Source organism: Sus scrofa, chromosome 11 (assembly GCF_054392235.1).
Source record: "Sus scrofa isolate SSC_HxYL_T2T_F1_AM1 chromosome 11, Sscrofa_HxYL_maternal_Yorkshire_Landrace_v2.0, whole genome shotgun sequence".
Classification (NCBI taxonomy): domain Eukaryota; kingdom Metazoa; phylum Chordata; class Mammalia; order Artiodactyla; family Suidae; genus Sus; species Sus scrofa.
Genome location: NC_139393.1, coordinates 54,814,320 through 54,918,547, shown reverse-complemented (window position 1 = coordinate 54,918,547; position 104,228 = coordinate 54,814,320). Strand labels below are relative to the sequence as shown.

The 104,228-nt window shown below is 39.8% G+C and overlaps 2 protein-coding genes across 12 annotated transcripts; one reads left to right on the top strand and one right to left on the bottom strand.

The window, feature by feature from the left end:
• Nucleotides 1-11,494: 11,494 nt before the first annotated feature.
• UCHL3 (ubiquitin C-terminal hydrolase L3) lies at nucleotides 11,495-68,260 on the bottom strand. 10 transcript variants are annotated; one of them, XM_084981158.1, is made up of 9 exons: nucleotides 68,178-68,260; nucleotides 50,177-52,275; nucleotides 47,789-48,869; nucleotides 47,337-47,422; nucleotides 45,500-45,547; nucleotides 22,922-23,113; nucleotides 18,205-18,280; nucleotides 13,086-13,144; nucleotides 11,495-11,704 (listed from the first exon to the last, which is right to left on the bottom strand). In XM_084981158.1, the coding sequence occupies exons 3-9, from the start codon at nucleotides 47,868-47,870 to the stop codon at nucleotides 11,621-11,623; spliced, it is 627 nt and encodes a 208-aa protein (XP_084837284.1). In that variant the 5' UTR covers nucleotides 47,871-48,869; nucleotides 50,177-52,275; nucleotides 68,178-68,260; the 3' UTR covers nucleotides 11,495-11,620.
• A 10,547-nt stretch (nucleotides 68,261-78,807) lies between these two features.
• Nucleotides 78,808-103,165, top strand: COMMD6 (COMM domain containing 6). Of its 2 annotated transcripts, NM_001267850.1 has the most exon segments (4): nucleotides 78,838-78,902; nucleotides 78,992-79,003; nucleotides 94,791-94,943; nucleotides 100,601-102,269. In NM_001267850.1, coding segments are annotated over 4 exon segments (258 nt in total). In that variant the 5' UTR covers nucleotides 78,838-78,860; the 3' UTR covers nucleotides 100,652-102,269.
• Nucleotides 103,166-104,228: the final 1,063 nt, after the last annotated feature.

Sequence of the window (104,228 nt, the reverse complement as noted above, 5' to 3'; positions counted from 1 at the left end):
TGGTTCTTTAAGCCCTCATGGCCAGAGAAAATTTATTGGATGCGAAATGAAAAGAGTAGGAGCTATGAAGCTTCAGACCTGCTTTTAATTGGTAGCCTGACATATTGAGCCAACACAGTGGGAGCAAATAAACTCTTCTTGTGCATAACTAAACTTTTCAGAATCAGACATCAGTAGCCTCCACGTTTACGGCCCTATCTGTTGAGTAGATCTAGTGTCAGGTGAGGATAGTGGTTGTAAATCACCATGACAGCCACCATAAGCATCCGTTTCTAGTCCGGTCCTTTTGAAAGGATCCCTGGGCTTATAATTCTTAAAGCTCTTAACAGCATGATTAGAGTAGGAACGTGAATTATGAAGGTAGTGTTTTACAGACACTTAGAAGATTTAGAAAAAGAAGGAGAAAAACTTTTCAAAGCAAAGACCAGCAGGATTTGAATAACACGGGGCCCGCAAACCTAAACTAAACCTGGCTTCAGTTGGCTTGGTGGATCTTTCTTTCTTTCTTTTTTTTTTTTTTTTTTTTTTTTTTTTTGTCTTTTTGCTATTTCTTGGGCTGATCCTGCGGCATATGGAGGTTCCCAGGCTAGGGGTTGAATAGGAGCTGTAGCCACTAGCCTACGTCAGAGCCACAGCAACGCGGGATCCGAGCCGCGTCTGCAACCTACACCACAGCTCACGGCAACACCGGATCGTTAACCCACTGAGCAAGGGCAGGGATCGAACCCGCAACCTCATGGTTCCCAGTCGGATTCGTTAGCCACTGCACCACGACGGGAACTCCCGGTGGACCTTTCTGCACGCGCTCATCATCTGGTACGTGAACGTACACTACAAACTACCACCTGCTTCATGCTGAGTTAATCTCTCCCACCATCCAGGCAACTTGTACCAGTGCAAGAGATCAACAATGATCGTAAAATTGAGAACAGATAAATATTTGCAATACTGTGAATACTGACAATAAAAGTTCAGGTCAACTGTGCCTGGGGGAGAGTCTAGAAAACTGACTTAATTTTATCTTTTTTTTTTTTTTTTTTTTTTTTTTTGTCTTTTTGCCTTTTCTAGGGCCGCTCCCATGGCATATGGAGGTTCCCAGGCTAGGGGTTGAATAGGAGCTGTAGCCACTAGCCTACGTCAGAGCCACAGCAACGCGGGATCCGAGCCGCATCTGCAATCTACACTACAGCTCAGGGCAACACCGGATCCTTAACCCACTGAGCAAGGCAAGGGATCGAACCCACAACCTCATGGTTCTTAGTTGGATTCGTTAACCACTGAGCCACGATGGGAACTCCTCACCTAATTTTTTAAAGAATTTAAATAAGATGGAATGAATATCACATTTCATTTCCATGCACAAAAGAATGGTGCATATTTCTTCTGTAACTCGGAAATGGTTTAACTTAAAAAAAAATCCCAAAATAGCTCAAGTTAGCAGGCATGCAATTTTAGCAAAGATGATTGGAATTTTGGCCTTTCCTGTAAGACTACTATATCCAAGCTCATTAGAAAACATTTTTATTCGAATCTTTTACTCCTAGGGGCCAAGAATGCTGTTTTTCTTTTTGATAGCCATGTTTACAGAATATAAATCACCCTGTGCAATGATTTCAACATTTCAAATTTGGTATTACCATTCATCCTTCATTTATAACTTTTGAATAAATTTCAATACAGTGACAAGACAAGGTCAGATATATTCAATATAAGGTTATGGCAGAAATATACTTTAATTTTTATTGCAACTGCTATGAAGAAAATTATGATATACAATATTTCTGTGTTTGCACTTGGCCTTCCTATGCTGAGAACAGACCTCTGAGCTCTGAAAATTTTGAAGCAACAGCTCAGCCAGTGCCTGTGTGTGGGTATGTGTGGGCTGACTGCCTCTCAGGGTTTGTAGAGTCAGCAGCACAGAAGGTAATCATTCTTTGGCTACTTGTTGATTGTCGCTTTGAAAGCACCAAGGCAGAATGTCTCCATTTGGCTTTCTTCAGGAAACACATGCAGATGGCGAGGAGGTCAGTAGAAGGCTCAGAAATAAATGTTGTGATTAAGATAAAATTAAGGAGTTCTCATCATGACGCAATGGTTAACGAGTCCGACTAGGAACCATGAGATTGTGGGTTCGATCCCCATGAGCTGTGGTAGAGGTCACAGATGCGGCTTGGATCCCGCATTGCTGTGGCTCTGGCGTAGGCCGGTGGCTACGGCTCTGATTCAACCCCTACCCTGGGAACCTCCATATGCCACAGGAGCGGCCCAAGAAATGGCAAAAAGACAAAAAAATACAAAAATAAATAAAATAAATAAAAAATAAAAAATTAGGTGAATCTGATGATTCATGAAACAAACTTTGAGATTACATTCAATACAGCTTATTGTACCTGTGGAATGATTGTAATAAGGATAGCTACTACTTTTTTTGTGGTGGCTTTTATGTACTGTATTTATAATTCTCACCAAAAAACCTGCATGAGAGTACTTTTATGTAAGGTTTTAATAGTTTGCCCAAGACCACTCAGAGTCAGAGCTGAGAATCAAACCATGTCTGACACCAAAGTCTGAAATTTATTAACGAAGCAATGATATTTAGATAATTGTTAGAGAGCCTAATAATTTTTTTGGTTTTTTGTTTTCTTTTTAGGGCCACACCTGAAGCCTATGGAAGTTCCCAGGCTAGGTGCTGAAACAGAGCTGCAGCTGAGGCCTAAGCCACAGCCATGGCAGCACCTGATCTGAGTGGCATCTTCAACTTGTGGCAACGCTGGATCCTTAACCCACTGAGGGAGGCCAGGGATCAAACTCACATTCTCATCGACACTATATCAGGTTCTTAACCCACTGAGCCACCATGGGAACTCCCCTAATAATCCTTAAAAAAAAACAGTAGTAGAACCACTATATTTTATGCTATAACCTTAGTATCATGCTATCAATCAAGCACTGTGAGAACACTGAAATTCTAAATTACTAAAAATGGAATTTAGAAAGGAAAAGGGGGAGCTCCTGTCGTGGCTCAGTGGTTAACAAACCCAACTAATATCCATAAGGATATGGATTCGAATCCTGGCCCCTTAAATAAGGGGTCTGATTTGACCCCTACCTGGGAACCTCCATATGCCGAGGGTGCAGCCCTAAAAGGACAAAAGCCAAAAAAAAAAAAAAAAGAAAGAAAGAAAAGAAAAAAGAAAGGGAAAGCATACTAATTAGATATTAGAGAAAAAAAAAATCTCATAAAAAGTTGCAACGGCCAGGATCTCCAGTTTCAGGGGGAGAGGTATCTCCTTCTCTAAGGTTCGCCTGTTCAGGTGGGTTCTAGAATCTCCCTCCTCAAAGTGACTTCCCCAGGCCAGCATCTCGGATGCTTGTTAGAAATGCACAATTTCGGAGTTCCCGTCGTGGCGCAGTGGTTAACAAATCCAACTAGGAACCATGAGGTTTCGGGTTTGATCCCTGGCCTTGCTGAGTGGGTTAATGATCCGGCGTTGCCCTGAGCTGTGGTGTAGGTCACAGACGCGGCTTGGATCTGGCGTTGCTGTGGCTCTGGTGTAGGCTGGTGGCTACAGCTCTGATTCAACCCCTAGCCTGGGAACCTCCATATGCTTCGGGAGCGGCTTAAGAAAAGGCAAAAAGACAAAAAAAAAAAGAAAGAAAGAAAAAAAGAAAGAAAGAAAGAAATGCACAATTGCAAAATCTGTCTTTTATAACAAGGTCTAGGATCTCATATGCTCATTAAAGTATGAAACACTCCACTAGATGACACATATCTTGACCCACCCCCACAGGCCCCCAAATCATCCCACTTCTCTCTTAGGTTCTCACTTTCTCTCTGCTGTTTTCATTTTTATTTCCTCACACAGCAACACTCTTCTAAAAGACCTCTCTGATCCTGCCCCCAACTCAGCGATGACCTCATTTCTCCCCTTTTCTCAGCCAGGTGCCTTGAAGGTGGTGGCTGTGCTCCTTGAATCCATATCTCCACCCTCTATTCACATCTCACCCCACCATGGTATAGTTTAATCACCTACTGAATGCTGCCTGTATATATATATACATACATATATATACACACACACAGATATAAATTGATATACATATAAGCTACATATATATAGTTTTAACATAGATTACCAGTAACTCTCTAACCTGCCAATTTCAGGAAGCACCTTTCATTCCCTATAGATGGGAGATTCCAGCTGTCTTCCATATTAAGAGATTTTGCAAAATGTAAAACAATGCTACTGTTTGAACTTTTTAAAGAAAGTCATTATTTTAACGAATGTGTTATTTATGTTAATTTGTAATGGTTTATTTTAAATGAGTTAATTACGATTCTTAAAATTTGTTTTAATTTCTAATACTTAGAGATCAACAGATGGAAACTATAAAAGTTCTCTGGGCTCCTCAATAATTTTTAAGAATGTTCAGGGGCTCCTGAGACAGAAAAGTTTGAGAATAATTGGATCCTTATTTATTTATTTATTTAGCCTTTTAGAGCCATACCTAAAAACCTCCATAACCTATGCATATGGGGGTTCCCAAGCTAGGAGTCGAATAGGAGCTGCAGCTGCCGACCTACATCACAGCCACAGCAAAGCGGGATCCAAGCTGCTTTGGCGAACTACACTACAGCTCATTGCAATGCCAGATCCTTAACCCACTGAGCAAGGCCAGGGATCAAACCCGCAACCTCATAGTTACTAGTTGGATTGGTTTCCGCTGCTCTGCAACGGGAAAGTCTGGACCCCATTTTAAAACCATATTAGTTGCTCAACAAATCCTTGATATCAACACATTTATAGACTATAGAATTAATATTGGAGGGATATGAATACATTGGCCTGAGCACTTTTTCTCCTACGTTTTGTTAATTTAGCTAAATGCCTTCCCTAGGCGTTCCACGCACAATAAGGAAAAGATAGATGGTTACTAGCCTTGGAAAACTAAGAATACTTAATAGTCCACTGGAATACTTGCAGCAAATGATATATGTGGGGTTTGAAAATGGGAAAAAATACAGTAAAAACGAAAACAGTAAGGGGAACAGTTGGCTTCAAACATCCTTTCTGTGTTTATTTTCCCCACAAGTCATATTTTCTCAAGTTCATAAAATAAAATCAGTACTACAGAACTCTTATCTTGAGTACTTCATATGTAGTTGATTATTAAGCCATACCAGAATATGGCTATGAGAGCAAATCATATCATATAAAAATGAAGAAACACTTAAGGCATGTGCATTTTGTTTATAAAAGAAATCAATTCTTCCTAAGAATGCACCTTTTAAAATAATCCCAGACCATGAAGTATCATACTTGGGTCTCAATGGTAAAAAAAAAAAAATATATATATATATATATATATGTGTGTGTGTGTGTGTGTGTGTGTATCATATATATGAAAAATGTAACAGTGTAACATTCCCATTAACTGTACACACTATTATCAAATATGTATACAGTGCTAATGAAAGATGGGAGGAATTTCTTCCTTCAAATACTCATTATTCAGGGCAGAATAAAGAAATAAAACTTTCTACTACCGTGCCCTGAGGAAAATCCAAATTCAATCTTTTGTCACCTTCTACCATAGGTAGTTAAACTCTCAGCAGGAAATGCAACTTTTTAGCAGACATGTTTTAGGACATTTTAAAATAATACTCTAAATTTACAATCTTTGCATGTGCTTCAAGTCTTTCATGTTTAAGATACAAGTAAAGCCGCAAGCAGTTTGTTTTTAACTTGCCCTCACAGGATATGTGCAGGACAAAGATCTTATCCTTTAGCTCTTAAAAGATACACTATTGAACATAACTGTTATTTAATACCAACCGTGTTTACATGTTGGTAAAGGGCACAGTTTTGAATGAACTAAAATGTGTCATTCATAACATTTGGAACTTATTCTTGACCAAGTGGATTTTTATTTTAATTCAGTTTACACTCATATTTGTCTCATAGATTAGAAAGCTTTTATTATATATTTCTACACATTTCATTTTAAATAATTCATTTTGCAAAATAGGTTTTAGTATAGATTATGTACATTTAATGTCTCTAAACCAGAGATTCCTAACCATCCTATCAATTAGACAGTAAGTTAATGCTTATTGACAAAGACTTTGTTGACAACCTAGCTTCCCAAATAATATCTGGGCATAGACCATAGTAATGTCACACTGGGGATTTTCACCTATAAGTAGGTGGAAGCAACAGATAGGTTCAGAACCACTATCCTAAACAAAGTCAAGAGACAGGCTTAGATGGAAGTTCCTGTTGTGGAACCCCCGACTAGTATCTATGAGGATGCAAACTCAATCCTGAACCCCACTCTGTGGGTTAAGGATCCTGCACTGCCATGAGCCATGGTGTAGGTCACAGATGCATGGGGTCCCTCATCGCTGTGGGTGTGGTGTAGGCCGGCACCTGAAGCTCTGATTCAACCCTAGCCTGGGAATTTCCCTATGCTGCAAGTGTGGCCTTATAAAGCAAAAAAAAAAAAAAAAAAAAAGGAGAAAGGCTTAGAATAACTTTATTGAGAAGCAAAACAAATAGGAATTTATACGAAACTAAAGCATGGTAGATTGGTCTCATTTACTGGTTCTGTTAACACCAAGAAAAAAAAATATCTTTATGACACTGGATCTTCTACATCACAATAGTTTATGCTCTTAGGGGGTCAAATTTTGAAATAAAAAGAAACAAAGGAAATGACTACATTTATTTTCTGCTATCTGCAAACTCAGTATATTCCACGCTTGGTTTAGGTAGTAATTCTGTAGAGAGCACAGATCATTTTAAAATCCTACCAGAGAATTTTAAGAAGATTAAAACATTATTAAACTTTATATGTGCAGCATCTATCTAAACTGGTTCTAAAAACCTTTACAATGCTTATACAATTTTCAAAGTGGTTTCACTTTAACTTCAGTCGGGATTTTAGTGATATGCAGAGAATTTAGAACAAAGTTATCCTACTATTCAAGATATGAATGTGTGTACATATATACATGCACATATATACATAACTTATGTTTTAGTCATAAAGGAATACAGAAAATATTAGGGGTTAAATATTATAGAGTTCATAAATGCTCCTTTGTTTCAATAATTTAAAGCAAATCACTATACCTGATAAAAGGTGATATTTAGTCAGTTCTCAAAAGTCCAAGCAAAAAAAACATTTCAAGTTTCAGTTCTCATTTTAGTCCCATTTCCCTCAAATGTATATTATGGTCACTAAAAGCAATATACAGAAATGATCTACAACTTGACATACAGATGGCCAACAGGCACATGAAAAAATGCTCAATATCACTAATCAGGGAAATGCAAATCAAAACCACAACACCACCTGATACCTGTCAGAACGCCTATCATCGAAAAGACCATAAATAACCAATGTTGACAAAGATATGGAGAAAAGATGTTAACAAAGATGTATGTGGAAAATGTGGAATTGTTGGTGGGAATGTGTATTGGTACAGACACTCTGGAAAACAGAATGAAAGTACCTCAAAAAAACTAAAATTAGAACTACCATATGATCTAGCGATTTCCCTCCTGGGTGTACAGCTAAAGAAAACAAAAATACTAATTCAAAACATATTTGCACCCTAATGTTTATAACATTATTTACAATAGCCAAAACATGGATGCAACCTAAGTGTATCTCAGCAGATGAATGGATAAAGATGTGGTGTGTACGAACACACACACACACACACACACACACGTAGTAAGCTACCACTCAGCCATAAGAAATGAAATTTTGCAGAGTTCCTGTTGTGGCGCAGTGGTTAACGAATCCGACTGGGAGCCATGAGGTTGCGGGTTCGGTCCCCGCCCTTGCTCTGTGGGTTGAGGATCCGGTGTTGCCGTGAGCTGTGGTGTGGGTCGCAGACGTGGCTTGGATCCCGAGTTGCTGTGGCTCTGGCGTAGGCCAGTGGCTACAGCTCTGATTAGACCCCTAGCCTGGGAACCTCCATATGCCTCGGGATCGGCCCAAGAAATAGCAAAAAGACAAAAAAAAAAAAAAAAAAAGAAATGAAATTTTGCCATTTGCAACAGCATGGATGGAACTGGAGGTTAATATGCTTAGTGAAATAAATTGAAGACCAACACTGTGTTGTCACTTGTATGTGGAATCTAGAAAAATAAAACAAAGGAATATAAAAAAAAAAAAAACAGAAACAGACTCACAGATATAGAGCACAAATTAATGTTATAAATGGGGAAGGAGAAGAGGTAAGATAGGGGTAGGGGATTAAGAGATACAAACTATGTGTAAACTAAATAAGCTACATTTTACAGCCCATGAAATACAGTCAAAAATTTATAGTAACTTTAAATGGAGTATAACCTATAACAATTTTGAGTCACTATGTTGTACATCTAAAACGAATATTGTAAATTGAATAGACCTCAATAAAACTTTTTTAAAGTTAGTACTCCACCTAGCAAACTTTTTTTTTTCTTTTTGAGGCCGCACCTGGGGTATATGGAAGTTCCCAGGTTAGGGGTCCAATCGGAGCTGTAGCTCCCGGCCTACACCAGAGCCACAGCAATGAGGAATCTGAGCCACGTCTGCAACCTACACCATAGCTCATGGCAACACTGGATCCTTAACCCACTGAGTGAGGCCAGGGATCGAACCTGCATCCTCATGGATCCTAGTCTGGTTCGTTACCACTGAGCCATGACAGGAACTCCCCCACCTAGCAAACATTGAGAAACTATGTAAATTCTTACTATTATGTCATTACAGACCTATTAAAAAATTATACAGGAAAAATCCAGCAAGGTAACAGGCAGAAGACTGCTTAGGAATATTTTAAAAATTTAAGATAATACACAAGATGTAAGTACAAAACGCAGACAACAAAACAGTAGAATACTTGTTTCTTGTTATTGGCATGACAAAGAATCATCTTTTTTAAAAAAATTCTTGGCCACACCCACGGAATGATCAACCCCATGTCAACAGTAGAAACCCAAGCCAAAGCAGTGACAATGTGGAATCCTTAACTTGCTGAGTCACCAAGGATCTCCCAAAGCATCATCTGTATACACTATCAATTTATAGAATTGTTTCAGGTTATCTCTTCATCCCTATTGCCAAAATTTCACTGAAATCTTTTTCACCATAGGATGGTGGTAAATTTAAATAGATGGGTCCAAAATGATCTATCTCATTACGGTCTACTTTTTTTTTTAACCCAGTACTTCCCAAACTTAATATGAATCACTCAAGGATCTTGTTGAAAATGCAGGTTCTGATTCAGGTCTAGGATTGGGGTCTGAAATTCTTCTTTTCTATAAAGTTATCCAGGTAATACGGATGTACCTATATTTTGAATAACAAAGATCTCATCTATTCAAAAGCCTATCACTTTTCCTAAAATACCACTTAATCTCACGTTCGGCCTCAGGAGTCCACCCTAACTCAATGAAACATGTATAAACATCTACAATTCTACAAATTCAGTATTATGGGCTCGGAACTTCATTTTGGACCAATCTGGTCTTTCTTCTAACTTCCATACTCATTCCAACCCATCTGTGCTTTGCCTTTTTTTTTTAGTCTTTTTTTAGGGCCGCTCCTGCGGCATATGGAGGTTCCCAGTCTAGGGGTCTAATCGGAGCTGCAGTCATCGGCCTACGCCAGAGCCACAGCCAACACGGGATCCGAGCCGCATCTGCGACCTATACCACAGCTCACGGTAACGAGGGATCCTCAACCCACTGAGCAAGGCCAGGGATCGAACTCACAACCTCATGGTTCCTAGTCGGATTCATCAACCACTGAGCCACGACAGGCACTCCCGCCTTTTTTTTTTTTTTTCCTTGAAGTAAAATGTATACATTGTGAAGGAACAATTCAACGAGTTCTGATAAATGTGTATACCTGTGCAAACAATATTCTCCTAAAAAGACAAAGGACATTGCCATCACACCAACCTGTGTTTTGACCTAGTTCTATAAACACTCTCCCACCTGTTCATGCCTTCCACCTATCCTTTAAGACTCAGCTAATGCCCTTTCTTCTTCAAAAAAAATACCCAAATTCACTCATGTATCTCAATCTAAATTACTATGAATTTTAAGATCCTCGTCAGGACCACCTCATGTGGAACTAAAGTGGTGGGCTCCTCACAAGTCTTTCTACCCCATTCTTATTCCCCTCCCCAACATATTCTCCACAGAAGAGTCAGTGACGTAAAAGTATAAACCAAATCAGGTCACTCGCCTGCTGAAAACCATTCAGGGGCTTATCGTGACACCTGCAATAAACACAAATGCCTTTCCCTATATTCCTGTATCACTGAGGTTCTCTTTCTCTGACTTCATCTCTTGCTGTTTTCCCCGTTACTTTCTTTTTTGTTTTTTATGACCTTACCTGTGGCATATGGAAGTTCCCAGGCTAGGAGTTAAATTGGAGCTGCTGCTGAGGCCTACACCACAGCCACAGCAACATCGGATCTGAGCTGCATCTGTGACCTATGCTACAGCCTGTGGCACGGCTGGATACTTAACCCACTAAGAGATGCTAGGGATTGAACCTGTATCCTCATGGACACTATGTTGGGTTCTGCTGAGCCACAACAGGAACACCTTCCCCATTACTTTTTTAAAAAAATTTTATTATAGCTGATTGACAATGTTCTGTCAATTTCTGCTGTACAGCAAAGTGACCCAATTATACATATATATATACACACACATTCTTTTACTCATATTATCTTCTATCATGTTCTATCACAAGTGATTATTAGATACAGTTCCCTTTGCTCTCCAGCAGGACCTCATTGCTTATCTATGCTGAGAACTATTACATATTCTAAATATAATAGTTGGCATCTACTTGCCCATTGCTTTCAATGCTCCAGTCCTCTGAACCTTTTTTCTGGTACTCCAACACAGTGAGACTTCTCTGCTTTAGGGCCTTTGCATTAATGATTCCCTCTACCTTTCCCCACCACCTTTCTGTGGCTACGTTTTGCTAATCACATCTCACCTTCAAAGTTCTCTCTCAAAGAAGACTTTCCTACCACAAAAATCTAAAGTATCCACTTGGTCACCCTCTAACACAAATCTGACTTTAATTTTCTGCATAGCAGTTATTATTGGTATGTATCTTATTAATGTGCTTTTTATGCATCTATTTTCACAAGAACATAAGCTCCATGACTATGGAACTTGTCCTTAGGGTTCGCTGCTGAAACTCCAGCACCTTGAACAGTGTCCAGCTCATGAAAAGTAGATGCTAAACAAATGTTTGCTAAATAAACACATGATATATGTTCATACTATGCAGATGGAAATTGTGCCGGTGCCCCAACATAAAATCTCCCAAGAAATTCGAAGAGAATAAGAAAGATACTGCTAGTCATGCAACAGGTAAATCCTACACAAGAAACAGAGGGAAGAAAAGAACTTCGGCTTTAATTGGGGGCAAAAATAATGTAAAACAAGGATTAAGTCAAAGCTTAGTTCACATAAAGTTTAATCAGTCAAGTTAATGAAAATATCAAAATTTTTGAGTTAGTGTATGGCAGGAGAAATTTAATTTTGCTGCAAATAATACAATATTTGGTGTTTCCATTATGGACAAACTATGCTGCAGAAAGAGCAATTGCATTGAATCTCAGTTCATCAGGGTCACGTTCCATAAACTTCTTGCAAACTTCTATGGCATCCTACAGGGAAAAAAAGATACATCACCTTTCAGTTTAAAAACATGCGTACTTAACAAATGATAAATGTTACCATGTTTTCCTAATTCATATTAATTTTATAGTGCAGACCTTTTTCTCAAATGAAAAATAAAGGACACCAGAAGGGTGAATAGCTGGTGGCCTAATTAGCTTAATACAAAACTATAAGATGGGAATTCCTGTCGTGGCGCAGTGGTTAACGAAGCTGACTAGGAACCATGAGGTTGCGGGTTTGATCCCTGGCCTTGCTCAGCGGGTTAAGGATCCGGCGTTGCCATGAGCTGTGGTGTAGGCCGCAGACTCAGCTCAGATCCTGTGTTGCTGTGGTTGTGGCATAGGCTGGTGGCTATAGCTCTGATTAGACCCTTAGCCTGGGAATCTCCATATGCTGCAGGAGCGGCCTGAGAAAAGACGAAAAGACAAAAAAAAAAAAAAAAAAAAAAAAAAAAAAAAAAAAAAAAACCTGTAAGATGCACCAAGTGTTCTTTCTTAAAATGCTTTTAAGACACTTTTAACCTGGAAATTACATATTTCATTGATTCTAAGCCATACAATGTGTTCATAAATTTTTTTTAAATTTTTTTTTGTCTTTTTGCCATTTTCTTGGGCCACTTCTGTGGCATATGGAGGTTCCCAGGCTAGGGGTCAAATCGGAGCTGCAGCCACCGGCCTATGTCAGGGCCACAGCAACTTGGGATCCAAGCCATGTCTGCGACCTACACCATAGCTCATAGCAACGCCAGATCCTTAACCCACTGAGCAAGGGCAGGGATCGAACCCGCAACCTCATGGTTCCTAGTCAGATTAGTTAACCACTGAGCCACGGCGGGAACTCCCAAATTTTTAAATCTCTAAAATCAAGATACAAATGATGCTACTTTGGGTTTAATGAAATACAGGCTATAATATGCAACTCTTTGAATATACTTGTCTCTTTCAAATTTAACACTTGTTAACACAAAGAATTCTGCAAGCCTCTTTATCTGCTGTAGATTTTTTTTTTTTTCTTTTTAGGGCCGCACCTGTAGCATATTCCAGGGCTAGGGTTTGAATCTGAGCTACAGCTGCCTGCATACATTGCAGCTCATGACAATGTCAGATCCTTAACCCATTGGGTGAGGCTGGGGATCGAACCCATATCCTCACGGATACTAGTCAGGTCCTTAACCCGTTGAGCCACAACAAGAACTCCTATTTGCTATAGATTTTTACACTAGTTCAAATTTTTCTTTCTGGATTTTCTCAAGAGAGCCAAGACAAGGAGATATACAGAGAAATATTATACCAGTTATCTTTAGAGATATTTCAAAGATAAAAAAAACATTAATGACACTGTAGGTGGGCAAACAAGTTTTACTGTTACCTCTAATAAAGTTTCATCACTAGTTTCCCCATGGTTAATTGGAAATGGTTTCCGTCCATCTGTGGAAAATAGACAGGTGAATGGTTAAGTTTCTGTATGAGATAATGTGCTTTCTTTCTTTTTAATAATAAAAACAATAGATACTTATTTCACATGCAAATTTTTCCAATTCACCCAGAATATCCTTTATCCATGTGTTTTGTTTTATATGGGATCTAGTCAAGAATCACACATTCTATTTAGTTGTCATTTCTCTTTAGTCTCCCTTAATTAGGAATGGCAGCATAATGTACTTTCAACTTCCATTTTCCTCTTCCCACGGTGAGGCATAAGTTAAAAGATAAAATAATATATCCTAAAACAAACATTTTAAGGAGGCTACCTATGAATATTTTTAACACTGAAGTTATTTAGGATCTTGCTTCCATGTTCGAAAGCCTGAATTATCTTCATAAACAGACATTAACAGAAATAAAACTATTGGCTTTAATTTCTTGAAAAGAATATGCAAAATTAAGTCAGCTTACGACCCTCAGAAATATAACAAATTTCTTTCTTCCCTTTAAAAGCTAAATCGGAAGTCTGATTAAGACAGATATGTTTATACCAGTGAAAGGGAGCCACTGCAAGGTTTATATGTTACCACACTATGAGCTGCGTAACAAGGCAGGTATACAGAGAAACAACCTAACTAACCTGGGATTAGTTTACTAACCACCAAAAATGATTATAATCATCATGAATAAACTAGCATTTTTTCAGTACTATGGAAAAAGTGAAAAAGTCCAAAATTATATAAACTCATGCTAATCCAAAGTTAACTGATACTCTATATCCAAGTCTATAATTTCAGATGTTTTATAAGTAGCACTTCAAGTTCAAGTCACAAAACACAATCCGCTCTATAATTTCACTGGCATAGTAAAAATCTTTGAATCAATATGGATACACAGTGATAGACTTGGACTAAAAGGCACTACTTTTAAAGAAAAAATATGAGTGAAAATTAACCAAATAAACCAAAAAGCAAAACAGGACAATATTAAATCTGGAGAGAGAAAAAAGTTAAAAAGTATAGGCGTTCCTGTTGTGGCTCAGTGGTAATGAACCCGACCAGTATCCATGAGGACGCGGGTTTCATACCTGGCCTTGCTCAGTGGGTTAGGGATGTGGGTTAGGGATCCGGTCATACCACATGGTGTAGGCTCAGATCCTGAGTTGCTGTGGCTGTAATGTAGGCTGGCAGTTGTAGCTCTGATTCCACCCCTCGCCTGGAAACTTCCATATGCATGGGTGTGGCCCTAAAAAGACAAAAAAAAAAAAGTATATTAACTAGGGCTTATCTGAGAATAATATTTCTGTAGTCATGGACTCTAAATAACTATAACAACACTGGAGGAACAGGCAAAAAGTATGTGCTCTGTGACTGGGAGGGTGAGACGGCAGGTAAAGAGAGTGACAAAGGAACATTGGCTCCATACCTTCAGTGGAGGAAGCCAAGGAGTAACACTTAGGTAACTTCCACTCCAGCCAGGATGAAATCATGTACTGGACTAGGCCTTTCCCTGGAAACAACTAAAGGCCTGGACAAAATACCTGAAAGTTGTTTTCAGACACTGGGAAACAGCCCAGAAGTGTTCGGTAAGCCTAACAGCAATACCAGCTCTCTGTCAGGGCAGGAAAGGGAAACCCAAGCGGCCTACAGGCGTCTCAGTCGGGAGGCCGGCGGGATAGAGTAGAATTCAAGGAGGCAGAGGCAGCTGAGATTTGCACAATGCCAGGAAGAAGGCGAGCTGCTGCTCTCTGGGCTGGGTCAGGGGGCCTGCGCCAGGTCGGGGTGGGGAGCACTGGGTCTGGAACGGAGCTTTAGGTTAGGGCGGCCAAGAGCTTGTCTATATACTAGAGGAATGAGTAAATCAGAAAATAAATGAAGGATAATGAAAGTTAGATTTCTTTCTTTTTATTTATTTGTTTATTTTTGTCTTTTTAGGGTCACGCCCACAGCGTATGGAGGTCCCCAGGCTAGGGGTCTCATCAGAGCTGCAGCTGCCGGCCTACACCACAGCCACAGCAACACGGGATCCGAGCCAAGACTTCAACCTACACGGCAACGCTGGATCCTTAACCCACTGAGTGAGGCCAGGGAACGAACCCGTGGCCTCATGGAAACCAGTCAGGTTCGTAACCTGCGATGGGAACTCCGAGAGCAGATTTCTCATGTTCAAAAAAGGAGGTCCCAAATATGGAGAACACTAGAATTAACCGTATAATGTTAGATTTTAGAATTAGAAATGTTGATGTAAGTAAATGCTTTTTAACATATAGACAGATATAACTGTATGTGCATGTATATCGCCGATCACACACACTTGTCTACGTATATAATACATCCGAACATTTCCTAGCTCTGTCCTCTGAAAGCGACTAGAAGTAATGATAGCTCAGTGGCAATGAGCACACCGAGCACTTAGATCTTGGGTCTAATCATCATTTTTGAATAAAAGGAACCAGGGCTCCTTGGAAAAGTGGCTGAACACAGGGGAGGGGGGCATGGAAAAGAGAAGATGAGCCAGGAAAGGCTGTTCTGCCAGAACGTTAGAAAGTACTCAGCAACGACAGGGACAAATCAGAAGGATATATGCCAGGAACTATATGAAGCCCTCCCAACAAGGAAGGGGTGATAAGAGAAAGATGAATAACTCAGTCCCTTTCTCATTGGTTAACCTTACAACTCAGTATGTGGTGACTATATTAAAAACTAGTACTGTGCTTTATTAAATAGCTGTCCTGTAGAAATCAAACTGCACCATGCCCACATTCATTTAAGCCTTATTTTCTTAAATAAAGGTACTTAGAAATGACTTTTTGGTCTTAAAACCCATATGCTGTTCTCTTAACCACTGTTTTCTATTCACTGTGTCAATACTCCTCTTGCTCAACATTCCTTTTAAATTTATTTAGGAATTTGCATCAGGGTTACCGCCAATTTCCCTTGCAGAGAGTCAGCAACTGCCCGTCTTCATTGGTCTCGTATTTATCCCTGTCCTCTATGACATCTCAAAGATTACAGCTATTCTTCAGAAATCCAAAATCCTTTAAACTTATTTAAAGAGTGTAATCCCCAAGGGGCTCCAACTCTCTATCAGCCATATCGATCATTCTTCCTGCTTAAAGAATACTTGAACCAAACAAGACCTCAGTAGTTTGCCTTTCTTTTCTGATGTTCTTACTTCAAACCAATTTTAAAATTCTTTCGTGTTGATCTTGGCATGCTACAAAAGGGAACCATTCTTCATATGTAGCTTACCCTTGATATATGACTTTTCTTTGACTGCCCTTTTGGCCTCTGAACTCAGACAGCTTGCCAATCAGTCAAACTGAATTTTTTAGACAGCTCATTCCTTCCCATTGAGATGATCGGAGATTTTTCTTCTAAATATCTTTTAGATGTGATTTTTGTTCTATTAGTAAGTCTCTCATTCTGAAAGTCACCATTACTTTTATAGTCTCTGGTTATAGATTGTACTTATCATTTCTCTGGCATTTCCTGAATCTACTTTCTTGAAGTCAACAAAATGTGTCTAGTAAGTCTCAGCATTCTCTTTACTTTCACTTCTACTAGATACTCTTTTTTATTAATTTTGTTTTGTCTTTTTAGGGCCACACCCAAGGCACATGGAAGTTCCCAGGCTAGGGGTCAAATCAGAGCTATCACCGCTAGCCTACACCACAGCCACAGCAATGCAGGATCTGAGCTTCGTCTGCGACCTACACCACAGCTCACGCCAACACCAGATACTTAGCCTACTGAGAGAGGCCAGGGATCGAACCTGCATCCTCATGGATACTAGTCAGGTTCATTACCACTGAGTCACAACGAGCACTCCTAAGTATTTTTTTAATTCAAAATTCAGAGCAGAAACTAGCTTCCAGCAATCAGTCAGACATTTGAAATCCCCAACCCCTATTACACCTTATCTCTATGTAGGTTTTTAAGAGACTGAATTAACTTCCAAATGGCTCTGCAGGTCTGTTACATACTCCCATAACAATGACTGCATTCTAGTTAGAGTCCTACTCAAATTGCTCTGCTATTACAGACAACCCACAGGGTTGTACATTTCTTTCCTTGTCCTCTTTAATAGAGCCACTTCTTTTAACAGAGTGCATGATTCTGTTGCCATATTCCATATATAAAATCCATCAAATTTTATGAGCCACATTGATAGAGTCCTTTCAGAACTCTTCTGTCTTTAAATAAATTAAGGGAAAGAGTTAATATTTAGCAGCCTATGAGAAGAAAGAGAACTAAAAATCATGGTACCTAGAAATTGAAAAAGGATTTCACTTTTTTTTTCCTTTTCTTTATTTGGCCTTCTTTAATCCAAGGAGGTCTCATGCAGAGGGACAAGAAGAAGTACTATCTACCAATTAGGAAAGACCCATAGCAAGTTTCTTCTGAAAGAATGAATCAGTTAAAATTATGAGGCTCTCCTCTAAATAGTCCCTGAAGTAGTCCACCTATAGTTAAACTTTTTAAAAGATAAGTTCAGGTATAGGCCAAAATACCAAGTAATTAATCATGGGCACTTTGACACATGCCTTAGGGAATGGTTGCCAGAAAACAGAATCCTGTAAGTTTTTTTAAAAATCAGATGTGATACAAAGCGACAGTACAAAAGCCTGAAAACTAGTGATATTCATTACTGAATACAAAAACTAGTCATTATGAATTTTATACTATGTTTTAAAACTAGTTTCAGGATCAAGATGGTAAGTCTAAGGTGTTGATGATAACCAACTCAAAGATTTTGTAAAGACTGCTGAAGTGATTTACACGAGTTTCCTATAATGATTCTTACTTTCCTGATTTGCTAAAATGCAAAGGTAGAATGCAAACATTCTTGAATCATAAGTTACTTAGACAGTAAAAATATTCTTATTTTTTCTAGTGAAAAATATTAAATGGAAAACTTTCATTTCATTATGCCAACTCGATATTATAAGGTAATCAATTAATTTAAGTAAACACAGTGAACATCAAGAGTCATGTTTACCATAAATACATAATTTCCCATTTACTGTTTTTCCCCCCAGGATAAATTAAAATAGTTCTTACCTAATTCATAGAGATGCCCATCTACGTGAACTAATGCAATAAAATGAAGATCTACTTTTTCATCTATATTTGGTGCCTGGAATAGGAGGGGAAAATATATATTTTATATGTTAGTAGTCAAACAAATCAATTAAGACATAGAAACATAAAAATGATATCAAATGACATAAAGAAATTTATACAAAGAGTGAACATGCTTATATTTATAACAATGTGTTCACCCATCAACAAGGAAAACAAGTGGCTCAAAAGCACATGTTTCTGAATCTCAACTGATCTAAAAACCTACAGTTTTGCTTACTTTGGAAGACCCAGCACCTAGTTCACAGCTGGTACCCAACAGATGCATTATAATGCACACTTGCTGAACGAAATGAATGCATGAACTAATTTGCCTAATTTTCCAAATTTGAAATAACAAAGTTTTCAGAAATTTAGTAAGGGCATAAAGAGAGTTGAAGGAACTCTTTTCAAGATAAATTTTAAAACTTCAAGAAAGTGAGTTCTTCCCTTAAGGACCTAAAACTCACTTTCTGAACAAAGCAATATAGTCTTAGACTAAAATATTTTTATTCATACTAGATTCATAAAGTTTAAAAATGAATAGAAGCAGGAAAAGAGCCCCTAAGATTATAGAAGAAAAAGGGAATATGAGGAAATTAAAGTAAAAATTAACTTAGCCTATGACTTTCTCTTGCTTTCTTACTGAACTATTTGAAATTAAAACTATACCTAGGTTTTTTTAGCTTACTAAACTCAATTTGCATGAGCAATATGTGCTACATTTCTTAGTTCAAATAACTTAAGCAAAGTCAACACACAATTACCTGGGATTACCTATAATATATGGTAACTACACAATTAATACTGTTTTAGCTATATAGAAAATCTAAATGGTTTTAAGTGAAATATAATCAGTTAAATGCAAGGACAACTTTTAGAAGCCAAAGTTTTAAAGAGGCATAGGCAAATTATATCTCATATTATCTAATTCCTGGTAAGTAACACAAGAGTATCTTAACTCTCAAATCTTTATTTTTTTTCCCCTCAAGTAATTATATAATTTTAAGTTTTATTTATTTTTTATTTATTTATTTTGTCTTTTGTCTTTTTAGGGCCTCACCCAAGGCATATGGAAGTTCCCAGGCTTGGGGTCCAATTGGAGCTACAGCTGCTGGCCTACGCCACAGCCACAGCAATGCCAGATGCAAGCCAAGTCCGGATCCTTAACCCACTGAGCGAGGCCATGGATTGAACCTGAGTCCCCATGGATACTAGTTGGGTTCGTTAACTGCTGAGCCAGCACGGGAACTCCTAATTTTAAGTAGTATGAAGATACAGAATAAACATAACCATCTTGGGTTTACTGGATGCCTCTAAAACATTTACAGATAGTGACTCATCTAATCTCACATTATTCTTCAGAGAATAATTCCCTCATGTTATGAATGGGAGAAATGCAATGTAAGTCGCTTTGGCAAACTAGCTCTTCCTAAATTCAAATTAGAACTAAGGAATTCCGTTTGGTAGGAATCATGATGTTGTTTTTTGCTGCTGCTCCAATACCAGACTGCTCTCTACTGCAGCCCCATCTTGGGGCAGCCCTGCCAACAGAGTGCAACTAGGTTTACAGGCAGTCCGTTCCATTTTGACAGTTCTGTTAGAATAATCCCTCACCCTGAGGCAAAATAATGTTTCCCAATATCTTCTTCTTAAAAATATCAAATCCCTCTCGAACATGATATTTCTTCAAATACTTCAAGATCGGGATAATGAGTTCCCTTATTTTCCTGGTCAGAGAATCAAAAATTTTAGTAATCACTCAATCCAATACCCTCATTTTATCAATGAGGAGAAGCCAATTTTTGAAGGCTAAATCTAGGCAATTCTACAAACTATAAATTCAATTTCATAACAAAATTACTAGAAAGAATTCTTTATCCAACTAGAAAAGGGGCTTGATTTACTCATTTTAAGACACAATTCTCCAACAGGATATCAAGTACTTTAAAATCTTTTGAGCTATTATGTTTTGAAAATTATTACTTATTTTAACGCCATCTCACCTGAAGAATGATACACCTCATAGTTTCTATTTTACATATTTTGTCAGTAAATACAACCGTCCTAGAGATAATAATACAACTGGAATCAGGGACCTGAATATGTACCCGAGCCCTATGAGCACTGGGCTCTTATCCATTTCGAGGTTTAAATAAAATGCATAAGACTTCTTTATAAACTGTCAAGTGCCATAAAACATTATGTATTATTATAACATTAATATTACATTATCACAAATGTAAGAAATTACTAAATCCAGTGACTCAAAATCCAATGACTCCAGTGAGTCATTATACCTTTTATCCAAAAGAACATACTAAAAATATAGAATGCTAAGGAGGGCACAAAAAGCCTTTGAACTATTTATTACAAAAGATAAGAAATGCTCAAAACTTCTAAATCTTCCACAAAACTTTGGTATCTATTATAAGCCTCTTCCTTTGGTCAGTTTCAATTAATCAAAGTCTGAAATCTATAATTAACAAACTGCTTAAACATTATCCCACTAAAAACAAGAAAAATAAATTAAGAACAAATTCCAGTGTCTTCTGTTTCAAAAAATGACCAATATATAACAAAAGGTAAAACCCAGAAGCTACATATTAGATCATTTTTGCCTAAATTTTTATATATTGCAGTTATTGTATTTTTTTTTACCATTTCCTAACTTAGAACACAGCATTTTATTACCTCAAAGGAAAAAAAAAGTGATGTGACAAATCAATGAGAAAGAAATTAATTAAATACTAAACAAAAATCTCAAATTATAGAAAATATAGTTTAAATTTAATGTATAATTGTGGCACTTCATATACATGCCGGGCATTGTTCCAAGTACTTTAGAAGAATTGACCAATTAATTGTCATATAAACTCCATGAGGTAGGGAATACCATTGTACTCTCAAGAAAATTTAGGCATAGAAGATTTAAGGAACCTGCTCTAGGTCACAAAGCTAGTAAGTGATAGAATGTGATGTCAAACGCAGGCAATGGTATTCGAGAATCCACGTTCTTAACCACTAGGAAAACATTTTCCTTTTTTTTTTTTTTTTTTGTCTTTTTAGGGACATACCTGCGGCATATGGAGGTTTGGGTCAAATTAGAGCTATAGCCACCGGCCTACACCACAGCCACAGCAACGCAGGATCCGAGCCGTGTCTGTGACCTACACCACAGCTCACGGCAACACCGGATCCTTAACCCACTGAGCGAGGCCAGGGATCAAACCCGCAACCTCATGGTTCCTAGTCAGATTCGTTAACCACCAAGCCACGACAGGAACTCCCCTAGAATATTTTTAAGCACAAAGGAATGTATTTCTATTTAGAATCAACTATGTCCAAGGCAGAATTGACAAAATTAGAGTTTTATGCTGATCACCTAATACACTTACATCTCCTACTGTGCCAGCGTGCGGCATAGAGGGAAGCAATAAACATGAAATGGATAAATAAATAAAAATGATAGATGCATGTTGTGACCCCGGGAGGATAATGAAATAGAGAGATACCAGTTTGTTGATGCCAGTTTGAAAAAAAAAGGCTATTCTGAAAACCATAATGATATGTGGTGGAAGCAGATGTTTACAGAAAAGTGCCAAGATGCCACTTCAGAGTTTGAATATAGTTCCAGAAGAGTAAATAAGGAGAAGAAAAGAGGTTTGACACCAACTTTTAATTTTTTCAAGCATTAAAGTATGTGCAATCAGACCTCCTCTGGCTTCAAAAGCCACAATGACTTATTGAAGTGTCAAGTTTCTTATAAATGTACGGCCCACACCAAATCTTTCAGATGTAGCATTTCTAGGTAGGTTCTGCCAAACTACAGTCATTACCAATAATTTTCTAAAGCATCAGAAAGGTAAGAGCTGTATTTCAATTATGGGAATTATTAGAATTCCATTACCAATCTCAGCATTTAAGACAATTACCAATATTGTAAGAACAAAAGTACTTTTTAACAGCTTGCTAATATTACCACCTAAGAAGGAGGAATTATAAAATATGTGGGAAGCCTGTATCACTCAGGAGGAGAAAATCTTCACCTCCACTTGAGAAAAGATCTTTCGAAACTGAATAGGCAGGGAAGATTGGATCAAGATTAAACCAAGTACCTGAGCCACCTCAGGGAATAAAATAGCTGAGATGAAACACCCTACACCATGAAGGATTAGTTTAAGGACAGAGTAAGTAAAGGAACCCCAGAGCATGACAAGAAGCCAAAGGCATGTTCAGAAACATGAAAACAAACAAATAAATAAAGAGATGGCAAAGAACTCACAGAAGGTCCACAGCACTTGTTGACCTGAGTCAACTACAGGAAATTGGAAAGATGAAGGGTAAGAGGATACATATTCACTTTAACAACTGACAGGAACTTCAAGGCTTTCATGAATGCCGCTCGGCACGCATCAAAAGCCAGGGGCCCTTATGTTGGCAGGATATGGAGTGGAAAGATGGATGTTCACCAAGCCCAGGTGCAAGTCAAGCTGGACTGCCACACATAGAGGTATGCTTGCCGTCTTATTAGGGGGAGAAAAAGCTAATGGATGATGAACCAAGAGGAAAACACTCTCAAGACTGAAGAAATTTCAGGAAAAACATGGACTGCCCCTGTCACTGGAAGAAGAGATGCAAGATTGACTACACTTACAACAGAATGGAGACCCAAAGATGGTAGGCGTAAGAAGGGTCGCCAGCGACGAAGACGGAGAGATGGACTGGTAGCCTTGGCAGGGCCTACATGGTTACGTTTGACCCAGGGCAGGGATGCATGGTGACACAATGATGAGGCCTTCGTTCTGCAGTGGCTAGAATGAGGCTGTGATGAGGATGGCGAGGAGGACTACATAATTAAAAAAGAGAACATTTTACTTAGACCACGTTACTGGGCGATCATTTACTCTTAAAAGCAACGTCTGGTCATACTTGGATTTATATGGTCTAGCACTTTTAATCAACCATAATCTAGAAAAGGACCATGAATGAGTATTTAGTTAAAGGCACATAAAGCGGAAATGCATAAAATAATCAAGGTAACAGGCTATATTACATAGCTTCTATTAAGTGCACTTCTAAAATATTTATACATCCTCACCTGCACAGCACAGGCTCATGGAATTATTTAACAGCCACTAAAGTAGAATCATCATAGAAATTTGCTTTTTAAAAAAAGAACACACACACACAAAACATGTAACACATACAAAACGCACAAAGAACCCAATATGTATAAAAGAAAACTGTACGGAGACAGGCACTGTCAAAAAGAATTCCTTAGGAGGAATAAATGGTAAGAAAAAAAAAAAACACTTCAAAATATAGAAGAGTGAAATAAATCTCTTAGACGCTAATGCCATGCAAAAACTATCCTCTTACTTAGGCTGACAAGTTAAATGGAAACCATCATGGACTATTAAGCTGTCTTTTAGTTAAAAAAAAAAAAAAAAAACCAAAAAACAGTTAAAATACGTATCACGTATTTTGTGCCTGGCACTCTTACATTCATCCATTTGTTTAATCTCCAAGTAAACCTATGAGATAATTACTGTAATTATTCTCATTTCACAAACAAGAAATCGAAACACAAAGAGGCTAAGAGTTAAGTAACTTAGCACAGGTCACACTGCCAGGAAGTGGCTGGGCTGGGATTCAAACACAGGAAATCTGGTTCTAGAATCCAATGATCTTAATCACTATGGTGTACAGCCTAAGTGGCCAATGAGGAGTAATCCTCTTAAAATTAGATGCTTTGAGTTACCCTTTCAAACACTAACGTACCACAAAAGGTGACTCTGAACCAAGAGTTTTCCTTGAAATGCATATGCTAATAACAATTACCTTATTAATAGTAATCCAATGATAATTTTACAGTTGTCACCTCCAATAAATAACACCAGTTCATGAAATTCAATTTAAAGCAGTGTGACAAAATTATCATCACTTATAACCATACTGAGAAGCAATAAGAACAGTGAGATAAGTCCTTGCTTAGAGATAAGGGATTTCACTAACCATGACCTCTTATTCTCTTCAGGAAAAGAAAGGGGTTTCCTCTGAATGATTTCGAAGACTCTCTCAACCCTGAAAATTCCATGATCTTACTTAGTATTTTTGAATTATGTAAGAAATAACCAAAAACAAAGCTATCACCATGGTAAGGATTTTAAAAACATGTTTGTGAACCCTTTAGCTGCTCATAATAAGAATCAATCAATTAGAAATACATAATGAATCCTATACTTGGCTTTGTATGGGAACAAAGGTGTATATAATAAAGTCTCTGCTCTCACAGACACGGTCTAACAAAAGTCTGTCATATTCCATCTGATTATACTTATTTAAGTTTTACTGAAGCAGTTAACTTACAAGCTCGTGATTCAATTTGATTATATTTAAATAAGAGAAAGAGAGGAAGGAAAGAATGGGGGAAGAAGGGGAAATGGATGAAGAGGAGAAAGAAATGGAGCAAAGGCAGGGAGGAAGGGAGAGGTGACTAATGAGTAGTGGAGAAAACAAGAATTTTTTAAGAATCTGGGGAGGGAGAGATTACTAAACCACAAGTAGAACTAAAGGTGTCCACTGAAAGAATGCATAAGGTTTGGGCAGGCAAAATGGGAAAGGTATCCCTGACAAAGATTTGACCCGAGAAAAAGGACAAAAACAGGAACGGCCAGTTCAGAGGACCAGACTACCTGGTGTGAAATCTGACTGTACCCCTCCCATCTAAAAAGTTACTCTATTACTTTTCCGTGGGTGCTGGCAGAAGACACGAGACCCCGCCGCAGACAAAGGGCCTTACTCAGAGCACAGCAAGGACCATGGGCATCGCTATGTTCGCGTCAGTTCACCTGAGGGCACCACGGAGGACTCTGGTGGATGGTTGCACACACAATGGGCTGCATCACAGGAGAGGAACACTGAGATTGGAGAAAGTGATGTCTTACAACACGCAGTAAGCACACCTGCTCTTTTTGTTTTTGTTTTTGTCTTTTTGCCTTTTCTAGGGCCCCACCTGCAGCATATGGAGGTTCCCAGGCTAGGGGTCTAATCAGAGCTGTAGCTGCCAAGCCTATGTCAGAGCCTCAGCAACGTGGGATCCGAGCTGTGGTGCAATCTACACCACAAGTCACGGCAATGCCGGATCCTTAACCCACTGAGCAAGGCCAGGGGTTGAACCCGCCACCTCATGGTTCCTAGTTGGATTCATTAACCACTGAGCCATGACAGGAACTCCACCTGCTCTTTGTTCTGGAGGCAGACATGACCTCATCCCTCACAGTCGCTTACTGTGAGAAAAGTCATGTCCAACTTCTAAGTATGCTAGCCCTCTTCTTCTGCCATGTTTTTTACAACTTAAAAATTTTTCAAATTTACAAAGGGTTACAAACATGAAAATAGTACAGGAAACACTTAGATTTACCTAGGACATTTTAGCCTAATTTGCTTTATCACCTGTATTTACACTATCTTCCATCTCGCCCTTCCTCTCTCTTTACATAGCTTTTTTTCTCTCCCACCCCCGGAACCATCTGAGGGTAAATTATATATATCATGGTCCTTGACCCCTAAATACCTCAATATTTCCTAAGACTAAAAAAATTCTCTTACCTGACAGCAGCTATGGAGATATGGCTCTGTCAGGATATATATAGGTCCAGCATCATGTTGGACTTTTGTCTAACATTCCATCCGTACTTCACTTTTGTCATTGATCCATTCAAAGTGTGCTTTGCAGCACTTCCCCTTAGGATCTAATCTGGGAGCAGGTTTTGAATTTATCTGTCATGTGTCTTTAGTGTCCTTTAAAACCTGGAGCATTTCCAACAGCTTTTGCCTTTTATGACATTAACACATAGTCCCCTCCCCCCTTTATTTAAGAAAGTTTTCTACATAAAAAAATCATGCTATGAGTACAAACACATGTACTTTGTCCTCTCCAACCTATATGCTCTTTGTTTCTTTTTCTCCACCCTACTGCATTGGCTATAGGACCTTTAGAAAAATAATGAATTTCACTGATTTTTCACTTTAATTTCTTCCTTCTGCATGCTTTGGATTTAATTTGCTTTTTTTTTCTCTACCTTAAGGTAAAAACTTAGATCACTGACTTGAAGGCTTTTCTTTCTTTTCTACTGTAAACATTTAGCACTATAGATTTTTCTCTAACCCGTGCCTTTTCTTTTTTACTATAAGCATTTAATGTTGGAGTTCCCACTGTGGCACAGCAGGTTAAGGACCCAGCATTGTCTCTGAGGCTGCACGATGTAGTGGGTTATGGATCTGGCATTGCTACAGCTATGGTGTAGATTACAGCTTCGGCTTGGATTCGATCCCTGGCCCAGGAACTTCCAAATGCCACGAGTGTGGCCAAAACAAACAAACAAACAAAAACACTTAATGTTATAGATGTTTCTCTAATCTGTAAATTAGCTGCAATCTGTAAATTTTGATATATTTAAAATATTTTTCACTCTAATCTGTAAATTAGCTGCAATCTGTAAATTTTGATATATTTAAAATATTTTCATTCAATTCAAAATGTTTTCTAGAGAACAAATTTATGGTTACCAAAGGGAAAAAGGGGTGAGGAAGAGTTAAGATTGGCAGATACAAACTACTATGTATAGAGCAGACAAACAACAAAGTCCTACTATAAATATATAGCACAGGGAACAATATTCAATACCCTGTAATAAATCATAATTGAAAAGAATATGAAGGAGTTTCCACTGAGGCACAGTGGGTTAAGAATCCAACTGCAGCAGCTCAGGTTGCTGCAGAAGTGCAGGTTCCATCCCTGGCCTGGCACAGTGGGTTAAAGGACCTATGCTATACAGCTAGCACAGGTCAGGTCACAGCTGTGACTCAGTTTCAACCTCTGGCCTGGAAACTTCCATATGGTGTGGATGCGACCACCAAAAAAAAAAAAAAATACAACTGAATCATTTTGCTATACATCAGAAACTAACACAACATTACAAATCAGCTATATTTCAATAAAAAAATTTTAAATGTGTTCTAATTTTCTTTGTGATTTCCTCTTTGATTCATGAGCTATTTGTTATTTAATTTCTAAATATATGGGAATTTTCCAGATACTTTTAACTGTTATGAATTTCTAATTTAATTCCATTATAGTTAGAAAACATTCTTTGTATAAGTTTTTAAAAAACTTGTTAAGATTTATTTTCAGATCTAAACTATGGTCTACCCATGTGTACTTAATCACCTTTAAGAACAATTTAAAAGAAAACAAAATTTATTTTATATTTACCTTCATCTGGTCCATTTCCAGTGCTCTCCAATTCTTTGTATAGATTCAAGTTGTAGTACAGGTAAGCTAGTAATGAATCCTCTCAGTTTCTGTTTGTCTAAAAGACTTTATTTCTCCTTTGTTTTTGAAAAATATTGTGCTCCGAGTTCTTTCAGTGCCTTAAAAACGTATCATCATTCCATTGTTCTAACTTGCATAATTTCTGATAAGAATCTGCTATAATTCTTTTTTTTTTTTTTTTTTTTTTTTTTTTTGTCATTTTAGGGCCGCACCGGTGGCATATGGAGGTTCCCAGGCTAGGGGTCCAATGGGAGCTGCATCTGCAACCTACACCATAACTCACAGCAATGTCGGATCCTTTTTTTTTTTGTCTTTTTAGCTATTTCTTGGGCCACTCCCGCGGCATATGGAGGTTCCCAGGCTAGGGGTCGAATAGGAGCTGTAGCCACCGGCCTACGCCAGAGCCACAGCAACGCAGGATCCGAGCCGCGTCTGCAACCTACACCACAGCTCACGGCAACGCCAGATCATTAACCCACTGAGCAAGGGCAGGGACCGAACCCGCAACCTCATGGTTCCTAGTCGGATTCGGTAACCACTGCACCACGACGGGAACTCCAATGCCGGATCCTTTAACCCACCAAGCAAGGCTGGGGATGGAACTGTGTCCTCATGGATGCTAGTCAGATTCATTGCCACTGAGCCACAATGGGAACTCCAGAATCTGCTATAATTCTTATCCCTGATCCTCTATATCTAATGTGTCTTTTTCCACTGGCCACATTGAACATTTTCTATTTATCTTTGGCTTTAAGCAGTTTGAATACTATGTATCTGTGTGTGTGTGTGAGTTTTGGAGGGTAGGAGTCATTTATATTACCTACTGTTCTCTGAGAATCTTGAAGCTGCGGTTTAATGTCTAACTAATTTTTGCAACATAGCTGGCCATGTACGTGGTTTTCCGTTGCATGCCCCCTCTACACCCCCACTACTCTCTTTCCCTTCTGTGATTCTAGTTATACACATTAGATAATTTGAAATTGACCCACAGCATTTGGATGATCTGGGGCTTCTTTGTTTTTTCCCACATGACTTTTTATTTTTGTGATTCACTTTGGGCAAATTTCTAGCAATTTATCTTCATATTTACTGAGTCTTTCCTCGACCTTATTGAGTCTCCTGACAAACCCATTAAATGCATTCCTCACCTCTGGTTCTATGCTTTTCTTTACTAGTTTTCCATTTGATTCTTAGTTTCCAAATCTCTAATTCCCAGCTGTTGGTATATACTGTCTACCTTTTCTACTTGAGCCTTTAACATATTAATCAGTTGTTTAAATTGCATCTGACAGTTCCAACACCTGGATCATACCTGGGTCAGATTCTATTGATTCCTTTGTCTTGTGACATTGGGTTCTTTTTCTGTTTTTTTGTTTTGTTTTGTTTTGTTTTTTTGGTGTTTGTTTGCTTTGTCTTTTTGCCTCTTCTAGGGCCGCTCCCGCAGCACATCCAGTTCCCAGGCCAGGGGTCCAATAGGAGCTGTTGCCGCCAGCCTACGCCACAGCCACAGCAACGTGGGATTCAAGCCGCGTCTGCAACCTACACCATAGCCCATGGCAACACCGGATCCTCAACCCACTGAGCAAGGCCAGGGATCAAACCTGCAACCTCATGGTTCCCAGTTGGACTCGTCAACCACTGTGCCACGACGGGAACTCCTTTTTCTTGTTTTGTCTTATGATTTTTGGTTAAGAGCTATACGTCCTGTGAAGGAGCACAGAGACTGAGATAACAGTATTTATGTCTGAAAACGGGCATGCATCCTCTTCTGCCAGGTCTCTGGTGCGTGGAGTTGAGTCGGTCTAGTTGGAAGTTGTGCTGTTGGGGTTTTGGTTTTTGCAATGGTTACCCTCTGTAACCTCCCAGCTGAAAATCTGTCTCACATGACCTTGTGCTTAGGGGAGGAGCTGGGATGCTGGATGCTTTCTTTTACAGTGATGTGTCCTACTCACAGCTTTGGGATTTTTCTCAGAGTCTATGCCTCAGAGAAGGCCTCTCTTCTCGGTGCTGGCCCACCCCACCCTTTTTGACACTTGTTTGTTGGTGCTTGCTGGTCTAAGGGTGGAAAGATGAAAGCATTCTTTGTTGATCTGGTTCACTTCATCACAGGTAGGTCGTTTGTACCTGGATGTCAAGGACAGGCTTTCTGGGGGATCCTTCCCTCTGCCATTGACTTCTCTCCTAGGAGTTTCCCATCCCTCCCCTGAAGGTGTAGTTTCATCTGTTCCCTTCTCCGGGGACAGTTTTCTATCTCAGCATCGTTAGGTTTTAATCCAGAGGGGAAAAGAATCTGGGCCTTTCCCAAGGTAGAAGCTGCTTCCTTCTCCCAGGCCTGCACCTCAGGCTCTCTCTTGCCTTGTCCCTAGTCTAGCTAACAAGCACCCAGTGAGGTCTGTGGGGGGTGGGTGTAAGCTCCTCTTTGGGTGCTGCTTGTAGGGATTTTACAGTATCATACTTGGCCTTTTGCAATGTGTTGAAATTTTTTGCAATTTTTTCACAAAGGGAAAAATCATATTCTTCATGCTACTTTCACTTTCCATGCATTTTAGGCACCTATCCACCTCATAAGCATATATCTGTTGTAGGCTTCAAGTCCCCTTCAAGGAGATTAAACCCAAAAGCCTCTGGCCACGTCTCACTGTAATGCCTTTTCCCCACCTTGAGCAACTTGGCCTGCTCACTCCCTACAAGGGAAGGAATGTCGCCCATTCCTCACTTGCCTCTATATAACCTGATCCCCAGGCAAATAAGGCATCCTGCCCAAGACCAACCAGAAGATCAAACATGCCCCATACAAGATCAAACAACACTCAGCCCTTATGCACAATATAAGGGGCCAGGGCAGGAGAAATTAGTGGGCCTGGGACAGTAGAAATCTGGTCTGCATTCAGGTCTGCAGCATGGGGATATAAAAACAACTGTAAAGCAGGGAAGCTCTCTTTAAATCACAGGATGGCCTGTGCACTCTCTCTCTGAAAATGTACTTTCACTTTAATAAATTTGTAACATGCCCGCTGGGGCAGGGAACAAGGAAACAATGCAATTCTATCGTTCTGGAACAAATTCTATCATATCTACGTTATTTTTCATGAGAACCTATTATTCTTTAAATAGATGTACCATAAACACATGATTGCGCCTTTAGCTTGTTTCTGGTTTTCTACACTTATAAACTATGTTGTTAGCAAATGAGTTCACAGGTATCTTTGTATATATCCCTCAATCAACAATAATAATGGCTAACACTGAGTGCTTACTATTGCATACCAGATGTTCTCAAACCACGGATGCTACAGATTCTCGCAATGGTTCTAATAAGGTAGAAATTATGATCATTTCTATTTAAAGATGAAGACATAATTTTTTTTTTTTGGTCTATTTAGGACCGCACCCATGGCATATGGAGGTTCCCAGGCCAGTGGTAGAATCAGAGCTGTAGCTGCCAGCCTACACCACACCCACAGCAACACAAGATCCAAGCCACGTCTGTGACCTACACCACAACTCATGGCAATGCCGGACCTTTAACCCACTGAGCGAGGCCAGGGATCGAACCTGCATCCTCATGGATGCTAGTCAGATTCATTTCCGCTGAGCCATGACAGGAACTCTGAAGATACAATTTTTGCCCCAACATTATCAGATTACCTGCGGGTAATTTTAGCCCTCTTTCTGCTCACCACGCTTTCCATATATGAAAGGAAGGAATGATAAAAAAGGCTATGTTCAAAAGCACGCCCTCCCGAATGAGTCCCACACATCATGGTTCACGTGTGTATGCATGCGTTTCTATCTGGCAACTGTCCTACAATATCAAATATAGGACAGGACATGACTATATTATGAGTGTCTTATTTGTAACTACCTTGTAATGCTCTTAGGAAAAGCTTTTATCCACCATCTTATTGTCAGCACACTAAGTATTGTTTTTCACAAGTAAATGAATATGCTGAAAGGTTAAGCATTAGAACTAATGATTCTAAATTTTTATTCTAGTCATATTTATTTCTACCTCCTAATGCTATACATTGCATATATATTATGTCCAACTATACAATTTGTAAAGATAATTTAATTCATAATATAGACATAACAGTGTACATCATATATATTTTCAATTCCAATGAAAGTTTATAAGACAGTTTAGGAAAAGACTTTCAAGTAATACCACTTTAAGAGATGAGAGGACTTTGATATGAAGTATGCTATTATGGAATCTTAAAATTCTTGGGCTTTCTCTTAGAATTACAAAGATGAAAGACATATTCACCAACTTTTAAATTGTCACATTAGCTGTCAATGCAATTGCTTAAGTAACTAAAATAGCCTTGCTTTTAAATATGAAAGCTTACAACTGTGAGCTGAATCTTGAGACTAACTATCCTATTTGCTCTCCCTACTAACTGGAAAAGATTTAATATCTACAGCTTATTTTTGAGTCTTTCAGTAAATCTTAATAAAGAGCTCACTTTCTACAGCATGTGAATAAAGAACTCTCACAAATTCAGTTGTTCAGTTCTGGTAGGGGAATCCAAAAGTGTTAAAATTACATATTTTATTAGAATTATTAGTAACATCAGTGTTTGCCAGGACATTAACACTGAACCTGTGGTCCCTCTGCTTACTGTGTGGTTTTGCAACAGTACAATGTGACTTTACATTCACCACTTCACATGTAATATAAACCCCTCTCATCATTACTGTTTGGAAAAACCCAAAATTGGTTTTTCAGAAACCCTAGGAATTAAATATTTTGCTCGTCAGAACGAACACTAAGGAGTTTAATAAATTATTTTTGCATAAAGGAATTAGGCGCAGACATGCATTGTGAGATTTTTTTTTTTTAAGCATTCTGATTCTGACTTAAATCCTTTGAATTAAGAAAAATACAGAGTGAGCTATGTGGATATAGTTCATAACTATTCTTTAAACTGTTTAATAATAATTGCATAATCAGAAATGCCTTGAAGGCCAAAAAAAAAAAAAAAAATCAAACCCTTAATAACAAGAGTGTGTCCATCTAAAAGACCACCTTACTTTTCCTTCAGGTAACATACATGTCTCCGTGTGTATGAAAAATGAAGGAAGTACTCTTTAAAGTATTCAGTAATAACCAAAGAATCAGAAATGTTGTAAAAGCTAAAAAAAGAAATGATACAGACCTTTTAATGAAGCGGGCAGAGGGTCAGTCTGTTAATATTTCTCTATTAAGAAATCAAGTGTGCTTGGAAGTTCATCCTAAGTGCTTAGGTCTAAATTATTCTAAAATGTTAAAATAAAGTAAGTAGATTTTGGCTTACACCCCAAATGTTCTCCCTTTGAAAAGGGTATATCCTGTTATTAAGAAAAATATCATTATAACCATGTAATTTCCTAAATGTAAAGGAATCATTAGCTGGTAGACATTTAAAATAATTACTATTTTCCAAAATATAGATAACACAATTACCAGAAGACCTTGGTTGGTTTATGGGGAAAAGTTTATGTTTAATACAAGGAAAATTCTACTACTGAATAACAGCTAACTTAGGTATAAGGGCAACAAAGAACAAAGTATTCAGCACAACTCTGACTAGTCATTTATAGCTCACTGAATGTTTGTGTTAAATTATTTGCTGTATCTAACTTTGCCTTTAGGACAAAAACCTTAAAAGTTTCAGAATCTTCACTTTATTTTTGTTTGTTTTAGCAATTTTGATTTATCTATACATTTTTTGCCTTAAGAGGCTGAGCAGTACTTACTAGCTGTGTGGCCTTGGAAAAGTTAGTAACTTCTTAGTCTTCCAGTCTGTAAAATGGGGTAATAGCCATCTTAAGGACTTGGGGAGATGAGGGTAGGACACATACAGAGCTTAGGATAATGCCTACCCAAACGATGCATTCAGTAAATGGTAACCATCTCTTTTTTTTTTGCCTTTTCTAGGGGCCTCCTATGGCCTATGGAGGTTCCCAGGCTAGGGGTCTAATCGGAGCTATAGCCAATGGCCTACACCATAGCCACAGCAACGCCAGATCCAAGCTGCGTCTGCGACCTACACCACAGCTCACGGCAACACCAGATCCTTAGGCCACTGAGCAAGGCCAGGGATCGAACCCGCAACCTCATGGTTCCTACTTGGATTCGTTAACCACTGAGCCACGACGGGAACTCCAGTAACCATCTTGATAATAAGAAGACAGACATACTTTTTTTTTTTTTTTTTTTTTTTTTTTAAGACAGACATACTTTTAAAAGCAGTGAGAACTGAGAAGATGAGAATACTTGGAAACGGATAAGCACCTCAATTTCCATTGCATTCACCCATAAATGACACTGAAGAATAGTCAAAATTGATACTGTAACAACCCCAAAATGATTCCCAATGTTTCCAGCAACCCACAGTGGCTCAGTGGTAATGAACCCAACTAGGATCCATGAGGATACTGGTTTAAGCCCTGGCCTTGCTTGGTGGGTTAAGAATCTGGTGTTTCTATGAGGTATTGTATAGGTCACAGACACAGCTTGGATCCTATGTTGCTGTGGCTGTGGTGCAGGCCAGCAGCTGTAGCTCCAATTCAAGCTCTAGCCTGGTGACTTCCATATGCTGAGGGTGTGGCCCTAAAAAGACAAAAAAAAAAAAAAAAAAAAAAAAAAAGAAAGAAAGAAAGAAATCCTTATTACTATAATGACCTATATCTCTACACATTACATTAAACTCAAGCTTACCATTATTAAGCTGATAAAACTAAGCTCCAGAAATTTTTTTTCTACACTTTGAAAGCAGCTCTAAATAAGATTCTTATTTACTACAAGTGAAAAAAATCTTAAATCTTAGTAACCATTTGTTTTAGAAAGCTGTAGTTTAAAACAAAACAAACAGAAAAACCCACCATCCCCAAACACAATCTCAACTCTATATTTATTGCTGAAGACATTTTTAGATGCAAGTTATATAAATGTAGCATATGGAAGTTATATATGTGTGTATGTGTATATATATATATATATATATATATATATGTATTATGTTTATGTAGTTACATAGATTTGTTTCCAAAACCCTGATATAGGAGAAAAAGAAGATGCAGAAAGAATAAAAAAGAAAAAAAAGGAGTTCCCGTCGTGGTGCAGTGGTTAACGAATCCAACTAGGAACCATGAGGTTGTGGGTTCGATCCCTGCCCTGGCTCAGTGGGTTAACGATCCGGCGTTGCCGTGAGCTGTGGTGTAGGTCGCAGACGCGGCTCAGATCCCGCGTTGCTGTGGCTCTGGTGTAGGCCGGTGGCTACAGCTCCAATTAGACCCCTAGCCTGGGAACCTCCATATGCCGCGGGAGCGGCCCAGGAAATGGCAAAATAAATAAATAAATAAATAAATAAGTAAAGTATTCCGAGATTTAAAAAAAAAAAAAAAGACTATTTTGATTCATTTAGGACAAAATACTTGTTAACCTAAGAAAGAGGGGGGGAGTATAAACAGGACAGGGTGTAACTACATTCTGATCCTTTCAACAACGAATTTAATCCATTTAACCATCATTTATTTTTAGGTGATATTAAAGAACTGATTGCACGTACAGAGAGACAATGTTACTGTTGAAAACAAAGGACCAAAAAAAAAGAACTATTTCAATAATATTTCCCCCACTATGACTAATCCTAATGCGTACTCCATCCTTCAAACTCAGCTCTCCCATTCAATCTTCCACATGCTCTTTAAACTGGCCTCTAGTCAGGAAATGTATACAGAAGAAATAACAACAACAGAAGGAGACAGAGGTGAAAGTATAAGGAGTCAGTGTAGACACTCCAGGGCATTTCTCAACTGTTAATGACATAAAATGAAGTTGCCCAAAATGATCTACCCTACATCCTGTTGGAATGGAATAAAGAAAATGGGGCATGAAAAATAAATGGAAAAAAAAAAAGATCAGAAAGATACAATTTCAGATTTCTTGACAGAACTGGAGTATACAGCTAAAATGCAGGATATTTTTCATCAGCTTCATTTACTGTTCCCGTTTGATTCTCTCAAGATAATCAGAACCTTAAATTGTACATTATATATGAAGTAAGTTTCTTCCTAATCAGATTTATTTCCCTTCTTCAGAGATTTATTCTTTACTTGACTTTGAAAGAAATGGAAATCTCTAAAGGAGGAAAATAAATCTGAGCATCTTAACTCCTTATAATTCTAACATAATCAAAATTAAGTAAAAATTATAATTCCAAGTAAAATGAAGCCAGGCAAACTACACTTATACATCTAATGAAGATGAAATCTGACACAATCCCCCATCCCCTGCCTTGAGAGTCTGCACTGATTGGGACAAAAAAGCCAACTAGATACTCACACACACATTTTATCTTAAATTGTGTATACATACACACGAACACATACTTGAAGTCAGAATTTACCCATTGCATACCCAATAGTTAAACATTCTCTTATAAGACAACACTTGCCAAAATAGATTACCTATTTCACTGTAAATTAATTATAAATGAATTTCATGACTTTAATTCATAAACTTTTATAAAAGACTTTCGAATGGTCTTAGCAATCAACTATATTATTTCCCTTTATCAAACAAGTCAAAATTTAAAAGTGGAATTCCAACACTGGCAAGGGCTACTTTTGAGGCTATCTCCACTGAAGTACAAGATCCTTGAAGACACAAACTGCATCTTATTTATCTTTGTATATTCAGCTCCTAGCACAGTTACCAGTTGGTTAATCAAGTGAAAGAAAGAATAATTTCCTATTATGCAACAAGAACCTTAAAAATGTTTATCCCTTTGACTCAAGGCGATTCTAGCTAGGCCTTGACCTTAAAGAAGGAACCTAGACTGAATAGATGAAAAAACAAAGATATTCAATGAAGTTATATTTTTAACTTGAAAAACTGAAAACAATCTAAACAGCAAAAGTTAAGGAAAATGGAAAGTAAATTAAGGTTCATTCACATGAGAGTATATAAACATAAACAATTATTTATAAAGAGGTTTGATGAAATTTTAAAAAATGCTCTTAGTAAAATATTAAGAAAAAATCCCACACAATTGTTTGATCCCAACTGTTTTTAAAAATTAGTTTTAAAAGACCCAAAGTAAATAACATAGACACTAAAAGCATTTTTTTTTTTGCTATATTTTCCATACTAGAATGTTTATTTAAATACATAAGGGAGTTCCCATCATGGCTCAGTGGTTAACAAACCTGACTAGGATCCATGAGGATGTGAGTTCAATTCCTGGCCTCACTCAGTGGGTTAAGTATCCGGCATCGCCATGAACTGTGGTGTAGGCTGCAGATGTGGCCCGGATCTAGCATTGCTGTGGTGGTGGTGTAGGCTGGCACCTACAGCTCCAGTTTGACCCCTAGCCTGGGAACTTCCACATGCCGCAGGTGCAGCCCTAAAAAGCAAAAATAAATAAATAAATAAATAAATAAATAAATACATAATTGTGCCAGCTCCTATTATTTTTCATTATTACTATAAATTTGCACGGAGGGTCCTGAGCAGCATATTTATTCTTTTTGTAAAAAGTAAAATTAACAACATATCATCAAGAGATCTCTATTCACATCTAGGCTGGCTTCTAAAAAAATATGGACAAACCACAAACTTTAGAAAGTGCTTTCTGGAATCGGGATTAAGATGGCAGAATAGGACTGGAACTCAACTTCTCTCCTAAAAACAACAAAATTACAACCAAATGCTTAACAACCCTCAACCAAATGGACTGGAAACTCTCAAAGATATCCTACTCCAAAGGACAAAGAGGAGGCCACATCAAGAGGTAGGAGGGACGATTATGTGATATAAGCAACCCCACACCTACTGGGTGGGAAGCCCACAGACTGGAAAGTAACTGTATCACAGAGACACACCCACAGGAATAAGAGTTCTGAGCCCCAAGTCAAGTCCCCATGTCAAGTCTCCACACCTGAGGATCTGGCACTGGGAGAAAGAGCCCCCAAGAGCAACTGGCATTGAAGGCCAGTGGGGCTTGAGCAGACACCCCATTCTTGAAAAGCGCACACAGACTTTCACGTGCACTGGGTCCCAGGGCAAAGCAGAGGCTCCCTAGGAATCTGGGTCGAATCTGACTGCAGTTCTTGAAGGATCTCCTGGGAAAACGGGGTGAATTTTGGCTCATTGTGGGGAAAGGACATTGGAGGCAAAGCCCTTAGGAATATTCATCAGTGTGTGTTCCTCTGGAGGTGGCCATTTTGGGAAAATCTGGCCCAACCAACAGTGCTGAGAAGCCCTGGGGCAAACAATCCAGGTGGGATCACAGACCCACTCCTCAGTAAACAGGCTGCCTAAAGACACCCCAGGCACACAGCTGCATCTAATCTCACCCAGAAACAAAGCCCCACTCACCAGAGGGACAGGAATCAGCCCCACCTACCAGTGAGCAGGCACCAGTCCCTCCCATCAGGAAGCCTACAGCAAGCCTGGTACCAACTTCAGCCACAAGGGGGGCAGACATCAGAAGTAAGAGAGGCTACAACTCTATTGTCTGCAAAAAGTACACCACACCAAAAACCTATAAAAATGAAAAGGCAAAGAACTAAAACTCAGATAAGTGAACAAGAAAAAAAACCCAGAAAAACAGCTAAGTGATCTGGAGATTATCAGCCTCCAGGAAAAAGACTTTAGATTGATGATGCTGAAGATGATGCAAGACACTGGAAATAAGCTGGAGGCAAAGATGGATAATTTACAGGAAACATTGAGCAAAGACATACAGGATTTAAAATTTAAGGAGGGATGCAAAATACAACATCTGAAATAAAAAATTCGGGAGTTCCTGTCATGGCTCAGTGGTTAACAAATCCAACTAGGAACCATGAGATTGCAGGTTTGATCCCTGGCCTTGCTCGGTGAGTTAAGAATCCAGCGTTGCCATGAGCTGTGCCTCTGGTGTAGGCTGGTGGTTACAGCTCCAATTAGACCTCTAGCCTGGGAACCTCCATATGCCATGTGAGCAGCCCTACAAAAGGCAAAAAGACAAAAAAAAAAAAAAAAAAAAAAAAAAAATCCATTAGAAGCAACCAACAGCAGAATACAGGAGGCAGAAGAATGAATAACTGTGATGGAGAAGAGACTAGTGGAAATCACTGATGCATAACAGAAAAGAGAAAAAAGATTGAAAAGAAATAAAGAGTCTCAGAGACCTCTGGGACAACATTAAACACACCAACATCTGCATTACAGGGGTGCCAGAAGGAGAAGAGAGAGAGAAGGGGACAGAAATAACACTCAAAGAGATAATAGCTGAAAACTTCCCTAACATGGGAAAGGAATCACTCATTCGAATCCAGGAAGTGCAATGAGTACCATATAAAATAAATCTGAGGAGGAACACCCTGAGACACATATTAATTAACTGACCAAAATTAAAGACGAAGAGAAAATATTGAAAGCAGCTAGGGAAAAGAAGCAAATAACATACAAGGGAACCCCAATGAGGTTACTGGCAGATTTTTTCAGCAGAAACTCTGCAGGCCAGAAGGGAAGGGAATGAAATACTTAATGTGATGAAAGGAAAAAACCTCCAACCAAGATTACTCTACCCAGCAAGGCTCTCATCCAGATTTGAAGGAGAAATCAAAAGCTTTACAGATAAGCAAAAGCTAAGAGAATTCAGCAACACTAAACCAGCTTTACTGCAAATACTAAAGGACCTGCTCTAGGCAGAAAAGAAAAGGCCACGACTAGAAACAAAAATACCGCAAATGACAAAAAAAGTGCTTTTTATTTATTTTATTTATTTATTTATTTATTTTTAAATTTTTAGGGCTGCACCCATGGCATATGGAAGTTCTCAGGCTAGGGGTCCAATTGGAGCTATAGCTGCCAGCCTACACCACAGCCACAGCAACACAGGATCCAAGTTGCATCTGCAACCCACACCTCAGCTCACAGCAATGCTGGATTGCTGACCCATTGAGCAAGGCCAGGGATTGAACCTGTTATCCTCATGGATATCAGTCAGATTAGTTTCTGCTGTGCCACGTAGGGAACACCTAGAAAGTGCTTTTTAGATAAATATCAATGAAGACTAGAGTCTGAAGGCTAATAAAATAGTCTTTTGGATTTTTTTCCTTGCCTTTACATTTGACTTGCAGGTTGCTTCCATTACTGTGTCACTGATACTTGTTCATAATTTTTAGAACACTTAGAATTCAATTTCCTCATATCCCACTGTTGTTCTTTCATCTTCCCAATCTCAAGGGAAACATGAAAGCAGTAACTTTCGGTATAGGTTAGTGAAGCCTAAGTGAGGTGGGGCTTCTGCCCAAATTTCTGGATTAGCCAAAGTCTGCTGGACAACCATGGTGGGATGAAGAAAATGACACAAGTAAACAACTACTCTATGGCTGCACGTTGTGGCCAATCTTAAAAGAGTGCACTGTTTTGGTGGCTCATCTTACTGATTTCTCATTTAGTCAACAATCTCTGCACTCCATAAAGCTCCCGCCTACTCAATGACCAACAGTCTCAGTGATGTCAGCTGTTATTACAATGTTCCTCCTGGCTCCTCTTCCTCTACCAACTCCCTGAGCACCTGCATGCCCCAAGGATTTACTGTGGTTCACCACCATTCTCCTTCTGTAGACTTCTCAAGGTTCTAACCACTCCTTGACTAAAAACAAGACCCCAGATATCTCCTTGGAGCTTTAGATTCCATATCCAATTTCTACACAGATGACCCATGAACTCACCTTAAATTCAATACGCTGAACACTAAACACACCAACCTGATGGCTCCCTACTGTTTATAAAATCCAAGCTGCCTCTTGATTTGGCTTCACCCTATTGCTTCAACTTTATCCTCTACCATTCATATTCATTTTTCTGAATACCTAGTAAAATAAATTACCACCTAATATTTATTTATTAAATGGCAGGCACTATTTTAAGCACTTTCTATGATTAACTCATTAATCTTCACAGCAATCCCATAAGACAGATGCTATTATTTTCATTTTATGCTAGGAAAGGATCCTGCCCAAGTTACTAAGCAGCAGAGTCAGTATACACACCTACATCCTGTACTCCTTACTTTTATACTATGTGATTTCCCATAAATTCCCATATATTGCCCAGCATCATCCTGGGAACTCAAGGTAAATGTGACAAAAAAGACCCTTGTCCTCATGGGACTCATATTCTAGTAAACAAGTGGAATAGAAAAACAACCAAAAAATTACTGTAGACTGAAATGACTTTTAAAGTGAGACCTGAAGGATGAGAAGGTGAAAACTGTGCAAAGAGGAAGGGTACACCCGGATGAGGACTGGCCCTTAGAGAGCACACAGAGGGTGCTCTGGACTCAACGGTGTTCCCTCAAAGTTCATACACTGAACCCCTAGTTCCCAGTGTGACTGTGTTTGCAGACAGGGCTTTTAGGGGAATTAAGATCATAAGGATGAGTCTCTAATGTGATAGAACTGGTGTTCTTATAAGAAGAGGAAGAGACACCAGAGATTTCTCTCCCTTTCTCCCCACGTGCACAAAGAAGCAAGGCCACGTGAGGGCACAGTGAGATGGCACCTGACAGCAAGTCAGGAAAAGAGGCCTCGTCAGAAGCCAACCCTATGGCACCCTGATATTGACTTCTAGCTTCCGGAATGGTGAGAAAACAAATTTCCATCGTGTAAGTCATCCAGTCTGCGGTATTTTGTTACAGCAGCCCAACCAGACAGACACAAATGGGAAAGACTGAGGTGTTTTGCAGGACCTGACCAAAAACAATGTGTTGGAACACAGAGAGAAATGGAGACAATACTATGTCAGACACTCTTAAGCCCATAGATGGCAGATGAGCCAGAAATAACATGACCACAAAAACTGTCCTTGCTTCAGGAGTTCAGGCTGATTGATACGGAATTTGGAAATGCATGGTGTGGGTTTCCGTTCTCTCACTGGCTAGGAGTCACTAACATATAGTGACTAGAAAATAAGAATCCACGGTCCACCCTGGAATGCACAAAACAGCCCACACAACAAAGAACTGAGCTCCTTCCAAGGCCTTAATAGTGCCCTATTAAGGAATAATGGCTAATAGCTGTGTTTTATTAACTCCGAGGACTACAGAAAACCAAGATCTAGCCTTTTTTTGGTAGTTCTTATACCACTAAGGATAATTTTGGGCTAATTCTTATGAATGAATAAATATGTGCTGTGCTGTGCCTGTGTGCCAGGAATGGTGTGGGATGCGCTGGAGTGTGCCTAAAGGGACCAGACACCAAGCCTAGTCTGAGAGCCACAGAAAGGGCCATAAAACACCACATTTCAGCAAATCCAAGGCACCACTGGTTCTAAGATGTATCACTTTACATACTACTGAAGAAAGTAATATATCATCAAGTAAGTTATGACAACAACTGTAAGATACACCCTAATTTCAGAGCTGTTAGAAAACGTGAAAAAACATACACCTTAAATTAATAAAAAGGAATATGAAAATAAATAGCTAAAGTGCAAACAGTAGGAGTGATATAAAAGAGCCCATAGAAAGGGTGAACTGCTTCACGCAGAAGGTGGTATTTAAGCCAAATCTTGAAGGAGAATTAGGACCAGCAGAGGTTGAAAAAAGGATATTTTTAAAAGAGGGAATTGCAAAAGGTAAAGGCATGGCAGCAATAAAGTGAGGGATGGCTAGAGAGAAATCTTTAACGAGAAAACACTGCTCAAGAGCTAGAAAGACAAGGGTTAGGAAAATCTTGGATACAGCAGGGCAAAGAGGATGAAATTTACTGCATAAGCTTGGTGAATGGTTCCCAAACAGTTTTTTTTTTTACTCCAATACAACTTTGAGACTATAATACGCACCAAAAACAGGGCTCACTGTAGCAGTTATTCTCTACTAATTAATAAAGATTAATTTTTGTTACAATTCAGTTTGAAAAAGGCCATCCAGAAAACACTGACTTCTACCTTCCACCTCACCTTTATTTATCTGTTTATTTTTAGCTGTGCCCGCAGCATGTGGAAGCTCCCAGGCCAGGGATGAAACCCGTACTACAGCAGCAACCCAGACTGCTGCATTGACAAAGCCAGATCCTTAAACCGCTGCACCACAAGAGAACTCCTCCACCTCCCCTTTAGAATCACTGCTTTCTATGCACTTACAGAACTCTCAGAAAAATTTGACTAGTTGAAGGATTAGTTACAATTCAGGAAAGGTAATCTGACAGAATTGTGTTAAAAAAAGGAGAGAGAGAATTAGAATAAAGACTGAAAATCTATATAAGAAGCTAACCTTCAAGGCAAGACGTTAATTTTTTATCGATTAGTGATAATGGGAAAAAATGTATGGTGGAACTATTATAAGAAACAGGAAATCGAGGAAAGAAAGAGCTTAACTCTGAGATAATAAACTCAAACAAGAACAAGCGCATGCTAAAATTGGCCATTCAGGTGATGTCTAACCGGCATCTAAGACAAAAAAAAAGGAAGGTGTTTAGGTCTGGAAAAAGATGTGAACATGATCTAATAGGAGATATTAAAATCCATAATTTGGACAAAGGCCAAAAAAGAGGCATGAGAAGGTACCATAAAGACAAAATTTTTTTAGCTGTTTTTTCTGTTTGTTTGCTTTTTGGTTTTGTTTGTTTTGTTTTTTGGTTTGGGCCACAGGTGTAAGTTCCCAGGCTAGGGGTTGTATCAGAGCTATAGCTGCTGGCCTATACCACAGCCACAACAACCCCAGATGTGAGCCGCATCTGTAACCTACACTGCAATTCATGGCAAAACCAAATCCTTAACCCACTAAAACCACAGGGCCAGGGATCGAACCCACATCCTCATAGTTACTAGTAGGTGTTGTTTCTGCTGAGGCACAACGGGAACTCCAGAGACAACTTGGTAAGCATGTAATAAATGCTTAAAATGTTTAAGATGTAAGTGACAATTTTTAAGCATATATTAAAGCGTTTTTAATCTTTAGTACATGGTTTTCACTTTATCGTTGACGCACCTTTACCTTTCGCAACTCCCTCTTTTAAATAATGACTTTCATATTTTACGATAATCTCATGCTTATCATCATCATCACTAACTTTAACCTTACAAATTTACAAACAAAAAAGTACAGCATAGTGAAGACTGAGAACATGGTAAGGCCCACATAGAGCAATACAAAAAACCAGAGCATCCTGTTCATTTCCAATCTGGTGTTAAAACCACTTAGACGTACCTCTTGGTGTGAGTAAACTTAGTCAAAAAAGGAACAGTTCACACCTCTGAAAGTAGACCTTGAGAGCAACCAAGAAGGTGTGATATTTATAACACTGGGAACTCTATCTGCTCACTTATGATGGAGCATGATGGAAGATAATGTGAGAAAAAGAATGTATATATGTATGTGTGACTGGGTCACTTTGCTATGCAGTAGAAAACTGACAGAACACTGTAAACCAGCTATAATGGAACAAATAAAAAAATCATTTTTAAAAAAAGGAGGTATGATATGATTATATGGAGAATTTATGTTTAAATTCCTAAATGGTTTTATTATAAACATTCATAGTTACCAGTCAGAGCTATGAAAAGCTGCAGTCATATCACAGTATCAAATTATTTTCTCCAAAAATAAAACTTGTTGAAGATAGTGGGAATATTTAAGTTCACTATTTTTAAATGAGTATTTTTCCAAGCATTTTTAAAGCATAAAGGCAATGTCATCTTTGTACATGGAAAAGTATGGTTTCAAATTACACATGTGATAAAAATGAAGAAAAAAGCTCTAATTCGCTCGTGTTAATACTTAAACGTGTTGTAAATAGACTACCAAACACCTTTAATTAACTTCTAGTCATCTTTTACTAAAATACCTTTTGACAAACTTCCCCCAAGAGTGGGAGAGTGAGGTTTGGAGGGAAGAAAAAGAAGCCATGGAGGAGTTCCCGTCGTGGCGCAGTGGTTAACGAATCCGAGTAGGAACCAAGAGGTTGCGGGTTTGATCCCTGGCTTTGCTCAGTGGGTTAACGATCCGGCGTTGCCATGAGCTGTGGTGTAGGTCGCAGACGCGGCTTGGATCCCGAATTGCTGTGGCTCTGGTGTAGGCTGGTGGTTATAGCTCCTATTAGACCCCTAGCCTGGGAACCTCCATATGCATGGGAGTGGCCCAAGAAATGGCAAAAAGACAAAAAAAAAAAAAAAAAAAAAAGAAGCAGCCATGGAAAAAGGAATGAGGGAAACCAAGAGAATGATAAAAGGGGCAAGAGACAGAGACAGGGAAGAGTCGTAACCTAAGGAACGAGAAGAGAGCTAAGGAACTGACCAGCCAACAGAGAGACGCTGGTAAAGGTCATTGCATGGCCCAGAACAAATTTCCTGAGTAAAGACAGTGATTCAGCTTTTGACTAGACGCTGAGCATGATGAAGACTCTTGAAAACCATGCAGGCCATCTACCTCTACTACAGCACAGGTATTTTCCTCAAAAGACTTGCAGGTCAAAGGAACCTGATGGGAAAGACACAGGCCACTTGTTAGCCAAAGCCAACAGCACACAATCTGCAACCCGTCTAAATCAGACAAACCGAGGGCTGTTATCAACAGGCATGTTAGCGGTTGGTCAAAACATGTTCTTAGGAGTTCTCTGGTGGTCTAGCAGTTGAGAATCCAGCCCTGTCACTGCTGTGGCTCAGGTTCAATCCCTGGCCCAGGAACTTCCACATGCCACAAGTGTGGCCAAAAAAACCCAACAACAAAAACAAAAACAACAGCAGCAGCAAAACCCCCACCTTGTTGGGCTATTTCATGACTACTTTTACATAAGTGCATTCCCTCACAGGGAAAAAAAGTCCAAATAATTTTCTAAAACTACATGTCATGTAATAATATTGTGGTTAAATTTATGTGTAGCAAGGAAAGTTTTGAAAATGTGAAATACCTCAGTCTGACCTTCATGGGCACTGGTCTCGTGAGTAACGCGAATGGCCTGTAATAAGAATATAAGGTGTTAACAGGGAAAAATGACTATATCCAACTTTTTCAATGAAAACAACACTACATTTTAACATCTAAAGCCTCATTAAGAAACAATGAATTGGACGAAATTTTTGGAACAGTTTCACACTGAATATTTAAGAATGATTTTGGAGGAACCAAGTGGATCGCTCTCTTTTCCAAACCACAAATCTCTGAAGACCTAGGAAACTGAGTATCTGTTTGTCTGTAATTGCCAGGGGTAAGTGGGAGTCTTTACCTTATTTAATAAAACTTTATTCACAGAGGCTAGAATAAAGTAAGCATCTCACAGATAGAGACTGAAGAAGCTTAGCTCATCTGTTTCTCCAGGTTACATGCTATTCTGCAGCTCCGGCTGTATTTAAGCTTAATCATGCAGCTTCAGTCAGCACTTTAAGGCGGAGCAAAAAACATGCATTTATCAGAAGCTAGAGATTTTAGATACCTGAACTTTCAAAAAAAAAAAAAAAAAAGAATGCTCTTACAATACCCATTACCAGCAAAGATGAAGAGAACTGGGCAAAGAAGTAAATTACAGGTGAAAGTACAACCTTTATGAATGGCAATTTGGTGATAAGTATCAAAGCTTGAAAAACATGCAAACTGATCCAGCAATTTCTCTTCTAGGAGTTTACGTATTTACATATAACTGCACATAATCACATATCATTAAGGATAATTGCAAAGATTTAGCTACAATGATATACCTTCTAATATTTTTTTCCAGTGGTGAAGAAGTAGGGAAAATATTATATTTCTGCCAATAATTTGTTGTTTAAATAAAATACTATACAATGGAAAGCTGGGCAGTCATTAAATGATGATGTCAAATATATACTTACTGGTATATAATACGTTTGTGATAAGTTAAGTGAAAAAAGCAAGGTATAAAACAATATTACAGTATGCTCAAATTTTTGTTTTTAAAAATTGTGTATACACTTATCTGTATAAAAAATAATAATGGTGGCTACCTCTCATTGGCGGGACTACTGGTGACTTTTATGGCGTTCATTTTATTTTTATATAAAATTAAGACTTTTATGAGAGCTGCAGATTTTTTAAAGAAAAAGCAACTTAATCAAAATATATTCGAATGCTAAAACAACATAATCATATCAATGGATTTACTGGGTATAAACTCTGCATAACACATATTCTAGCCAAATAATGTATACATTATACTGTTTCTAATTTCAAAGAACTTACAATCTACCTAAAAAGCTTTCAAAAGAGAAATATATTTAAATGTAATAAAAGATAAATACCAATTTAAAATAATTCTATGAAATGATATAATCATTTAAAACTAGACTATGTGGCCTGTGACTTTACACATGCAAAAATATTATTACACTGATAAAACATCTAGAAAATGTTCTAACATCTATCTCTAAACCTTTGGTCTTCTGCCTTGTTCCAAATTCCCAGTGAAAGACACACAGGGTATTGCCAAGCATATATTTATTACAGGGAGGGAATGATAAGGAATGGTCAACCATAAGATATTTTATAACTCTGTAAATCAAACTGCCTTTTTTCTCTTATTCAGCTCTGAATGTAGAAAGGAAGTGGCAATTTATCAACATTTATGGGTATTCCAAATAATGTTACCTGGAAAGTACAGAACGCCTTTTCAATGGATACAACAAAAGCCATAACTGCTTAAAACTATAGTTTCAAGGCAAACCCCCGAACAGAATCTACAACCCCACAGATCCGTGCCCACACATGAGATCCAGACAGAAAAAGGTACTAACATCATAGCTTTCCAGGTATCTGGCTCGTTCCTCAGGGCTCATTGATGCAGACTCCTCTAGGAATTTTTTCAAGGTTGATCCAGATTCTGAGAATATTAAAGATGATAAAATTGAAAAGGCTTGATATCTCAAAGAAACTGATATATGAAAAATTAGAAGTATGCTAACTATTTTTCAGGTAAAATCCTTTCAATGATAAGTTAGGAATATAACAACACCGGGATGAAATGACAGAGCTTAAGTTATTTGTTAAACCTCTGTTTATCAAAAATGTAAAAGAATGAGAAGGATTAATACTTTTTCTAATAGTATATACATTTCCATTATAAAAGAAAGCTGGGAAGAAAAACTTTCTTTAATACTTTGAAAGAAGGAACTAGAGCACCATCTACTGCTCAACAGGTTAACATAACTTAAGGAGACAAAGATAAAGGTAATGATAAGTTATTTACCAAAGTGCATCTTGTTTTTATTGTTGGCAATAGCATGGATTAGCCCAATTGTTCCACAGGCATTGCTGATGGTTTGCTTCATGAAATATACTGACGGTGTAACATCTTGTCCCTGAGATTTTATTTTTTCCTCTTCTTCTGTTCTGAATACTTCATACTATGAAAAAAAAAAAAAAAAGCCAATGCTCTACATTTGAAAAGAATACTAAAAAGGACTCAAGGGAGTTCCCTTCATGGCTCAGCACAAATCTATCTAGTATCCGTGAGGACGCAGAATCGATCCCTGGCCTTGCTCATTGGGTTAAGGATCCACTTTTGCTGTGGTGTAGGCCGGCAACTGTAGCTTGGATCTGAGCTGTAGCCTGGGAACCTCCATATGCCGAGAGTGTGGCCTTAAAAAGACAAAAAAAAAAAAAAAAAGAAAAAGAATCATCAATGAATGCTAATGGGTCAAAGTCTAAAAAGTATCTAAACAAAATACCTATGAGTAATTGACAAGTGTACAATTCTTTTTAACTTTACAAAAAAAAAGATAGGCGTTCCCGTCATGGCGCAGTGGTTAACAAATCTGACTAGGAACCAAGGCCTCGCTCAGTGGGTTAACGATCTGGCGTTGCCGTGAGCCGTGGTGTAGGTCACAGATGTGGCTTGGATCCTGCGTTGCTGTGGCTCTGGTGTAGGCCTGTGGCTACAGCTCCGATTAGACCCTTAGCCTGGGAACCTCCATATGCCAAGAGTGTGGCCCTAGAAAAGACAGAAAAAAAAAAAAAAAGATAAAAGAACTCAAATGTAAAGCTGGATAAGTTCTAAATATCCATCAATAGGGACTTGGTTAACACGCCAGAGCTTAATGGAATACCACAAAGCATGTTAAAAAGAATAAAACAGGAGTTCCCGTCGTGGCGCAGTGGTTAACGAATCCGACTAGGAACCATGAGGTTGCGGGTTCGGTCCCTGCCCTTGCTCAGTGGGTTAATGATCCGGCATTGCCGTGAGCTGTGGTGTAGGTTGCAGATGCGGCTCGGATCCCGCGCTGCTGTGGCTCTGGCGTAGGCCGGTGGCTACAGCTCTGATTAGACCCCTAGCCTGGGAACCTCCATATGCCGCGGGAGTGGCCCAAAGAAATAGCAAAAAGACAAAAAAATAAATAAATAAATAAATAAAATAAAATAAAATTTGTAAAAAAAAAAGAATAAAACAGACTTACATATTCTGACTAAGAAATCTGTCCATGATTATAGAGTGGTTATAGGTTGGTATAAATGTAATTTTTTTTTTTTGTCTTTTTGTGAAAAATAGAAATTAAAAATTCTCCAGTCATATCTTGTACCAGAGATAAACTCTGTTCAGCTTTTGTATATCCTTTCGGGCTTTTCAATGCATACATAAAGTAAATATTTTAAAAATATAGTAAGAATTACATTTAGGAGTTCTCATTGTGGCGCAGTGGTTAACAAATCCGACTAGGAACCATTTAATCCGATATGATTTAACCATTTATTGTTAAATCATATTGTATTAACAAAATTCACACTATATTTATAGACATATGACATTCATAACATTCACCATTACCTATAATAACTGGTTATAAAAACAATATGGTACCGTAATGAATGTAAAGTGTGGGCCTACATCTGACTGCCTGAATCCACCACCCAGCTCTGGCATTATTAGCTATGTTACTCTGGCAAGTTACATCATGTCTCTGTGCCTCATTTTCCCAATTGCAAAAAGAATTTTAAAAATAAGGTTTAAAAATGAGGAGGGAAAAGGAGGAGGGTAGAAAGATTACTTTATTGTTTTACTGTTTTCTTATAGTTTTCAGATTCCAATAGAGTAGGAAGTCAGCAAACTACAGCCCACAGGCCAAATCTGATCCGCTGCCTCCTTTATTTCTGTATTGCCTATGGCTGTTTTCACACTAAATGGCAAGGCTGAGTAGCTGTAACAGAGACTATAAGGCCCGCAAAGTTGAAAATATTTATTAGCTGATCTTTGGAATAAAAGAAACAAATGATGCCTACTGAAAACCCATAATTAAGGAACTACTTCTAACAACAAAAGTATGTATGCCTTAAAAAAACAATCTTTGTGAACATGCTTCTAAATCAAATTCTTAAATAACATTTTTACTATAAATTCTGAACCATTAATTCACCCATGTAAGTTCAACTGATTAAAAACACAAAGGCTCAGGAGTTCCCATCGTGGCTCAGTGGTTTACGAATCTGACTAGGAACATGAGGTGGCAGGTTCGATCCCTGGCCTTGCTCAGTGGGTTAAGGATCTGGCACTGCCGTGAGCTTTGGGTAGTTTGCAGATGTAGCTCAGATCCCACGTTGCTGTGGCTCTGGCGTAGGCCAGTGGCTACAGCTCCAATTAGACCCTAGCCTGGGAACCTCCATATGCTGCGGGAGTGGCCCTAGAAAAGGCAAAAAGACAAAAAAAATTTTTAAATAAAAAAAAAATAAAAGCACAAAGGCTCAATACAGTAGGGTCTTATGCCGAAATGTTTATATGGTCCTACAGTTTAGTTTGTTATTGTTGTTTAAGATCAATGTTCCCTGCCAAATAGCACCCAGGAGGATAAGGGTTTGATCAGTGGGTTAAGGATCTGGCGTTGCTGTGAGCTGTGGTATAGGTTGTATATATTCCCAGGCCAGCAGTTGTAGCTCCGGGAATTTCCATCTGCCACAGGTGTGGCCGTAAAAGCCAAAAAAAAATAAAATAAAAATAAAAATAAAAAAGATCGGAGTTCCTGTTGTGGCATAGCGGAAACGAATCTGACTAGGAACCATGAGGTTGCGGGTTCGATCCCTGGCAAGTGGGTTAAGGATCCCGAGCTGCCGTGAGATGTGGTGTAGGTCACAGACGAGGCTCGGATCTGGCATTGCTGTGGCTCTGGTGTAGGCTGGTGGCTACAGCTCTGATTAGACCCTTAGCCTGGGAACCTCCATAAGCCACAGGTGCGGCCCTAAAAAGTACAAAAGACAAAATAAATAAATAAACAAATAATAAAAAAGATCAATGTTCCCTGGTGACAAAGGAAACTGTGATTTGATAACTTCTCCAGATTTACCGTTTAGGAAAACAACCCTAAAGTGATACAGGAAATGCATCAATTTCTTAAAATGATAGAGGAAAAGAGGAAAAGTAATTATGGCAGACCATAGTGAAAAAATACAGTTAAGAGACAATGAAAATATCAGAGAAATAAATTTATAGCCTCTCCACCTATGATTCATTAGCTGGTACGGACTATGACAAAGTACATTTAAATACTGCAGCTGACTTTATTTAAAGAATAATGAGGTATCCATGACAGTTCTTTTGCTGTTAGTGTGCTGAAACCATTCACAACTACATAACCAGTTTCTAAATCAGAACTTAGAAAACTGAAACACTTTATATCTTCTAAAACATTCAGCAGGTATCTTTTGAGAGTGACTTTATTATGTCACTTATGAGCGGAAACAGGGATCCATCAAATTGCAAGGGATATCAAAAAGAGGTGGATACCACTATATTCTTTACTTACTTAAGTAAGTGTAAGTACTTACTCATTTTTCTCACATCTTCCCAAACATTTACTTCATTTTTTACAATGCTGAGCTCATCTTATTATTTCTAAGTTTAAAAAGAAAAATCAGAAGGATATTGACTCAAAGCTGTTTTAAAATGACCTTAAAAGTTCTGGCCACATAATACATATATCTACATGACATCATTCTAGAAGAAAGGCTTGGAATATGGAGATTTGAATTTAGATACAGAGATCCAAGAATAGCTATTTAGAATCCCCAATGCATCCAAAATCTGCCAATTAAACTGTATTTAAGCTTAATGATTCCCATCCAAGTCAAGTTTATTCTGAAAATAATGTAAACCATGTCGTTAGTTACAACCATCTCCTTAAGACAAAGATTTGTTTACATTTTGTATAGAAAACATTTACATTTTTTATATACTGAAAACCTGAATATTCTTTATTCATGTGTCATACACATTCTAAGCCAGGTTTAAGATGATCCTAGTACTTAACATTTTTAAAGTATATACATCAAAATGTGACTAAATGTCACATTGAAACCACTGAGGCAAACTAACCACATTTCATAAAAAGAGAAAACTAACCCGAGTTGAAAAGACTGACTCAGGGCTTCACTGTCAATCTATAGGTCAAAATCTAAATATACCTCTCGAATAAAACAGATTTTTTAGGTGTCCCCATTGCCTAGATTTCCTCATTTAATGCAAGAAGGAAGTCATTTGTTCTTAAAGAAGAGCATGGTTTTAATTCAACATTGAAAGAGAAGTCTGTACTCACCAGAAACTACATCTTACTTAACAATTACCTTTTCTGTAATAGGGAAGAGAAGCAACACTGCACACACTGGTCTTGGTACCATGCTAAGGAGTTCAGGATCCATTCCATATACATCAACAAATTGCCAGTTAGGATGCAGACCTAGTTGTTTGAGAAACTGGTAAAAGGGGGGAAAAATCAGTACAGTATACTGTTAACAAAGAAATAATCGATGTGTATGTACTATGTATCTGATACATAAAAGGGAATGGAAGGTACAAATGTTACTGAGGTTCCCTTAGACTGAAGTAAAGCAGGTTTTCCATGAACAGCAATTTTATTTAGATCAGTTAACAAACATTTAAAATTAACAAACCCAGGAGTTCCTGTCATGGCACAGGGAAATGAATCCGACTAGAAACCATGAGATTGTGGGTTTGATCCCTGGCCTCGCTCAGTGGGTTAAGGATATGGCATTGCTGTGAGCTCTGATGTAGGTCAGACATGGCTCAGATTCCACATTGCTGTGGCTGTGGCATAGTCCGGCAGCAACAGCTCCAATTAGACCCCTAGCCTGGGAACCTTCGTATGCCACAGGTGTGGCCCTAAAAAAGACAAAAATAAAATAGTAAAATTTACAAACCTTTTTTTTCAAAATCCATTTAATTTAGATTGAATATAATAAGCCAGGACTTCACCAAACATACACAAGGTGGTTTGGTTGATATGTTAAATTCATTTCCAACATTTCACTTCTAAGCAAATACATCTAAGTTCCAGTATGTAAAGAATTATTTTAGGAGTTCCCGTATTGGCTCAGTGGTTAACGAATCCGACTAGGAACCATGACGTTGCAGATTCGATTCTGGCCTTGCTCAGTGGGTTAAAGATCTGGCATTGCCGTGAGCTGTGGTGTAGGTTGCAGATGTGGCTCAGATCCCGTGTTGCTGTGGCTCTGGTGTAGGCCAGCAGCCTTGGCTCCAATTCAACCCCTAGCCTGGTAACTTCCATATGCCACAGGAGCAGCCCTAGAAAAGACTGAAAAAAAAAAAAAAAAAAAGAATTATTTTAGTAGTAAATCAACATTAGGTTTATCTTAATTTATCAAAAATGATGCCTGAGAGAAAACAGACTTGTGGTTGTCAAGGGGGGAGGGGAGCAGGGGAGGGATGGAGTGGGAGTCAGGGTTAGCAGATGCAAACTATTACATTTAGAATGGATAACATAAAGGTCCTGCCGTATAGCACTGGGAACTATATTTAATGTCCTGTGATTAAACCACAATGAAAAAGAATATAAATAAAAAGAATGTGTGTGTATATATATATATAATATATATCTGCATGTATGACTGAATCACTTTGCTATACATCAGAAATTAACACAATACTGTAAATCCACTATACTGCAAATAAAAAGATTTCTTAAAAATGACGCCTGATAGTTTAAAGATGGATAGTAGACATTTATATTGATGAGCAAAAAAAGGCCAAAAGAGTCCACGTGACTTGTGTGAACACCAGAAAATGCCTGATATAAAAAGTAACCTACTGGCTTCCTGACTTCCAATACACAATGAAACCTACCCGATTTCATTGTCTTTTATATTTAGCAAAACAACTGTAACAAAAGAATAGTGGTTTTTTGAAACTCTTAAGAACTCAAAGGAAAATAAAATATCAGTGGTTTTTTGAAACTCAAGAACTCAAAGGAAAATAATCTATTGCAGATAGCAAAAGAAAAAAGAACTATGAAAATGTCAATTTCATAGTAAACTTAATAAATGACTTTAATGAATAAAGCTGATGATTTTAAAAAGGACACCATTAAAACTAAATTTTACCTGTTAGAAAAAAAGGAGCAGAGGAAATAAAAAGTCATATTACAAATGCATCATTAACCATAAAACTCCTAGAAGAGAATATAGGCAAAATATTCTCTGACATCAACCATACAAATGTTTTCTTCCGTTAGTCTCCTAAGGCAATAGAAATAAAAACAAAAATAAATGAACGGGACCTAATCAAACTTACAAGCTTTTGCACAATAAAGGAAACCATAAAAAAAATAACAAAAAGACAGCTTATGAAATTGGGAGAAAATAGTTGCAAATGATGCAACCAACAAGGGCTTATCTCCAAAATATAAAAACAACTCAACAGCAAAAAAAAAAAAAAAAAAAAATCAAAAATGGGCAGAAGACCTAAATAGACATTTCTCCTAAGAAGACACACAGATGGCCAGTAGGCACATGAAAACATGCTCAACAGCACTAATTATTAGAGAAATGGAAATTAAAACTACAATGAGTTACCACCACACACTGGTCAGAATGGCAGTTAATTAATAAGTCTACAATAACAAATGCTAGAAAGGGTGTAGAGAAAAGATAACCCTTCTTCACTGCTGGGAATGTAAAATGGTACAACCACTATGGAAAACAGTATAGAGGCTCCTCAGAAAACTAAATATAGAACTACCAGGAGTTCTTGTTGTGGTGCAGTGGAAACGAATCCGACTAGGAACCATGAGGTTGCAGGTTCAATCCCTGGGCTCGCTCAGTGGGTTAAGGATCCGGTGTTGCAGTGAGCTGTGGTGCAGGTCACAGACGTGGCTCAGATCTGGCGTTGCAGTGGCATAGGCTCGAAGCTGCAGCTCTGATTAGACGCCTAGCCTGGGAACCTCCATGTGCGACAGGGTGTGGCCCTAAAGAAAAAAAAGACAAAACAAAACAAAACACAGAGTTCCCACTGTGGTTCAGTGGTTAACGAATCCGACTAGGAACCATGAGGTTTCGGGTTCGGTCCCTGACCCTGCTCAATGGGTTAAGGATCCAGCGTTGCTGTGAGCTGTGGGGTAGGTTGCAGACGCGGCTCGGATCCCGAGTTGCTGTGGCTCTGGTGTAGGCCGGCGGCTACAGCTCCGATTCAACCCCTAGCCTGGGAACTGGGAACCTTCATATGCCGCGGGAGCGGCCCGAGAAATGGTAAAAAAACAGAAAAAAAAAAACAAAAAAAAGAACTACCATATGATCCAGCAATTCCACCCCTGGGCATATATCTGGACAAAACTACAATTCAAAGATATGTGCACCCCATGTTCACTGCAGCACCATTCACAATAGCCAAGACATAGAAACAACTTAAATGTCCTTCAACAGATGAATGGGTTACAACAATGTGGTATGTATATACAATGGAATACCACTCAGCCATCAAAGAGAATGAAATCATGTCATCTGAAGCAACATGGATGCAACTAGAGATTCTCATACTAAGTGAAGCAAGTCAGAAAGAGAAAGACAAATGCCATATGACATCACTTATATGTCGAATCTAAAACATGGCACAAATGAATCTACCTACAAAACAGAAACAGACTCACAGACATAGAGAAAACAAACTTGTGGTTGCCAACAGGGAGGGAGGAGGGAGTAAAATGGACTGGGAGCTTGGGGTGAGCAGATGCAAACGATTACATTTAGAATGGATAAGCAACAGGTCCTACTGTTCAGCACACGTAACTATATCCAGTCTCATGGGATAGACCACGATGGAAGATACTATACAAAGAGAAATGCACATATATGCATGACTATGTCACTCTGCTGTACAGCAGAAATAGGCACAACGTTGTAAATCAACTGTACTTTAATTTTTTTAAAAAGGTGAAAAAAATGCATCACTCTGCCTTACCTCAAGAACACATTGCAGTATCTACTGGTCTAAACATTATCTGAGATTCAAAAACAAAGAGATGCCTTGGGCATTTCTTCCTGAAGAACAATCACATGCACTTAGATCAGCAAATGAGCTCTTGCAAAACCAATAGAAACCATGCTGTATTACATAAACAGTGTTATTCATCTCCCAGTCAGTTGTGTAAAACAAGACCTTCCTGATTAAAGGGCTACTTTCCACTTCTCTCCATTTCTTTACCTGTGGAAGAAACTCTACTTAATAATAACATGGCTGGTCAAAAACAAGGTCCTAGATATATTTAATAAGAAATATAACTGAATTTTAAAACTTTTCTTGGCAGAATGTGCTCCACATCTATTAGGTTCATCGAGTCACATGCTCTCTAACAGTCCAGGGCCACAGAAATCAATGGACTCCTCTACCTAATACCTTTTCTTCAGCTGATTCCTATTCATGATTCCAGACTTTAATAAAGTCCAACGAAGTATTACAAACAACTTCCTTCGCCCTTTTCCACTTTCTCTGAAATTCTTAGTCTGTGCCCTCCTCAATATTTAATTCTACCTAGAAACCAAGAGGCCTAAAACTGACTGCAAACCCAAGGGAAGGAACTGTGTCTTATTAATCTTTTTAACCCCATTGCCTAGCAGTGTGGCTAACCAAACCAGAGACCATTCAAGTTATATTTGTTGAACTTGCAACAAATTTACTGCATTTGTTAAAGACGGTGTTTCTTCTATTGTAATAGATGATCTGGCCATCTGTATGTCTACAAGTCTCTGTTATGTTTATAATAAGTATTCAATAGATATCTGTTCTTATTTGTGCGAAGTTAAAGAGGCAGTAAAGATTCATTTGGCTTCTAATCTAAAATGGGGCATTTATTTTATCAATTCCAAATATTTCCTACACAGAACTGAAAGCCCTAAAAGGCATACTATTAGGCCAAAGTACCATAAATCCTGATAAAAGGATTTAAATTTACTTCATTTTATAAGCTTCCAAAAGCCATACTGCTATGATGTTATAAAACAAGATGTACACATAACAGAGTAATTTTCACACCTGCGCTGCAAACTGAAAGTAACAGTTCAACGTTTTAGTGAAAAAACAGTCTGGACAAAATTGGTAAATTATCTTGAAGCTGTAAACTTATTCCACGTCAACCAAAGCTAAAGAGTATAAAAATTAGCAACAAAGGCAGCAACTATTAGCGGTGATTAGCATCAAACCAAGGACACAATCAATGATTAAATAACAGATTAAGTAAAATATAAAAATGATTAAAATTTAACTGAAATCATACTTTCCCCTGACTTTTTACTCACATTGCCAATCAACTAAGATTGGTAAAAAGAAGTTCAATTCAATTAATATCTATTAAGTACAGCAATGCAACCTGATGCAGCCTTTGACGCCTGATTAGTAAGAGTCAGATGCACAAAGGAAGTGATCATATGAATAGAAAGAATAAGAAAGCAGCTATTACTAGTAACTACGTCTGGGAAGTGGAGAAAAGGTGAAGAAAAGGGTCTTCAAATTTGATCTCTCACTTTTTTTTTAAATTATGAAGCTATCTTACTTTTATAAATTAAAAGCAAAGGAAACTACCTGTATGCATGATGATCATAATGAAATAGAAAGATTAAAAAGAAATTCTCTAAAACATTAACAGCAGTTGGCTTGGATCATGGGAACTCAACTTTTTACCTTCCAGTATTTTACAAAAAGTGTTATTTTTGGACTGTTATGGTTCAGTGGTAACAAACCCAACTAGCATCCATCAGGATGTGGGTTCGATCCCTGGCCTTCCTCAGTGGCTTAAGGATACGACATTGCCACAAGCTGCAGTATAGGTCACAGGCATGGCTTGCATCGGCGTTGCTGTGGCTGTGGTGTAGAGCTGGCAGGTGCAGCTCCAATTCAACCCCTAACCTGGGAACTTCCATATGCCACAAGTGTGGCCCTAAAAAAGCAAAAAAAAAAAAAAAAAGAAAGAAAGAAAGAAAGGTGTTATTTTTATAATAGTTAGATGTAGTTGCTGAGATAGAAATCTACAGAATTGATATTCACATATTTTGTTTAAATTTACAAAACAGGGAGAAAACAAGATAACAATTTTAAAATTATTCCAAAAAAACTTTCCAGACTACTCACAAAGTATTCTATACAGTATACGGATTTGCAAAGCCATCTCTACACAATGACGAGCATCCTATTTGCATCAAGCATGATGAAGGGATTCATAAGCTCTAATATCAGTCTTCTGGCTTTTTTTTTAAGAATTTATTTTTTTATTATTTTATGATTTTTATTTTTTCCATTATAGTTGATAGTCTTCTGGCTTTTTTTGAACACTGGGTCATAAAATAATAAAAAAATCTAACTTAACTCACTGAATTTTCGTAATGCCACTAAAGTCTGGCCTGCTGAGAAAAATAATTAGTAAATTAGAACATATGCCCATCAAAGATCCCCGCTTAACTAATCCTTTTTATTCAATGGTCCAAAGATAAAATTTCCACCAAATACAAAATATTTTAAGTTATTTAAAAAAAAAAAAAAAAAGATGGAGTTCCCATCGTGGTGCAGTGGAAACGAATCCGACTAGGAACCATGAGGTTGCAGGTTCAATCCCCGGCCTCACTCAGTGGCGTTAAGGATCCAGCATTGCCACGAGCTGTGGTGTAGGTTGCAGACGCAGCTCAGGCTCTGCATTGCTGTGGCTGTGGTGCAGGCTGGCAGGTGCAGTTCTGATTTGCCCCTAGCCTGGGAACCTCCACATGCTGGGGGTGTGGCCCTAAAAAGCAAAAAAAAAAAAAAAAAAAATTATTCGTAAACGCTTTTAAAGAGTATCATGTATCAGAAACTATGCTAGGAGCTTTAACACACTTCACCTTTACTGCAACTGGCAAGGGAGGTTTTATTACATCCTTTCACCAGTGAGGAAACTGAGCCTGGGAGGTTCTGTGACTTTTCAAGGTCAGGTCGCTAGAACCCACATGCAAAGCTCAGGCTGCTCTGGGACCTGTTTACTTGCCTCCCGCTGCTTGAGGTATCGTTTTGTACCTTGCTCACTAACTTGAGCCACAGAGTTCTCAAAATATCAGCGACCATCTCTTTCCATCGGGTTTCTGCACGCAAACTGGACTTCTATCTCAAAAACAGTTAGCCTCTCCCTCTTGTTTTTAATGAATTCCTCCTCATTCTTTAGGTGACAGTCGGTTAACAAAAAAAAATCTAACATCTGATTAATTTTAAAAATGGAAAAATAAAATCTACCTTCCTTTCAAATTTGTTCTAAAGCCACTTGCTCTGGTCTTTAATATCCTCCTCAGGACAGCAAGTCTCTGCCTTGTTACTACTTTACTAACGATTTGGGTTATTACAGCAATCATAATTACCTAGTAATTGTCTGATATTATACTAGTAGTAATAACTGCTAGATGCAGAACTAGGAGAATAACTGACAGTTAAATGAGAAAACAATGGCTCCTAAAGTAGGGAAACTAGTAAAATGAATTTTATTTATTTATTTTCTTTTTAGGGCCGAACCCAAGGCATATGGAGGTTCCCAGGCTAGGGGTCAAATCGGAGCTGCAGCTCCCGGCCTACACCACAGTCACAGCAACGCTGGATCCGAGCCAGTCTGTGAGCTACACCACAGCTCATAGCAACACCGGATCCTTAACCCACCAAGCCTGGTGCTGGGGAATCAAACCCACATCTTCACTGACACAATGCTGGGTTCTTAACCCAGTGAACCGCAATGGGAACTCTGCAAAATCAATTTTAATAGATATTTAGCAAACAAACAAAAATGAAAGTATGTAAGTACAGAATGGCAAAATACTGAAAACATTTGACGTAGCTACCAAGAAAAAGAGTTTACTTAATAATATGGACTGACTACACAATTGTCAACATGAGTGATGCCATGCCGATCTGCTTTAAAAGCTGTGTTACTCAGGATAATGTAGTAATGCACTATTTCAACATAGATTATTCAGAGTGGAATATGATATCAGCTCTGGGAGGCCTATTTTATGAAGGATGATGGCAAACAGAAGCTGGCTCAAAGAAAGGTGACCAGGAGTAATAAGGTTTTGGAAGACATCACCGCTGGAGAATCTGGGCAAGTTCCGAGAAGACTTAAATTGTTATAATCCTTTTCCATAGATATTTTTAGTAATATCATGAAAGAGCAATTAGATTTACTCTGTGTGGTTTCAATGGGAAGATACAGACAACTGAAGGAAGTTCCAGAAAAGCAGACTATGTTTCCATAAAAAGAAATATAAATATAATTACTCTATATTATTACATATTTTTCTAATTATAATTAAAAAATCCTAAACCACTTTATGAAATAGAAGACTTCTCACTGAAATATTCAAGCAAAAGATCCATGACCACAATAAAGATAATTTTAAGAAAGATTTTCTGGAGCATGATGCAGCTATATAAAATTTATTCAGGAGTTCCCTGGTGGCACACTAGGTTAAGGGTCCAGCATTTTCACTAAGGTGGCGTGGGTTCACTGCATGGCCTGGGAACTTCTGTGTGCCACAGCCGCAGCCAAAAAAAAAAAAAAAATTCCTTCTTCTACTCAATAACATTTGTTGGGAGCCCCCATGAAGCAGGCACCATTCTCAGTACTTCAGACATGTCCTAGCTCTCAGAGAGCTTACATTCTAGTGGTAGGAAACACCCAATAAACAAGTCAACACATAAACAAGATAACTTCACAAGATGGTTCAGTATTATAGAGAAAATAAGACAAGACATGATGTCGGTGTGGATTCAGGATGGGTGATTGGGGGAGGAAGGGACAGCAGTTTCGTAACCATGGAAAGACTCACTGAGGAGGTAACTTCAAGTTAAGCATGAGTGACAAGAAAAAACCAGCCATGAAACAACCCAGATCAGAATGACTCAAGCGAAGGATGGGCTGGTGCAAAGATTGCAGCCCAGCATATGTGCAAGAGAGATACACAGTACCTCCCCATTAGGCCACAGTAAGCCGCCTGAATTGTATGTTAAGAACAAGCAGCAGACCATCATTTTGTGTTTGGAGAGTTTTAAGCAAGAAACCCAAGATGTGCCTTGCATTTTTATAAAACTGCCTTGGACGTATTTTGAGAATAGATTTTAGGGAGGTAAAGAAAAAAGCAGAAAAACTAGGTAGAAATCTATTGCAGCTGCCCAAACTAAGGATGATGGCGGCGTGGGATGCAGAGGTAGAAATGAAGAGAGCGGCCAGATTTGGGACAGATTCTGAAAGAAGGGTCTACCAGAGTCGCAGATCTACTGGATCTGAGAGATTAGGGAAAGAGAGGAACATCAAAAACAGCTAACTTCACACAGTTAGTGCTTTGTTCTACATACTGTTCTGCCTATTTTACATGTAATAATTTATTTAATCCTTATGATAATTTTACAAGATTAGGAGAGGTTATGAGAAACTAAGAAATGGAGGTACAATGAGGTTAGGTACCTGCCCAAGGTTTCAGAGCAGAGATTCAAACCCAAGAAATGAAATCAGTATAAGGATGGCCTCTCCAAATCAGCATATTTTTGAAGAGGAATCAATGACGCCAACTTGGGCACTGGATACATGGTGGTACCCTTAAAAGACTGGGGAAGTGGATTTGGAGGAGATGAGAGGATGTAAATCCAGATTTCTTTTTCAGCCAAGTTAAATTTGAGGTATCTAAAAAACAGCCAAAAGGAGATATCAAAGAGGTAGCTGAATATATGAGTTTCCAATTTCGTAGAGAAGTCAGGACTTGAAGAAACACAGAATCATATATGTGACAACTGACAGTGTTAATGCTATACAACAGAAAACATCAGTAGGGAGAGAACATACATAGAAAAGATTAGCAGTCTAGGGCAAAACTCTGAGGAATTCCTTAAAAATTGGAAGAAATTGGCAAAACTCCAGTCAGAGAGATAGGAGGAAAATCAGAATCATCGCAGAAGCCCAGAAATGATAATGTGTTCAGAGGGATGGAGTGGACTACTCTACCAAATGCTGCCAAGAGGTCAAGAAATATGGGACAGAAAAGTGAATGCTGCATCTGCCAAAGTGGTGATTAAACTTGACAAAAGTAGTTATTATGAAATGGTAAGGACAGAAGCAAACTAGATAGGACAGAATACAGAAGAAAAAAAAAAAAAAAACCTGCAGATAAGAAAGCAACAAGAGGAGTTCCTATTGAAGTGCAGTGGAAACCAATCCAACTAAGATCCATGAGGATGTGGATTTGATTCCTGGCCTCGCTCACTTGGTTAGGGATCGGGCATTGCTGTGAGCTGCAGTGTAGGTTGCAGACGCAGCTTGGATCCCATGTTGCTGTGGCTGTGGTGTAGACCAGCTGCTATAGCTTCAATTCAACCCCTAGCCTGGGAACCTCCATATGTCGCAGGTACAGCCTTAAAAAGCAAAAAAACAAAAAACAAACAAACAAAAAAAAACAGGAAGAAAAGAAGGGAGGATGAATGGAAGGAAGGAAGGAAGAAAGGAAGGGAGGGAGGGAGAGAGGAGCAAGAGCATCTACGGACAATTCTTTGTGGAAAATTGACAAAGCGGGGAAACAGAGAGGAGATAGGAACCAGAGGAGGACAGGCTGAGGCGGGTGTTTTTCCCAAGCTGAGAAACACAAACTGACAGATGTTTCTCTATAGCAAGAGTCCATCGGATGACTTCTAATTCTTTTCCCAACACTTGAGCAGCTAAGCTAAATTCAACAGTTATGGTAAAATAAATTTCTTTTCCTTTGGACATTATACGTTATGCCAGAAAATATTGTGCCTCTTCAATAAAATCTAATTAGGAATATTCTTAGGGAATTTCCATATCAAAAACCAGTGGTCCTACAACACTACAATATTTAAAATTATATAATGTGGCTGTGCAATACTCATATCACAAACCATTATCAAGATGAAATCTAGTATGGTCATATAAAGAAATGCTATGATTGCTCATATCGAAAAATGCTCTTTTGGAAAAAAGGTTATAGGGAGCTCCCGTTGTGGCTCAGTGGTAATGAAGCTGACTAGTATCCATGACAATACAGGTTCAGTCCCTGGCCTCGCTCAGGGGATAAAGGATCTGGCATTGCTGCAAGCTGTGGTGTAGGTCACAGGTGTGACTCAGTTCTGGCAATGCTGTGGCTGTGGCCTAGGCCGGCACTGGCAGCTCTGATTCGACCCCTAGTCTGGGACCCTCCATATGCCACAGGTACAGCACTAAAAAAAAAAAGTTATAATTCCTAATATTTAATTATCTGTAACTTTCCATCAGCCTCAAGCTCCTATTATCCCCCTTATATGCATTTATAAGTAAAATAGAGCTTAAATTTTTTGGATAATGTTTTTCTATCATTTAACTGATTTTATTCAAAGTCAGTCCTATGTACAGTAAGACAAAATATCCTTAGAAGGGACTGACAGCATGTTAACCAACAAAAGAAATCACTATTTACCACATCCACTCAGACATATGCTTACTAGTTTTATCATCTAACCGTTAATAATGATCTCCATATACTAGACATGTGTTAGTCATTCTTATACAAACTAGGCATCATTAGAACATTAAACAGTATTTGCTCATACTGAGTACAGTAATAACACATGTAATTACCAAATGGTAACAGAAATCAAGATAAGTTAAAGGCCTATGATTCCATTAAATTGAGGAAATAAGAAAAGGTAGAGGGAGTTCCCAGCATGGCTCAGTGGTAACGAACCTGACTAGTATCCATGAGGATGTGGGCTCAATCCCTGGCCTCGCTCAGTGGGTTAAGGATCTGGCGTTGCCCTGTGGTGTGGGTCACAGACACGGGTTGGATCCCACATTGCTGCGGCTGTGGTACAGGCTGGCAGCCAAAGCTCCGATTAGACCCTATCCTGGGAACTTCACATGCCGCACGTGCAGCCCTAAAAAGACAAAAAAAGAGAAGGTAGAGATTCAGACTGTTGTTAAGATTAATCTGTGGCTTAATTTATTAATTTTCCAAATTCTAAGTGAGTTAATTAAATTTCTCTTCTCAGTTCTGTCACTAACAAAAAGAGAATAAAGAAGCAAGTGTAGGGAGTTCCCTTTGTGGGTCAGCAGTTAACAAACCCGAATCCATGAGGGCACAGGTTTGATCCCTGGCCTTGATCAGCCCGTTAAGGATCCGGCATTGCCGTGAGCTGTGCTGTAGATCACAGAGGAGGCTCAGACCCGGTGTTGCTGTGGCTGTAGTGTAGGCCGGCAGCTGTAGTTCCGATTACACCCCTAGCCTGGGAACTTCCATATGCTGCAGGAGTGGCCCTAAAAAGCAAAAAAAAAAAAAAAAGAATTATGTGTAAAAACTTTGGTTAAACTAATCTCTTCTTAGATACTTGTCCTTTTAGTAAAGCACATTACTTCTTTAATAAATAAATTAAAAAAAAAAAACTTAGCCACACCAAAGCTTGCCGGAAATAGAGTACAATCGTATACTAATAATATATTTTCTGTTTCTGACACCTCAGAATGGCCTCCTGTCACCGTTCAATTTAGTAGGTTTTCCCTCATGGTCTTCATCATTGCACCATTAATTTTCTCCACTGCACTTAAAGCAAATGCTAACTATGTGTTCACTTACATGTTTACTGCCTACCTTCCCACTGGATTGAAAAGCGGAAAAACCTAAATTTTTTCATCACCAAATATAACCAGCTTCTACTCAGATATGTGGCACTCCAAAAGGTGCCCCCCAAATATTATTTAGTTGATACGAATAAGTGAACGCGTTTTATAGTCTAGCAACATTTCTTAGGAACAAAGTCCAAGAGCAGCTGAATCACAGAATGTAAGTTTCCAATTATATAAGCTTACACCTTATTCAAATAAATAACAGTATGATCTAAAAAACAGTTGTGTTTTTCAGCCTGTTTATGCAGTAAATTACATGGACTGACCTTTGAACAACACACCAGCTTTGCAATACCAGGATAAACTGCTCTTAGTCATGATGTACTATCCTTTTTAGATATTGCTGCATTCTCTTTGCAAGTATTTTGTTGAGGATTTTTTACATCTATGTTCAAAAGGGATATTAGTCTGCAGTCTTTCTTATTATGGCTTGTCTGGTAATGCTGGCCATAATATGACTTAGGATGCGCTCTCTTCTTCTACATTTATGGTTGACATCACTTTTTCTTTAAATGACCATCTCAAGAGATGCAGAAAAGTCACTGAAGAAAATTCAACACTGATTTGTGATTAAAAATTCTCAGCAAACTTGGAAAAGAAGGGAACGTCTTTAACCTGATTAAAAAAAAATCTACCAAAACTCTACAACTAACATATCTAATGATGAAAGATCATATGCTTTCCTTCTAAGTTCTGGAACAAGACAAGGATGTCCTCTGTCTATCCCGCTCAATTCTGTATTAAGGTCCCAGTGCAATAAGAACATATAGGCTGAAAGGGGAGAAGTAAAATAGTCTATTCACAGAGAACATGATTGTCTACATAAAAAATCCCAAAGCATCTACCAAAAAAAGCCACTAGAATAAGCGAATTTAGCTCAGTAACAGGATACAAAGTTAACGTGTAAAAATAAGTTATACTTCTATATATAGAAATGGACAGCTAGAAACTGAAATTTTAAAACATTGTCATTTACACTAGCACCAAAAATCACTATACTTAGGTATAAAGCCAAAAAATGTACAAGATCAACATTTTAAAACACGACCAGCATTGAAAGAAATCAAAGACCCAAGTAAATGATGAGATGTACTACCTTTATGATAGATTGCAAGAATCAATACTTTTAAAATGTTAATTTTCCCCAAAATATATCTATAGACCCAGGTCAACACTCACCATCAATATTACAGCAGAATCTCTGGTATAAGCTGACAAGCTGATTTTAAAATTTATATGAGGAGTTCCCAACATGGCACAGCGGAAACGAATCCGACTAGGAACCATGAAGTTGCAGGTTCGATCCCTGGCCTCGATCAGTGGATTAAGGATCTGGTGTTGCCGTGAGCTATGGTGTAGGTCGCATAAGCAGCTCAGATGGTGGTTGCTATGGCTGTGGCATAGGCTGGCAGCTACAGCTCTGATTAGACCCCTAGCCTGGGAACCTCCATATGCCACAGGTGTGGCCCTACAAAAAGACCAAAAAAATAAATAAAATTTATATGAAAAAGCAAAAAACTAAAATAGCCTAAATGTCTTTGAAAGGGAATGATGTTTGAGGATTATTACTATTTAAAATCAAGACTTGGGGAGTTCCCGTCGTGGCGCAGTGGTTAACAAATCCGACTAGGAACCATGAGGTTGCGGGTTCGGTACCTGCCCTTGCTCAGTGGGTTAACCATCCGGCGTTGCCATGAGCTGTGGTGTAGGTTGCAGATGCGGCTCAGATCCCACGTTGCTGTGGCTCTGGCCTGGGCCAGTGGCTACAGCTCCGATTGGACCCCTAGCCTGGGAACCTCCATATGCCGAGGGAGCGGCCCGAGAAATAGCAAAAAAAGACAAAAAAAAAAAAAAAAAGACAAAAGAAAATACCACCTACTTGTATGAACCACCCAGGTAGAGACTCCCCTCTAGAATCTTCAAGCATCATGGACACAAATAAATGTGAAAAAAAATAAAAATAAAATAAAATAAAATCAAGACTTGGAGTTCCCGTCGTGGCTCAGTGATTAACGAATCCGACTAGGAACCATGAGGTTTCGGGTTCGATCCCTGGCCTTGCTCAGTGGGTTAAGGATTCGGCATTGCCCTGAGCTGTGGTGTAGGTTGCAGATGCAGCTTGGATCCTGTGTTGCTGTGGCTCTGGCGCATAGGCCAGCGGCTACAGCTCTGATTAGACCCCTAGCCTTGGAACCTCCATGTGCCATGGGAGTGGCCCTAGAAAAGGCAAAAAGACCCAAAAAAAAGAAAAAAAAAATCAAGACTTAGTATAAAACTACAGTAATCAAAACAAACACATAGATCGGTGGAACAGAACAGAATTCAGATATATGGTAAATTGATTTTTCACTGAAGGTATAAAAAAATTTGAGGATTAGGTCTAAGAGAAATATGCTTCTTTCCTATGGCACTAAATCATAATTGCAAATACTGACTTCTTCGGTCTGAAGTTTTTCTTTACAAGGTGTAAAAAATGTTTTAGGAAAAACATGAACAGCAAACATCAAAGGGAGTAAAAAAAAAGAAAGAAAATTAATGATAGGAAATGACATTTTAATAATAACATAGAAGACATATGCTAGGTTCCAAGCTTTGTACCTATCTAGATTACTAAAAAGACAAGAGGGAATAATCATTTCAAAAGCATATAATAAACCTGAATGAAAAAAAAGGGTTTGCCGACATTAAGATAAAGCATTTCTACCTACTTTCTTTACATATGGAATTTTCTACAAGTTTTTAAAACCAAGACCAATGAGGTACACGATGAATAATTATTCCTTTGTGATGAGAAGGAAGATGGGGGGAGGGGTAGTATATCCCATGATAAATGAACAGAGCAGTAAAAAGTATACCAGCTGTTGAGAACGAAAAACAGGATAAAACAAATACCTCTGCACAAATAAAAAGTTTATACCTAGTAGCACTTATAGCCCTTTTAGCCGGGTGTCTGGGAGATGGTCCCTCTTCCCGCCCCATCCTGAATCTCCAATACCCAAAGGAACTTAAAGGGCTGCAGGTGACAAAGGATGACATAGGTAGGAACTGAGCTTGCCTATGGTATAAAAACTAGATTCCAATTTTAAGAGACAGGAAGAGAAAAGGGGCGTGGCGGGGAAGAGAAGTGACTTGATGGGGCAAGAGAAGATGATTTCATGGTGCAGGCAAATTACAAGGACTGGGTGGGCGAGTTTACAAAGCTTGGAGTCAGGTACTGTAGGCAAATTAGTCACCTAGAAGGTAAAGGGGTGGGACAACTATGCATATGGCACTACCAGGAGGCAAAACGAGGAGGAATAGGAATAGAGGGTGAACGTCTCTCAAACCTCTGACCCCCAAATCCCAGTAAATATGATGACCGGGGAATGGGACCAGAGGAGGGGCTGAAGCAGCTGGGAGCATCCCCAGGACCCAGGTGGGAGGAAGGCGGCCTTAAAAAGGCACGCCCGCTGGAGACAGAGCAAGAGGGGCCCTCACAGAGTTAAATCTCAGACTCCTGAGGAGGGCAGGGGTGTACGCAGCCAGGGAGGGCTCCCAGGTCCCGAGCGACAAGACACCTCACTCACCTGGTTGGTGACCTGAAAACGAAACAGAGAACATGATTTAGCGACAAATTGCCCGGGACTGGCTGCGGCAACCCAGTCTCCTCCGCTCCTGCCCACGGCCTCAGGCCGAGATCTTAGCCTGCTCACCTCGGGATTGGCCTCCAGCGGCAGCCAGCGCTGACCCTCCATGGCCGCTCCGCCCGGCCCCTCTCCTGCTCTGACAGCCGTGGCCGCGGCTTCCGCCCCCGCGCGCCCTGACCTGGAACCGTCCAACCCTGCGCCTCCCGGGAGGGGGGTCGAGAGACGAAAAAAAGTTTAACAACACTCTAGCTCCTTTCTCGTTCCCTGCAGAACCACAAGTCTAGTTTTCGACTTGAAGGTAAGATAAGATCGGAGAGGAATAGAATAGGATCCAACTTCCTATTGCAGAATGGAAAAGACTCTGGAATCCACTCCCCGCTTCTCTCATGCTTGGACTCTTCCGAGCTAAACAGAGCGCTCCCGTGCCACGCATGCGCCAAGCGTGGGTCTGGGACCGCGTGCTGGCCGGCGCCCTCCCTTCCCTGCAGCGACAGCCGGAGGCGCTAGAGGGCGCGCCGCTGAGTCCTAGACATCGAGGGAGGGACCAGGGCGCTGCCTATTCCTAAGCCCCAAAGCCAGAGGACCCCGGCGGCATGTTCAGAATCTCTTTTGCCCGGGTGCAGAAATGATGTGTTGGCCTTGTCTGCTATTGCAGAGTGGAGGACATTTCTGTATACCTACACAGTTACGTTTGACAAAAAAAGTACCTGTTATGAATCAGACGCTGTTCTCAGTGTTGGGTACACAAAGCTGAGCTCAGGAGAAGTAAGACGAGGTGGACAAAAGAACGGAGAATCGCGATAAAGTGATACGAGTTTGATAGTGGTAATAGTGGTAACATGAGGTGTGGGGAAACAGCGAAGAGCAGCTAAAGGGGGAAGGGAATGTCCAGAAGGCTTCCTGGAGGAGGTGGACAGCTGGCGGGAGTCCTCGAAAGAGAAGACTTAGCCCATAGAGAGGCTCTGAAGAAGGGAAAGTGTGCCTTGCGGCGGCAGAGCCTGGAAGGCTGAAGGGCAGTGCTTAGAGATGATGCTGGAGAGATAAGCAGGGACAAATCCGTCAAGACATCTGGGCTTCGTCCTGAGAACAGTGGGGAACCGCTGAAGGATTTTCATCTCCTCCTCCAGACTGGAATTCCACGAAGTCTGCAGCAAGGTGTTTTTTTATTTCTTCCCCCAGCTTAACCCAGTGCCTGATATGTCATAATGCTCAGTAAATATTTGAAGACTGAATGGAATAATCAGATATGCAGAAGCACCATTTGTCAATAATCTGGAAATTTTGTGAGAGTGAAATGATGAGAAATTTAAGGCAGTAGCCCTGGAGATGATTAAAGAAATCCTGTTTGCTGGAGTTCCAGGCTCAGTGGTAATGAACCTGACTAGTATCCATGAGGATGTTGGTTTGATCCCTGGCCTTAGTGGGTTAAGGATCTGGCATTGCTGTGAGCTGCAGTGTAGGTCGAAGACCTGGCTTGGATTTCTCATCGCTGTGGCTGTGGCGTAGGCCGGAAGCTGCAGCTCTGATTCCTAGTTTGGGAATTTCAATATGTGAGGGTGCCGCCCAAAAAAAGGACAAAAAAAAAAAAAAAAAAAAAAGTCCTGTTTAAAAAGGGTGTCCCTCTGCTCGGTTATCAATGATGACTCCGGAGATTTGACCTGGGATTGAGTGCATCTTACTGCTCTGCTGCAAAGAGAGAGAATGAGGGGAGGGAAGGAGACAAAGATAATTATACTGTTTCCCTTTCTTGGGGGAACTTCCAACTCTCCCACTCATATTCTTCTGCCCACTGTTCAACTTCCAAGGGATTTCCTATGCTCTTTCTCCTTATCTACCTGATAGATTGTTGCTATACCCACCCAACTGTGAGTTGGTCCAGCTCATCATATCATTGGCAGCCATTGTTGCGTAATCACTTGAGTTTCATAGCAGGGCTCTTAGTGATGTGCCAGGGGCTGTTTTTCAAACGAATTGCTATCAGAGGAATGGCGTTGCTCCAGAACCCTGAGGTCCTGCACTGTGACTCTCCTGTTGGGGCTTGCCTAGGCCTCCACATGGCATGGAGCTCTCTAGAACCATTGGATCTGCTGAGACCCAGGGCCAAACAGAAGGCGCTTGTATTCAAGCATGGACTTGCTGCAGAGGAGTCTCTCACTCAGGGAGACCCCCTGAGACCGGTAGCCACCCCATCACCCAATAAATGTGTTGTAGCTGTATTCCCAAATGTGGCTGCCTCCAAAAGCCAAGAGACCTGCCAAGTGCTCTGCCTCTTACCTATTAGTAGAAACTGCAGGTTGCGATAGGTTATCCTTAACCTTAGAGAGGTTATCCCGTTATGCTCCAGATCTTTGGACCCATAAAAACTATGAATGGAGTAGGCCTCTGATGTTTGTAGGGTTTAACTTCCAGTCTTTGGGATGCATGTACCCACCATGGTATGAGGCCAGTACTTCTTAAACTTGAATATGCATACAAATACCTGGGGAATCTGAAATGTAGATTTTGATTCAATAAGTCAAGGAAGGAGGCCAAGATTCTACATTATTGGCCCCCATGGTTTTTTTGGGGGGTGGGGTTTTTAAATTTTTAATTGAAATATATTTGATTTACAGTGCTGTGCTAGTTTCTGGTGTCCAGCAAAGTGAGATATATATATATGTTTTTATATATATATATTTTAAGCCTTTATATCATTTGCCATATAAAATTGAAGTTTTTTTCCATTAAGGCTCAAAGCAGGATCAATCCTCATTATTTATGGATTCTGCGTTTACCTACTTGTAAGTAATGTTTATTTGTAACCCCCAAATCAGTGTTCCTGTGCTTTCAAATTTTTTTATTTATTTTATTTTATTTTTTTTTTTTTGGTCTTTTTTTTTTTTTTTTGCCATTTCTTGGGCCGCTTCCGCGGCATATGGAGGTTCCCAGGCTAGGGGTCGAATCAGAGCTGTAGCTGCCAGCCTACGCCAGAACCACAGCAACGCAGGATCCGAGCCGCGTCTGCAACCTACACCACAGCTCACGGCAACGCCGGATCGTTAACCCACTAGGATTCGTTAACCACTGCGCCACGACGGGAACTCCTCCTGTGCTTTCAAAGTCATTCACAGACATGTACAGAGTGGCAACAAATTTGAGTTCCCAGCTGAGGTCTAGCAAGGCCATGTCAGCCTTCTTTTTTCAGGTATTACCCTGGGAAAAAATAGAGTTCTTTCTGCAGTCTATTTAGTGCCACTTTTTTTTTTTTTCATTTTTGTGACTTTTACTGGTGATTTCACTGTATAAAATGACCCCAGGCCTTGTGCTCATGTGCTGCTTGGTGTTCCTAAGCCCAGGAAGGCTGTCATGTGCCTTATAGAGAAAATAAGGTAAGTTACATTAGGTAAGTTCATTCAAGCATCAGCTGTGGTGCTGTTAGCCCTGGGGACAGTGTCAATGAATCAACAATATATATTAAATGTGGTGACTTTAAACAAAAATACACATAAAAAATGCATTGATCTGTTGAGGAAGATGTAACCAGAGGCTCACGGGAACCTAACCTAGTCCCCCTAGGAGCAGTGGTTCAGTATGTACTCATTCAGTGTTCATGGTAACTTTATGATGAGAATTAATTGTATATTTCCCCACTCTTTGATGTTGAGTTCAGCCACATGATTTGTTTTGGTCCATAACATGGGGTAGAAATAATGCTGTGCCAGCTCCAAGACCAGACCTGAATAAGTTTGAGCCCATCCTCCACTGGCCATCCAATTGCTCACCCCTAAGACACATGAGCTAACTAAATGTTTCCTTGTAGTATGACATTAGGAATTGGGGTAGGGGAAGATTTTTACACAGCAACACCAATTGCTATATCGGCTCAAAAATGTTCATAAATTCAAATCACAGCTGCCCCCAATTCTAATAACCAAATAAAAATGGGTAGTTGTACTGCCAGAAAAATGTTATTTCCTACATGACAAAACTTGGTTTCATTTTTTTCAGCACCTGTTGAAAGTTCAGCAGCTTCTATTCATTCAAACATGTCAGGAAATTTTTGACAAATTGATATTTTTTTCTTTTTTTTTGGATGGCCACACCTAAAGCATATGGAAGTTCTCGGGCTGCTGGACTAGGGTTTGAATTTGAACTTCAGCTGCAGGCCTACACCACAGCCATGGCAACACGAGATTCAAGCCACATCTTCAGCTTACTCTGCAGCCTGGGGCAATATCAGATCCTTAATCTGCTCAGTGAGGCCAAGGATCAAACCCACATGCTCTTGGACACCATGTTGGGTTCTTAATCCACTGGGCCACAATGGGAATTCCAGACATTTGATGTCTTAACAAAAGTACTTGAGCCTCAAAAACTGCTCTGCCATTTTTATAAACTTCTTTCTTATATTTTGAGGGATCTGGCAATTTCCCCAAACTTGAAGTGAAATAAGAAACCCTTCTGTTTTACCTACTCAATTCTCTCCACCTGTTTAGGGATTGTAATTTGGTTGATTTGTAAGAAAACGGGGAATTATGGTCATTTTTCCAGTAGCTCATATTTGCTTTACTGATATGTTTACAACCTGCTGTTCTCTTTCCATGCCTAGTTCCATTCCTGCTAATTTTTTTTTTTTTTTTTTTTTTTTTTTTTGCCACATGGCCTGTGGAAGTTCCCAGGCCAGGTATTGAATCCTTAATCTTCGAGGCCACCAGGGAACTCTCCTTGGAACCTTTTGTAATGCTAAATCACAGCATAGTCCCCCTTTTAAAGACATTTCAAATGACATTTAAAGATAGTACAGATACAGCCTACAGTACTCATAACTCAGTCGAAGTGCTGAACAGCTATGACCAAGTTCATACACACACCTGCAAAAACAACAGAGTCACACTTGCTGGCACTCTAAGGAGCCATCTGATGCAACGTGCAGTGCAATATCTGAGGAGTTAAATGAGAAAAAGTACACATCTAACAACTGATGAAATTCGGTATTTGTACAACACCTGACTTAATCAAGTGAGGTTGTCATCACAGACATAACCAGCCCAGGAAATCTTCTAGGACAAAGCACAGCCTGGCTCTCCCTAAGGCTATGGGGGGAGGGGGTCAATTTCTCGACACACCTGTAATTCATTCATGTGACATGTGACACGACCATCATCATTCTCTGTCTTATTTATCTTGATAGGAATACGTCCAGCTGTCCTCATGCTGTCTGTGTAAGTCCCCTGTCATCTGCCTTCAGCCTGCATGGCATTGCCAAACAACCATCCTAAAACATAACCTTTTTTGCAATACTTAAGAATATATCAAAACTTAACGTAATTTGGCCTGTCTGTGGTACGGATGAAAAATTGTCCCCACCTGATCAGAAATCGTGACTACCATAATATTGCTATGTTCCTATAAGCCTGCACTTAACCTATTTAGGTCTCTCTCTCTTTTTTTCTTTTTAGGGCCACACCCATGGCATATGAAAGTTCCCAGGCTAGGGGTGGAATCGGAACCATAGCCACTGGCCTACACCACAGCCACAGCAACGCCAGATCCAAGCCGCATCTGTGACCTACAGCACAGCTCACAGCAATGCTGGATCCTTAACCCACTGAGCAAGGCCAGGGATCAAACCTGTGTCCTCATGGATGCTGGTCAGATTGGTTTCCACTGAGCCACGACAGAAACTCCAGGTGTCATTTTTAAAATGAGACTCTCTCTAAGTTCCCCGTAAGCCTAAGGTTAAAAACTATGTCTTGCAGTTTTCAGGCAAATGTGTGACTTGGCCAAGTGAAACGAAAGAAGAATGTGAGACAGTGACAAATTGTAATATGTAAAACCTATCTAAATGCATTGTCATTGAGTCTCTGATATAGCTTGTTTTATTTTCTTTGTTTTACCTTAAATATGTGGGTGGTAACTTGATAATGAGAATTAACTGTATATTTCCCCACTCCTTGACATTGAATTCAGCCATGTGTTTTTCGGTTTTGTTTTATTTTGTTGGCCACTCCGTGGGCATATGGAGCTCCTGGGCCAAGGATCAGATTGGAGCAGCAGTGGTGACCTATGCCGAAGCTGCAGCAATGCCAGATCCTTTGACACACTGTGCCTGGGCCGGGAATCGAACTGGAGTCCTGGAACTGCAGAGACATGTGACTTCTTCTGATCAATAAAATGGAGCAGAAATAATGGTATGCCCCAAATCTAAGCAACTGTATACTCTGCTTAAGGTCTAAAACTTCTCTGATGCTCAAATTAGTGATCATGCTTTTTCCTAGTTCTGCTCCTGCTGCCCACTGATCACCCCCCCCCACCAACACCACCACAACACACACAGACACACCCATGTTCTTAAATCACCCATATTCTCTTTATTTTTTTTTATTTTTTGCTTTTTAGGGCTGCACCCACGGCCTATGGAGGTTCCCAGGCTAGGAGTCCAACCGGAGCTACAGCTGCCGGCCTACACCACAGCCACAGCAACATAGGATCCTAGCTGCATGTGTGACCTACACCACAGTTCACAGAATGCCAGATCCTTAACCCACTGAGCGAAGTCAGGGATCGAACCCACAACCTTATGGTTCCTAGTCGGATTCGTTTCCACTGCGCCACAACAGAAACTCCTAATCACCCATATTCTTGAATAGCCTGGAGTACACAGGCAGCTGGAAAAGGATTTCAGCAGCTTCGCTGGGAGATGTGCATCCCGCTGGAGTGCTGGGACGTGAGATTGCAGCCTAAGAATTAAAACCAGAGTTGGAAGTTTTTACCAATTAGGTAGTGATACGGCTTAACATCCCTGAACTCCATTGTCTCAACTTTAGCATGAAGGCAATTTGTGATCTAGATAACTTACAGGCTTCTTCTGAGGCTGGAATATCATGACGATGATAACAAGAGCTAGTATTTATTGAGTACTTACCATGTCTAGGAACTTTGCTATGTGCTTTACATATGTGATCCCATTGAACTTTTAGTAAAGTTTTGTGAGACAAATAAATATTAATCACTTTTTTTTTTTTTTTTTTAGCTTTTCAGTGCCACACCTGTGTCATATGGAAGTTCCCAGGCTAGCGGTCAAATCAAAGCTGTAGCATCCGGCCATAGCCATAGCCATGGCAACGAGGGATCCAAGCCACATCTATGACTTACGCCACAACTCATGGCAATGCTGGATCCTGGACCCACTCACTGCCCAAGGCCAGGAATCGAACCTGCATCCTCATGGATGCTAGTCGGATTCACTTCTGCTGCACCACAGCAGGAACTCCCAATAGTTTCTTTTTTACAGATAGCTAGCTTTCTTGAAGTCACACAGCCAAGAGGTAAAAGAGGGATTTACATATTTATTTTTTGGCCACACTCACACAGCATGTGGAAGTTCCCAGACTAAGAATAGAACCTGAGCCACCGCTGCTACCTGCACTGCACCGCTGCAGTGACATTGATGGATCCTTAACCCACTGCTCCATAAAGGGACTCCAAAAGAGGGGTTTACCTATTTTATTTTTATTTATTTATTTATTTTTGCTTTTTAGGGCTGCACGCGTGGCATATGGAACGTCCCAGGCTAGGGGTCAAATTGGAGCTACAGCTGCCAATCTACACCACAGCCACAGTAACACAGGATCTGCGGTGAGTCTGAGGCCTATACCTCAACTCAGGGCAACGCCGGATCCCCAACCCACTGAGCGAGGCCAGGGATCAAACCTGTGTCCTCATGGATGCTAGTCGGTTTTGTTTCAACTGCACCACAGTGGGAACTCCTAAAAGAGGGATTTAGAATCAGGCCTATGTGACTATAAAGCTCCGAGCATTTCATGTTACCCTCCACCGTCCTAGCTGCCTGTTGCTGCTGGAAAAGTTACCACACACTTACTGGCTTAAAACAGCACAAATTTATTACTATCTGTCTGAAAGTCAGAAGTCTGAAATGTGTCTCACTGGGCCAAAATCAAGCTGTTGGTAGGACTGTGTTTCTTTTGGAAGCTCTATGGAAAAATCCTTTTTTTTCCTTTTCCAGCTTCTGGAAGACCTCGGCATTCCTTGGCTCTCCCCTTTCCATCTTCAAAGCCAGCAACGGTCCACTGAGTCTTTCTCATATCCTTTCTTCCTAACTTGTTGACTACCATCTTCCATATTTAGGATCCTATGATAACACTGGCCATCTCCGGGTAATCCAGCAACATTTCCTTAGGTCCACTGATGAGCAAACTTAACTCTTAATTCTCCCCTTGCCGTGTAATAGAATATTCACAAATTCTGGGAATTTGGGGGTTGACTGGGGACCATTTTTCTGCCTATTACATCCATTGATAATATAGTACAGTATACTACAGTATTGCATATGTGTTTAAGCCTGTGGAAGTTCCCGGGCCAGGGACTGAACCCATGCCACAGCAGTAACCAGACCTATAGCAGTGACAACACTGGATCCTTAACCCAATGAGCCACCAGGGAACTTCAAGGGACATCTTTGCTTTTGTTTCCCCAGCATCTTTTCATCCAAATTTTTTTTCACCTCTCTCACTTAACACCTTTGGCTGTTAGTGACTTTGCCAATGACACAGAGGGCTGTTACCACAGTGTCCTATTTTTCCATCAGACTTCCATAGGAAGGAAATAATTTGATTCACTTGGGGAGTATGTTTCCAAGCTACCTAATATTTTAACCAGATCCAGTAATCTTGAGTCAATGGCTACTTTTTGGCATAGATTCTGAGTGCTACGTTCCAAGCACAGTTCTAGGGACTTTACACACATTAACTATTGTAATTCTCCATCAATCCTATAAAAGTGTTTGTGGTGAACAGAATAGTAAAAGATGCCCCTGGGAATTCCCGTTGTGGCGCAGGAGAAACGAATCTGACTAGTACCCATGAAGACGGGGGTTCAGTCCCTGGCCTCACTAAGTGGGTCAGGGATCTGGCGTTGCCGTGAGCTGTGGTGTAGATCGAAGCTGCAAGCTCAGTTCTGGCATTGCTGTGGCTACGGTGTAGGCAGGCAGCTAGCTGCAGCTCCGATTTGACCCCTAGCCTGGGAACTTTCATATGCTGTGGGTGCGGCCCTAAGGAGAAAAAAAGATGCCTATCCCCTCAAAATTATTATCCCCCTTATTCGATCAAACAGTAATTTAGATACTGCTCTGCGTATGTAATTTAGGTTTCTTCCTGGATTACCTGGGTATGCCCCATCTAAACAGGGAATCTTCTCAAACTTGAGTGGTGAAAGAAAACAGAGGAGAGCTTATGCAGAAGGAGAGGCAGAGTGATTCAAAGTGTGGAGGACATGACCTGGCATTAATGGCTTTGAGGATGTTGGATGGGGGCCGCAAGTCAAGGAATGCAGATTATGTCCAGAAACTGAGAACCTCCATCCAAAAGCCAGCAAGGAAATGTGAACTGTATAGAATTGAGTCAGCTAGCAACTTGAAAGCAGATTCTCCTCCCGATGGGGAAACAATGGGGCCCTGACATTTTACCAGCGTAGTTCTAGATTGAAGATTGAGGCACTGTAACTAAATTTAACAAGTGGTTTTTGATTTGAATCTGGTCGTGACTAGGGCAGGGAACATTTTTAAAGAATATTATTAAGGAGTTCCCGTCGTGGCACAGCGGAAATGAATCTGACTAGGAACCATGAGGTTGTGGGTTCGGTCTCTGGCCTCGCTCAGTGGGTTAAGGACCCGGCATTGCCATGAGCTGTGGTGTAGGTTGCAGACGTGGCTCGGATCCTGTGTTCCTGTGGCTGTGGTGCAGGCTGGCAGCTGTAGCTCCAATTTGACCCCTAGCCTGGGAATCTCCATATGCTGCGGGTGCGGCCCTCAAAAAAGAATATTGTTACAAGGAAATTTGAATTTGGCCCATGTGTTAAATAATAGCATTTTATCAATATTAACTTTTCTGAGTGTGATGGTTGTATTGAGATTATGCAGCAGAATGCCCTTGTTCTCAGAAGATACGTGCTCAAGTACTTAGGGATGATGTGTCATCATTATTGTGTATGCAGCTAGAGTTAAAGTAGATGTGTAAAAATGTCGGTGCATCTAGATGCAGGGTATACGGGTGTTCACATACTCTTTTTTGCAACTTTTCTGAAAAAAATTAAGTTTTTCAAAAGAAAAAGCTGAGGGAAAATCGCTTTGGATACTCTATAGAATGATTTTGAGATGAATAGGAGGAAAGTAGGAAGACCGGATGGGTTCTGCTGCAGTCAGGTTGAGGGCTGGCGCGGCCGCGAAGAAGCACACCCACCCTACCAGTGAAGTGAATCCGAGTGATGCAACCTAATCATGAAACTATAGGTCCACAGGCATCTCCCTTGCAGGACAAACTTCCAGAGGGAAGACTAAGTGGTGGTCCCGCAGCTTTCAAATTTGGCGAGCAGTACCTACTAAGCACGAGTCTGCGCAGCCAGAAATTGGCGCTTGCGCAAAGGGCGCTGTGGGCGGGGGTGAGGAAGAGTCCAAATTGATGAGATTAGTGGGGGTGGCGGAATCCTAAAGATAATCAGTCCTTCTCTTTGCAAGGCATCCGCCAAATTTTGGACCTTTTTTCCATACAGAGTTTTCTTTTTTACTGACCAGCTCTAGAATATCGATGTCTAATTGAGACTAAGGATGAATTACACACGGATCTCTGTTTTTGTCTTCCCCTACGTCTGCTGCGTGCGCCGGCCCTCAAGGGGCGGGAAGAGGAAGCGGAAGTGTCGGTGAACCCGGAGTGCCCACCGCAGGGTGGAAGAAGCCCTCAACCCTGTCATGGAGGGGTCTAGTGAGCCGCAGCTGGACGCTAAGGCCAAGGTAAGACCTGGCCTCGAAGGAGCCAGGGCAGCGGGGCTCCGGAGCAAGAAAAGTAGTTCTATAAATTGTGTTTTCTGCTTCTATTTCAGGTCACCAACCAGGTGAGTGAGTGGCCACCCCGACCAGTCGGCCACCCCGACTTAGTCGGCCTGGGCTGGGCAAGCGGAGGGCGGCTGCGCCTGGCTCTCCGGCCGCATCTGGCAGGTGCGGGACGATGCCACCGTGAGCCGTCGTAGTTCTCCCCCTGTCTAAGGCCTGTGTCTGCGAGCGCGTGACTTTCATCCTGCCATCCAGCCTTGCTCTTGTAAATAGCCACTGCCATTGTAAATGATCTCCCTCTCTCACTCCAGCCTAAAGAATACAGACCAAATATTGTTCTTCCTTGATTAAGCACTGTTGATTCAACACTAGATTTAGAGTATTTTAGAACGTAATATATATAGAGAAGTTAGTAAAATGTACAAAGATAGCACTGCAAACTTTTGCTTAGTTCTATTTTTTTTTAGTTTTTTATTTTACTTTATTACCTTTTAGGGCCCCACGTGCGACATATGGGGTCCAATCCCAGCAGCGGCTGTGACCCACACCACAGCTTGGGGCCGAGCCTAATACTTAACCCACTGAGCGAGACCAGGGATCAAACCCCAATCCTCATGGATACTAGTCACATTCTTTACCGCTGAGCCGCAATGGGAACTCCTTTTTTAGTTTTTAAAAAGGAGTTTGTTGAAGGTGGAGAGTTTATCTCTTTTACTTTTCAGTGTCTGTATGCTTGGAATAAGAATTTGAATTTTTAAGTATATCTTCGGACTATTTCTTTGTTCCAAGTGTTCTTGTCCTTTTTCAGCTAATAAGTTGCTTTTAGCCAAGTAACTTGTAACACTTCCCAGAAGAAGAGTACTAAAACAGTATTTTAAAGACAGGAGTTACCCAGGACACAACAATATAAGAAAGGGCTGAGATAAATAATGAGAACACAGGGGCTGAGAGATGTTCATTAACTGACATCTGTCTTTAGTTGATCTTGATATTGTTTTTGAGGATTTCTGGGAGATAGGAGGAACTCAAGATAGTAATCAACCCTCTGTCTGGCTTTGCTCAGAGTTATTGCTCAATAGCTCTGATTCAATCTCTCAAGTCATCTGTTTACTTGCATTAAGTCATATGTTTATTTGAATAAGATATCCTGGAACTGCATTATACTAGATTATAGGGTTTTAAAAAATGAAATCTTGGGAGTTCCCTTATGGCTCAGCAGGTTAAGGATCTGATTGTAGGGTTTTAAAAAAATGAATCTTGTGAGTTCCCTGGTGGCTGCAGGTGCTCCCTTGGGAGCAGGTTAAGGATCTGATTGTAGGGTTTTAAAAAATGAATCTTGGGAGTTCCCTGGTGGCTTAGCAGGTTAAGGATCTGCTGTCATCACTGCTGTGTCTTGATTTGATTCCTGCTGGGAAATTCTGCATGCCTCAGGTGCGCCCCTGAGGGGGTGCATAGGAGGAGGTGTGTTTAAAACAACACAATTTAGGAGTTCCTGTCATGGCACAGCAGAAACGAATCTGACTAGGAACCATGAGGTTGTGGGTTCAATCCCTGGCCTCGCTCAGTGGGTTAAGGATCTGGTGTTGCCGTGAGCTGTGGTATAGGTCACAGATGTGGCTCGGATACTGAATTGCTGTGGTTGTGGTGTAGGCTGGCAGCTGTAGCTCTGATTCAACCCCTAGCCTGGGAACCTCCATATGCCGTGGGTGCGGCCCTAAACAACAAAAAATATATAAAAAATAACGCAATTTATTTGTATAGTGATGGAGGTTAGGAGTTCAAAATTAGTCTTGTGGGACTAATATCAGGGTATTGGAAGAGGTGTGTTTCTTTTGAAGGTGTTAGAGGAGAGTCTGCTTCCTTGTCTCTTTTGGCTTCTGGAGGTTGCCTACATTCCTGTACTTTCATCTTCAAAGTATATCATTCCAGCCTCTACTTCTGTCATCACCTTTCTTTCTGCTACCTATCATCATATAGTCTTCGCTGATTCTGACCCTCCTGCTGGCCCAAGTAGATAATCCAGAAAAACCTCCCACATCAAAGTCCTTAATGCAGTCAAATCTACAAAATATTTTGTCATGTCAAATAACATATACACAGACTTCTGGGAATTGGGGTGAGGACCTCTTTGAGGACTGTTATTTGGCCAGTACATATCCTTTCTATGGAGTCATTCACCTGTACTATGATTGTTTATATAGAAAAAGCCAAGATAACTTACATTTACATTAGTAGAATAATGAGTTTAGCAAGGTGATTCCATGTTTTTCTATAATTCAAACACAGGAAGTTGAAAAATGGTTTTTTGTTTTTTTTGTCTTTTTGCCATTTCTAGGGCTGCTCCCACGGCATGTGGAGATTCCCAGGTTGGGGGTCCAATTGGAGCTGTAGCCACCGGCCTACGCCAGAGCCACAGCAACACGGGATCCGAGCCGCGTCTGCAACCTACACCACAGCTCACGGCAACGCCGGATCCTTAACCCACTGAGCAAGGCCAGGGATCGAACCCGCAACCTTATGGTTCCTAGTTGGATTCGTTAACCACTGCGCCACAACGGGAACTCCTGAAAAATGTTTTTTTAAAAGATGTCATTTACAATGTTAGTGAGTTGTAGAGTACCTTACAATAGGACTAACAAAAGATGTTCAAACTTTTATGAAGAAAATTATCAAAAAGTGAGAGACTTCTGGTTTCTGGTCCAGTGTGTAAGGAGTTTGGAGGTCATCACTCTGCCTTAAAGTGAGCAAAAAGCTGAACAAACTGAAAAACCAGCAACTCTTTCTTGGATCTTTCAGAGAAGTGAGGTCATTGGGCCAACTGCTGTCCCCCAACTGGAAAGATAGGTGAATACAGAGAAATACAACTTCACCAGAACAGAAACCCCTTATGAAAACCAGTTCTGGGGTAGGAAAAGCTAAACTGTGATTGATAAATTACTGCAAGCTCAGCGTGAACAAATCTGAGTTAAAATGTCAGGGGACCCCCCCCCCCCAAGTCATTGGGGGGAATCTCATACTCTTAGGAGTTTTATATCTAGGGGCTCCTAAACTGAACATTTTTTTTCTTAATTTCTGATGTTTTTTTATTATACTGCTAGGCAAAATGATTGTATGTATTCAGTGGTGTTATGGGGGACGGAGTCTTGACCTAGCTGTAAGTCTTTTGTGTTTTAATATGTGCCTTTTTTTTTTTTTTTTTGTCTTTTTTAGGGCCACACCCTTGGCATATGGAGGTTTCCAGGACAGAGGTCGAATCAGAACTGTAGCTGCCGGCTTACGCCACAGCCACAGCAATGCCAAATCTGAGCCGAGTCTGCGACTACACCATAGCTCACAGCAACGCCGGATTCCCTAACCCACTGAGCAAGGCCAGGGGTCAGACCTGAGTCCTCATGAATGCTAGTTGGGTTCATTAACCACTGAGCCACAGCGGGAACTCCTGTAGTATGTGCATTTTAAATATACCAGGTATAGCGAATTTTTAGGGCTGATACTAGTTTGAGTTTCTTGAGGTATAATACATTCTCTTTCTTGAAATATTTCTCACCAGTAGGAGAACCAGCAAGGTTAATTGGAACTAGTCCTCCAGCAAGAGTTCACACCCCTCTTCCAATCGACCAACATAACTATTTTCTCTGCCTTTAGAAATATTCTCTAAATTTACCTCCCCTTGCCTTTTTGTTTTCCTTCTTAATTCCCTATTTAGCCATCTGAAGGAGACTTTTGCAGTCTAAGTTAGACTAGGTCTTTTCCCTGCTGGAAGCCTTTTAAAGAGCCCTATCATGCTAGGAAAAAAGTCTTAACTATTTTCCTTGGCTTAAAAGGCCTTCAAAAACTGGTCACATCTTACCACTCTTCCTAGTTCATGCCACTTTAGCCACGAGGGCTGCGGGCCTCATTCTCTGCACACGCTGAGCAAGCTTCTCCCTCTGTCCAGAATACTCTTTTCTCCAGTTATCCTTGTGGCTTTTTCCTTCACTTTACTTGGCGTCTTTCTACTCAAAACCATCTCAAGAGTTCCCCTTGTGGCTCAGTGGGTTATGGACCCAGTGTTGTCTCTATGGGGATTTGGGTTCGATCCCTGGCCTCACTCAGTGGGTTAAGGATCCACTGCTGTTAGCTGCGGTGTAGGTTGCAGTTGTGGCTCGGATCTGGTGTTGCCATGGCTGTGGCGTAAGTCAAGCTGCAGCTCCAGTTCGACTCCTGGCCCAGGAACTTCCATATGCAGGTGTGGCCATAAAAAAGAAAACAAAAAACGAAAAAACTACCTCCTCAAAGAGGTCTTTCCAGGCTCTAAATAGCCTTCCTGGTTACTCTATCCCCTTTACCTGCATTTTAAAAATACTTAAAAAAAAAAAAAAAAAAGAAAAGGAAATAGAAGTACTTTTTGTAACACTTAAAACCACATTATATATGTATTTGCTTACTATCTGTCTTGCTAGAGTGTAAGTTCCTGAAGCCAGGAAATTTGTTTTCTTTTTTAAAGTTTTTCTATTAAAGTATAGTTGATTTATGATGTTTTGACAATTTGTCTTTTTTTTTTGAATAGGTGAAGTAGAAAGACAAATACCATATGATATTACTTATATCTAGAATCTAATATACGGCACAAATGAACCTCTCCACAGAAAAAATCATGAACTTGGAGAACAGACTTGTGGTTGCCAAGGGGGAGGGAGAGGGAGCGGGATGGACTGGGAATCTGGAGTTAATAGATGCAGACTATTGCCTATTTAACCATCTGGAGAAGACTTTTGCAGTCTAAGACTAGTTCTTAAGCAATGAGAGCTTGCTATATAGCACTGTGAACTATGTCTAGTCACTTATGATGGAGCATGATAATGTGAGAAAAAAGAATGTATATATGTATGTGCAACTGAGTCACTTTGCTGTACAGTAGAAAATTGACAGAACACTGTCAACTAGGTATAATGGAAAAAAAATCATGCTTAGAACGTAGAGACAGAGTAACTAGTCTAGTCACGTGGATAGAAGGTCCAGAGCTGAGATTCAAACTCATGCCTGTCTGTCTGCAGAGGATGAGCTTGTTAAATTTAACAAACCATTGTGCTGCCTTGTCTAGCCCCAGAATGTCAAAGGTTATTCATTACTTCACATTGTGATACTTGTAAACATTGTTTTGTAGTAATTCACAGTCCTCTTTTATAGATGTCTAATTATAACTGCTGATCACAGAGGAATGATTGTTCCTATTGTTGCCACATTTTATGGCTTTCCTTCTTGCCAATTTTATGGTATAAATCAAAAGAGAGATGCTTTATTGACAGGCACTATTTAGTGCCATTTTCCCTCTTCTGTACATGAGACATAGTGACTAAGTACCATTTATGTAATAGTTCATAGATATAGGACTGCTTTTGTTCTTCTGTGTGTTGGGTGCTTCAGTCACCTAAGGAGGTATGACCTTCCCTCAGGGAGTTTGCAGTCTAGAGGATGTGGGGGAGGGAGGCAAATGCAGAGGGCTGCATATTCAAGGCAGAATGTTCTAACTCCTGAGGCATCAGAAGTGATGTGAACGTTCATAGAGAAGTGGAGTAAACCAGGAACAGGGCAGGTAGAATTTGAGAGGAGGTTTGAATATTACATAGATGTTGGAGAGCAATATTCCAAGAGGAATGAGCAGCACGAGCAAAGGTGTAAAAACTAAAAGACAGTTTAAAGGGATGGGTCCAGCCTGAGCACGAGTGGGAAAGCTCTTTGGGACTCTGTTGTGCGATGCCTTCAGTGCTAAGGGAAGGGTTGGTAACTAGTTCCTCAGGCAGTAGACATGACCGGTTTTTGACCTGTGATATTAGATTTGGTCAATTTATATGTAGTGTTTAGAGTCTAGCCTCTGGATTGGAGCTGAAAAAGGCCATAGGCAAGAAACTGATTAGGAGGCTGCTGTAAAATTGAAGGCAAGGTTTTTTAAGGTTTTGAGTAGGTTAGTGACAGGGAGATTGAGAAGAAATGAGTAAGTGTCAGTGGCATTGGCTGAAATAAAATCTTGAGCACCTAGCAGTTCATATATGTTTTGAATAAGGGAGAAAGAAATCCAAGCTGACAGAATTTTCAGACCCGAGTCACTTGGAACATGGGGGTCATTAGTAGACCTGAACTTTGGATAAAAAACGTTTTGAGGGAAAATTGATACTTGTTTCATGCTGCAGGGCAGTTGTCCTGTGTACTTTCTAGTAGTGAATGTGTTTAGTGGGAAAGGCTTTCTTTTCTGTATTATTTTTACTGGAGACCTTAACACTAACCAAATAAGAATTTTTAAATCGGTTTTTAGGGCCACACTTGCGGCATATGGAAGGTCCCAGGCTAGGGGTCATATCAGAGCTGTAGCTGCCGGCCATGGCCACAGCCACAGTCACAGCAACAACAGATCCGTGCCGTGTCTGCAACCTACACACAGTTTACGGCAATGCTAGATCTTTAACCCACTGACTGAGGCCAGGGATTGAGCACACATCCTTATGGATATGAGTCAGGTTTGTTTCTGCCACACAGCTGGAACTCCCAGAACAATTTTTATTATTTGTATTTGCTAAAATTTCAGTGATCTAATATGGTTCAGCTTATACAGTTTTGAGAATTCATTTTTGATAAATCATATGCCATAGTAAGTTTATTAACAAAGCTGTTTTCGGCTCGTTGTGTTTGCTCTGCTTTAGTTATCTGTTGCCTTGTAACAAAGTACCCCAAACTTAGTGATTTAAAACAATTGTTTAATTATCTCTTATGAGTCTCTGGGTTAACTGGGCTTAGCTGGATGGTGGTTTCTGCTCCTTGTCACGTCAGCTGGGGGCTTGAGACATCGAGGAGCCTTGTTGGGCTGGAAGTGAAGAGGGCTCACTCACATGCTAGTGATGCCCTGGGCCACGTGAGCTGGTGATTGGAGCACCTTGGTTCTCCTTGACACAGCCGCTCCCATGATGGTGGCTGGGTTCCAAGAGGGAGTGTCCAAGAGCCAGCATCTCATGAAGAAGGAAGCACATGCTTCCACTTCTCTTAAGGAAGGCCTGGAATCAAAGATTCTAGAATACCTCTTCTGCCATAGTCTACTGGTCAAATAACAGGGACAGTTCAGATTCTTGCTCTACTGCTTTTTTTTTTTTTTTAGAAATTAATTTTTTTTTTTTTTTTTTTTTTTTTGGTCTTTTTGGCATTTCTTGGGCCGCTCCCGCGGCATATGGAGGTTCCCAGGCTAGGGGTCGAATCGGAGCTGTAGCCGCCAATCTACGCCAGAGCCACAGCAACGCGGGATCCGAGCCGCGTCTGCGACCTACACCACAGCTCACAGCAACACCGGATCCTTAACCCACTGAGCAGGGGCAGGGACCGAACCCGCAACCTCATGGTTCCTAGTCGGATTCGTTAACCACTGTGCCACGACGGGAACTCCTTTTTTTTTTTTTTTTTTTTTTTTTTAAAGGGACGCAGGCATATGGAAGTTCCCAGGCTAGGGGTCGAATCAAAGCTGCAACTACCAGCCCACACCACAGCCACAGCAAAGCGGGATCTGGGCCTCATCTGTAACCTACACCACAGCTCATGGCAACAGTGGATTCTTAACCTGCTGAGCCACAACAGGAACTCTCATGACCTACTTCTTGATGTGAGAAGGGAGGTGTCCATACAGAAAGAGGTGGAAGTACTTGTTGGAGGCTATCTTTGGAGACAGGTTACCACATACTCCAGAAGGTATTAGCTCAACAAATACTTATTTGAACATTGACTTACTAGAACATCAGATAATGTTCTAATAGATTTAGGAGTAACTAAAATCCTCTGCTGTCTTAGAATTTGCATTTCCTTGGCGACACAGGTAATGAGTAAGTAAATCTGATAATTTTAGAAACTGATAAGTAAAGTTCTCCTTGTGGTTCAGTGGAAACGAACCCGACTAGGATCCATGAGGTTTGATCCCTGGCCTCGATCAGTGGGTTAAGGATCCAGCGTTGCTGTGAGCTGTGGTATAGGTTGCAGACACAGCTCGGATCTGGTGCTGCTGTGGCTGTGTTGTAGGCCAGCAGCTATAGTTCTCTTTCTACCCCTAGCCTGGGAACTTGCATATGCCACAGGTGTGGCTCTAAACAGCAAAAACAAACAAACAAAAAACCTGATAAATGCAGTAAAGAAAATCAAGGCATGAATGAAGTTGCCATTAAACAAGATGAAGGCTAATGACTTAGCAAACTTTGTCCACGTATGCTAGAGCTAATATGAATTCTCAAGTAAAAATTTGCTAATAACTCATGCCATGATAAGTTCCTGCATATATAAAGTACTTAGCATAGAGTATAGCACAGCACTGTCCAATAGTGTTGGAATGTTCTGGGTTGACACTACCCAGTATGGTAGCCCCAGCCACATGTGGGGCTCTTTATATGTGGCCAGTGCAATTGAGGAACTGAATCTTTTATTTATTAAATTAAATCATTTACTTTTTGGCCATGCCCATAGCATATGGAAGTTCCTCGGCCAGGGACCAAACCCACGCCACAGCAGTAATCAGAGCCACAGCAGTGTCAATGCCAGGTCCTTAACCTGCTAAGCCACCAGGGAACTCTGAATTTTATTTTAAATTGATTTAAATAGTCACAACTGGCTAGTGGCTACTGTATTGGACAGTTCAGCTCTTGCATGTAGAAGATGCTAAACCTTGCCCCTTCTTAGACCTGTCTACTTTTCTTCACCTAGTAGAACTCAGTTGAATTCTAAATGGTAATTGTGTTGCAGCTAGGTGTAATGAAAAAGTCAAGGAATATAGAATCAGACAAATTTGGATTTGAAGACCAGCTCTATTAGTTTTGTATCCTGGGATGAATTGTTTAATCAGTCTTTTCCTTGTAATGCTTTTGAGAGAGGTTGATGTATACAGATCACTTGACATTCTTTCCATTTGAAAACTTTAAAAAAGGAGAGAACTTAAAAATGGGTATTTTGTGACTCACTATAAAATTTACATACAAAGGCTAGAAATGGGAACACAGGAATGTGAACAAAGGTTTTAGGTTAGTGGTGTTGCGCATGGTTATTTTTAAAATTTTCTCTTATGTTTTGAAAAATAAAAGTTAAATTTAAACTGAAATGGTCTTTAAAATTTTTTTCTTTCTTTTTTTTTTTTCCTTTTCCAGCTACCCTGTGGTGTATAGAGCTCCTGGGCCAGGGATCAAATCTGAGCCGTAGTCTTGACCTAAGCCACAGCGGCAGCAATGCTGAATCTTTTTTTTTTTTCTTTTCGCCTTTTCTAGGGCCACTCCCTCAGCACATGGAGGTTCCCAGGCTAGGCATCTAACCGGCCTACGCCACAGCTACAGCAACGCAGGATCCAAGCCACGTCTGTGACCTACACCACAGCTCACGGCAACACCGGATCCTTAATCCACTGAGCAAGGCCAGGGATCGAACCTGCAACCTCATGGTTCCTAGTTAAACCATGCCATGACAGGAACTCCAACAATGCTGAATCTTTTATCCACTGTGCTGGCCAGGGGTAGAATCTGTCCCAGGGCTCCCAAGACGCCGTCAGTCCCGTTGCAACGCAGCAGGAACTCCAGAATTTATTTCTTTATAGACATTTTTTTTTTTTTTTTAATTTTGGTCTTTTAAGGGCCACACCTATGGCATATGGAGGTTCCCAGGCTAGGGGTCAAATCAGAACCACAGCTGCTGGCCTACACTACAGCCACAGCAATGCAGGATCCGAGTCACATCTGCGACCTATACCACAGCTCAGGGCAATGCCAGATCCTTAACCCACTGAGCGAGGCCAGGGATTGAATGGCATCCTTATGGATCCTAGTCAGATTCATTTCTGCTGAGCCACAACAGAAAATCCCTTTATAGACAGTTTTTATAGTGATTTTTTTTTTTATGTTACTACTCACTTCAGCTATCATATCAACTAATTTTTAGTGTGGTAGACAGCTAATTTTTTGTTGAATAGCTTTTATTTTTATTTGTTTATTTATTTTTGCTTTTTAGGGCCTCACACATGGCATATGGAAGATCCCAGGCTAGGGGTTGGAATCTGAGCTCCCCAGCCCACTGAGCAAGGCCAGGGATTGTAACCACATCCTTATGGATACTAGTTGGATTCATTTACACTGTGCCACAACTGGAACTGCTCGGCTAATTTCTTTGTTTACCTTTTTAATCTATATTTGCCTTCTGAGTATTTTTCTTATGTTCCTTTTACTTCAGGATGTTTTCTCTTTCCTTTTTTTTTTTTTTTTAACTACTAGCTTTTTTTCTCTGTACATTTTCCTTTTAAAATCATTTTCTTTATTCTCCAAGAATTTTGAGGCCACATTACTTTATCCTTAATATTCTCCATAGTGATGTGTGCCATATTCTAATTTTTTTTTCTTCTTTTTAAATTTAAAATGTCCTATGCAGTTCATTCCTATTTAAGGCTCAGCAACCTTTATTAGAAGATTTGCTTTTAATTTGCATTTAAATGTTCAGTTTAGAATTTGGGAGATTCTCATCTCATAAACCTAATTCCAGTTCTCTTTACCCATGCATGAATACTAACTTTGCACAGTAAATGGCAGGTCTCCTATTTCTCCACCTGTCAGTTTCACCATCTTAATGGTCAGTGAATTCCAACATTGTGTTCCTTAATTACTTTTCTGCTTGAAATGTTCTAAATAACTCAGAGCTTTATTTCAGACTTTTAGAGTCAAATAAGCAATGTTTTACTCTACCGTTTTACTGTGCACAGTAAAAATGGAACTTGCTGCATCAAGAGTTGTACAGGCTGGATACACTTAAAATGTTTCTGAATATCACTGTTGAACTGATATAAAACTAGTCTAATCCTGAACTCCTTTAAATTCTTTTCTTGGATTTTTAACTTATTGAACATTCCTCTTTAGATATTCCTTATCACTTTTTTTTCCTTTTTATTTATTTTTATTTTTTATTTTTTTTTGCTATTTCTTGGGCCGCTCCTGCGGCATATGGAGGTTCCCAGGCTAGGGGGTCGAATCGGAGCTGTAGCCACCGGCCTACATCAGAGCCACAGCAACGGTGGATCCGAGCCGCATCTGCAACCTACACCACAGCTCACGGCAACGTCGGATCGTTAACCCACTGAGCAAGGGCAGGGACCGAACCCGCAACCTCGTGGTTCCTAGTCAGATTCGTTAACTGCGCCACGACGGGAACTTCTTTTTTTCCTTTTTATGACTGAAGCATAGGGAAGTCCCAGGATAGGGGTTGAATCAGAGCTCTAGCTGCAAGCTTACACCACAGCTGCAGCAACACCAGATCAGAGCTCCATCTGTGACCTGCTTTGCAGCTTGTGGCAACACTGGATCCTTAACCCTCTGAGCGAGGCCAGGGATTGAACTCACATCCTCACAGAGACATTGGGTCCTTAACCTGCTGAGCCACGACAGGAACTCCATGTTCAAGGGTCACCTGTGAGTAAGAGTATTTTGAAAACTTCTGAACACTTGTTCAGTTTGCAAAAGTTATTGGCCTCTTGCTGTCTTGTCAGCTTTACTTTCCATGCTTCCTTATACCTTTCACTTTAAGAAAGAGAGATGCTCCATGCCTTAACTAGATGTTATTTTCATCTCCAGTTGGTCTAGCTTAATATTACACATTTTTTCTTTGCTAGGTGTGTATTTATGGAATATGTGAATAAAACACATTTTTTCCCTCTCAATTTCACTTCTTTTATTCTTCAAAATTGAGTTCTATCCTTTCTAAAGCTTTTCCCTTGGTCACCTAGCCTGCAATAAACTTTTCCTTTCAACTAGAAATGTGCTCACTGACATATCCTCCCCTCCCCCACCATGTGCAAAATATCATATATATCCAAACACACATACGGACTGTTCACGGGACAGCTTTACTTTTCTAGTTTTATTGAAATATAACTGAAATAGATCTCTGCATAACGACTTGACATACACATACTGCAAAATGATTACCGCAATACATTTTGTTAACCTCCATCTCCTCAAATGGTTGTTTTTTAAAAATGAGTAATTTGAAAGTGATCATCAGGAGTTTCCATCATGGCTCAGCAGAAACGAATCTGACGAGGACCCATGAGGACGCGGGGTGCGATCCCTGGCCACACTTAGTGGACCAAGGATCCCGCATTGCCATGAACTTTGGTATAGGTTGTGGCTGTGGTGTAGGCCCCGCAACTGCAGCTCCCATTTAACACCTAGCCTGGGAACTTAAACATGCCGAGGGTGTGGCCCCAAATAAGACAAAAAAAGAAAAAAAGAAATTAACATCTGTGTAGCCACAATGGAAACTCAAGAAATGGAACATTGTTAGTACCCTACAAGCCCACCACGTGCCCCTCCCCAATGAAACCTCTCCATTTCCTCCTCCTTAGAGGTAATGATTATCCTTTTGTGATAATCCTATTTTTGCTTCTTTTTTATAGTTTTGCTATCTGTGTATGCATCCCTAAATAATATTACATTTCCTGTTTCTTAGGTTTAAGTGAATGGAATCATGTAACTTTTTGACTCGTTTCTTTTTTTTCCTTATGGTTGATTTACGGTGTTTCGTCAATTTCTACTGTACAAGCAAAGTGACCCAGTCACACATATCTATACATTCTTTTTCTCACATTATCCTCCATCATGTTCCATCTCAAGTAACTAGATATGGTTCCCTGGGCTCTGCAGCAGGATCTCATTGCTTATCCATTCCACGGGCAATAGTTTGCATCTATTAACCCCAGATTCCCAGTCCATCCCACTCCTTCCCCCTCCCCTCCCCCTTGGCAACCACAAGTCTGTACTCCATGTCCATGAATTTGTTTCTTTTCTGTAAATAGTTTCAGTTGTGTGGACTTGTTTCTTTCAAGAGTTTTTTGGTGTGTGTGTTAAGTGTAGCTGAAGTTCGTTTTCATTTCTGTGCAGCATTTCATTTATCTATTTTATTCCTAATGGACATCTGGATTGTTTATAACTCAGGGCTGCTATGAATATAGCTACTAGGAACATTCTCATGTGTATCCTGTGTATATGCACATGTTTTTCTAGGTTATTATCCCTAGTAATTGAATCACTGAATCACAGGATATGCATAACTTCAGTTTTACTAAATAAAGCTAATTTTCCCGAAAAGCTGTCCCAATTTAGACTTCCATCAACAGCCCTGTGACGCATCCTTGCTTGCCTGTTTTGGAACTGTCAGACTTAAAATTTTGCCATTTTGGTAGGTGTATCCTGGTATCTCACTGTAGTTTAAATTTGCATTTCCCTTTTTTCTTTCGGTTATTAGCTGTTTGTAGTTCTTTTGCTGTTTCCCTATCCTTTCTCTATGTTTGTATAGGAAACTTTGATTTCAAATGTATCTATACAATCTTTTTATTAATTATCAAAGATGTTAACTTTTTTTTTTTTGGCTATGCCTGTGACATGCTAAAGATGTTAACTTTTTAGTAGCACCAACCTGGCCTTCATGCTGTAGCTGATTGATCCAAAGCTAGTCTGAAGACAGGAGGAAGTTTTAGTCTTTTCATTGATCCCACCTTTTATAAAAATATTTTTTATTAATCAGTAAAGCTATTTGCCCAATAAGCATTAATTTAGTAGCAGAAGATATCAGTCAGTATACAGGTATTTTTGATGAGTGCCTCCTTGTGCTACATATTTGCCTAAGCTTTGTGGACAAGACACAAAATTCCTCCATTAATTGTCTTATGCTTTAAAGTCAGTATTCAGAGCTGCATTTATCTAATCCTGTCTTAATGCCTTGCAACACTGAACAGTCATTGAAAAGAATTAGCTAGAAAGTACTGAGGCAGCCAGTAATCTTTTTTTATTTATTATTATTAAAGTATAGTTGATTTGTAGTGTTTCTTCAAGTTCTGTTGTACAGCAAAGTGACCCAATCACACAGAGTTCCCTGTGCTGTACAGTAGGATCCCATTGCCCATCCATTCCAGATTTAATAGTTTGCATCCAAAAAACCCCAAAATGCCCATCCATCTTGCTCCCTCCCCATTCCCCCCTGGGAGCCCCAAGTCTGTGCTCCTGGGCCACGATCTGTTTCTCTTTTTTTAGATAGCATCATCTGTTTCATATTTTAGGTTCCACACAAAAGTGATATCATATGGTATTTGTCTTTTTTTCCTGGTTCACTTCACTTAGTATGAGAATCTCTAGTTCCATCCATGTTGCTGCTAATGGCATTACTTTGTCTTTTTTATGGCTGAGTGATAGTTCATTGTATATATGTTCCACATCTTTTTTTTTTTTTCTGGCTTTTTTTTTTTAATTTTTCTTTTTTATTTTCCCACTGTACAGTAAGGGGGTCAGGTTATCCTTACATGTATACATTACAATTACATTTTTTCCCCCACCCTTTCTTCTGTTGCAACATGAGCATCTAGACAAAGTTCTCAATGCTATTCAGCAGGATCTCCTTGTAAATCTATTCTAAATTGTGTCTGATAAGCCCAAGCTCCCGATCCCTCCCACTCCCTCCCCCTCCCATCAGGCAGCCACAAGTCTCTTCTCCAAGTCCATGATTTTCTTTTCTGAGGAAATGTTCATTTGTGCTGGATATTAGATTCCAGTTATAAGTGATATCATATGGTATTTGTCTTTGTCTTTCTGGCTCATTTCACTCAGTATGAGATTCTCTAGTGCCATCCATGTTGCTGCAAATGGCATGATGTCATTCTTTTTTATGGCTGAGTAGTATTCCATTGTGTATATATACCACATCTTCCGAATCCAGTCATCTGTCGATGGACATTTAGGTTGTTTCCATGTCCTGGCTATTGTGAATAGTGCTGCAATGAACATGCGGGTGCACGCGTCTCTTTTAAGTAGAGTTTTGTCCAGATAGATGCCCAAGAGTGGGATTGTGGGGTCATATGGAAGGTCTATGTATAGATTTCTAAGGTATCTCCAAACTGTTCTCCATAGTGGCTGTACCAGTTTACATTCCCACCAACAGTGCAGGAGGGTTCCTTTTCCACATCTTAATCCATTCATCTGTCCCTGGATATTTAGGTTGTTTCCACGTCTTGGCTCTTATGAATTTAGCTGCAGTGAACATAGGGGTGCGTGTTTCTTTTTTCAAGGAAGGTTTTGTCCAATAAGCATGTAATCTTTAGCGTCAGACAGACTTTGCTTTCATTTATGAGTTCAGAAATGTGTGGCCTGGTACATGTTATCTAAGCACTGTAAAATTCAGTTTTGTCATCTGCAAAATGGAAATAATAGCCTGTAACGTTATGATGAGTCAGTGTGGCATTTAATACATGTAAACTGCATAGCACATCCCCTGGCAGGTATCCATCATCAGCAGTGATGAAATCTAAAACCACCTATCCCCAGTATTTATGTTTGCCTGAGGTTTCAGGTCCAGGACTGCGGTGAGGCAAGAAACTGGGAGGGTTCCCATGTGTGCCTCAATCAAATATGAAGATATTATGTAACTCCTCTTCCATTTTAGGACTTCCAGGCTGTGTCCTGGGAGAAGTCATATATGGAACAGGAATATGGGTTAAGAGATGGTCTGAAATGTTTGGAGTCCCCTTAAGTACAGGAGCAAAATACAAGGAAAGCCAGTCTTGCCGTATTAACCTCCATTGCATAGCCACTGGAGATTTTTGTCTCTGTTTTTTCCCATTCGTAATTATGAGAGTGTTGTTTTCCAACTCTGTCAGTATCCCCTATGGCCTCTCTCCATGTTCATTTGATTATCATCCCCCAGCAATATTAAAACGAAAGATTTTCTTTTACGACTGGCAATGACATTAAAAGTTGATGTGAGAGCAGAAACATTGAATATCTTCGTTCGGGGCAACATTAGAACTGCTGTTTTGTACTGTTTTCATTACAGCTGATAGATTTTCAGTGGAAGCTGGGAATGGCCGTGAGCTCGGACAGCTGCAGATCACTTAAGTATCCTTACGTTGCTGTGATGCTCAAAGTGGCGGATCATTCAGGCCAAGTGAAGAACAAGTCCTTTGAAATGACCATTCCGCAGTTTCAGGTTTGTGATTTCACTCATTCAGTTTTAGTTCATTATTCTATAGTTGCTGCTTAGAAAAGATAACACAATCTTTAAGAGAAAATTTTAACTGTCATTTGCAATTGTTTTGATGTGCTTTACTTTCATTAATATGTGCAAAAGATCTAGATTTGTTTCCTTTGGGAATTTGATAAATTATTCTCAATGTAATATGCTGAATTTGTATGCTGAGTTATTTCCTCGCTTTCACCATACTCATCTATGAGTATATTTAGGAAATTGGCATCTTTTCTAGCAGGAATATTTGCTTTGCATTTAAACTGTTTTATTCTTCTTAGGCTCAATATTCAAGAATGATTAAGCTAAATGGATCTTACTTTTGGACAGAATTGACCCTAACTTTTCTGACTAATAGTGTTTACAAAATGGAGATCGAACTGCAGTGCTTGATGGCTAATTTTATCTGCTAGAGATTTATATAACTCAATAGTTTATATTTAGAATCATGCTGTGTATGTTATTATTTTACCTCTTTTCTGTAAGCAAAGAGTTGAAAAATGGCGAATTTGAAATCAGCTATTCTTTTAAAAGTATGTACAGGGATGCTTTGTCATTGCTAATTTAATTGGCCTCAGAGTATTGTTTTTGTTTATTTGTTTTGATCCCTTTGGTGAGAGAAGAGATACAAATTCTTTCTTAAAGCAGCTGCCACTCTAAGAAAAGCAATCATAGTGAGTGAAGTGGAAATATAATGAGAAATCTTTATAAAGCTAACAAAAAATATATTGGCCTCTCATATACTACTCCTGGATGCTTTTGATCTCTTTTACAAACTACATTTCCCCCTCAGCTATATTGAGGTATAACTGACAAATAAAAGTTGTATGTATTCGCAGTTCCTACTGTGGTGCAGTGGGTTAAGAATCTGATTGCAGCAGCTCCGGTTGCTGTGGCGGTGCCAGTTCAGGAGGTCCCTTTGTGGTGCAGTGGAAACAAATCCAACTAGGAACCATAAGGTTGCAGGTTCGATCCCTGGACTCGCTCGGTGGGTTAAGGATCAGGCGTTGCCATGAGCGGTGGTGTAGGTTGCAGACAAGACTCGGATCTGGCATTGCTGTGGCTGTGGTGTGGGCCAGCAGCTGTAGCTCCGATTAGACCCCTAGCCTGGGAACCTCCCTATACCTTGAGTGTGGCCCTAAAAAGCAAAAAAAAAAAGCTGGATTTCCTTCTATTTAAAGGATGGATAGTATTCCGCTATGTATATACACATACCACATTTTATATATCCTTTCCTTTGTCAGCAGACACTCGGGTTGTTTCCATACCTTGGCTATTGTGAGTAACGCTGCATTGAACATGGGAGTGCAGATGTCTTGAGACAGAAATTTTATTTCCTCTTTTTGACAATATGGATGAACTTGGAGGACATGATGCGAAGTAAAATAAGCCAGACACAGAAAGACAAATACAGCCTGATCTCACTTATATGTGGAATCTATAAAAGTGGAATTCATGGTAACATAACGTAGATAGTGTTTATGAGGGCTGGAGGGTAAGGAAAATGAGAAGATTCAAGAGGTACACACTTTCAGTTACAGGATGATAGAGTTCTGGAGACCTGGAGTTCCTGTCTTGGCTCAGTGGTTGGCGAACCTGACTAGCATCCATGAGGTTGCGGGTTTGATCCCTGGCCTCGCTCAGTGGGTTGAGGATCCATCGTTGCCGTGAGCTGTGGTGTAGGTTGCAGACGCGGCTTGGATCCCGAGTTGCTGTGGCTGTGGTGTAAGGCCAGAGGCTACAGCTCCGATTCAACCCCTAGCCTGGGAACCTCCATGTGCTGAGCGTGAGGCCCTAAAAGACAAAAAAGACAAAAAAAAAAAAAAAAATACTTCTGGAGACCTCATGTACATTATGACTATAGGCAATACTGAGGTACTATACACTTGTATTTTGAGGGAACAGTAGATTCACAGGCAGTTCTAAGATATAATAGAGAGATCCCAAGTACTCTTTTCCTTGGTTTCCCAGAATAGTAACACCTTGTGAAACTATGACTGGGGGACAGACATTTCTGCCACCACATGGATCCCTCGTGCTCCCCCATTCTGCTCTGTGATAGCCGCACCCACCGCCCTCCCTCCACCACCTCCTCATTAGCCCCTGGCCGCCACTAACCTGTTCTCTATTTCAGCAATTTTGTCATTTCGAGAAGAACGTTATATAAGTAATCATCAGGATGTAACCTCTGGGACTGTTGTTGTTTTTTTTTTTTTTTTTTTTTTTTTTTTTGCTTTTTAGGGCTGTACCTGCAGCATGTGGAAGTCCCCAGGCTAGGGGTCAAATCAGAGCTATAGCTGCCAGCCTACACCAGCCTATCCTCAGCAATGTGGGATCCAAGCTGAGTCTGTGACCTACACTCCAGCTCATGGCAACATCGGATCCTTAACCCACTGAGCGAGGCCAGGGATCAAACCTGCATCCTCATGGATACTAGTCAGATTCGTTTCCAATGAGCCACAATGGGAACTCCCTGGGGACTGTTTTTTTTTTTTTTTTTTTTTCCACTCAGCATCATTCTCTAGAGATTCCTTTAGGTTGTTGCAGGTGTCAATAGTTCATTCCTTTTATTGCTTAATAGTAATTCCACAGTGTGGATAGACATCGCCTGCCTAACTCTTCACTCAGCAAAGGACATCTGGGTTGTTTCTAGTTTGGGGCTATTACGAATAAAGCTGTTATAAATATATATTTATATATATGTATGTATGTGCAGGTTTCTGTGCACACATAAATTCATGTCATTAGAGATAAATGCTCAAGAATGTAAATGATAGGTCCTATGGTAGTTGCAACATGCTTTTTTTTTTTTCCCCAGAAACTGCCAAGCAGTTTTTCAGAGTGGCTGTGCTATTTCACATTCCCACTGGCAATGTCAGAATAATCCCGTTTTTCCACACTCTTGAAGCATTTGGTCTTGTCACTTTTAAAATAAATCTAGCTATTCTGATAGGTATGCAGTGATATCTCATGGTTTGAATTTATAGTTCCCTAATGGCTAATGATGTTAAACAACTTTTCTTGTGCTTATATGCCTTCTGTATATATTTTATGTAAAAAGCAGACTCAAGAGAGATCATGGACCTAAATGTAAAATGCACAATGAAATTTTGAAAAAGAAACAAAAGAAATGAGGATCAAGGCCTAGGCAAAGAATTCTTTGACTGGACACCAAAAGCTCAGTCTATAAAAGGAAAAATTGAAAATTGGATTTTATCAAAATTAAAAACTTCTACTCTGTAGAAGACCTTGGTAAGAGGATGAAAAGATAAGCTACAGAGTAGGAGAAAATATTTGCCAATGACATCTCTAACAAAGGACTAGTATCTAAAATGTATAAAGAGGAGTTCCCGTCGTGGCGCAGTGGTTAACGAATCCGACTAGGAACCATGAGGTTGCGGGTTCGATCCCTGCCCTTGCTCAGTGGGTTAACGATCCGGCGTTGCCGTGAGCTGTGGTGTAGGTTGCAGACGCGGCTCGGATCCCGCGTTGCTGTGACTCTGGCATAGGCTGGTGGCTGCAGCTCTGATTGGACCCCTAGCCTGGGAACCTCCATATGCCGTGGGAGCGGCCCAAGAAATGCCAAAAAGACAAAAAAAAAAAAATTGGTAAAATGTATAAAGATGTCTCAAAACCTTACAGTAAAAAAAGTAAAAACATAATTCCAAGAAAACAACAACAACAAAAGCAAAAGAAGACCCCTGGCCTGGGACCTTCATATGCCACAAGTGCAGCCCTAAAAATATATATATATATATATGTATTTAAAATTCAGTTACAGGAGTTCCCGTCATGGCCCAGTGGTTAACGAATCCGGCTAGGAACCATGAGGTTGCAGGTTCGATCCCTGGCCTTGCTCAGTGGGTTAAGGATCTGGCGTTGCCGTGAGTTGTGGTGTAGGTCGCAGACGCGGCTCCGATCCCGAGTTGCTGTGGCTGTGGTGTAGGCCAGTGGCTACAGCTCTGATTAGACCCCTAGCCTGGGAACCTCCATGTGCCGGGGGAGTGGCTCTAGAAAAGATAAAAACAAATAAAATAAAATAAAATTCAGTTAGGACATGGGCAAAAGGCGTGAATAAATATTTCACCAAAAATATATATAGATGACATAAAAATGCAAGAAAAGTTGTTTATCATTTCTTTCTTTTAGAACAGATATATCTGCTTTAGAACAAAAAAGGCAGTCAACATTTTAATGCTAAGTGGTATCTTGGAAGAATTAGGACTTGGTCGAAAGGAAATAAAGGTAGCATATGGTGATATATGAGTAGCTTTCAACTGAATGTAGGGACAAAATCCACTTCAAAAAGGAATATAGGGAGTTTCCGTTGTAGCTCAGCAGTAATGAACCCAACTAGTATCCATGAGTATGTGGGTTCAATCCCTGGCCTTGCTCAGTGGGTTAAGGATCTGGCGTGGCTGTGAGCTGTGTAGGTTGCAGGCGTGGCTCAGATCCTGCGTTACAGTGACTGTGGCGTAGGCTGGCGGCTGCAGTTCCGGTTTGACCCCTAGCCTGGGAACCTTCATATGCCTCAGGTGTGGTCCTAAAAAAAAGCAAAAATAAACCAAAAAAACAAAAAAAGGAATATGGTTTCAGTCCTTTCGTAATTCATAATCCCACTCTAATTCTTATTTTTCTTGCAGCATTTGTGCTTCCCGATTCCACTTCTAATTTTTTTCTTTTTTTTTCTCACTGGGGAAAAAAAAAATCACAAATGAGGCTACTTTTTTAAAGGTAGTTTTTATGTGGCTAAAGCTAACCAGGCAAACAGAGCCTGTTAGTCACATTACAGGACTGAGAGCCAAGGAACATTCTTTGAGCTTTTAATTTATATCTTTCTAGTACCTGAAGTTATGATCATCAGTATCTATTTTTAAGGAAATAATAACTTTCTCCTTCACCTCATAACAGATTTACATAAACATTAAAACAAAAGACAGATACTCTTTTAAGTAGCAATGTAGAGAATTAAGTCCAGAGGAGAAGGAAAAACAAGGATGTAAATAAATCATGAGATGGTATCAGATTCGCCTCCTACTTCTTGGCAGATAGAGGAGAAGAAAGGAAAACAGAATTTGCTTGATGCCTCTTTTATCTGAGGTTTCAAAAAGCGTGACTTCTGTAGGAGAACCACCATGGTAGCTTAGTTTTTAAATAAAACATAAATAAAGCTTCTGTCATATAAGTGATTGTTGGTGTTGGGTCTCTCTTACTGTAATTGACAGGACAGCCCCTATCACCCTGAAATGCCATCTTTCACTAAATTAAAAGTGGTTCAAAGTCTAGGAACCATTCTATCATTTTTAAAAATCTTCATTGTCTAGAACAGTGCTGGGTATTTAATAAATCTTTCTGGTGTGATCTCAGAGAACTTTGTTGGGTGCTTTTAAAACATTTAGTCCTGAGCCAGTTACCCAACTCTATAGTAGTATTTTTGCTTGCACCAAATTGCACCTGTTTTTTTCTTATGTAACCTTCCAATAATGATAGCTGAGGGTATAACATTAAAATTCAAACTTAGTATGTTATAGAGCTTCTGTTGGTCAGCTGTAATTAAAAGAGTGATATAAATAGCCTCTAAAAAAGCAAAATTAATGTTATTTTTTCCCCTTTCTCTCCAGAATTTCTACAGACAGTTCAAGGAAATTGCTGCAATTATGGAAACTGTGTGAAAGCTAATTACTTGGTTGATGAATTGCTACCATTCTAAAATCATGGACTTCACTTTCTGCAACCACACTGCCTAAGGATCAAATGATATTTATTGAATGAAAGTTACACTTTTGGTTTTCCATTTTTTTAAATAATCAAAATCAGACAAACAGGAATTACAAAGTTGTGATTGATGCACAACTTTGTGAATGTACCAAGAGCCACTGAAACCGAACACTTTAAAGGGTAAACTTTGTGGTATGTGAATTATATTTTTAAATCATACAGTGGAATGATATTAAAAGCAACACAAATTTATGTATTAGGCCAATAGTTTTAAAAATTACAGGTAATGTTACCCTTTATAAATAAAACCTTATATAGAGTCCTTTATATATAGTCTTATAAAGTATCTATAAATGACAAAAGTAGTGTTTGATTAGGGTAACATTACAAACTCAGTTTTATAACATTCACTTGTCATAAACGCAATCAGTGAGAAGAGTGAGGCTGCTCCTTCTCAAACATTTGGACCAGGTTAGGATTGATCATTGTTTTCCTTACGTTAGCCAAGCATTCAGATGTTTCTGTTATTAATATTTGTAGAAATTTCAAATATGTGCACAGATTTACAAAAATAGGTTTTATTCTGAGTTTACATATACCTAAATTAATCTGGTAGCCCAGGTTATTATGTTAGATGATCTCTGTTGGATTTATATTTTTAAATCTGTTGTTAAAATATTTTATAAAGCTACAGCAGTCAACACTGTATATCATTGCTTAGGAATAAACAGGTCCCTGGAGTCAACTAGGTGGCCTAGAAATAGATCAAGACATTTAGGGCAAGGATGGTATTTCAGTTGGATGAGAAAACAGGATTTATTTAATATGTGCTAGTAACCCTTCACAACATATGCAAAAGTAAGTTCCAAATGGACTACTGACCTAAATAAAAAAGATAAAAATGAGAAATTTTACAGGATATTTATGTTAACTCAGGCTTAGGAAGATAGCAACTCCCCATCTATAATAGCAAATATAAATATAATTGAAATATAAAATTAAAAAGTTATATGTAGGGAAAAATAGACCATGAACAAAAACAAAAGACAAATGCTAGGTTGATGTGTAAGTTAGTTCTCGGTTTGGAAAACAAATTGCTTTAACTGTTTTAAATAGGAAGGGCTTTTATACAAGAAACGAGATGCTTACTCAACTGTGGGACTGAGGGAACAAGTCAGGAGAAATCATTGCTGGCTCTTGAAAATCCAGTAAAGCAGGAATTTCAGGAAAGCTCCCACTAATCTCCGCACACTCTCTACAGGCCATTTCTGCCATCAGTCAGCATGTTATGATGAAATAAAAAACCCTTCCTCATTTCCGTGAGATTGCCTCTCACTGGTGAAAGTTAAACCAGGACCCGTTTAATACAGGTATCTGGACAATTGAGCTTCTAGTCTTTTAGCACCTATGGAGGAGAGATTTAGAAAAGCAAGAATGGTGTTGACAGAGTTCCCACTGTGACACAATGGGTTAAGGATCCCACATTGCCATAGCTGTGGTGTAGGTTGCAGCTGCGGCTCGGATTTGATCCCTGGCCCGGGAACTTCCATATGCTGTGGCTGTGGCTGAAAAAGAAAAAAAAAGAATAGCGCTGAGTATTTCTGTTCTGCTGACAGAAATAAGGGTTATTTTGTTCTTTTTGCAGGAAGATACACGTACATGCCATGTAGAAATTTCACAATCGGAAATTTCAGTCTAGAAATAGATGCTTTGGAATAAAGCCACCAATATGTAAAAATATTTGCAAAACTGGCTAACCGTTCATCCAGTTCCTGTTGGGGCATACAGGAAGACTGCATTTCCTAGCCTCCCTTGCAGTTAGGTTGGGAGCTTGTGATTGGGTTGTAGCCAGTGAAATCTGTGCAGAAGTGCCCCAAGCCACATCCAGTCTTTGTCATAAATCTTTCCTTGTCTTCCAAGCTCTCTGCCATGTTGGCTGCTGGAAATGAAGGAATCTGAGGTAGTGAAACCATAAGATGAATCCCTGAATTACGATTGGAGGCCAGCTCCTCGTGCTAGCAGCCTGATTTTGCACCAGGCAGTGATGTGAGCTAGAAACAAACTTACTGTGGTAAGCTGGTAAGATTTTTGGAGTGTTTAAACTTGAGCCACACAAGATATTTATATGAAGATATTTATTGTACCATTTCCAGTGGCAAAAAAGCAAAATAAAGGAAAGTGAATAGCAGTCAATAAAGAAATGGTGAATAATGCCATATCTGTTATATCATACACCTGCCATTATCAATATGTATTGACAACAGGTATTATCCATATTGCTTTATAAGACTAAAAATGCATTCATATATATTTGAATTCCATATATAGTGGAAAATTAAGAAGTAATGTCTACTAAGTTATAAGCATTGGTGAAGAGGATCAGTTAAAATTTTATTAAGTCCATTGTGCATTATAAAAAATATGTATCATGGTTTTAAAAAATACTTGATTAAAATATTTGCTTTTAAGTATGCTTTTGAAAATTTCTTAAAATATTTGTTTTTAAGTATGCTTTTGAAGATTTCTTATAGTTCTTATGGGGTGACGTTTTCTTATTTTCGCAAATGTGTAGTATTTAGAAGCAGGATTTTTTGTGAACCCTGCCCCCAAATGAGGATAGACACACCGAAAACGCATCAAACGTCGGTGTCGCTGTGCTATAGACATGGTGACACCCCTACCCACCCCTACCCCCAGCTGGGTGTAACATTTTGCCTGGCATTACTGCAAGAGACTTCATTTCTACTTCCTCTTCTGACCCTCTGTGTTGGGAAGAGAGTTCTCTTCACATCCTGTCAGCATTTCCGCAGGTCTCCTGTGTGAATCCACTCTCTGGGTCCTCTGCTCGGCAACACAGTGCTGTGGGAAGCGCAGGTCCACTGCTGGTCGCTGTCCCCTCCACCCCCCACCCGGCTCCCGCCCCCCGCCCTCCCACCGCCCCGGGTACTCAGATCCCATGAAGAGTGAGCGCACTGGTCCTGCATGCTTTCCAACTGCCCACAGGCATATCCATTACCCACCCTCTGCCCAGTAGCACATTAAACCTTCTGGGATTATGAGAAAATGAAGTTCCCTTTCCATCCCTCCCTCCATCCCGTGGGGTACCGACGTCATTGCCCCTCCCCACCCCATATTAGAGGCGGAACCTGCCCGCCCAATCTGAGTCCAAACCACACTTGCCTTCCCAGACTGCACTCAGGATCTCTCCATCTCCCACCCACCCAAGAGTAACACCCACTACTCCCCCGCTTCTCCCACCTACCCCCTCCCTCATTTGTAATATGTAAGGTTATATGCAAAGAGGCCCAAAGTAAGCCCCTGGCTCAAACACTGGGTGGTGGATTTGATGAGAATGAATTTATTTATTTATTTATTTGTCTTTTTAGGGCCATACCCGTGGCATATGGAGGTTCCCAGGCTAAGGGTCCAATTGGAGCTGCAGCCACCAGCCTACACCACAGCCACAGCAGCACTAGATCCGAGCCAGGTCTGCGACCTACATCACAGCTCATGGCGAGGCCAGGGATCAAA

Excerpts from the sequence above, each read along its gene's own strand:
- COMMD6 (XM_084981123.1), top strand. The coding sequence starts at position 78,861 with ATGGAGGGGTCTAGTGAGCCGCAGCTGGACGCTAAGGCCAAG. Across the intron at positions 78,903-94,790 it reads AGCTGGACGCTAAGGCCAAG|CTGATAGATTTTCAGTGGAA; the intron begins GTAAGACCTGGC and ends TTTTCATTACAG. Across the intron at positions 94,944-100,600 it reads TGACCATTCCGCAGTTTCAG|AATTTCTACAGACAGTTCAA; the intron begins GTTTGTGATTTC and ends CTTTCTCTCCAG.
- UCHL3 (XM_084981157.1), bottom strand. The coding sequence starts at position 52,221 with ATGGATCCTGAACTCCTTAGCATGGTACCAAGACCAGTGTGTGCAGTG. Across the intron at positions 23,114-45,499 it reads CCCATGAAGGTCAGACTGAG|TCCTCCTCGCCATCCTCATC; the intron begins GTATTTCACATT and ends TTAATTATGTAG. Across the intron at positions 13,145-18,204 it reads TGGGCATCTCTATGAATTAG|ATGGACGGAAACCATTTCCA; the intron begins GTAAGAACTATT and ends TATTTTCCACAG.